The 129,307-nt window shown below is 43.5% G+C and overlaps 1 protein-coding gene and 1 pseudogene across 2 annotated transcripts; one reads left to right on the top strand and one right to left on the bottom strand.

The window, feature by feature from the left end:
- Positions 1-19,057: 19,057 nt before the first annotated feature.
- Positions 19,058-19,862, bottom strand: LOC147427502 (elongation factor 1-alpha pseudogene; annotated as a pseudogene).
- Positions 19,863-23,083: 3,221 nt separating this feature from the next.
- On the top strand, positions 23,084-98,647 carry MAB1 (Transketolase family protein). 2 transcript variants are annotated; one of them, XM_086496713.1, is made up of 14 exons: positions 23,084-23,247; positions 23,466-23,537; positions 23,601-23,696; positions 23,780-23,806; positions 23,898-23,960; positions 24,090-24,176; positions 25,060-25,185; positions 25,262-25,395; positions 82,673-82,745; positions 82,828-82,893; positions 83,857-83,895; positions 83,980-84,104; positions 98,004-98,118; positions 98,233-98,647. In XM_086496713.1, exons 1-14 carry the CDS (start codon positions 23,209-23,211, stop codon positions 98,290-98,292), a joined length of 1,122 nt encoding a protein of 373 aa, XP_086352839.1. In that variant the 5' UTR covers positions 23,084-23,208; the 3' UTR covers positions 98,293-98,647. The 2 variants fall into 2 exon arrangements, with proteins under 2 accessions (XP_086352839.1, XP_086352840.1); XM_086496714.1 differs by having other exon boundaries at positions 23,086-23,247; positions 23,616-23,696.
- Positions 98,648-129,307: the final 30,660 nt, after the last annotated feature.

The following is a 129,307-nucleotide window of genomic DNA, read 5'->3' as shown; positions in this document are numbered from 1 at the left end:
CTTCTTTTTTCCAACTGAATAATCTTATTGAATCCAACTATTGATATGTCATTTTCAAAGACCCAGCGGCTCTAGGTCTTTCAAACTTGCTGGGAGAAGCAAAATCTCACTATTTGTGTGCAAATTAGAATCACTTGGCTTTCTATCACCTTCCCTCTTAAGAACAAATTGTTCTTGAAGAACCCCATCTTCTAGGTCCTTTGGATCACTTGCTTGACAGCCCTCTAATCGTCACATACTTCTTGAAGAGGTGCGAGGAGTTCTCACTTACTATTTTGCACCCCGAGCACCTATCTGAACCAATATCTCTAGCTAGGATATTAAGGCTTGTCAGCATAGCAACCCATAGCACCTCTTTTAGAAAGCTCTTCATCGACAATGGCCACTGTGGATTCCGGATTTTATTTGCTACGGCTATCCATCTTGATTCCGGTCATTGCATGCTTCACTGCTTGTTGAAGGGGGAGTGTCATAAAATATAATATCTAGATAACCCAAATGAATTTCTCATATTAAACTGATTATTTAATGTGGGAGAATAAACGGAAATAGGAGTTAGAATAGAGACATGTGCTTCTAGACCTATCTCAGCAGGGGAACAAAAGGAGAGATGGGTGCATCTCAATAACATTCCAAAAGGAGATGGTCTACCAAAGAGAAATGTGCAATAAGTGCTTCTAGACATAACTCAGCAAGGGACCAATAGGAGAGATGGTTACATCTCAATAGGGGTCCAAAAGGAGATAGTCTATCAAAGAGCAGCGTGCATCTAATGGAGCTTAAAGACCTTAGGGTTAGATTCATTAAAGACCTCCAAAGGTTAGTGTTAAAAATCCTTAGACCTTGGGCAAGATAGGGTTGTGCTTAAGGTGGGAACCCATCCCAAGCTTGAGGTGCTTGTCATGTTTGCTGACTAAGGTGCTTGAGGTGCTTGTCGTGCTTGCTGACTAAGGTGCTTGAGGCGCTTTTCATGCTTGATGAGTAAGGTGCTTAAGGTGCTTGTCGCGCTTGCTAACTAAGGTGCTTGAGGTGCTTGATGAGTAAGGTGCTTGATGTGCTTGTCATGCTTGATGAGTTAGGTGCTTGAGAAGATTCCTATGCATGGGGGGTAAGATTCTTGAGGGGCTTGAGTCAAAAAGAGACCCTGTAAAGGAGGGGGAAAGCCCCAAATTTAGGGAAATCTTTGACATAACCTCCCACTCACCCAAAGGGCACCCCCTTTCTCAAGGGGCAAATGGACACATGTCAGGCTCTCCCTATGCTTAACCACATGGTGTGCTTGAATCCTATCGGCTGGGCTAAAGAGAGGTCCAATGAGCTTCTAGTTCAATTCAACAAATATCTAGATATTTTCAAGCTCGCTCCCTCAAAGAGGTAAGGAGGACACTTGTCCTAATGCTACCCACGTTGCTTGAAATGCATTGTGCATGTGATTGGCTAGGCTTAGAGGGGTCCAATGAGCTTCAAGCTTGAGCTACAAGGAGGGGGTGACCAAAGCAAGCAAGGGGTGTGCTTGGGGGTATACACCCTCTCACACACTCATTTTTTGCACATTCTCACTTGTTGAGAAGTTAAGAGCCTACACCAACACTCTTGTCTATGGAATGCAAATCCAACCAAGAGCCATGCTTTTGAATGCTTAAGCTTGCCATCTTCTCCATCTTCATTACTATTCTATTATGCTATGCTAAGCAAGAAGAGTGATGATAAGTGAGGAACTATTTCTTTCTCCTATGAATGATTCTTCTTCCTCTTCCCTACCCTCATTCCCCGCTAGCTCTCTCCACCTTCGAAGGTGTTTGAGGCCTTAAGACTGAGGCCAGGGATGGTTAATGCTTTAACAAAGTTTATGTTATGCACGTGATGCATGAATCTTTCCATCTTCATAGCATCACCAAGGTCACAAGGAACACGAAGATTGTATTGTACTAAGTCTCTCTTTATGGGAGATTCTATAATACAAAAGCCTATTTGAGGGGGGACCTGCTCCTGAAAAATCCGGTCCTCAACTGTTGTCAAGTTCTTTGATTCTCTGTCCTGCCAAAGTATTGGTCATGCCAAGTTAATTAAATATAATGGTTATGTTGCTACCACTAATTAAGTTCACCCTCTATGTTCTCAAAGTAGTCTCACAAAAATGCTCTCTTTAATTCTTGTAATTCCGCTATTCTCAAAGTTTATAGGCCATTTCCATTACATTGGTATTAGAGCTATTAGGTTCTTTTTTCTTGCTTAAGAAGAGAGGTCCTTCAGTTGTCCATGAAAGGTTGGGCCTGTTTATTGCAATAGGGTAAGTGGGATAGGGATCTATTATCTTGGTTGAGAAGGAGTTAGTTCAAGGTACACCATTGGGAACTATAGTCTTAATAATGAAGTCGCTCGGGGCTTGCCTTTGGCTTAACCATTATTGAGCTACTAGCAAGCTCAACAGAAACTATAATCAACCAAGCAATGTTAGACCTTCTCGACTGGTCTTTGCAATCAACTGTGTCTAAACCATAGGTGTGGCTGCTTGAGAACTCATTTTCAAAGGTAAAGCAGAGTAGCGACTAAGGTTTTTGAGGGTACTAAAGCACAAAGTAATTTATACATAAGTTTAATTAATATGGTGGACAATAACCAAGAGAATAGAATGAATATTGACAACTTTGATTTTGCACATGAAGGTGGTAATGATGATGCCCCCATGTTTGTTAACTATCTTGTTACTAGGTTGCAACAAGCTATGGGAAACCCCGCTTTGCAAGCCAAAGATACTCAAATCAACTTCGTGCTTATGAAATTTCCTTTCCTCCCCAAGAGGAGACAGAGAGCTTAGGAGGCCTCTTGATGAAGACTCTCCTCCCATAAGAGAGGAGGAATCCAAAGAACGACAAATAAGTGAATTACTAAGTTCCTCTGAAGATGTGGCTCCATGGAAAGGACGGTCTAGACGATCGCCAACTCCTCTCAAGAGGAAACAGTCAACCCACAGTCCTTCTCCTCGTCACTCCAAAAGGGAAGAGAGGAAACAAAGGAAGAAAATGGTAAGAAAGAGGTCAGTCTCTTCTCCCTCTTCTTTACCTTTCTCCTCTTTCGATGAAAGCAATAGCTATTCTCCTAGAGAATACAAGAGAGGAGGACATCGAAATTCTTACCCTTCATGGGAAAGGTCCCAAAAGCTCAAGAAATTCAAAGAGGGAGGAAAGACTATCTCTTTTCTTACCTACAATGGCACCTTTGGTGCTAATGACAAAGTATTGGCCTTCATCCAACAATTTGATGCGGCCCTTGGAGACAAGGGCTTCACGGAGTCCTCCAAGATACGCCATGTAGCTATGCACTTCCAAAAATCGGCTCGTCAATGGTGGGCTAGCCTTCGTGGAAATAATGAAGCCCCAAAGACATGGAAAACTCTACGAGTTTCCAACATGAAGCAATTCCTTGCAAGTGATGCAAAGGACAAAGTGCTTACCGAAAGGTGGAGTTTGAAGCTTCTCTCTCATGACTCTATCCACAAATATGTGAACAAGTTTTGTGATTTACAATCTCAAGACTATTGTCTTTCAAAAATAGACTTTGCCGAGCAAAATAAACAATTATGTGCGGGATTACCTGAAGAAATGGTCGAGTATGTCAACTCTCAACGGCCTGGTTCTATCATGGAAGTAATCCACCACACTATGGTTGCTTTGCGCAGCAATTTCCAACAAGGGGCTAAATGGAATGCCAAGCCCATGGAAAACAAAGATCAAAATGAAGCAAAGGGGAAGAACAATGCTCAAAATTCTTCCCAAGGCAACTCTATCAACAACAATCAAGCTAAGGACAAAGGAGTCTACAAAGGCAGGAATTGAATTTCTCTTGAGGAGCTAGAGCGTTATCGCAAAGATATTCGGTGCTTCAAGTGCGGGGATAATTTTCTTTTGCAATTAAATTTCATATTTCTCACATTGCTGGCAAGCACAATCAAGTGGCCGATGCACTTCATGAAAGCCAAGGGTAAATGTTGTGTCAGTATCAACTCACAATGATCTATCTTTTATGATAGATGAGTATGCTACTGACCGAGACTTTAAGTATATAATTACATCCTTTGCATTAGGGAATAAAAGAAGAACCATTCACCTTGGAGGATGATTATCTTCTAAATGGCAATAGGCTATATGCTACTCACCCATACAATAAGAAATCCATGTATGAATCCTATGCTTCTCTTTATGCGGGGGAAAGAGGGATTCCATAATCTACTCTTCAAGGAGTAGAAATGTATTTATGTTAGGTCTACCATGAATTTAAACATACAAGAGTATGTTTCAAAATGCATAGTATGCCAAAAGTCCAAATTTGACTGAGGGAAGCAACTTGGATTGTTTTAGTCAATAGGCTTAGCAAGAAAACACACTCTATGCATGTCAAAAAGACTATTAAGGCATATCAAATGGCAACCCTCTTTAGATCTCAAATTTTCAAATATCAGGGCTTGCCAACATCCATAGTGTCGTACAAAGATCCTAGAATGACTAGTAATTTTTGGAAGGGTCTCTTTGAGAATCTAAGAATTAGATTAAATTCGAGTGGCTCTCTTAAAGGTTTCTTTCAAGCGGCTAAGCACGCTCAGTCCGGATTGTGGGCCCATGGCATGCATGTCTTGGCTTGAGCTATGAGGATTAGGGATCGAATAACGCTCCATGATATCGTAGTCAAAGGAAGAGTCACTAGATGCAATATGTGGGTCCTGTGTGGTACTACCTTGGGTTCCTACCGAGGGCCTAGAGCCTAAGGTGGAGGAACAATGAGTGCCTACGTAAACGGAGACACTCTTAATGTGCTCATCCTCTAGCACACGACCAGAACGTAGGTGCATGTGACCTCAACTCTCTAGAAGTGTTGGTGAGTGCCCATGAAGGCCGCTCACCTAGTTTTTTGGGCGTTTGCAACCCAAATTTACCCTCTTTTTGGTCTCAGATTTCCCTATGTACTGTACTTTACTAGTACTGTACTGTATTGTCTTAGATGGTAGTACTGGGTACTGATTGGTACTGTCACATGATTATACTAGTACGAGTAGTATACTGGACCTTTACTAGTACTAGAATAGACCTATACTGGTGTACTGCTATACTAGTAGTGGCATATTGGTAATAGACCTATAATACCATATTGGTACTACTGGTATTAGTGCTTCTGGTACTAGTAGTACTGGTAATGATACTGGTATTGACTGGCTATGTGACTGACTGACTGACTAACTGACTAACTGCGTGACTGGTGCTGGTACTCACTTAATAACTGACTGACTGCGTGACTGACTGACTGGTACTGGTACTGACTAACTGACTGCGTGACTGACTAACTAGCTGGTACTAGTACTAACTGGTATTGGTACTGACTGGTACTGGTACCAATTGAAATATTAGTACTGGAATATACCTATACCGGTGTACTTCTATATTGGTACTAGCATATTGGTAATAGAACTATACTATATGGTACTACTGGTATTGGTGCTTATGGTAATGGTAGTACTAGTAATGGTACTGGTATTGATTGACTGATTGACTGTGTGACTGGTACTGCTACTACTACTACTACTAACTGATTGTGTGACTAACTGATACTGACTGGTACTGGTACTGGTACTGACTGATTGCATAACTGACTGACTAATTGTACTGGTACTGGCATTGATACTGATTGGTACTGATTGACTGACTGGTTTTCAACTTCCCCCTCTTTTTTTTTTGGTGGATAATGCCAACTGCGTGTCACCGAGCTCACGCACAGAGCCTGTCTCTAGTGCACACATTGCTGCACCTCTATCCGCTCTTTCTAAACTGCTAACAACACTAAATAACACTATACACACGCTATCTAACCCAGCCAACTACACACAGACAGAACTAAAACTACACAGTACAGCTAGTTAACAGTTCTCACATAACTCAGCAAAAATCAGAAAATAGATGAAAGAAAGGCTTCTAGAGGTTGCATTGAGTGCTCCTCAAGCTTAGTGCAAGGCATTCCTTGGAAGCGGTACCAAAAATGTATGCTTTGTCGTACGTGTTGAAGCTAGGAACTTGCATGTGCACTGTGTGCAAGCCTCGAAAGGTTGCAAACACGCAACTAGAATATCCTAGCAAGCTCAAAGGGGCGGGGTGTGTCACTCATTGCTCAATGCTTCCATCCTGAAGGATCTTGTGTTGCAAAGAAGAAGGAGCCACCATCGATGTCTCCCTCAACCGCCTCACCATCGTCGATGTTGCCGCAATGCTCTCTCTCTCTCTCTCTCTCTCTCTCTCTCTCTCTCTCTCTCTCTCTCTCTCTCTCTCTCACACACACACACACACACACACACACACACACACACACACACACACACACACACACACACACCTATGAGCACATGAAGGAGAACGAGACAGAGATGGAGCAAGAGCACTTCTTAGCTTACACCTCCTAGAATGAGGTTTTTTAGGTCAAATGGACCTTTTATTAAAGTTTGACCCATTCACACATGGGCACCCACAGTGGTCGATCGTTGCAAAACAACTGTAAAAATAAGATAAGTGGTGCGCCTCTCATCTGTGATCACCCACACCTATTGGACCAACAAGCCCGGTCCATGACCCAATCAAATAAATAATATGCACCCATTGAAGGTGATAGGGTGTCCATGAGGGTTAACACATGCACATCTTTGCGAAGTTTGCTCATCACTTTCAAGGCCATGCTTCTAAACAGTGGGTCTTTGAATAGGCGGGCCCTTGTTGAAAGCAGCTTCTTAGAGCCTTATGGACAATGAGCCTCTCCTTTGGCTTTTTCAACTTTCACGCTCAATGGTAGGTGATCCAACATGCACTGTGAGGTTACCACCTTTATCTTGAGCAGTGATGGTAGCTAGTTGGCTTGATGAGAGCAGAGCAACAATCCAATTGGGATGTTATGCCGGCATATTGCAGGCTGGTGTACATGAACCTGGACATGCCATTCCAAGGCCCCACCTCCCACATGTCTACCAAAGCCCACTTCTCACACAGGCTTAGCCATTTGGATCTTTCAGATCCAGCTAGCATGGACGATGAGCCTGTTTTGTCCTTTCTCTTCTCCACCATGTTGAAGTCTCCCACTAGAAGCCATTCCCCTTCAACATGGAGCTCTTCTAGTTGCTTACATAGCTTTTTCTCTTTCCTTTGCCGAGTAGGGTCCATAAATATTGACAATGGTAATAAACTGATCTGCCCATTTGATGTCAACTCCTAGAACCCTTTTGTTTGAATTAGGGTTGTAGAGAAACACACACAGCTTGGAGAAGATGAAGGAAGCTCAAGGCACACAATTGAGAGTGTATTACTTAGTGTGAAAATGGAAAGATGGATAGCCCTAGAGTGATGGGCATATATACAATGCACGGAGGAAGAAACCTCCTAAAGAGGGAAAAATGTTCACACACATCACTACCACATGTATATGGTAAGAAATCCCCCCTGGAGTGATGCGGTGAATGACAGCTAGCACATGAGTAAAGGGAAGTGCCATGCCCTGAGGACATGATCAGTACACAAAGGGGTGTACGCCTAAAGTTTTGCAAAAAGCTTTGAGCTTCTCATGAGACAATGCCTTTGTGAAAAGGTCTGCAAGGTTGTCCTATGTTGGCACATAATCCAGGTTGATCTCTCCTACTGAGAGCCTCTCCCTAACATAGTGGTAATGCACCTCAATGTGATTTGTGTGAGCATGAAAAATTGGGTTCCTTGCAACTGCCAATGCGCTATGACTGTTAATGTAGATAGTGCTGGCAATGTCCTGTCCAACACCCAAATCAGCCATAAGGCGTCTGAGCCATACACACTAAATCGTAGCTGTGAAGGCTGCCCTATACACAGCCTCACAACTAGAAGTGGCCATAGTAGGTTGCTTCTTGCTCAACCTGATATACATGAACTACCAAGCATGAAACAAAAACCACTAGTGGACACTCTCGTGTCAAAACAACCAACCCAATCTGAGTGCAAAAAAGCATGTAAGTCTGGCGGCAATGATCCCCCCTTGGGATAAAACAAGCCAAAATGTAAAGTGCCACTAAGGTAGCAAAAAATCCTCTTAACATCCTGCCAATGCTTAGACCCTGGGCTATGCATAAATCTGCTGACCTGTGAGACGGCAAACTAAATATCCGGCCTCGTGTTGCATACATAAATGAGGCATCCAGCAACAGTTTGGTAAAGAATGACATCTGCAAGATCACCAATATCATGAAGACTTAATTTCAAACTTGTTTCCATGGGAGTGGCAATAGGTTTGCAATCCTCAAGTCCAAACCTACATAGCAATGTCTCTATGTAACTTTTCAGACACAAGGCAATACCACCATCAGACTGCTTAAACTATATACCCAAGTAATGATGCAACAACCCCAAATATTTCATCTTGAAAGTAGCATTCAAATCAGCCTCAAATTCAGCAATAGGTCTCTTATTTGGTCCAGTGATCAGTAAATCATCTACATAAAGAACCACAATGAGAAGTACATCACCCTCTCGCTTTACATACAATGTGCTTTCTATTGGACTATTATGAAAGCCTTGCTTGACCAAATGAGTGTCAGCTTTCTCATACCAAGCACAAGGAGATTGCTTCAACACATAAAAAACCTTCTTACATCTGCACACTTTTTCCTCTTGTCCTTTCTTGACAAAACCGCAAGTTTGTTCTACATAAACTTCCTCAAATATGTCACCATTCAAGAAAGTAGTAACAATGTTTGATTGATGTACATCCCAACCAAAATGAGCTGCCAATGCACATAGAAAACGCACAGTAGTCATACGACAAGTGGGAGCAAAAGTCTCTTCATAATCTATGCCTTTTTGTTGTGCATAATTATTTGCAACAAGTTGAGCCTTATGGCAGTGGATCTCACCATCCGGTTGTGTTTCAACTTGTAAACCCACTTCGTACCAATGGCTTCTTTGCTAGGAGGCAAATCACATAGAGTTCATGTGTCATTTTCTATAAGTGCATCATATTCTGATTGCATGGCAGCCATCCAATTTTTTGAATTCTGTGCTCATCAAAAGATAGAGGTTCCTCAAAATCATGTAAACTAGACACAACCAAAGCATAACAATCTGAGGCATAAGATGCATGGCGAGAGCCTGAACGAGTACGACCAGACAAAGGTGCATCCAATTTACTGTGACGTAAAGTATGCACCAGCCATTTTGGCATACCTCTAGCCTGCTCATTTTCAGCCCTTTCCTCATCAAGTACATCATGTACATCTGCATCAGTAATAGGCTAATCTGTAACAGTTTCGAAAACCCCCATATGCTGAACATTTGCCTCATTGGAATTTACATTCGAACTTCCACCACTGAAAAGAGGCAACAAAGTGTCATAAATGTCCTGTGAGCTTACATTACTATCTCTAGTACATGACAACAAGGACTGAACAAAATCTTCCAAAAACACTACATCCCGTGAAACCAGAATACACTTTGTTTGAGGACGATACAAACTTTAACCTTTCCTTTCAGTAGTATAACCAACAAAAATACATTTGACAGCCTTATCATCCAATTTTCCACGTTGTGTTTGTGGCACCAAAGCATATGCCAAACAACCAAAAACACGCATGTGCTCAATAGAAGGCTTTCTACCATGCCATGCTTCATATGGAGTAATAGACTGCAAAGCTTTCATAGGGCACCTCTTTAGTACATAAGTGGCACACATGATGCCCTCAAGCCAAAAAGAATGCGACAAAGCTTGACTTTTGACCATATACCGTGCCATTTCCATAAGTGACCTGTTTTTCCTCTCCACATCACCATTTTGCTGAGGTGTATAAGGCACTGTACATTGGTGTTTTATCCCACGACTAGCCATAAATGCATTGAATTCATGAGACATATACTCCCCCCCTCGATCGAAACGGAGGGTGCCCATAGTACATTTCGAGACATTTTCAGCCATAGCCAAAAATTGTTTGAAGCACATAAAACTCAGACTTTGCTTTAAGTGGAAATACCCATGCATGCCTGGAATAATCATCAATGAAAGTCAGGAGGTACAGGTAATTGCCCAAGGACGGAGTTTGCATGGGCCAAGAAACATCACTATGCACAAGCTGCAACCTGCATGTGGCCCTAACTGAGCCATCCTTTGGAAACTTAGAACGCTGCATTTTACTCAAAATACAACCTCCACAAACATGTTTGACGGGTCCTTCAAGAGGCGGCAAAGAAGTAGCCATATTAGATTTCTGCAAACGCAGCAAACTGGCAAAATTCAGATGACCAAAACGTGCATGCCAAAGTTTTGCATCTGAAATAGCCCTTGAATCAGTAACTGCATTTGCAAAATTTTGTAATGGAATTTGCCTATTCAATTTGAGAGTAGCGGAATTTAATGAGAATACTTTCAAGAAATGATTTTGTGAGCATAGCGGGTAGACATAATTGAAGATAGCAACATAATCATAGCAATTAGTTAACTTGGCATAGACAATACTTTTGCAAGAGAGAGAATTTAGAGAACATGACAACAGTTGAGGACCGGATTTATGTGGAGCCGGCGGTCCCCCCTCCAATAGGCATTTGTATTATGATTTCTCCCATAAAGAGAGACTTGTTACAATACATTCTTTGTGTTCCTTGTGACCTAGGTGAAGCAATGAAGATGGAAAGCTTCATGCATCACCATCATAGCATAACCTAAACTTGAAGAAAGCTTTAACTATACCAAGCCTCACCTTCGAAGGTGGAGAGAGCTAGCAGGGAATGAGGGTAGGGAAGAGGAAGAAGAAACATTTCATACGAGAAAGAGCTAGTTTCTCACTTATCATAACTCTTGAGCTAGCATACATAATAGCATAGTAATGAAGAAGAAGGAGATGACAAGCTCAAGCATTGAAGCATGGATCTTGGTTGGATTTGCACTCCATAGCCAAGAGTGTTGGTGTAGGCTCTCAACCTCTACTTGCTTGGAGAGGGAGCTCTTGCACTTTGCATAGCACACAATGAGAGTGTTTGTGAGTGTGTGTGGGTGAGTATACCCCCTAAGCACCCCCCTAGCTTGCTTGGGTCGACCCCCCCTTGTAGCTCATGCTTGAAGCTCATTGGACCCCTCCAGGCCTAGCCAATCACAACCAGGAGCCATTACAAGCAACAGGGGTAGCCTTGGGACAAGTGTCCCCCTTTCCCCTTTGAGAAAGAGGACTTGATAAATGCAAAATCAATTAATTAAATATCCTAAATTATCATTGGACCCCTTGGGTGGCCAACCAGTAGGCTTCAGACACACCATGAGGGCAACATGAGGAGGAACTTGACAAGTCTCCTTGCTGCCTCTTCAAGCTGGGGCTTCCCTTGTGTGTGTGTGTGTGTGTGTGTGTGTTCTCTCTCATCCCCCCCCCTTGTAGGCTCGCCCTCCTCCTTGTAGGGATCTTTTTGACTTTGGATGAGCAAGCCCCTTAGTCATCAAGCATGACTAAGCACTTGAAGTAGGGGGTGTTCCCACAAGCATCTCAGGCAAGCTTCTCAAGGCACCTCAAGCACCTTAATCATGCACCAAGTCAAGCACCTCAAGCATGGAGCCAGTCAAGCACCTCAAGCATGACAAGCACCTCAAGCACGACAAGCACCTCAAGCACGACAAGCACCTCGAGCTTGGGCCGGGTTCCCACCTCAAGCTCAGCCCTAGCTTACCTAAGGTCAAAGGACTTTTACACACATTATTGGAGGTCTTCAATGAAGCTAACCCTAAGGTCTTATGCTCCATTGGTTAGCCTTGCTCTTGATAGACCATCTCCCATTTGGGCCCCTTTACTATTGGCCCCGTGTTGAGATAGATCTATAAGCACATATCTATATCTTAACACTTGTTCCCGTTTATTCTCCCACATTAAGTGATCAATTTAATATGAGAAAATCATTTGGGTTGGTTAGATATTAGATTTTATGACAATTTTGTCCACACTTGTCATACAAAGTGAGCTTATATAGCCCACAACACAAAAGCCCATATGAAACAATTTCATCACCAAAACTAAGATCATGAACTGTACATCTGTCATCCACAAATTTGACTACAAGTCCATGTTTATCAAGTACAAATACAGATAAAAGATTCTTCTTGAGCCCAGGTGCATAAAGTGCATCAACAAGTGTGAAAGAACTGCCATTTGCAGCAGTAAGAACAATCTTTACAACTCCCTGAACGGGATAGGAAGCATTGTTGGCACAAGTGACTGAATTCCCATGTGGGATAGACTCAAGAGAGGTGAACAATTCACGATGTGAGGTAATGTGCTTTGTAGCACCACTATCAAAATACCACACATGTGAATCTGCAGCTGCTGACATGCATCATCATGGACAACATGATTGTAAGTGCACTCTGCACTAAAAGCCCATTCTGCATCAACATCAGCATCACAGTCTCCTTTCACAGAAGACTCAACAATGGCTGCATTTGTAGTGGAACCAGCATTTGCAGTGGAACCACCCTCTTTCTTCTTAGCCTCTTTGGCCTTCAACTTAGGACACGACTTGATCAAGTGATCATTAGCTTTACAATAATGGCAACGCATCTTCCTTTTGCCCTTATCAACAGAATTTCCAGACAAATTGCTGCCAGCAGAAGCATTAGGAACAGAATTGCTGCATTGGTAGTGGAACGAGCATTTGCAGTGGAACCACCCTCTTTCTTCTTAGCCTCCTTGGCATTCAACTTAGGACACTGCTTGATCAAGTGATCATTGGCTTTACAATAATGGCAACGCATATTCTTGTTGCCCTTATCACTAAAATTGCCAGACAAAGTGCTCCCAGTAGAAGCATTGGGAACATAAGTTTTGCCACTCGCAGTAGAACCATAAGAAGAGGGTTGTATTGCTGTTACCACCCTTTCTTTGAGAAGCAATAAAAGCCTTTTCAACTGCATGCTGTCTAGTCCTGTTTTTTTTGGGAAGTGACTCTTGCAACAGCAATGTGCATAATGCATCAAACTTGACAACTTCAGGATTTCCTTGGGTCATAAGTCTCCAAGTACTAGCAAAAGTCTGGTAAGAATCTAGTAAGGCATCAAGAATAGTCTACGCAAGGGAATTGTCTGAAATGACTTCACCTGTAGAAATAATTTTCTCATTGATATCCTTGACACCAGCAAGGAAAGTGTCCATATCATCTCCCTCATGCATAATCTTCGACTCCAGCTCTTTACGCAGCAAAGCAATTTTAGCCTCATTGCGACTTGCATAAAGACCAGCCAAAATATCCCAAGCCTGTTTTACAGATTTTGCTGAACAAATGTGAGGAACAATGGTGCACTTCACAGAATCAATGCATGAGCCTATGCATCCTTTATATCCCAACAAGATTGTTCTGTTGTAGGCAAAACAACTCTAATAGCAGCAATCCTTGCAGCAAGACCTGCCACATCCTCAACATCACCTGCATCCTCAGAACCAGGACGTACATCAATGCCCTGCACAATATTCCAGATGCCCTTTGACACAAGAACATTTTGTATCATGTAAGCCCACATAGGGTAATTGTCCCCATCCAATCTGTCCTCATTAGCAAACATCTTGAACACATATGTGTTGTTGTCAGCCATGGTAAATGTTGCACCTGATGTGAAAACTGCCCAAGAAGAGGAGAAACGAAGCAGGAACAACACATGCTATATAGCACAAACTGTAGAAGATTGCAAGGCACCTGTTATGCAAACAACGGCACTGACAAAAATTCTTCACAAAATGACGATATAGCCTGTGCAGTACCGCTTATAGTGGAAATGGAGGCTGAAATGAGCCCGAATCATAAATCTGAGCAAACTCAGCTCTACGAGTCTTCCCCAAAATTTTATTGACCTACAAACGCTCGCCAAAGCTCATAGAAATTTGAGAAAGTGAGCAGGCATGTGCTAGAGCTATTGCCGACTGAGCCCGGGAGGACGCAACCTGCTCTGATACCAATTGTTGGAATTAGGGTTGTAGTTGAGCCCACTATGTGGGATATGGTGCATACCTCGAGAGCTTTGGTCTTAATAATGGAGTCTTTTAAAACTTGCCTACGGCTTTACCAGTATTGAGCCATAAGAAGTCTGAAAGGAGCTATCCCTCGGCAACTCTGCTTTGTTAAACCCACTCCACTACTCTCTATAATAACCAATTCGAGCTATGGGTGTAGATACTTAAGTGCGTATTTTCAAAGGCTAAGAGGAGTAGCAAATAAGGTTTTGAATTGCCAAAGCATACACTAAGTAAACACATAAGTTTAATTAACATGGCTGACAATAACCAAGAGAGTAGAATGAACATTGATAACTTTGATTTTGCACATGAAGGTGCTAATGATGATGCCCCCATGTTTCTTAATTATCTTGTTACTAGGTTGCAACAAGCTATGGGCACCCCCGGTTTGCAAGCCAAAGTTACTCAACAACTTCGTGCTTATGGGATTTCCTTTCCTCTCGAAGAGGTGAGAGAGCTTGGGAGGCCTCTTGATGAGACCCCCAAAAGAAGACTCTCCTCCCATACGAGAGGAGGAATCCAAAGAAAAAGAAAGTAATGAATTCCTAAGTTCCTCCGCAGATGTGGCTCCACGATACCAATGTAATGGAAATGGCCGATGAACTTTGAGAGTAGCGGAATTAGATAAAGCACTTCTGTGAGATTACTTTGTGAGCATAGCAAGTGAATTTAATTGATGTAGCAACATAAACATGGTACTTAGTTATCTTGGCATGAACAATACTTTTGCAAGAGAGAGAGTTTAGAGAACATGACAACATTTGAGGACCGTATTCATACGGAGTCAGTCCCTCCTCCAATAGGCATTTGTATTATAGTTTCTCCCATCAAGAGAGATTTGGTGTGTTCCTTGTGACCTAGGTGATGCAATGAAGATGGAAAACTTCATGCATCACAAGCATAACATAAACTTTGTAGAAAGCATTAACTATTCCAAGCCTCAGTCCCAAGGCCTCAAACACCTTCGAAGGTGGAGAAAGCTAGCAGAGAATGAGGGTAGGGAAGAGGAAGAAGAAACATTCCATGGGAGAAAGAAATAGTTCCTCACTTATCATCACTCTTCTTGCTAGCATACATAATAGCATGGTAATGAAGATGGAGAAGATGGCAAGCTTAAGCATTGAAGCATGGCTCTTGGTTGGATTTGCATTCCACAGCCAAGAGTGTTGGTGTAGGCTCTCACTTCTTACAAGCTTGGAGAAGGAGTTGGAGTTTCTCTACTTTCACCAAGTGAGAATGAATCCACAAAATGAGTGAGAGGTGTATACCCCCCCCAGCAGACCCCTTGCTTGCTTGGGGCGAGTTCTAATTTTTGTACATGCCTCAAACTCATTAGACCCTGCTCCCCCTAGCCAATCATATGCACCATGCATTTCAAGTACATGGGCAGTATTTGGACAAGTGTCCTCCTTACCCCTTAGAGAGAGAGAGAGAGAGCTTGAAAATATCTAGATATTTGTTGAATGGAACCAGAAGCTCATTGGACCCCTCTTTAGCCCAACCAATAGCATCCATGTGGCTAAGCATAGGGAGAGTCTGACATGTGTCCCATGTGCCCCTTGAGAAAAGGGTGCCCTTTGGGTGAGTGGGAGGTTAAGTCAAAGATTTCCCTAACTTTGGGGCTTTCCCCTCCTTTGTAGGGTCTCTTTTTGACTCAAGCACCTCACCCCCCATGCATAGGAAGCTTCTCAAGCACCTTAGTCATCAAGTAGGACTAGGACCTCAAGCACCTTAGTCATCAAGCACGACAAGGACCTCAAGCACCTTAGTCAACAAGCACGACAAGCACCTCAAGCTTAGGTCGGGTTCCCACCTCAAGCTCAACCCTAGCTTGCCTAAGGTCATGCCTAAGGTCAAAGGACTTTTAACACTAACTATTGGAGGTCTTTAATGAAGCTAACCCTAAGGTCTTCTAAGCTCCATTAGATGCACGTTGCTCTTTGATAGACTACCTCCTATTGGACCCGTATTGAGATGTAACTATCTCTCCTCTTGGTCCCCTGCTAAGATAAGTCTAGAAGAACTTATTGCACATTGCTCTTTGGTAGACCATCTCCTTTTGGACCCCTATTGAGATGCAACCATCTCTCCTTTTGGTCTCCTCTTGAGATAGGTCTAGAAGCACATGTCTCTATTCTAACTCTTGTTCTCGTTTATTCTCCCACATTAAGTGATCAGTTTAATATGAGAAAATCATTTGGGTTGGCTAGATTTTAGATTTTATGACACCTTCTCTCTACTATGAGCACACACAAAATACAATAGCACCATTGAAACTATCTTATAGGGATGGTGAGATTTGCAATTTTCCAGAAAGAGTTCTTAGCCTAAACTAAAGTATAAAAAGGTTTTGGAATTTATCTGTTGCACATTTTACAAACCTAGTTTACATTTTCATTGAGGTGATTGTATGTAAACACTCAGATGTGCAAAACCTATTAACCCTTCCGCCTTCAAATATGAAACCAAGCTGCATGTTGCAAGCTTCATTACATGTTAAATTTTTAATTGATTCACAGGGATGTTGGTTTGTCTCGATGTTTGCTAGATCTCCACCGTATTCCTACCACCATCATCACAACCTCTGCCCAATGCCATCCCTCCAAACCTCTCTCTCTCTCTCTCTCTCTCTCTCTCTAGCAGAAAGCGAAGTCTCTGAACTAGCAACACTTTCCTTCCCCAGGATCAAGGGACGTCTTGTTGGACGCTGCTAGATTTAGTTGCGCCCACCCTACCCCTGTCAAGCTCACATTTAGTGCTGGATGACCTCTCGCCCTCTCAAGCTCACAGTTGCACCATTCCATGCTTAGCATCCCCACTCCCTCTCGAGCTCACATCTAGATTCTCGCCCGCCCAATCGACATAGAAATCTTTGCTCAATCGAAGGGATGCTCACCCGACCTAGTCGACAAAGAAATCCTATCTCTACCCTCAAGTTGGATCTACAAGGAGGGGATTCACACCAGCCTAAGTGGTCGGTTGTGGGTCTACTCGAGATCTACATAGCGGAAATCGGTGGTGACATTATGTCTACCCCAGGCACACTAGCCCCTCGTCCGTGCAAGAGCTTTCTTGTTGTGGCAACTCCTCCCCGAAAGGACCCTCTTGCCCGTCAAGAAGCTAAAATCTCGGCCCTTGAGGCTCAGGTCCTCGAGCTCATTGGAGAAAATACAGCCCTCGAACATCGCCTACAAAAGCTTGAAAATGCACAAGAAATGGAGAGTCAAGGTCTCATTGCAAAAGCACAATAGGTGGAAGCCTCACTCACGAAGTGTGTCACATTGGTCCAAAAGGAAGTCCACGAAGTTAACACACGACATCATGAAGAAGATCGACACCAAGCTACAAGCGGCCCTTCAAGAATGTCAACTACAAGAATCTGTCGGTCTTAAAGTTAGGATGAAGGGATTCCCATTGCCATAGTATACTGACGAGGACACTCCTGAAGAAGCGATCATCAAGCTTAACGACATACTCTAACCAATCAATATCGAGCCCAACATAGTCTCTTGGATCAACGACACAAATAAGCGCTTACCATTCAGGCAATGCACGCTTACCTTCAAGGACAAAGAGGAGCGTTTGAAGCTTTTATGCCAATCACGCCTACTCAAGGGAACGACGCTCTGGATTGTTCATGAATTGACAACGAAGCAACTTAAACTCAAAGCAAGCGAGCTCAAGAAGATGCATGACGCCCGCAAACAAGGAAAATGGGCAGTCTATCGGAATGGACAAGCTATCATTCAGGATTTTTGAACTCCGAAGAAGTCCCCGTTGCAACCGGTAGAAAACACCCCTTAGGATTCTCTTCTCACTTTATCCCTCCCTTTTTCCATCTTATGTTAGTTGGCTATTGCATATCCCCAATTTATGCCCCACCCAATTGAGTTGTAACGGCCATGTGACGAAGCCACTTTGTAATGTTCTTGTTTGGTCCCATAGGTCATATTTGACCTCCGAGGAGAATAATCTCTCTCTCTCTCTCTCTCTCTCTCTCTCTCTCTCTCTCTCTCTCTCTCTCTCTCTCTCTCTCTCTCTCGCATTTATACACAATTATATAGTATGAAATGCTACAAAGTGTCTATTGAGGCTCTAACACTTTGGACATTGAGGGTCTTGAGGTTGTTAGCAGATACTAAAGTCCATTGAACTCCATTATCACATTTTTGCTTTTCTTTCTTCGCTATTGTAAGGAATTGTAGGTGTTACGACCATTGAAGGGATTCTTGGAGAGTGAAATGGAGAGGTTCTTGCCCTCCCCCACACTCCATAGTCCCTTTAAGTAAAGGAGGGAAGGCTCTAGCATTGCAAACTCTAAGGGCAAGCCCTGCCTAATCCTTGCCTCCCTCAAGGGGACCTATGAGAGCTGCTACTACTTTCCATGTTACCTACCTAAATCCTACATTCATGAAATTGCTACTCCCGTCGGTGCAAAGTACGTATAAATTTTATGCAAAGGATTCTACCAAACAATGCAAAGTTGAGGAGTATCCTGTCAAAGCCCCCCTCAATCTACATTTCACTCAACCTACCAGGAGTAAATCTCTTCCTTGCTACAGGTTGCTCTAGTACTTTGATCGACAGCTGCAAGTTGTTCCCCTTTCTATCCACAGGTGGTGATGGCAAGCTAGGATTGTGTGTGTGTGTGTGTGTGTGTGCGCGCACTCAACCTACCAGGAGTAAATCTCTTCCTTGCTACAGGTTGCTCTAGTACTTTGATCGACAGCTGCAAGTTGTTCCCCTTTCTATCCACAGGTGGTGATGGCAAGCTAGGATTGTGTGTGTGTGTGTGTGCGTGTGCGCACACACACACACACGCAAAGGAGAAGGCTCAGGATAATATCCATGAGGGAAAAAAATGACATAATTGTCAACATCATCAAACACATAAGCAAAGTTCATGTAAAAGGCAATAGTGCAATGAAACCATGCTAGCATCTATCCAAAACCCACGTTAACAGTCTAGATAAGACCATCCAAAACATCAAAACGCATAGGAAACATAACAACAAACTATTATACCCATTGCCATCACTATGTTTGGTTCATTTCTTCCAATGCCTTGATGACTCACACCACAACGATCTATTGCCTCATATCATGGACATCAAACTATTCGAGTGGAGGATCGGAGGATACTCTGAAAAGGTTTCGACAGTCATGGGGTTGATGGGAATCGTCTTAACAAAATCAACATTCCCATTCTTAAAAAACTTAACCCCTTCTCAAGCTCCTTGCTCTGGCATTGTGAGAATCTCAGCAAACTTCATAGCAATGTGAGAAGTGTAGAAATCGAGCACATGTGCAATCTATCCATTACCAATATGGCTAGGATGGTTCATGATAATAACGTGAGAGGTAAAGTTGGTGGCTTCCTTAGTAGGGTCATTCTTGGAGTCTGAGGCCACAAAGCGATGCTTGAGATCCTTGACAACCACATTATTCACATTGAAGCAACATTGTCACCCAAAAGTGCCTCAAGAAGGGCCTTGTGGTGCATCTCAACAGATTTCACCTAATCGGAGCAAAGATAACAACCCGATTCCATTCGTCCAGCTGGTACGGCTCCAATGCCACCAATGTTATACACGTTCTACAATGGTAGGTGAAGGGGCTCTAGAATCATGTCAAGAGACTTGAGAAGGGTGGGACCCTTGTACAGGTCAAGGTGGGAGGATCTCATGTTACACTCGAGCCCAGAGATGGACATGAAAGGAATCTTTCCAGGGTTGTACACTACCTTCTTCAGGTAGGTAGACACTTCCTTCATGATTTCATCATACCAAGCCTTGGAGTACTTCGGAGTTGTGGCATCCATTTTGTTGTAGAAACATATCATTTGCTTCACCTCACAACATATAAAATACTAGCTTAGGCTAGAGACCACATGGCCAATGAGCACAATGTCAACATCAATCTTTTCCTTTACCATGGCTGCAAATTAGACAGTACTGTGGGAGTACCCTAAAGTGCTTCTTCAATTTACAATAGGAACCTTGCAAAAGAGACTGTGTGTGTGTGAGAGAGAGAGAGATGGGGAGCAACACGTGTGTAAGAAAGGCAAGGATAGACTGCACGTTATAGAGGTCACTAGGAAGATTTGACCCCACATCTACGACCACAACTTTCTGTCCTTCTTCGCTGCAAATGAGGGTTTGCATCAACAAACGACGGCCAGACACATGCTTCAAGACTTCATAATTAAAGGTTGAGAAGGAAAGGGTGCAAGGGCAGAAGGGAAGGCACTAAACACAAAGCATGATCTCTATAGCTCGATGGCAAACAAGCAGAGGATGCGATAGAGGCTGCAAACAGGCTGGGGATGCGAGTGCATCCGATAGAAATATTTTAACAATTAGGATATTCGAGAGCTATGGTTTAGAGACAAATTCCCTCTTTTGTGTTTGAATGAGTCCCTTGTAAGAGATGCCACAATAGCTCTCGCCTTGAGCCCCACGCATGCGCGTGCGTACATGCGCACACACACACACACACAGAAATGAAATGAAATGTTATATTAACCTCTTCAAAAGGCCAAAGTGACCTATGAGACCAGAAAGTTACAATGTGGTGGATCTGATACAAAGTCAGAGTAACAAGATGACAAAAATGAAATGACAAATGTCACAATAAAATACTATGGAATCCTAAACTACTAGGTGTGAACTAAGCAGCTAGCTGGGATAGCTAGATCACAAGAGATCCAGCATCGGTCGCTAGCGGATCTCATCAATCTCCTCCATGGTCAGTAGTCTGACCGGGAGTCGTGCATGTTGAGCCAAAGTGATCCGAATCCTCTGATGCAACCTCCGTCGATGCTGTGTAGTCCTCCGCAGTCGTGGGCGTCTGGATCTCCCCAGCTCAGTCGCTCGATCGATCAGTGTGCCTTTGGTGTGAGATGACGAGCTCTGATATGGTAGTAACTCCTCCGGGTGTCCAGTGGCAGCTCTAAAGAAATCTGTGATCTGTCTCTGAGACTGGCTAGCCTCTCCTCTCATCAGGCTCTCTCTGTGTCTGCGTAGCTCGAGCAAAAACAAACCCAAGCATCTCTGATCCTCGTACTGCATGACTCTGGAGAATGGTCCAAAGCCCTCTCTGAACAAGCAACGGAAGCGGCCTTGTATCTCGTAGTACACGGGGCAGTGGCATGTGTAGTGCAACTCTGTCTCAGGCTCGATGTCACACAGGGGGCATGTCTTGGCCTCTGCTGGTACTCCGCTGTATCTCCCAGTCTCGATCCGTAGCTGGTGTGAAGATGTGCGTATTTGGTCGATAGCACATCGTATTCCATGAGACAAGTGGGTGTCCATGTATCTGGGCCTCATCACAAAACCATAAACCGTAAGCTGGAGGAGATGCTCTCTGTAGAAAGCCATCTTCGTGCCCAGCTTCTGTTCTGGCTGTATCCATGTCCTCCTGGTGTCTAGCTGAGTCAAGTCCTGGCGGATGAGCTTGGTGATCTCGGACTGTGTAAGAGTCAGAGAGGGTGCATCCAATGAGTACTGGAAGGGAGGCAATCTGTCTATGCTGAACCCATGCGCCTGAAACCATGATGTCATCTCCCCATACTAGCATGCTGTATCTCCCTGCATGGCTAACTGTCGAGAGGACTCAAGTGCAAGACGGGAATATCTGTCTTTGGGAAGTTCCCACATGCGGTGTATGAAGGAGACAGATATGGTGAGCGCCTCAACCACTAGTGGGGGGGCCGCTAGCTCTGCTCGAACAATAGCACGTGGTACTGAGGCCTTGGCTCTAATGAGCCGCGAGATCATAGAGACCAGAGGCTTCTCCATGTCCCCCCATCCATCACTGCGGCCTGTCCTCCCGTGATGATCCAATGAAGGTCCCCAAATCTCAGCTCCATAAAGCAATGCAGAAGCCACCAGAGTGTCAAAGAGCCAGAGCTTCGTCCGAGGCTCCTGAAACTGAACCTGTGAACACATCCTTTCCAATCTACCCAATGCTGCATGGGCTCTGGTCAGTCTAGTCTCTGCTGCCCTCCTCAATGAGAATGCTGGCCACTAAAAACCACTTCGAGGTAAGTGTACGCATCTGTGTACTCCACAGTCTCCTGGCCGTATGTGAATCAGAGAGAGAGAGAGAGAGAGAGAGAGAGAGAGAGAGAGAGAGAGAGAGAGAGAGAGAGAGAGAGAGAGAGAGAGAGAGAGAGAGAGACCATGGTTTAGATGGCTAAGCAAGTTGGGGGAAGAGACTGTGTAACTATTTGGAAATTATAGCATGCATGCATGCTCGTCCTCACTTGATCCATAGCCGTCGTGAAGGAGTGAAGTTGGGTCTGAATAGGCTACTCGCCTCTCTCTCTCTCTCTCTCTCTCTCTCTCTCTCTCTCTCTCTCGGATTGTGCTGGTTTTAGCAGCTAGGAAGAGGCATGGTCGACACCTTTGTTATTGCACTAGCGCGAGAGGGCAACCTCTCTGTACGTTTGCGCGTCGCGACGACACATGCGATAGGTGCTGCTGAGCGCTGCTATTGGCCGAATACTGTTGCTATGTTGGTTGCCTTGTGCTATTAGCAGCCAATACCCCAGACAACAGGCCATTTAGGTAGGGCAGGCCACACGAAACGAAAAGGGAGGAGCACAAAGCTCTCTCTCTCTCTCTGGGTCGCCCGATGCTGACATGGAAGGGGTGGTAAAGAGAATATTGGGGGTATCTACCTACTTACAAATTTGATTTCTTTTAGGTGAGCGAATAGGCTAAGAATTGTGTAAATCTCAATATCTTATTCATAGTCACGATATCATCATTGTCTTTGCAGGTTTCTCTCTCTAATGACAGATTATTACCTCATTCAACCAATAAAAAGTCTCTTTTTCATGATTCAATTTGGTCTTTACAATGAGTATGTTCAAATCAGTCTCTATAATGAGTATGTTCATTTTGCTCCACCAATCAAAAAAATTGTGCATTTTTAAAAATATATCTTCCCCTTCTTCATTAGCAAAAACCAGGTTTTCGCCAAAAATGCGTTTGGTAGTCCAACGTGCCTTTGGGTCCCCATTAAAATAGTCGCTCCGATGAAGAAGTATTAAGGAGCGCACACGTTCTCCTAGCAAACGAACACTTGCCAGTCTCCGCATAGCATTTCTTTGTTGCGTCTGTTGCTTCTTTCTCATCTCCTCGCAGCTCCGATCTGGGCGTCTAAAGTAGCGGGGAGACGGGATGGCTGGGGCTTTCAGAGGACGTGCGTCTTCCGTCCAGGTTCTTTCTTCTCTTTCTTGGAACGGCTTGCGCAACAGAAATACGCAACCGTTTTTAGCATAGACTCGCATCCACATTCACGAAGTATTGAACTCCTTAATTCCGATCTTCTTTTGTAGATCAGCTGACTTAATTTATGTGATGGACTCGCAAGATAACCCATGTTTTCATCCGGCTAGGGATCCTTTTTCTGAATGCTTTATCACTGTTTTGGACAGAACTTGGAGAGGTTAGGTGGTCACATGCGTTTACCAGCCAGCTGGAGGAGCTTTTGTGCAGCAGCGAAAGAGGTCTATATGAGCTAGATTTTTGTTGGGTTGAGAGGTCCAGTGGTTTTATTGAAGGAGCAACAGATTCTTTTTATGCAGATGAATGTTCGTGATGCTCTTAACTCTGCTCTTGATGAGGAGATGACAGCGGATTCGAAGGTCTATCTAATGGGTGAAGAGGTATTGATAAGCTGAAATTGGTAAGTAGTTTTGAAACTTATTAACAGACAGTAGCAGTGTATTGAGTATTTATTCTACCTCAGGTTGGAGAGTATCAAGGTGCATACAAGGTATGATTCTTCAGAATGTTTTTCAATGCATGCAGTTTTAAAATTGGACTTTGGTGCAGCTTGTGACATGTATATCTCTTTCTTTATACAGGTATCAAAAGGACTTCTACAGAAGTTTGGCCCAGAACGCGTGCTTGACACTCCAATTACGGAGGTATATGAAAGGTTTCTTGACTCTTAGTTAGAGGCACTCTTTAAAACTATCTTTAGGGCTGGTGCCTTTTCATCTATTTGATCATATTATATTGCTGAGTTGACAATAATCTTTTTCAAATGATTATAGGCTGGGTTTACAGGAATTGGCGTGGGCTCTGCTTTTTATGGTCTGAAACCGATTGTGGAGTTTATGACTTTCAATTTTGCCATGCAGGTAGTTTGAGTTTCTAGTTCTCAACCTCTAGATACAAAATGACTTTGAAAAAATTGCATTTTTGAAAGTGCTTGTGAGAGTATTAATCCAAGCCAAGGTTGTGGGCAGGTTTTCCTTTTGAGTAGCCATTGTGCAAATTTTCAAAAGGTGCTTTAGAGTACGTGTCGTCTGGTCTTTGTTACTGAATTGAGAACACTTCCTGCTCCGGGGCTAATGCATGTACTACTAGCACGTTATCTTTCTAACTTTCATCACTTGTCTGGCATTGATGTTAGTGGGGAGGCCATAGTACAAGGCATTAAGGAGCTGATTGTCTCGTGGATGTCTACCTTGAGTCTCTCACTTGCACCTTCTTTTAGATATGTATATTACATACATAGCTGTAATGGATGTTCCAAATAGTCCTCTCTTTTTGTCTTGCCCTCTCTCATGGAAGCATTCAATTGGCATTAAAAAACGAAACTTAACAGTTTGAAGTTAAAGTAAATAAGTTTGACAAGATATCATGATCTTGTTTTGGTGTCCTCCTTTCCTTTGTTTTAGCTTTTCCTCGGGCAAGCTTTCCTTGACTGAAACTAGTATCCCCTATGTTCATTGGTGCATTTGAAATGACTTACAAGTTCTTGATACAAATTTCTAATGCTCTTTAGCCTTACATGTACTAAGCATCAGAATGTGAGCCAAAAGACATGGGAGATGTATTTAAAACAAGGTTTGTCGGATGTAGTAAGTCTTCTTGGGTGTATTCATTCTTTTTAATCTGCAAATGCATGCTGTTTGGGTATTGTGTAAGAAATTGAGCTTTCAGTGATTATAGGAAATGAGGGGGGTAAAAACGAGGAAATGGAAACAAAACTTTAAAAGAAAGTGTTTTGATGCTCAGGCAATTGATCACATTATCAACTCTGCTGCAAAGACGAACTATATGTCTGCGGGGCAAATCTCGGTCCCCATTGTATTTAGAGGCCCAAATGGAGCTGCTGCTGGTGTCGCTGCTCAGCATTCACAGGTGCTCTGGTTCAACGACAATTTTGTGTATAAATTTAACACTCTCATGCTTACCTCTTGTTTGCTGGCATGCACAGTGCTTTGCTGCATGGTATGGTTCATGTCCAGGGCTCAAAGTTCTCACTCCTTACTCAGCAGAGGATGCACGCGGGTTGATGAAAGCAGCAATTCGGGATCCTGATCCAGTGGTTTTTCTAGAAAATGAGTTATTGTATGTTTTTCTCTTGATTTTAGTCCTTTGTTCGCTATTTAATATTTTGAGTTTGAAAGGAAGCCTGAAGGGACAGATGAATTACATAGAAGATCCATGTATTGTCTCCGTCCAGTCCCTTGGTTTTGCTTTTGAGAATTTTTGAGGCACCAGGAGTTGGTTCACACCTTTATTTTGCGGCTTGTTAACTTCGGTATTGCTTGAACTTTAGTTTAAGCACAAATAGTTGCTTTCTCTTCCCCAACTAAATCAGATATCGAAACTGTTTTCTTTATGCACAAATGTGGCAAAGCCACAGCTCTTAGAACCAGAGGAGGCATGGCTGCTGCACAATTGGTCAAGAGAGTGGCTGCCATAGAGACTGTTTCAAGTTTGTGCTTAGGCTACTCAAGTGAAGACTCTGAACAGCTGTAGCCATTTGTGGCTGCAATGACCAAGAGAGAAGAAGAAAGCAAAGCAGGTTGGCGCCTAAGGGCAGAGCACAATTGGCATTTTGGCATCTATTAGGGAAACTATATTAGGCCCATCAGGCAGCTCAGTACATACCCTATCAGAGATCCATTTACAATATGATTTGCAGCCCCTAATTGGGAGCCGAAGTTTGAACACCTCAGCCCTATGGACAGCAAGCAAGCAGCCCAGTAGGAAGCCTCATGGACGGTTATGGCAAGCTTTCAGGACGGTTAAGAAAAGTAGAGAAGCAGCTTAGCTAGGATGGGTAAAGGGGGCAACGTCTTAGAAGGTTCCTCCACCTCCTTGAAGCAACTTCCTGGAATGTTACTCCACCTTCTTGTGGTGACTTCCTGGAAGGCTCCTCCATCTCCATGAGAACTTCTTGGAACCTTTGTCCACCTTGTGCTTTCCAGAAGGTTCCTCCACCTCCATGAGGCGCCTCCAAGCATTCCTTATGGCAAAGTGATGATGTGGCAACCTGACATGAGAGAGAGAGAGAGAGAGAGAGAGAGAGAGAGAGAGAGAGAGAGAGAGAGAGAGAGAGAGAGAGAGAGAGAGAGAGTCTAAGGTTTGCTTTTAGATGTGTGCGTGGTGTGTGCGTGGAAGCTTGTCCTTAAGGTTTGCTTTGTGTTTTTTTTTGTTTCTGTCATTTTTGTTGTTTTGCTTTCTTTCCTTGTCTTCTGGTTGGCTTGGGTTGTTTGTTTGGGGTTTTGGTTTTGGTTGTTGCTTGTTCGCGGTTGGTTTGTTTGTGGTTGGCCAGCTGCGCTCATTTAAGCTCTTCCTACCAAGCTTTTTGAGCCGGTTTCTATGTGGATGTTGTGTCAAAGCCTCCTACATTGCCTCCTAGAAGTTCCCTTTCCAGCTATGGTCTTCAGGAGCCACCCTCAGCAAGTGGAGTGCTTGCTTTATCGGATGAAAGCTCCTTGTCAGCTCCGGTGCAGTGCTTTATTACCCACCTCGTGCCATACTCCTGAAGTATCTTGGTGATGTCAGTTGCCTCGTCTCTCTCATCTTCGCCACCAACTGCTCTCTTCCTTCTGTTCCTCCATTACCTCTTGCTGTTAGATTTACCAGTTGACGGGCATCTACCCGACACCGAGCTTCTTGTAGCTGCTCATTGTTATCTTCACTGTTGGTGGCTTTTGGTGGCTTCGGTTCTTGATTTACAGTTGTTGCCTTGGCTTTTGGTCGAAGTGAATATCTTTCAAAGGCTACTGACATCCTTTCCACGTAGTACACCAGGGCATATTTACTCTCTGTAGGAGAGGTTTTTTACCATGGCCGTCATTCTTTCGTTTGGTCGTGCCTAGTTGTATCCAGTTTTTCATTTTTTCGTTGGATGCCTACGGGCCCGTTATATAAATAGAGATGTACTTGCTCTTAGAATAGGCACCATTTGGGCGTTAAGAGAGATTTTCAAGTAATAGAATCAACCTCCTTTTTTTGCCCAGAGAGAGAGAGAGAGAGAGAGAGAGAGAGAGAGAGAGAGAGAGAGAGAGAGAGAGAGAGAGACCCTAACCTAACCTTGACTGTGCAAATTGTAGAAACCCTAGGCGCTGCTACCATCGTTGCTGTCATAAATTGCTGACGTGGCAAGCTAGTAAAGAGCAGAGCCAACCTTCAGATCACGGCCGAGGGGCCTAAACCCTAAGAAGAACAAGCAACAACAAAAGAAGAAGTCCTACCGACTTATGATACCCCGTTTGATGGGGCCCAAGAGACAAAGGATTAAAATAAAGCAGGACCCATCAACACACAACCTGAATTTTCCGCTGATTGTTGACGTGGCAGAAATGCATAGATTTTCGTGTTTCACGCGGCAGATTTTGGAGCTTTTTGGACCCGTTGCTTTTGAGTTTGAAGCTTTTCATTGTAACTGCTTTTCAGGCCAAGGCTCTTTAAATATGAGGTTAGGCTCATTCTATGGCATGCTTCCTGGAGAAGGTGCAGAGTCTGGAGTACCGGCTTGTACTTTGTTGATGCAATATAAAGAAATATCGAAAGGGGCGCTAAGATTTGGGGCCAATACTCTCTGGGTGGCATTCCGCCACTCCGTGTTGCGTGCCGTCTCTCTCTCTCTCTCAGTTTAGTTGTTATTGAAGTGCTAAAGTCTGTTCAGTTTGTTCTTTTTGATTGGCATGTGGTACCCGTCTTGTGAAAGTGGTATCAGAGCATCAGGCGTGTGCTTTTCTGAAAGCATACGGGTCCTACCAAAGAGCAAGCAGAGCAAGATCACACTTCCAAAGTTCATTGGAAATTTTAGGTTCGTGCTCCGATCTAGGACTTATTAGCCACTCCCACCCTTACTTCATTGTGCATCGGGCGTACTGCTCATGTCTTACAGGGCATAAGCCATAAAGATCACTTGCAAGAGAAGGATCCAAGATTTGTTTCTAGCTGCTGTTTTTCTTAGAGGCAGCGCCATGCAGATGTTGGATCTCTATAGCTACCAAGCCGCACACTCCTAGAATTTGGCAAGCTTTCAAGAAAAATTTTGCTCAAAGTTGTATGGTTTCTGATATCTTCCTTCGGAGTGCAACTTCTGGCAGAGGGGGGTATCTTGAAATGCTTGCCATGGAAACCTTAGCAAATTATATCTTGAAATTTCTCGACATCTCTCAGTGGATGTCTCTTCTCGAGTTGATAACCCTGGAGGTCTAGTGTGATTGCGATGTCTTCAGACTACCATTGTCACAAACGGAGCGCATAACAATATAAAATATACTCGGATAAATAGAATTTATCACTTAATACTGAAGCCAAAGGATATAGAGAGAAATAAATAGAGAGAGAGAGAGAGAGAGAGTGAGAAGATCGACACAGTACTGGGGACCAGAAGATGGGCTGGTCCCCCCCCCTTAAAGAGAATTCTTTATCAGGGAGAATCTTTTTAGAAGCACAAGAACCGGAGAAAACCCCTCCGTTCTAATTCTTTGACTCGATGGTCCTTCCTTCTCGTAAGGGAAATCCGAGATACGAGCTCTCAATCCTTTTTCCGTCTGTACTCGGAGTCGAGACTCCGCAGACAATTTCCGAATTCCGTTCCTGGAATTCCCAAGCGTAGGCCGAAGCCTTCTCGCTTTTCCTTCGCGATGAAGTTCCTGCAAACACACACGCAAACATGCAACAACAATTCGTATGGCGAATCCACAATAGATACCTGTCGCTCTTGCGCGAGAAAAGCGACTTCCGTGCTTCGTAGTCTCGCGCGATCTCTCGCGTCTTCTGGCGGCAGAGTCTTCTCTTGCTGGCGTTGGTAACCTTCCTTTTCAATGAGGGCATGTGGTGCTTTTATAGCTCCTTGACCACGGCACGAATAGCTGCTCGCGTAGAGATCGCGGCTGTTTTTTTTTTATTATAAATAAATTTTATTTTTTATTTTTTTTCATTTTTTTTTCATTCTTTTTTCGTTGTTCTGCCAAGAGAAAGAGAAAACGCTGGCTGATTTGTTGCCTTATTTATCGGATGGCTGCCCACTTATTAAATGGGCGGCCGGCGTATTTAAAAATAGTTTGAATCTGCCCAATAACTCAATAAAACCTTATAAGTTAAATCCAATGCTTTCACAGCACTTCCCAGGTGTCCCTGGATGCAACCACACGCACAAATGCAATGCAGACATAGATTCCTCGTGGGAAAGCGTCTGCTCTTCCCGGAAAACTCGTTAAAATATTCCGCTTTAAAAAAAAAAAGCTTCTCAGAACCCATCTTTATTCTTGTGCTTGCGTCTTTACGCGTATTCCTCTTTTCCAGTTCGGATTTCCTCTTGACTATGGATATCCCCTTTCTGATGCACCCGTCACCCACCTTGTGATGCATCAAGAATACCCATCACCTAGTCCTTTCCTACCGAACTTACGGTACAATTCCCTTCACGATGCTCTCTGTCACCCATCCTATGACGCATCAGAGATGTCCGTTCCCGGATGGTCGGATACTTCTTACTAATGCTCCTTGTCACCCATCCGTTGTGACGCATCAGAAGTACCCTTTCTTGGTGGCCTTACTGATATTCCCTTTCACAGTGCTCCTATCATTACTTTGAATGACGCACTAGGGATACTTTGTACTCTGATGTCTCCTGTGAGAAAAACCCTCACTTAAAAATTCCAATAATTTATTTAGAATTATTTTTCGTGGTGTTCCAACAAGAAAACCCTCTCACTTATAAATCCAATAATTCATTTAGAATTATTTTTATGTTAGATAAAGCCAATTTAGCAACAACCATCGCCGCCAAAGGAACCTGACAACCTTATGGAAGAAACCTAACCCTAATTTTTGGTGCAGGTTTCAAGATGGAAAGTCAGTTGCCTTTTCGAGCTCGATTGATGTCGAGATTGCTTTTTAAGTTTAAGTTCTTTGAACTTGTTTGGTAATCTTGTTTGAAATTTGTTTGAAATGGATGCTATCTGTTTTTAACCTGTCTTGGTGTCGATTTGAATTGTTTGACTCTGGTTTTAAATACTGGTTTCAATGATTGGTGATTTTACTCCCGGGTGGAGAAGTGAGACATACTGTTTTGGTATTGTTTGAACCTTGGAACGACAGAGGCGGATGCCTTGGGAGCGTTTCGTTGTATGTTTGAAAACCTCGGAACAACGCAGGCCGGTGTATGGGGAGCATTCCGTTGTATGCTAGAAAACCTTCAAATGACGCAGGTCGATGCCTGGGAAGCGTTTGGTTGTATGCTTGAACCTCCAAGCGATGCAGACTGCGGTTCTGGGGAGCGTTCCGTTGTACAGTCTTCTGAGCTCATGGCCCAGACCTTTTTAGGTTATTTGTGGGGGGAGTGACTAGGTAGTCGTTGAGTTTGTGGGGGGAGTGACTAGGTAGTCGTTGAGTAGCTTCATATCGCAGATCGTCTATCTTGTGGAGTGCTCAGCGGCGCTGTTTGTTGTGTCTTGTAACATGCAGATGTAAGCATTTGTGTTGCATTGTGATGTGCCAACTACTGAATATTCCTATTTGGATGAGATTGTCTGGGTATGTAATTTTAGTGCATCAAGACACCCGTGGAAGATCAGTGCGGTCTGGGTGTGATGAGATTGTCTGGGTATGTAATTTTAGTGCATCAAGACACCCGTGGAAGATCAGTGCGATCTGGGTGTGATGGCTAATTTTACTACGCCACCATATCAAGAGTCCCGAACTGGACGATAGGAGAATCCAACTCCTTGATCAAAAAAGAGTCGACAGGAGAAGCCGCCTTAACAAAAAAAAAAGCAAGTTGATTGTCCCTCGGAATGACCCTCAGAATTTTTTTAAAAAGCTAACTTGAGTTGTTTTGCAGATATGCTGTAATCGCGGATGATTACTTTCTTTCAAGAAGGGGGGATGCCACAAATTGCTGATGTGTCAAGTCAGTAAAGAACAGAGCCAACCTTCATATCACGGCCGAGGGGCCTAAACCCTAAGAAGAATAAGCAACATGTCACAAAGTGATGACGTGGCGGATAGCAAAAACCCTAATTTCTGCCAGAAACCCTAAAATTCCTGCAAACCCTAATTTTTGCCAAAAACCCTAAATTCCGGAAATCGCGGAGGCGGATTATTAAATTTTTTTTTTTTTTGGAAAATGATGAGCGACGCAAATTTTGCTTTTGCTTTTTAAAAAAAAAAGAAAAAAAGAGAAAAGACTCTCAAGAGAGAGAGAACTGATGCTTTTGATTTTAAAAGCTTTTGGGGCTTTGCTTTTGGGCATCCCTTGTAACCTTTAAATTAGTGGTGAGGGCCTCACTTCTCAGAGCATCTGGACGCAGAGTCTGAGAGTGAAACCCTAACCGCTCTCTTGTACTTTGATGATTGATTAATACAAAAAGAAATACCGAAAGGGGCGCCAGTCTTTGGGGCCAATATCTCTAGGCACGGAACTCCGCCGGGCCAGTGCAAATCTATTGTGATTTGTGAATTGTTTTGAAGTGGTTATTTGGTGCTGTCGCGGTTGATTCTTGACTTGGAGTGTCCAAGTTTGTTACACAACAACAGAAGAGAATTGAGATGATTGATTGTATAAAAATGATAGTAAGTCTTACCGAGCCTTTATGAAGGGGATGTGATCGTGATAGAAAAAGCGGACAACACTTACATCCACATCCTCCTTCCTTTTTGGATCCCAAGTGGTATGTAGGGTGCGTTGGTGAGATTTGGGAGTAGAGAGCGGAGTAGTATTAGGCATTGCAAATGCCGATCGAAATGATGTCGCCGCCGTCTCCGTCGTTGCCCCATTACTATCACCACCAATCGATGAAGATGTAGAAGAGGGAAAAACCAAGTTGTTGGGGTCGATTGCGGGACGCTTAGGCCTTGCCGCTTCTTTCTCTTCTTTGTTGGCTTTGATGGCGGCATCCTTGGCTTCAAATACCTTCAACTATTGCTCGTTGACGGCCTTGCAGATTGCTACTTGTTGTCCCTCTAGCTTAAGGAGGTTTGGTTGTGCCAGATTACCGTTTGAAGCCGCATAGTTTGCACTTCCATGCGCGTGCACCACCGGACTTTCCCAACACTCGGAAATCCACCATGATGCTTCGTCCTTCTTCTTGGCACCCAAGGGGTCACACTCACTTGATGCAGAAGCTTGCACCATAAGTGATGAGACTCGATGAAAGGAAGGAATCTTGAGAGAGAGTGCCTACATTGATTTCAAGAAGGCATATGACACAGTACCGCACGAGGCGTTGTTCCTAAAGCTCGCTGCGGCTGGCCTGCAAGGTCGAGCACTTAGATTCTTCCAAGCGCTCTACAGGTCCACCTCTGTTTAAGTCCGACATATGGATCAACTGTCGGATTCGATTCCGGTGCAGCGGGGAGTCTGCCAAGGATGCCCGGGATCGCCTTGTCTATTCAATATATACATCAATGATATTTTAGACGCAGATGGGGAAACATGGGGCCTGGAAGTACCTAACTTCCTTAAGAGAATAAAAGGACTCCTTTTTGCCGATGACCTGGTTCTACTTGCTGACTCTCCTGAAAGCCTACAAACGAGCCTTGACAAGGTAAGTGAATGGGCAAAGACCTGGGGCATGACCTTTGGAATTGACAAATGCATGGTCACGGTGTTCCACGGAGACCTGCAAGATCTCTCTATGAGGATCTTTACTTTGGGTGGTGACATGGTTGAAGTAGGTGAGACGTACAGATACCTTGGCATCGACGTTGACTCGACCTTTTCCATTGAACGTATCGTTAAAGAGCGAGCGGACAAGGGGAGGAAAAGTCTCTTCGCATGTCAACACCTATTGGCGAACCGAGCCATCCCTATCTGGTCTCGACTGACTGTTTTTAAGACGTGCGTGTATCCAGTGATTTGTTATGGCGCGGAAATTATGGGGGCCCACGACCAGCGTGTCCTTCACTCTCTGCAGCGCCTCGTCGCCACCGTGATGCGAATGTTACTCGGAAAGGGAGCAAGGTCAACCTCTGTAGGGACGGCAACTCTCCATCACGAGTTCAACATACCACCTGTCCCTGCCTTTTGTGGGGGAAAACGAGCGCGTGCCTTTGACAAGTACCGCTCGGTTTCATCTACTTGGATAGGCTCCTTGGTAAACAAGAAGCCTAAGAACCAACCGTTCAAGAAGTGGACTTGGACGACAAGAACCGAGAATTGGATGAATAAATATATCCCAACGGTTGACTTCAGCTCAGGACGCTACCACGCATGGGACAAGTGGGACGAGAGGCATTCGTGCCTGGCGTTGGAGCCCTATAAGGAGGCCGGCTATGAACAAACACGTGGATACCTGCTGCAGCTCAATAGGAGCACAGTAGTTACTAGGAAGGAGGAGAGAATGCTGGCTCTCGCGAGAGTAGGTGGGCTCAAACTGGCTGATAGTTATATGCGCGGACACAGCATTTGCTCGCTGTGCTCCCAGTTAGAGAGTCGTTCGCTTTCGCATTTGCTGATGAGGTGTCCGGTGGTTGATGATTCTAGGGGGCGATGGCTAGACCAATTTAACTACGCCTTCAACGATCTCGACCCTTCGTTGGACCCTGAAGAATGGACCGTTATCCTCCTTGGTGGGGAGGCTTGCGGGAAGTGGCTGCCCTTCTGGGTACGCCGTGATCCGCACTCGAGGGATGGAACTGCAGGGCACGTGCCTGTGGCGAAGTTCCTCGGTGAAGTTGTACCCCGGTACTTAGGTGCTCTGCATAGGCGGATGGGAAGATAATGCTCCCCTTCCTATGCCGTTATTTGAATCCGATCCCTTCCGAGGGAAATGACGTATTCTCCCCAAGGGAAGCCAGATGAGCTACGAGAACACCCAAGTGCCATTCCCCCCCGGGGGGGTCAACTTCACCTAAAAGGGGTTGGGAAATGCATAATGGGAGACATTACCAACCTCAGCGGACGCCACCTGTGAGCCAACGCCCTTCCAAGCGGGTATGGCATTTCCTAGGGGAAAACCGTCGGGTTTCAAAGGCAGTTTAGTGAGGTGAGCGATAAGTTACCTGGAGGAGGCAACTCCAAAGGGAAGACCGAAGCAAGTCCCGCAGTACCTGGGCCTCTGAACAGAGGTACTTGGTCGTTGTCACGTCCACCGAAATGGGTCTCTCAAGGGAAAAGTCATCGCCCTAAGAGTGTAGATAATTCTGGCCTTCCGAATCCAGAGGAAACTAGTGACAAAAGCGTCTGCCTTCGGTTTCTCGGGGCATAGTCCTGGTCGTTCTTCTTGTTCACTTTTTACGGTGGATAAGGGGAGTGGCCGGGCTTGCCTCGCCCGACTCTGAAAACAAAACAAAACAAAACGAGAGAGAGAGAGAGAGAGAGAGAGAGAGAGAGAGAGAGAGAGAGAGAGAGAGAGAGAGAGAGAGAGAGAGAGAGAGAGAGAGAGAGAGGGGATGATATAGCGTTGGAGAGTGAAGGGGAGGTGGAGTCTTGACTCTCAAGCTTGAGAGCCTCGAGGCCCAAGGAAGAAGGAGAGAGGTGATGAATGAGTGAATCATGACTCGAGACTCCAGAGAGATGGAGCTTGAGGGAGAAGTGGAGCGACAAGCCTCCAGCTTCAGCCTTGAGGGTCAAAGCCTTGAGGCCCAAGGTAGGAAGAGAGAGTGCCTTGCCTTGCCTTGGCCCTTGACTCTTGAGGTTTGAAAGTTAACACTAAAATGGTAACCTAACAAGACATAAAAGTGTCCTTTCAGGGTTTTGGGAAAAATTTCCAAAACCATAGTAGATCCACTCATTTTGAAAAATCCTTACATGAGCTTATAGTTCAATAATTACTTCATATGGAAAAAATAAGAAACTTGTAATTTTTCTCATCACTTGGTCACTACAAGCCTCCAAAGTTGATGGACTAGTGCATTTTGCCCAAACAACAATTTTTTACGGTTGATTGCATATAAATAAGAGTGGGGATTTTTGTAGGACATGAGATAAAATGCCCCGTTAACTTCAATGGGTTGGTGACCAAAACATATGGTTGCTTTTACCTCACTAATTTTTTTTTGGGCAAAAAAAAAGGTACAAAAAAGTTGCATTTTTGCCATTCTGCGGACCTATCATCAAAGTTTCTATAGTCACGCTCAATATAGATACCATATACATGTTTTCTTGGTTCCCTTTGGGCCTTTGGATTCAAAACAAGCCATGGAGCATGTCAAAAGGATAATGGATCTCTTAGAATTGGAACCTTGGGGGCAATGATAAAGTGCTAAATACAGCAAACATGAAAAAACTGGGTTTAGCATTATGACCTCTAGAAACCCATAGAAACTACTCAATATCTAATTAAGTTTGTAGTCTATGATTAGACATGGTTACTACCTACAAAATACACACAATTGGCTTAAGAAACTAGCAATATTAAGAAAGTTATACTTGCTACTCTAAAATGTATCGTATCCTTCAGCAATCAAGAAACTCAACCATCATCATATACTATGCTATATAGCATATTAGGTCCCCCTAGTGTTGCCAAGAAACACGTTTCTTCACTCATGAAACCTACGAAACGTTTCAATATGAGTTTGGACGTTTCAAAGGTAAAGTCAAGGCTCGTAAGTTTTCGCACGTCAAGCTGTAGCGTTGATTTTTTTATGTCATGAAATCCTCAATGTCATGAATGTAGCTTCTGTTTTGCTTCTAATGATGAAAGTTAGTCCTATTCTCCCTCTTTTTCATGTCTAAGATCTTAGCTTATACCACTTAAACTTACGTACATTTCTTTAGTTTGCACGAAACTTCTGTTTTGGCGTTTCTTTCTCGAAAGAAACCGTTTCGAAACTTCTGAAACTCGTTTCAAACAAAACGTGTTGAAACTCCGTGGCAACTATGGACCGTCCCCCAAAACTCAAGGAGGATTAGCTTTATGTTATACATTACTCTTACACAATCAAAATTGAATTTGGATATCAAGAAAGCCAACAAAAAAATCATAAAAGTGCTAATTTTGGCCAAAAAACAGGATTATGCAATTCTTGTAAATTGGTCATAACTTTCAATTTTAACACTTAGCTCTTCCTACAAGCATCAAAACATGTTAAGAACTATGAAGGCCTAACCTCTAGCCATCTAAACCTCACAAACATAAAGTTTAGAGTGGTATAGTTGCCAAAAATTGAAAAAAAAGCCAAAAACAGGACCCGTTTTTTCACACAGTTTAGGTTCAAAAATCTTGTGCAAGAGTAAGGTTAATGGTGAGATCGATACTCCAAAAAAAATGCTAAGTTTTTTTCAGCTCATAAGGCAACTTTGTGGATATATAGCACCTAGAAATTCATTTTCATACTCTTCAAATAATTCAAGCAAAATGGTCGCTTAACAGGGCACAAAAGTGTCCAAGGACATAAAAGTGTCCTGTTACCATTCTAGTGTTAAGGGAGAGAATAGATATGCCTCATTGCCTTGAGGCCCTTGGCTTATATAGGAGAGGAGAAGACTCCCTCTCTTCCTCCCCTCCCCCCCCCCCCCCAAAAAAAAAAACCATTCAAAAGCGCTCAAAAAATCTCAACCGACAAGTTTTTCAAATCTGTCCCAACGACCTGTTTTTTTGAAATCGCTGTTCTTGCTGCCCGTTTCGGTCCCGTTCTACCAACCGTTCCGGTGAGTTTTTCTAAGAACAGTGTTTCGCCCGCGTCTCTGTTGTGGTTCCCCGATCCCTTTGGGAACGCGTTTTGGGAATTAGAGGGGCCCGTTCTGCCTGTTCCCTGTTACTCTGTAAGGCATTCCCAAAATAGCATCTCATCCTTGTATTGGGGCTACTAGGAAAGACTCGATCAGAGTACTTTTCTATCTTTAGATTCAACTATCCTTGGATATGAGTGGAATTTGTAGTCAATGCTTCAAAGACTGATCTTGAATTGATTGGAGAGTTCCCAATCTTTCGAGAGTGAGTCCAAGAGATTCCGAGGTATTCAATGAAATGAAATTGTTAGGGGAGCCTGGATTAAACAGGATCAATACTCTGTTCATTCTACTTGCCCCACCCTTTGAGTAGTTGCCTTTTTTCTTTCTCCTTCATGGTATTAGCTTGTACGTTAGTAGCTGAATTTGATGCAGGAGGAGGAGAATCTTTCTTAAGCTGTGGGCAATCTGGTCTCCTATGGCCTTTCTCGCCACAATAGAAACATTTGCTTTCTTCCATGTAGGCCTTCAACTGAGAGAGAGTGAGGGCCCTCTCTAGCTTCTTTTTCGGGGCCTTTGAAGACCGCTTTCGTGTGGAGGTTTTTGTCTTAGTAGTGAAGGCTCGCTTTCCGTGAAAGGTGCTAAACTCTTGCTTACGAGTTTCTATAGAATGCAAGTTATCGGCTACTAGGGCGGATTGCATCATAATTTGAATGAAAGCGAGTCTTAGTAACAACCCTTGTTCCATTATAGCATTCGAATTTGATATCTATATCTCCATCTTTGAACGACGTCTTCTTCTTCTTGTGGTGTTGGGATCGCTTCTTGGAGATGGCTTCGGAATCTTTCTGCACGGAATTCTGTGTTGACTCTTCTTTTGATCCTCGTCTTGCTTTTTTGCTTCAATGGTTGATCTACAACTTCATCTGGAGGCAAGTGGAGATCGTATCTAGGTTCTTCATAAAAGAGCAATTTGGCGAAGGGATTAATTCTTCTTTCTGCTATCGGGAGATATCATTGCAGGATCCCTTTGAGGCTTTTTGGGAGCCCTAGCCTTAGGTATTCCTCAAGTTGGCACTGGGGGATTTTGAGGTGGCTCTTTTACCATCTTTGCTTTCCCTTTGTGCCCGTGACACTGGCTAAGTAAAGGCTTGAAATTCTGCCATCTGTTGCCCAAGCCTCGAGCTCTTCTACTTGTCCTGCCATGATAGGTATTTTTTTGCCAAGGACCGTCTCTCCTTAGGAAAGGAAACACCGTGCTCTAAATCTTGATACCATTGTCACAAAAATGGAAGCGTGCACTTAATACTTTTGTCACGTGCACATCTAACCCTATGTGCATGTGGATAAGCTAACCCCTATTTCTAGGGTTTAGGACAGCCTAGGAAGTGTTCTAGCACCCTTGTGAGTCTGTATGCAAACGTGCATACCCATACACTTAGAGTAGTTGGATACCCTCTGATTGCACAACCATTAGCACCTAACAAAGCATTTGAGCACCTAGCATAAGCATTTTAGCACCCAGCATAAGCATTACCTCAACTTACTACGCGTGAACCCTCTCTTCAAGGTGCACTAAATAAATTAAGTGACCTTTGGGCTTCAAAAAAAATCGTGGGCTGAATTAATAGCTGCTCGACCCAGCCTCAAATCCTCCTCAACAGTTAGCATTTTCAGTTTTTAGTCCATCGCCGTCCCCGACGATAGCGGATCAGCCATAGCCTCATCTCAGTCGCAGGTTCCAAGTAGCATCCTTAGCGTTTTTGCATTTTTGGCCTTTAGCTGGCACAAGACGTGTACCATGTGCCAATAGAAAAGAACAGATTGAACAGACTTTTAGCACTTCAATAACAAGTGAACTGAAAGAGAGAGAGCACACTTGACACGGAGTCGCAAAATTCCACCGCAGAGAGTACTGGCCCTAAACCTGGGCGCCCCTTTCGATATTTCTTTATATTACTAGAACTTTGTACAATGCAGATACTAGCACTCTGTACCTTCTCACCGAAGCGTGCTAGAGACTGAGCCCTCTGCACTTATTTAAAGACCCTTGGCCTTGAAAAGCAGTTTACATGAAAAGCTTGAAACTCAAAAGCAACTGGTCCAAAAGCTCGCATTGAAAATCAGCCAGCGTAAATCATGGAAATCCGTAAATCATGAAAATCCGTACAGGTTGCCACGTGAGCATAGTCAGTGTGAAACGCGGAAATTCGTATAGGCTGCCATGTCGGCGAGTCAACGCAAAATCCTGGCGTCCTTATAGCCTGCTGTCACGTCATCAGTTGAATACGTAAGTCCTTTTGTGTGTTGGTCTTGCTTTATTTATTCTCTTTAGGTCACTTGGCCCCATTGGACGGGGTCCCATAAGTCGGCAAAAATGTCACAAAGTAATGACGTGGCGGACAGCAAAAACCCTAATTTCTGCCAGAAACCCTAAAATTCCTGCAAACCCTAAATTTTGCCAAAAACCCTAAATTCCGGAAATCGCGGAGGCGGATTATTATTATTATTATTATTTTTTTTGGAAAATGATGAGCGACGCGAATTTTGCTTTTGCTTTTTTTTTTTTGTAAAAAAAAAGAGAAAAGACTCTCTAAGAGAGAGAGAGAACTGATGCTTTTGATTTTAAAAGCTTTTGGGGCTCTGCTCTTGGGCATCCCTTGTAACCTTTAAATTAGTGGTGAGGGCCTCACTTCTCAGAGCATCTGGACGCAGAGTCTGAGAGTGAAACCCTAACCGCTCTCTTGTACTTTGATGATTGATTAATACAAAAAGAAATACCGAAAGGGGCGCCAGTCTTTGGGGCCAATATCTCTAGGCACGGAACTCCGCCGGGCCAGTGCAAATCTATTGTGATCTGTGAATTGTTTTGAAGTGGTTATTTGGTGCTGTCGCGGTTGATTCTTGACTTGGAGTGTCTAAGTTTGTTACAGTGGTATCAGAGCACGGCCGATTTCTCTTCTACGGGAAATCCGATCTCCGAATTTTTTTTCCGCGCCACCTATGGCTTCAGGCAATGATCAGTCGACTCCCTCTGCATCTGGAGATGCGGGCTGGGATCACAACGAAGATTCAGGCAGAGAGTATGGCCCGCCTTGGCCTACTTGGGCGGAGCGGCGAGAGATAGAGCGTCGCCAGTTGATCAGCGATACAACAATGATGATGCTCAATTTTGCCAAGGATCCGAAGATGGCAAAATATATGAACCAAACCTCTTTGGAAGAGGTACAGATGGAGTGTCAGAGAACCACAACACCACTCCCGAAACCCGCTCTCAAGAAACCTTCTGCCTCCAAGAAAATATACGGAGCAGGAACTGGAGAACGTGGTTGATGCACGGATTGCTCAGCTTTTTGACACGCAAAAGAAAGCCAAAAAGCACGGCAAAAAGCAGAAGAAAGGCACTGACTTCCCGGGATATTTGGGTTGTCGGTCGACATTTGACAAGGCAAAGAAATTGAAGAAGCGCGTCAAGTTTGAAGACCTACCCAGTTCTTCTTCTTCTTCTTCTGACAGTTCTTCTAGCTCCTCGGATTCGAGCGAAGAAGAAAGAAAAGGTAAAAAGCGAAGCAAGAAGCAACGCTTTGGAAAGGGCAAGAGAAAGGCAAAGAAGGCTAAATCTCGCCCAGAGACTCACAGTTCTACTGAGGACTCGTCTACAGACAGCTCAGGTTCCGATGACGGAAAGTTTTATGCGAACAAGAAGAATTTTTACAAAGCCAACCAGTATGACTTTCTCGAAGATAAAAGCAAGAAAGTCCGAGAGTTTAAGGAAGGTGGCCACTCGATCAAGTTTCATACTTTTCAGGATACTCAGATGCTTCGAAGGCTTTGTCTTTTATACAGCAGTTTGACATCGCTTTCGCGGGAGGACGCTATTCAGAGCACTCCAAGATTTGGAGAGCTGCCTCTTACTTTAAGGGGAATGCTCGTACTTGGTGGTCCACGCTTCTATTAAGCAAGACTGTGCCAGTTACATGGTTGAAATTCAAGAGGCTTTTTATTTCTTCTTGGTTGACTCAAGAGTTTGAGCGAGATATACGAGCTGCTTGGAACCATCTCCGGATGACCAAGAGCGATACAGTGAATTCTTATTGTGAAAGATTCTGGAGCTCTTTTCTACCCACCTCTTCATTCAAGAAGATCTCGTTCAGAGAACAGATTGAGCGGTTTACCTTGGGTCTACCTACAGAGATCCGAGATCACTGCTTGGAACAGAAGTCAGCTTCTATTCAGGAGTTGATGAGTCATGCGAAGCGGGGCTTTGCCATTCACTCTGGCAGTCTGACCTACCCCACAGATGAGGCCATGACACAACGAGCCGAACAGACTTTTGGGAATGAAAGTAGAATGAAAAAGAGCAACCCAGAGAAAAAAAAAGGATGCACGACCCAAGCTTACTCCTGAGGAGAGAGCTCGCTTCATCAGAGAGGGGAAGTGCTTTGGATGCGGGGAACATGGACATATTTCCGCAAAGTGCCCTGATAAGGCACAGAAAGAACAGAATGATAAAGACGACGACAGGTCTGAGAGTTCGAGAGCAGCTGAGGAATGTGGCAGAAAAGGCAGATAGAAAAGCAGAACTGGCACCACATGGCGTGGGACCTCCACCGAATCTAATGAATGAAAGTACAAACTTTGCCGCTTTCGGGGCAAAGCGAAGGATCAAGAAGCTCTTTTGAAGGAGCCAAGGCCAACTTCTTTTCACTTGGAATTGGCGGCTCGATTTAGAACTACGCCTGACAGACTTACGCCACAGGCGGAGGTAGTTCGACTGGCACCCGGATGGGATGTTGCCATTACACCGAGCATTGGCAAACTTCGTTTGCAATGACAGGGGTGTTCAGGGCACGTGAGTGACGTTCTACTCGGGATCCCTTGGTACCACAAGAACTACGCCGTGGTTGACTACCGGGCCGAGAAAGCGACTTTGATAAATGAAGGGCTTAGAGATTGTACTTGATGAACTTCAGTTTTCTTACTCATTCTTTTGGGAGAAGTGAACGATGGATAAAGGTTGAATATGTTTTGACCTGAAGAAAAGAACGCCAAGATTTTTTTTTCTCCACGCTCATGCCGATTGCTTTTGAGAGGGCTTGAAGATCATACCATTGATCTGATATCTGGAAGCACGCCACCGAATCGGCCACCTTATCGTGTGAGCCGAGTACAGAATGAAAGGATTATGAACTCAGTGAAAGACCTCTTGGAAAAGGGTCTTGTCCAGCCTAGTACTGCACCGTATTGCTCTCCAGTGTTGTTGGTTTTGAAGAAAGACGGATCTTGGAGAATGTGCATCGATTATAGCACTCTCAACGAAATCACCATCAAGAACAGATTTCCGATTCCTAGGATCGATGATATACTCGACAGGTTATAGGGATCCTCGTGCTTTAGCAGGATTGACTTGAAGAGCGGATATCATCAGATCAGGATAGCGCCAGGAGATGTCTATAAGACAGCTTTTCGGACGACTTTTGGGTTATTTGAGTTTTTGGTGATGCCTTTTGGCTTAACCAATGCTCCTGCGACATTTAACCGGATGATGGACAGGATTTTTCGAGAGTACATGCTATTTTTTTTTTTTGGCACTTTCTTTGACGACATCATTGTTTTCTCCAAGAATGAGGCAGAACACAGAGATCATCTGCTTCAAGTCTTTTAGGCATTACGAGATCACACGTTAGTGATTAATGCAAAGAAAAGTGAATTTTTCCTACTAGAGATACACTTTTTGGGACACATTGTGTCAGCAGCAGGAGTGCGAATGGACCCGGCCAAGATAGAGACTATCCGTGATTGGCCCGATTTGAGGAATGTCTATGAAGTTAGAAACTTCTTGGGACTGTGTTCGTACTACAGGCGGTTCATACGAAAGTTTGCAGAGGTTGCTTCCCCTTTGCATACCTTGACACAGAAAGGAGTACCTTTTTCGTGGGGACCCACAGAGGTGACTGCCTTTCGGACATTGAAAGAGAAATTGACTACGAGACCTATTTTGACTTTGCCGGAATTGCAGAAGTCATTTGAAAGTATATTGTGATGCTTGTGGTCGTAGTCTGGGTGCGGTCTTGCTGCAAGAAGTCCATCTCATAGCTTACGAGAGCCGTTTGTTCTCTAGGCCGGAGATGACAGCACAGATCTATGGGAAAGAGCTTTTGGCGGTTATCCATGCTCTTACTCAGTGGCGGCATTACCTACTCGGAGCGGATTTTACTGTCTTTACAGACCATCAGAGTTTGCGCTACTTCTTGTCACAGAAGCAGCTTTCGGAAAAGCAGATGCGGTGGGTGAACATCTTGTCACAGTTCCACTTCCAGATTGTCCATGTGCAGGGACAGAAGAATGTGGTGGCAGATGCTTTGTCTCGAAAACCGTTGTGCAGGGACAGAAGAATGTGGTGGCAGATGCTTTGTCTCGAAAACCGTTGGTTCTGGCTATTTCCGCGATACATCATAGGAGCTTCGCGGATATGGTCGATCAGTATGCCACAGATACAGATTTTGCAGATATTTTCACACGGATACGGGATGGGGAGACAGTAGCGGGATACTCCCTTCGGGAAGGCTACTTGATGAAAAAGACTGTTGTGCGTTACACAGCCGTTGAGGGAAAAGGTTATGACTGATTGCCACTGTCCACCTTTTACGGGTCACCGCGGCATTGCTACCACCATGAAAGGGGTAGAGAGAGATTTCTTTTGGCGGAGACTGAAGAAGGATGTGGAAGAGTTTGTGCGCAGTTGCTTGGTATGCCAGAAGGTCAAGTTTGACAGGCATAAGGCACAGGGATTGTTACAGCCTTTACCCATACCCACCCGCCCCTGGGAAAATATTGAAATGGATTTCATTTTTTTTGATCTCCCGAGAATACAGAATGATCACGATGATTTTCCGATTACATGGCACGTCTGAGACGATTCTCTCCGACATAGACCCCAGATTTATGAGTTGGTTTTGGAAGGCAATTTGGGAGAACATTGGCACGTAGTTGCAGTTCTCGTCATCGTTCCACTTGCAGACTGACGGGCAATTTGAGATTGCCAATTCAGTGATTTTAGATTTATTGAAGTCTTGTATCTCGCATCAGAAGACTCAATGGGAAAAGAACTTACCTTTGGTGGAATTTGCCTACAATAACACGATACACTCTTCGACGGGGAAGACGCCATGAGAGATTGTTGAAACTGCTGCGAAGGTTCCATCCTTCCTGAGCACGAAAGATTAGAAATTTGAAGCGGATGAATATTCGCGAGATTTGGATACGGCTTTTGCCAAGGTTCGCGAGACTTTACAGAAGTCTCAAGAACGACAGAAAAAGGCAGCGGATCGCCATCGTCGCGACTGGAAACTGAAGGAGGATGATTGGGTGCTCTTACTTTTGAGAAGGCACGCCTAAGAAAGAAAAAGGGAAAGGAGAGGCTTTTTCCAAAGCTTAGTATGTGATACTACGGACCTTTCCAGATTACTGACAAGATAAATGATGTCTCCTTCCGATTGGAACTGCCAGATACTTGGAGGATTCATAATGCATTGCATGTGAGTCTCTTGAACCCACCCTGTTAAGGGTGATGTGCTTGATGATGGGGAGCCTGATGAGCAACCCAAAGTGGAAGAAAACGAGAAGATCCTTGTTCCTGAACAGATTTTGGCACATATTGATACGAAGAAAGGTAAAGTCCGAAGGCGGTTCTTGGTTAAGTTCAAGAACTTTCCTGCATTTGATGCGAAGTGGATGGAGGAGGAGGACCTAGTAGATACTCCTCAGATTGTGAAACTTTACCTCGATGCTTTTGGTTTAGCATAGTCTACTCCAAATGGAACCCAGAATTCAGCTTGGCCGAAGATATGGTGCAGGGGGATGCACAAGAGGGGAGTTACTCCACTCCTTTGTCAACAGATGCCTCGATTTTGATACTAAAGTCACTGATGTCTCTTTGAGCTTCAGGGATACTGAGAGCTGACAGTATTCTGCTGGATGACTTTATGAAATGGAATTCCTGATTATGATACTGATTTGTTCTTGACTTCTTGTGAGTGCAGGAACTGATAGCCGAAATGATTGCAGCATTTTGGTCTGATTGATCTCGAATAGACATGGTTGCAATAGGGGTTAGTCAATCGGACATCGATGAGGTCCCGATTGGACCTAGATGTGATTGCTAGCTACATTGCCGATAAATCATGGTCTAAGATCCGAATGAATGTTGAATGTCATGTGATGTCCTGTGATGTCTGGTGATGTCCTGTGATGTCGTGTGATGTGACTGTCGATTTTGTACATGTGCTAGATGTGTGTTCCTAGTACGTAGGTACTAACAGTCAGTGTCTGCTAAGACGGTTTATGGCTTTTGTTGGTTTTGCAGGCGTAATCGCGGTCGATTACAATGCTTTCAAGAGGGGGGTATGTCACAAAGTGATGACGTGGCGGACAACAGAAACCCTAATTTCTGCCAGAAACCCTAAAATTCTTGCAAACCCTAAATTTTGCCAAAAACCCTAAATTCCGAAAATCGCAAAGGCGGATTATTATTATTATTATTTTTTTGGAAAATGATGAGCGACGCGAATTTTGCTTTTGCTTTTTTTTGTAAAAAAAAAAGAGAAGACTCTCTAAGAGAGAGAGAGAACTGATGCTTTTGATTTTAAAAGCTTTTGGGGCTCTGCTCTTGGGCATCCCTTGTAACCTTTAAATTAGTGGTGAGGGCCTCACTTCTCAGAGCATCTGGACGCAGAGTCTGAGAGTGAAACCCTAACCGCTCTCTTGTACTTTGATGATTGATTAATACAAAAAGAAATACCGAAAGGGGCGCCAGTCTTTGGGGCCAATATCTCTAGGCACGGAACTCCGCCGGGCCAGTGCAAATCTATTGTGATCTGTGAATTGTTTTGAAGTGGTTATTTGGTGCTGTCGCGGTTGATTCTTGACTTGGAGTGTCCAAGTTTGTTACAGAAAACTTCTATAACAATAGACCCACTCGGCGAGGATCTGTAAGTTGGTGAGAACTTCAACTTCTTCTGTTGCTTCTAGGGTTTATGGCCTAGGCCCTCCGACCGGGATCTGCAAGTTGGCTCCGTTCTTTATTGGCTTGACATGTCAGCAGTTTGTGACATTAGCCTTGCTAGTACCAAGCATCCTCTGCAGCATCGTCAATCGTCTCGGCATCTAGTACCGTTGTACCAACATTTGTGCAATCTAAAGCAAATACCTCTCTAGCAATAGAGGGGGCGGGTCCTTAGAGGGGGGTTTGGTATCCCATCTGGTGTCGATCTTATCTCTCTCTTTCTCTCTCTCCATCGGTCGTAGTACTCACTCAGTTTCACTGTCACAAACGGGAGCGCATAGCAATATAGAATATACTCGGATAAATAGAATTATCACTCAATACTGAAGCCAGAGGGTATAGAGAGAAATAGCGAGAGAAAAAGAGTGGGAAGATGGACACAGTACTGGGGATCAGAAGATGAGCTGGTCCCCCCGGTAATAGTATCTTTATTACCGAGGAGAAGTCTATACAAGCACTTGAAATGAATGTATCACCACGTTCGTTCTAGAATAAGACTTGATGGTTTCTGGAAGCCGCGACTTCCTATTCCTAGGGCAAAATGTCACAAACTGATGACATGTCGTGGCTTTGGACAGTAGGGCAGTAGAGGAGACACACCCGTCTCGGAAATTACGTTGCAGGGCTGATGTGGCAGTGTACGGATTTTGTGATTTGTGGTGCGATTTGCGGCGAAAAGAGCGTTGATAGGCTTACGTGGCTGAGCTGTATGGAAAATGCTTTTTGGGGTTGCTGAAAATCCTACGTAAATTACTAAGAAGCTTTTGAGGGAGCTTTGCTTTATTTTTAAGTTGGTTTTAAAAGAAGTTTTTGATTTTGAAGCTTTTGGGACTCTGCTTTTAGCATCCCTTGTAACCTTTATAAAGAACCCAAGGGGGCTCCCTCTGCAGAGCATCTGAACGCAGAGTCTGAGAGCTCAGCTTTTGGTCACATCGGAACTTGCTTCCCTCACATTTTTAGCCATGACTTAAGACCTACACACTTTCCTCTCCCAACCACAATGTGGGCTCTCCATTGCGGCTTTCATCACCACATTTTTGGAGCATCAAGAGTCACTCGTCAGTCACACACATACTATATCACATGTAACTTTGGTCCCATGGGTCATATTTGACCTTCGAGTACGGATAGAGATATAGAGTGAGAAGATCGACACAATACTGGGGACTAGAAGATGGGCTGGTCCCCCCCGTAATAGTATCTTTATTATTGAGGAGAAGTCTATACAAGCACTTGAACCGAACGTATTACCACGTTTGTTCTAGAATAAGACTTGATGGTTCCTGGAAGCCTTGGCTTCGTATTCCTAGGGCAAAACCCTATTCCAAGGAACTTCCGTTCCTTATTCCAAATCCTTGAGAATCAAGGTTTTCACCTCTAGATCCCACCTTCCTGGCTTAGGGCATGGCATCTCTGCAGCTCTTTTCCGACTGTGTTTCCAGAGTCCTCTTCCTGCAGAATAACTCCGCTTTCCCGAACACGAAGTCCTTACCTTGGGAAGTTCAATCTCTGAATCACATCTTGAGAGTCTTACCACTCTCGGATCCGTGGATCTACTTCCGAAACTTGGGTACGAAACCCTTGGGCTGATTTGGCTCTATTTCCTCAGAGCGCTTTCTCCTGTAAAGGCTCATGCCTTCCTCTGCTCCTACTCCCTCACTAAGAGGAAGTACACCTGCAAACAAATCCTTAGAGATCATAACATGAAAATCGTTACCTTCAAAGCAACTCGGTTCTCGAAAAGCAATTCCCCGGAAGAGATTTCGACATAGAAAATCCTCTCTTCCAATCCTACACACAAAAGAGGTGTGTGCTCGGCCTCATAAATCAGCCTCGTCTACGACGTTTATGGGTTGAAAACAGAGAAAAACAGCAGCTTGTCGCGATGTAAACATGCTCCGTAGGCACTTCTTCGCGAGGGAACTCGCCCACTGGGTCCTGGCGACATGCGGTACACTTGGGACAGCCATGGGCATCACCGGCAACGTCTTTTTTGCGGCTGAAATCTGCAACAGCATCTCCTTCGTGCAAAAATTGATCTTCCCTCTAGGAGAAAGCGTGTGATGCTTTTATAGCTCCATGGCCATGGCAAAGATAGCTGAGCGTTGGGTTGCTCGCGTAGAGATCGCAGCCGTTTTTCATTTTTTTATTATTATAAATTTTGTGGGCTCTTCTCCCATAAAAAGAGTGTAAAATCGCTGGCTGGTTTATGTTGCTTATTTAATCATAGGCTGCCCACTTATCAAGTGGGCGGCCAGTCACCTTTAAAAATGGTCTGAATCTGCCCAAAAACTCAATAAAACCTTGTAAGTTATAAACAAAACTTTTGCAACACTTCCAGGCGTCCCTGGATGCAATCACATGCACAGTTGCAATGCAGACATAGACTTCTTCTCGGGAAAGCATCTGCTTTCCCGAAAAGCAACCCGCTTTCTCAGAAAGCATCCGTTTTTTCTTCAAAGTTTTCTCTGAACCAAACTTCATTCAAGTGCTTGCTTTTCCTTGTGCACGATTTTAACACAGTTCGGAATTTCCTCTCGACTATGGATATCCCCTTTCCGATGCAACCGTCACCCACCTTGTGACGCATCAGGAATACCCATCACCTAGTTCTTTCCTACCGAACTTACGGTACAATCTCCTTCACGATGCTCTATGTCACCCATCGTATGAGGCATCAGAGATGTCCATTCCCGGATGATCGAGTACTTCTTCTCGATGCTCCCTGTCACCCATCCGTTGTGACTGCATCAGAGGTACCCGTTCCTGGTGGCCTTACAGATATTCCCTTTCACAGTGCTCCCGTCATTACTTTGAATGACGCACTAGGAATATTTTGTACTCGGATGTCTCCAGTGAGAAAAACCCTCTCACTTAAAATTGCAATAATTCATTTAGAATTATTTTTCCTGGTGTTCCAAATTGAGAAAACCCTCTCACTTATGAATCCAATAATTCATTTAGAATTATTTTTTTGTTCGATAAAGCCAATCTAACTACATCTTTCTCACTTATAAACAGTTGTCCTCAATTGCAGAGTTCGAACTGAACTGTCGGGGAGAAACTGGAAAAATTCCAAATCTTGCTCAATGATGAGTTGAGCTAGTCCTTTCTCAAAAGAGAAGTTAAAAATTAAATTAAACAAAAAATTAAAAAATTCAATACTTACCTGACCGGTTTATGTCATTCCTCTAGTATATCATTTACCTATCATCAAACTTACGAGCCATGTAAGAACTCGTCAACGCGTCTTTCCAACAGATCGGAAGTTTCAATTCTGCCTTCTCATTCCCGAGAAGAGTAGTCCTCCTAGAAATCAATCTAGGTACCTGTCCTTGTGCATAATCCTGCGTTGTTAGTCCAAAGAGTATCAAACCTCTTGTGTCCTCCCCCATAGGGAATGCCCAAATCATAGAGTATTAATCTTGATGTCTTTCTTTCACAAATAGAGTCTGCGATCACCTTAAAGAAGGTTCTTGTTCCGGGCTGTTATGTCCCGCTCACAGGAGAGGGGATCTAGCCCAGATGCCGTCGGGATGGGCGTCCAGTGTCCGGGCCAGACGTAGTGTGAACACGGCAGTGGTTAGCCCGCGAGGCTAGGAGTGCGCAATGTCACCTCAAGGAGGTGAGGCCGGGTGGTATGGGACGCCCAGTCTTACAGGTGCACGCCTACGTCCTCGGACGTTGGCCCCAGCACGGGGGAGCTGCCAGATGGTGGCTATGGTCGGGAGGTTCGTCCGACGCGTATCTGTAGGCGGTCTGTGTGGTCGGGAGATCCTTTCTCCTCGTTCGTTTCATGGTATCAGAGCCGGCTTGGCTGCATGAAGGACCGTGTGCACACCTACGGAACGGTTTGGGTCGAAAAACCTCGCGTTTGCATAGTTTTTAGTGATTAAATTGCTGAAATTGTTTACTTTTCTTCTCGGAAGCATGTTTGCAGGTAAATAATATAGTTCGACTACTGATTTTTGATAAAAATCAGCAAATTGACAGATGGGAGTGTAGGAAATTAAAAGATTTCCGATGAATTTACTGGTTTTCGACGAAAAGCAGTGTATTTACCTTTAATTTGCTGTTTTGCATTAAATTTCAGCGTATGGTATACTTTGGCGTCTCTCTGTTAATTCCTCTTTCTCTGTAACTCTCACTGTGCAAAGCACAGAGAGAGAGAGAGAGAGAGAGAGAGAGAGAGAGAGAGAGAGAGAGAGAGAGAGAGAGAGAGAGAGAGAGAGAGAGAGAGAGAGAGAGAGAGAATACCTCTTTGTATTGGTTTCTTGCAGATTGAAGGAAACGTTGCAGGAGAGGGAGAGAGAGAATCTTCGCAAGGAGAGAGAGAGGGCCAGCGTGGCCTCTCTCGCGTGGGTTGCACCAGCAGGCTCGCTTCTTTCGTGTGTTACCCACAAGTGGGCACAAGTCCCAAGGCGCCCCCTCTTCTCCACGAGTCAGTGCTCTGGCCAGCCTTGTCGAAAAAATCCACGCTGGTGGTTTTCTTTTTTTTACGTTGCCACTTAGAAGTTTAAAATGCTGGCCCTTAAGAGATTTATTTAAGTGGCCTTATATTTTAAAATATGGCCAGGACCTTTTGAGTTTTTTTTAAGCTATGGTTTGAAACCTGAGTTATTAAAAAAACTCACTTACAGAGACTGCAAACTTTGCAGGGAAACTCATTTTTGAGCTCTCCACTTCTTTATGCTGCTCCTCTCTCTCACCCGCTCGCGCTCCCGCGCTCCCGCCATCACCTGCTCACCTTCAAGCGCTCACGCCGACGCGTGGAGCTCTTCGCAACTTCAACTTTTCGTGACCGAAAAGTGCAGAAAAGGCTCAGTTTTGCGTGAATTTTCCACTTTTTCACGCACTTCGCCATGGATTCCTCCAGCTCGGATGTGCAACGTGATGACGCGCCAGGTAACATTCAAATTCCGTTCACGCATGCTCTATACACATGGATTACGAGCACTTTCCAGAGCTTTGACCAACGTGTTACCGCTCTGGAAAACGCGAATGTTCAGACGAACCTTCGCTCGGCCTCTCTCGAAGGGGTCGTACAGGGGCTCAGTTCTCGCCTTTCTACTCTCGAAAATATGGCTCAGTCGACGACTGCGCGTATTTCCGAGGGCGAAACCCATCTCCAGCATTTGCGGACGCAGATTGCTGCTTTTGGGCGTTCGCAGGGTTGTTCGACTGCCACAATTCCGTATAAGACTACAAATTTCTCAGGTGAAGAGAAGGAGTGTATGGAATTGGCTGTAAATAATGGGCTGCACCAGTGGACCACATACTTTGATCTCCATGGGGAGCATGATGAACGGAGGATTCAGATGACTCCTCTTTATCTACGCAGTAAAGCGCTTACCTGATGGCGTGACATGACAGAAAAGCCTACCACGTGGGCTGATTTTTGCGTGAAATTCAAGAAGGATTTCGCAAAAATGGACCCTTTGAAAGCGTATGCCAAACTGCAGAGTCTTTCAATGAAAACTCTGTCTTTTGATAAATATACGACAACTTTCAAAGAGGCGCTCACCTTCTGCAAGGTGGATTCCACACACGCCGTGCACATGTACTTGCTGGGGTTACATGAAGATTACCGTTGGGCCTTAATCAAAGACAAAGCCCCGACTGATGTCAAGGATGCAGTGGCAAAGGCTAGGACGTTCCATTTGATAAATGGAGCGAATTATGAGAAGAAAAGAACTGCAGACCATCAATCCGGTGAGGGTGCTTCGAGGAAGCGACCCCGATTCCAGCGTAAATCCAAATCACCGCCGAGATCTTCTCAGGAAAAGAAGAAAGCCAGAAATGCTTCAGTTGCTGATGCAGTGAAGAAAGGGGCTTGCTTCGGATGTGGCCAGACGGGTCACCAAATCAAGGATTGCCCTAAGAAGAAGAAGACGCAGAAACCGCAAGGCCGTCCTTCGGTTCAGATTCACGAGATCTCAGGTAACTCTGATGTTGTTCAAGTTGAAATCCATCACTTAGCGCACACTTCATGCACATTGTACTTTTAGCACCAAAGTGTTTGATAAGCACGATCTTCTCCGTTTGCCCGGGAAGATCAATGGTCACGACGTGACCGTACTCCTTGATAATGGAAGCTCACACAATTTTGTGGATGCAAAATTGGTGCAGAAACTAAACGTGCGGACGTAGGACAGTGACCATGAGTATCGCGTGAATATGGCTCGTGGCGTGGATACGGATGTATGGAATCGGATGGTTCCAGACTTGTCGCTCGAGCTGGCTGATTACAAAGAGAACCTGGATTTCCACATCATGCGCTTGGACAGAGCAGATGTTATTTTAGGAATTCCATGGTTTTATGATAAAGAAGACTCATTGTATATAGACTATGTACATCACTCTCTTGTTTTTGTTAAGCATAACATGCCTCATGTATCTGTGTCGCTTTGTAATCAGAAGTCTGTAAATAATGGTTTTGCAATACCAGTTGTTACTGCTTTGGAAATGTATAAAGAAATAAAGTCTTCTGATGTTGACTTTTATCAATGTGTACCATCTGTTTGGTTTGATTCATTAGTGCTTGGTACTTCTGTCACTGAATTTCGTAAAAATGTTTCATGTTCATCTGTTGAACTTGGGGATTCCGACGAATCCAATCTTATCCGAGAAATCATGAATGATTTCAAGGATGTTTTTCTTGATGATCTACCTCCTGGCTTGCCGCCTTCGAGAGGAGTAGATCATGGCATTGAGTTGGTGGCTGGTAGTCAGCAACCCTATCGGTTTAGTAAAACCGAGGAGGACAAGATTCAGCGACAGTTGAAGGATTATCTCGACAGGGGTTTTGGTCGGCCTAGCAAATCCCCGTGGGGAGCGCCAGTGCTACTTTCTCGAAAGAAGGATAGTACTATGCGCTTCTGCGTGGATTACAAGGGGTTGAATAAACTTACTGTCAAGAATAAATTTTTGCTCCCGCGCATGGACGATCTGATAGATCGGCTCCATGGAGCGTTGTATTTTACGAAGATAGACCTGCGATCAGGCTATCATCAGATACGGATGAAACTGGAAGATCTTCCTAAGACAGGCTTCCATACGCGTTATGGTCACTACGAGTTTTTGGTCTTGCCTTTTGGTTTGACCAATGCTCCAGCTACGTTCCAGCAGATGATGAATGATCTGCTGAGACCATTTTTAGGCAACTTCGTTGATGTATTTCTCGATGATATCTTGATCTACAGTCGAAGTTTGTCTGAGCACCTAATGCATATACGCACTGTTCTCGAAGTACTGAGAACTGAGAAGCTTTACGCTAAGGCTTCGAAGTGTGAATTCTTTAAGAAAGAGCTTCTGTACTTGGGTCACATCATTACTCCTGATGGAATTCGCGTCGACCCTGAAAAGTTGAATAAAGTGCGAAATTGGCCCATTCTGAAGAATGTACGCCAAGTAAAGTCCTTTTTAGGCTTTATTGGATTCTTTCGCAGGTTTATCAAGGATTACTCTAAAATTGCTGCTCCGCTTACGCAACTTTTAAAAGGAGGGGTGAAAGGGCCGAAGACTTCGGGTCCTCGTCGTAAAGGTAATCCCCTTATTGTCTGGAATGAGCGTCTCGACGAGAGCTTTCGGACACTAAAGCACTTGGTGGCTACTGCGCCAATATTACACATTGTGGATCCTAGCAAACCGTTTGTGGTTGAAACGGATGCTAGTGATTATGCTATTGGTGCGGCGTTATACCAAATGGACGTCCTGTCGCGTTTGAAAGTAAGAAGCTTTCTGACGTTGAGATGCGTTATCCAACGTACGAGAAGGAGCTTTATGCTATAGTCCACGCTCTGAGGAAATGGCGGCACTACTTGTATGGCTCTACGTTTGTTGCATGGACAGATCATCTTTCCTTGCGCTATATCTGTGATCAGGGTTATCTCAGAGGCCGGAAGGCTAGATGGGTTGAACTTATGCAAGAGTTTGACTTTGAGATCCGTTATAGAAAAGGATCCAGCAATCGAGTTGCCGATGCGCTCAGCAGGATTCCCGAGGTCAATGCTTTGTCTATGGTTGAAATCTTGACGGATTTCTATCTCTCTCTCTGAGGGCTATGTCGTTCCGATAGCCATTTCGGCAAGATATGGAACGAGGTCGAAGCGGGGCATGACTCGCATACAGGCTTGGGTGGTCCGGAGACCCAAGTGAGTCGTGCTGGAGAGACGAGACAGCGACAATATTCCATTAGAGGTGGACTATTGTTTAGAAATGGTAAAGTCTGCGTGCCGAAAATCGATGAGATTCGCCAAAGGATTTTGTGCGAATGCCACGATGTTCCTAGCGCCGGGCACCCAGGCATCCAGAGAACTTTGGCTTTGGTCAAGCGATATTTCTATTGGCCAAGAATACGCTCTTACATAGAGAGCTATGTGAAGAGATGCGCTCAGTGTCAGGTCAATAAGGCGGAGCGCCTTAGGAAAGCTGGCCTGCTACATCCATTGGAAATCCCAAATGCCAAGTGGCAGAGTATTTCCATGGACTTTATCGTTGGTTTGCCTAATACTAGTCGGGGCAATGACGCTATTTGTGTTGTGGTCGATAGACTCACAAAAATGGCGAAGTTTATACTAACATAGTCGACAGTAAAAAGCCATGAGTTGGCGGTTTTATTTGTCGATCAGCTTTATAAGCTGTATGGTCTCCCAGAGGATATCGTCAGTGATCGAGATACTAAATTCACTGGCCGATTTTGGCGAGATGTGTTTGCTCATCTTCAGACGAAGTTGAGTATGTCGTCTTCTGACCATCCTGAGTCCGACGGACAAACTGAGAGGATGAATCAGACATTAGAAGACATGTTGAGAGCCTATGTCTCTCACAGGCAATCTGATTGGGAAAGGTATCTTCCACAGTTAGAGTTTGCCTATAATAGTAGCAAGCATTCTGCTATTGGATTTAGCCCGTTCATGCTGATGTATGGATTTGAGCCTAAATCCCCGATTGCTATTGGCTTAGAGAAAGTCAAGGACCGCCAAGCTCGTGATTTCCTGTATGACATGTAGGAAACGCTCGAATTGGCCAAGGATAGTATAAGAACGGCTCGTGATCGAGTCACTACTTATGCCAATCAAAAGAGATCTCCAAGGACTCTAGATGTGGGACAATGGGTTTATCTAAAGATACGCAAGGATTCCAAGACTATGCGAACAGGAAAGCATTATAAGCTTTCAGCTAGATATTGTGGTCCGTTCTTGATCACAAAGAAAGTTGGCCAGGTTGCCTACAAACTGGCTCTTCCTTCGGATATTACTGTACATCCAGTGTTTCATGTCAGCCGCCTTAAAGTGAAATTGGGCGAAGCTGATGTTGTCGTGCCTATCGAGGAAAATGTATGGCAAGATATGCAAACTGAGTATATTCCTCGAGAACCAGAAGCAATTTTAGATCATCGTACCCATCATTCGCGCCAAAAGGCTTATGACGAGTACCTAATTAAATGGAAGGGCCAATCTGAAAGGTTTGCTACTTGGGAACCTGTTAGAGCTTTGAAGGCTCAGTATCCCCACTTCATTGATGAGGACATCAATGGTTCTTAAGGGGGGAAGTATGTTATGTCCCGCTCACAGGAGAGGGGATCTAGCCCAGATGCCGTCGGGATGGGCGTCCAGTGTCCGGGCGGACGTAGTGTGAACACGGCCAGTGTGGCTGGCCATTATTATAAAAGGGAGGCCAAGGCCTCATTTTCAGTTATCGACCCCACTGGCAGAGTGCCAGTGGTTAGCCCGCGAGGCTAGGAGTGCGCGAGGTCACCTCGAGGAGGTGAGGCCGGGTGGTATGGGACGCCCGGTCTTACAGGTGTACGCCTACGTCCTCGGACGTTGGCCCCAGCACGTGGGAGCTGCCGGATGGTGGCTATGGTTGGGAGGTTCGTCCGACGCGTATCTGTAGGCGGTCTGCGTGGCCGGGAGATCCTTTCTCCTCGTTCGTTTCACGGGCCGTCGCTGAACCTAGACAGACGGTTCCAATTCGAAGATTCCTTGTGTACGGCGGCACTTCTTTCCAATCTTTTTCTCGTGCAAGTTATTACCACCAGCAATGTTTTTCCTGATGCCCATTAGTGTCTCTTCCTTGCAAAATCATAAAAAATGATTCACCTTGCAAGCATCAATGACGACTTTCAAAATCTCAGGCATATAGGATTCTAGCCATAGCATTTTTTGAATGTACCTTCAATCTGGTTCACAATAGAGCGAACCCTCTTTGATTCCAAGGGATGTTCTCCCATATGTAATTTTCACCATTTTGAAACGGTTGGCGAATTATATTCTTACGAACATAATAGTTCGAATTTATTCCAACAGCGTGTAAATGCTACTTGACCTGCTCATGGAGAAACATATATCGCAACCAAAAGTTGCTACTATAATGGTAAAAGCACATATCGTGCTCAATGATCAACGACCATCAGAAAACTTCTTCTCTTGTAGAGAGACCCAAATTCTTTGTAGTGAACACATCTCAAATAGAGATTCTCGTGTCGGGATATCCTTGCGCGCAAAAAGGCGCTCAAGAGAGTATAACAAACTCTCGTCTAGTTCCTGAAAAGGAAGTTGGTTCATCTCATTTTGTTCAAAAGAAAAAAAAAATTCGATTGGTAGATGACCCACCTTGGCATAGGTGCATCTTTGTGTGTTATCCATGTACCCAAATGTGTACATAGTTCTTAAGCTGTGTTAGAGTTTTAGTGAACTTGGAAAATTACCTTCCCTATGTAAGATCCTTAAGAGCGAAGACGTTCAACTTGAGGATCCCTTGGCTTGATCTTAGAGCAAAACCCGCTCATCAAATAAACTAGGATTTCAATCCTTGGATTCCTCGAGCACAGGCTGAGTCGTCGCTTGTTACTTCCCTCGTAAAGAGAGTGTTCATTCACTTGTGCAAAAAGCACTACCATGTCTTCCCTTACCGGGTAGGGGGTGTTGGTTCATAAGGTACTCAAGCTTGATAAAAGCTTTTCTTTTCTTGTAAGGTACAGCGGAAGTGAATGTTGAACTTTGCTCAAGATGAGTGCTCCGAACTGTGCTCAAGGTTCCTTTTACTTAGGGAAGGGAGAGCCTTCCATTCTTTTAATGAGAGAGTGCAATGGACACAAACAAAATGAATAGAAACTGTGAATGAAGGTCCTGAGACTTAGAGATAGAGAGAGAAGAATACGACACCAGAGATGTTGTAAAACCCTGCTCCGAAGGCCCCTCTCTCGCCATCGAGAGAGGTCTATGCTATTGATTGCACAAATCTCTACTACAATGATCGGACTTGCCGACGATGTCGACGACGACGAGACAGGCTGAATCTAAGAATGCTAAGGGGCTGAAATTTGCAATGAGTTTATGTACTGCTATACCGAGGTCAATGGTGCGGACGACGATGACGAAGCTAAGGCTGAAAACTGAATGCTCTGGATTGGTTCTTGTCGCCTCGAGTGGGGCTGATCTGTGTGCTTAGTGCTTTGTTGAAGATCCTTGCTGAAAAACGCTGCTTAGGGCTGAGAAGAACGCTGGTTGTACTGCTGCAAAACGCTGGTTATACTGCTGTAAAAACGCTGGTTCCACTGCTGTAAAAACGCTGGATCTCAGGGGTCTAAAAACGCTGATCTGCTGTCTAACTTGCGATGGGAACACTGCTGTCCAAGGGGGATGAAAGTGCTGCCCAAAGGGGCTGAAAATGCTGTGTAATCAATGCTGAAAATCGCCAGGCTGAAAACGCTGATGGTGTAGGCTGAAATCATTGGCTTTGCTCATGAAAGAAAACACCAAGTTCTTGGGTTGGTCTTGCTTGAGAAGTTGCCTGTTGAGCAATGCTCTTGCTGCCTCTTTTGCCAGAAAGTGCTAGCTCTGGTTTCCTTATCTATTATCTTATTAAATTTGCCCTATCTAGTTCCCAACAAAAGTCACTTAAAAATAATAAGTGAAAAATGTCAAAAATAGGGAAAATAGGTCTATGCACTGTAAAAATGCTCCTGATGGGTTCTGATGGAATCTGATGATCATGCTATGTGCAATCGGAGGATATGCATCTATTCTAAGTGTCTGGACATGCACGGTCTGCGAACAGACTCACAAAAGTGCCAGATCACTTCCTATTCTAGGCTGACTTGACTGAACTGAACCCTGGTCATGCTGTAGCTTGTCCACGTACACATAGGGTTAGATGTGCACGTGACATCCCCTCCTTTTCAAAGTTAGGTATTGTTACCGAACTGTATGGCGTCGAGGGAGATCGCCAACAATTGTCGGAATCCTGGAAAGGACTTTGCGTTGGCCCACTTTGATGCGTGGGTCATGCGATACTTGAACTTCATAAAGGTCTGCAACGCTTCATTGGGCCGCGTCGAAAGCTACAAAGTCTTCTGTGGCTCCTTCAATGCTTCAACTTCGTCTAGAGTCATGCGCCTACCTTCTTCAAGAATCTCCGAGGCTGAAAATTTCTGAAACCACTTTCAACACAAAAACATGAACATATCCATTCCATGTAAAGTGACTGGAAAAATACTATTTCTTCAAAAAAACTGTGCATGCAAAGCAGATGAACAAAGTGACGGAGTGCCAAACCGTTCATCAAACAAACGCAAACACTGGAATCGAAACTTGTCTTTCTGATCTAAATCAATCAACTGTGGCAAATCACAATGGAAAAGCCGATGCTTGATGCTCAATCCGTCTTGTGCTCTTTCGGATACTATGGCATGCCAAGGAAGAGACATGGAATGTGACTTCCTTGAATGCATACTTTTCAGCTTTTCATGAGAAATCCGCATACATCCGTGCTCATTCATGAGTGAATTGTGCTCATCATACAATATGTCATGCCTATGAAAAGGGATCACATAAGGACGGTGATTAAAATACATGAAACAATCACGAATGAAACACTCGAACAATGCGTGTTGACTAATCACTCGAACACATAGTACTTTCTGTGGGGGTTCTTTGGATCTAGGCTCGAGAGCCAAGATCGGTTCTTCCTGAGGGGGTTCTTTGGACCTAGGCTCGAGAGCCAAGATCGGTTCTTCGTGATTGAACGAATCTGCAATGAGGTTAGCTTCACTAGAAAAAGCATCAACTAACCCATCATCCTTGCGAACAATCACATCTTTTTCCTGCAAATCATGATGCTCGTGCGAAATCACATCTTGATTATGCAAATCATCATGCTTGTGTTGTCGTCCAAATCATCGTGCTCATCATTATCATTCAAATCATCATGCTTATCATCATGCAAGTCATGTGTGTCATGCTTTGGAGAAGAAGTGACTGAGAGTCTCTGTCACCAGCGTGTGACTACTATCTATCCTTTTTGTTGATTTCTTTCTTATTATCTATTTACTTTCACTTTTTGGAAACACCCCTCGGGAAATCTAACTGCCCTGCATTGCATAGCTAGTGTGGAACTGTCCAGAGGGAGTCCAGGCATGAGGGCAAGAGAGCACTAAGGTTGGACAAGGACTATGGTTAGCCAAGTGGGGTCATTGACTAGCCAAAGTGGAATCCTTTGCTACAGAGGCTACATTTCAGTTCTGGATGTGGCCGCAGTGTACAAAGAGGGTCGGATGACCTAGAAAGATACAATGGCAGCATCTCCTAAAATTTAGGGAACTGCTATTTTGGGACCTGAAAATGTCTTCGCGTCATTACGTGCAGTTTGACATGGGGATCATTTTGTTACTCTGTGGCCAAGTCAACAGAGGCTGCAGGTGAGATATTTTTAGACCCGAGGGTCTAAAGCGGGAAAATGCACAAATGAGTGACACTTGGCACTTTGAGGCCAGTTTACTACTTATAGAGAAGGCAAAAACGTGATTTATAGTTGGGAGGCTCATTTTGCAAGTCTCTGTCACAGGTTAAGAGCTATGGAGTGCTTGCTTTCCCTCTTATGCACAGTGCGGTGCCAGGAGTGATGCCCTGCACGCTACGCACTGCCCTCTCTCTCCCCTTTGGCAGTATGTTATGCCCCTCTAGTGGGCTCTTCATTTGACCAATGTACAGTTGTGTGGGTTCATGCGCGATTGCCGAGGCAAGAGCCTCTTGCACAGGTACTGGATTAGCTAGTGGCTAATCCCCCCGCAGGTACAGGTGAATTCGGAGAGGTTTCACGCCAGAAATCTCGTCCGATTCAAAGGGCAAGTAGCCCTACAGGTGCGGGAGCTGGAGGACTTGCTAGGGATGCGACCGGCACACGGAACGGAGCCCGAAACAGTGAATTACAGCCTGCTGTGTATTTTTGCAGGTTTAGGGTTTTGGCCCTAAACGGACCCTAATACCCCCAGGAGGTTCGGGGACGCAAGGGGACCGCTGTACAGGCGATCTGGCGCATTTTCAGGGCTGAAAACAGAGAATTCAGCGTGCTGCAGATTCTCGCCAGGTTTTGCAAAGTGCCCGTATGCGTCGGGAAAGTCAGTCAATGCGTGGGAATACTGACCGTGAAGGGTTCTAGTACAGTTATGCTGCCGAAATCGGGCTGGAACAATGGAAATTCAGCCGAGTTTGTGCGGGACAGCTTGTAGGAACCACAGCGTTTATTCCCTCTTTTGAACAATAAAGAAATACCGAAAGGGGCGCCTAAGTTAGGGGCCAATCTGGTGTCTGTCTACTCATACAGGTGCAATCTAGCAGCCTGTATCCCTCTCCCCTTTGTTGTGTCTTGAAAGTACAGGTAAAATAGACGACTAATAATGGGTGAAAGCTAAATCAAGGTTTAAAGTAAAGTCTACCGCCCTTTTTGGATTGAACAGGCCGGTTACATGGTTCCATCGACGGGATTAAATCACTTTTTCCCATAGAAGTGAGCCTTGGTCAGTTTTGGACTTGAAGACACAGGGGATTATAGACCAGACACAGGGAATTGCAATTATGGCTGACAGACCAGATGATGTGACTGAAGAGGTTTCCTCTTCACAGGGTCAACAGACACATGAAGTGGGTGAGTCGTCAAGACCACCGCAGACAGATGATGATATATTCAGGACCCAGTTGGCTACTGCTGTGGCTATGTTCACACAAGTAATGCAGAATCCGAGGTTTTTAGCCTTTCTGCAACCTCCGGTTCCGTCTCAGCAAGTTGGGTCACTGGATCATATTCAAAAGCCTGTTAAGGCTCGAACACAGGTGATTCATACCGCACAGTCAATGGAAACACCTGTACACTTGACGGAGAACATGCAGTCTCCACAACGTATGCCTAAGGTGCAAGAACAGGTGGCTGAGATGCCAGTCTTTCAAGCTGTACCAATTCAGCCCGCCACCTTTCAACCGCCTATAGTTGGTTCTAATGGGCAGGGAAGCAACTTACAGGCTATGCAACAAGTCTTCCCACCACCTTCAGTACACCCTGGCTATTTTGGAGGTGGATCGGTATTTCAGAGCATGGCTGGTCATGCACCTGGAAATCAGTTTTATACGCCAGGAACAGTGTTTGCGGGTGCTCAAACGATGATGCCTAACCCCATGTACAGTGTCATGGGTATGCAACCAGGGTTTCAAAGCACTCAGGGACAATTTGGGATGCCACAAGCAAATTTTGGTATGGCTGGAATTACAAATCAGCAGCCAAATGTGGCGTTTCCAAGTCAAGTTAATAGCGGCCAAGGAACACAGATGAACCCTAATAGTGTTCCCATGTTTCAGTCACTTCCATATGACAATTTAACGCCGCTGGAGAGGCCAACTCCGTACAAAGAAGGTGGCAAAGGAGTGTCATTCACGACCTTTACAGGGTTTGATGACAGGAAGAAGGCTCTTTCATTCCTCCAGCAGTTTGATAAGGCCTATGCAGGGGGAAACTTTACAGAGGCTTCAAAGGTCCGCAAGGCAGCCACTTTCTTGACAGGGAATGCGGGACAATGGTGGACAACTTTATTGCTTCAAGGGCAAGCTCCGTCCACATGGATTTACTTCAAGCAGATTTTTGCAGCAGCATGGTTATCTGATGATTTTGAAGCAGATGTCATGACAGAATGGCACCAGCTTAATGCTGCCACTTGCAGAAATCTGGATGATTACAATCGGAAGTTTTGGAAAGCTCTACTTCCAGTAACTTCCTATAGGTTTGTGCCATTGACAGAACAGATTGAAAAATACTGTTGTGGCCTACCTAAAGGATTGAGAAAGTACTGTACGAAGACAAAAGTCACTACTTTGACGCAGCTCATCGAGGTAGCAAACACTGGCAATGGTTTGCTCAAGGGAGAAGATTGTGAATTTAACATTGGCGTCAAGGCAGGATCAGGCAAGAAAAATTCAGCCAAGAAGCACGTTCCCAATGAGGCTCCTAAAGGGACTCAGGAGTCGGCCAACGCAGGGAAAGACAAAGCTACGGCTGAATCAGAAAAAGGACCAGCAAAGAAATGGAAAAGACGTTTTCCTCGCAAGTCAGAAGAGCAAAAGAAGGTCCTGAGGACAGAGAACAAATGCTTTATATGTGAGCAGCTTGGCCACATTGCTTACAACTGTCCTACAAAGAAAAGGCCAGCTGATTCTGAAGACAAGGAGGACAAGAAAGGAAAGAAGCCCATGGCTGGTCTAGTGCCAGATATGGTGGGCGACAAGCCAAATTCAGATGCAAGTGAGCTTTGCAGAGCATGGGGAAAGGTTAGGGATCAAACAGTGCTTATCTTCTTTGATCCAGGTGCCAAAGCCAACTTTATTTCCCCAGAATTGGCTTCAAAGTTGGGAATCAGACCTGAAGAGATGGGGTATACAGCAGAGGCAGGTTTGGCATGTCCTGGCCATACAGAGGCTGTGACACCCATCATTGGAAAGTTGCGTCTACATATCCAGTCCTATGTAGATGTTGAAGAATTTTACATCATGCCACTGGACGGATGTGATGTGTTGTTAGGTATTCCTTGGTTATTTCGTGTACAGGGAATCATGGATGCCTACAACAAAAAGATCACTGTACAGAGCAGGGGAAAGACTCACATTCTGGATGTAAAGCTTAAAGGGGAGTCTATTCCTACTGTATCAGCTTCTGCTATTACTTCTGTAATGAAAAAGCATCTTTCTGCGTACTTGGTTTTTGCACGTGAAGTGTCAGATTGTGATGAATCAAATTTATCTGTGCTAGATAAAGAAAGGTCAATGTTTTTACAACAGTATAGTGACTGTTTTTCCGATTCATTACCGTCTCAATTACCGCCAGAGAGACCCGAGGACCATGCGATAGATTTGGTGCCAGGCTGTAGCCCACCAAATAAGCCTCCGTACAGGGTTAGTGCGGCTCAGCAGAAAGAGATAATGGGCCAAGTACAGGAGCTGTTAGAAAAGGGGCTGATTCAGCCCAGTTCATCTCCATTCTGTTCTCCAGTGTTGTTGGTGCAGAAAAAGGATGGCTCATGGCGTATGTGCATCGACTACCGTGCACTGAACAAGAATACCATCAAGAATAGGTTCCCTATACCTAGAATTGATGATATTATGGACAAATTAGAAGGAGCAGCTATGTTTAGCAGGATAGATCTAAAGAGTGGGTATCATCAGATCCGCATTAGATCAAAGGATGTGCACAAGACTGCTTTTAGAACAACGTTTGGCCTTTACGAATTTTTAGTGATGCCCTTTGGTCTCACAAATGCCCCTGCTACGTTTAATAGGATGATGGACAGAATTTTCCGTCCACACCAGCAGTTTGTTGGTACGTTCTTTGATGACATGATAGTCTACTCAAAGAATGAAGAGGAGCATAGGCATCACTTGGCCATTGTGTTCAAAGAGCTACGCAGTCATAGGTTGCTCATCAATGCAAAGAAAAGTGAGTTTTTTCTGGAAGAGATTCACTTCCTGGGACACATTGTCTCAAAGGACGGTGTCAGAATGGATCCTGCAAAAGTCGAAGCGATCAAGTCATGGCCAAATTTGAAGACGGTGCATGATGTCCGAAGCTTTTTGGGACTATGCTCCTATTACAGAAGGTTTATCCGAAATTTCGCTGAGATTGCTTCACCTTTACATGCTCTTCAAAAGAAGGCAGTCACCTTTAGATGGACACAGAAAGAGATTTCAGCTTTTAATCTCTTAAAGGAAAAGATGACTTCAGATCCAGTCATTGTGTTGCCAGATCTTAGGAAGTCATTTGTGGTCCAGTGTGATGCCTGCGGTAGTAGCATTGGTGCAGTGCTAATGCAAGATGGCAGGGTAGTAGCCTATGAGAGCAGAATTTTGCAAGGGCCAGAGATGACCATGCAGGTCTATGAGAAAGAGTTACTGGCTGTGATTCATGCGCTCTTAAGTTGGAAACACTACCTGCTAGGTGCAGATTTCGTTGTCCAAACGGATCATCAGACCTTGCGATACTTCTTGACACAGACAAAGTTATCTGAGAAGCATATGCGATGGGCAAATATCTTGTCCATGTTCCATTTTCAGATTGTGCATGTCGAAGGCAAGAAGAACGTTGTGGCTGATGCCTTGTCAAGGAAGCCACAAATTTCAGCTGTGTCGATTCCTTATCATCATGAACTTGATGATATGAGAGAACAGTATGCAAATGATGAAGATTTTGCAAGGGTCTTCGAGCAACTAATAGATGGACAACGTCATGAACACTATCTTCTTAAAGATGGGTTCATGATGATGCATGGCAGATTGTGTGTCACAAAGCCATTGCGACGCAAAGTTATGGAAGAGAGTCATGTCCCACCGTATGCAGGGCATCGTGGTATCGATGCTACAGTTAAAGCGGTAGAGACATTCTTCTATTGGCCTACATTGAGAAGAGATGTGGATGCCTTTGTGCGAGAATGCCTAATATGCCAAAAGGTCAAGTTTGACAGGCAAAAGGCACCAGGGTTATTGCAACCACTACCTATTCCAGATAAACCATGGGAAAGTATTGCTATGGATTTTATCTTTGATCTTCCAAGAACGCAGACAGGAAATGATGGTATTTGGACCATTATTTGCAGATTCAGCAAACAGGCTCATTTTATTCCTGTCAGGAAGAAGATAAAGCCAGATCAGATGGCACGCTTGTTTATGAGCAATATTTTCAAGTATCATGGCATGCCACAGTCGATTATTAGCGACCGTGATCCACGCATGACTAGTTTGTTCTGGAGAGGCTTGTTTGAGAATATGGGCACCACGCTCAAATTCTCTTCGTCATTTCATCCTCAAACAGATGGGCAGTCAGAAGAGGCAAATTCTACTGTCCTAGATCTGCTGAAGTGCTATGTGTCAGAGCATAAAGGAAAGTGGGAGCAGTATTTGCCATTGGTGGAGTATGCATACAATAATACAGTGCATTCATCAACTGGCAAGGCACCTTTTGAGATAGTTGAAGGTGGCAAGAAAGTTCCTCCCATACTGCATACAAAGGACAAGATATTTGAAGCAGATAAGTATGTTCAGGACATGGATGAAATGTACCAGAAGGTCAAAGTGGCCTTAGAAAGGACTCAGGCAAAGCAAAAGAAAGCAGCTGATCGTCACCGTCGTGAAGTAGTATATTCACTTGGTGATTGGGTGCTTTTACGCTTTGAAAAGGCAAGGTTAAAGAAGATGAAGGGCAAGGAAAGACTGTTTCCAAAGCTCAGCATGCGTTACTATGGGCCTTTTCAAGTATGCGACATAATCAGTGATGTTGCATATAGGCTGAAATTGCCTGACAGTTGGAAGATTCACAATGCGTTTCATGTGAGTCTTCTCAGACCCTATGTGGGTGATGTGCCAGAAGATATGCCAGCTGAAGATCAGCCGGAAGTCGAGGAACTTGACGAGATCTTGGTCCCTGAACAGATTTTGGCACACAAAGAAAGGAAAGTGAAAGGCAAGGTTGCTAGGCGTTACTTGGTAAAGTTCAGAAACTATCCACCAATGGATGCTAAGTGGATGGAAGAAGGTGAACTTGCAGAGTCACCAACTGTGTTATCACTTTACCTGGAAGCCTTCGATTTGCAACCTACCTTGACCCCTTGAGTTTCAAAGCTAAATGGATTGTCAGTGTGACAATGACTTCTGAAACAAATGATGTACAAGGTATTTAAAGTGAGCTCAAATCAAATACCTGTTACATGAATGTTAGAGCTGTACAGATTGTCAGTTTGGCAATTGCTCTTATGGAATGTCCAAAAGTTTGATTAGTGCTATAGAAGTGAGTATTTCTTGTCAGTTTGTCAAGGATACAGTGATTGCTTCTATTGAAGAGTACATGTGTAACTGCATTCTTAAACTGTCGGTTTGGGTATGCTCGAAAGTGTTACGGGATCCAACGTGTACTATAAGACAGTGGCAAAATGTGCAGCTACCATTTTGTCATTGGAAAGTTAGTGACTCAAAGCAATGGCAGAGTGTGAAGCTACCACTATGTCATTGGGACAGGGTTCACACGCAGGCAATACATGAGTCGACGAGGTGTTGAATACACCAGGGTTGACAATGAGCATGTATGTGTCGTACATGTGTCGACAGGTGTTGAATACATCAATGTTGACTAGGAGCTTGTACGACATAGATGCAAACGAGGACGTTTGAGATTTCAAGAGGGGGGTATGTCACCAGCGTGTGACTACTATCTATCCTTTTTGTTGATTTCTTTCTTATTATCTATTTACTTTCACTTTTTGGAAACACCCCTCGGGAAATCTAACTGCCCTGCATTGCATAGCTAGTGTGGAACTGTCCAGAGGGAGTCCAGGCCTGAGGGCAAGAGAGCACTAAGGTTGGACAAGGACTATGGTTAGCCAAGTGGGGTCATTGACTAGCCAAAGTGGAATCCTTTGCTACAGAGGCTACATTTCAGTTCTGGATGTGGCCGCAGTGTACAAAGAGGGTCGGATGACCTAGAAAGATACAATGGCAGCATCTCCTAAAATTTAGGGAACTGCTATTTTGGGACCTGAAAATGTCTTCGCGTCATTACGTGCAGTTTGACATGGGGATCATTTTGTTACTCTGTGGCCAAGTCAACAGAGGCTGTAGGTGAGATATTTTTAGACCCGAGGGTCTAAAGCGGGAAAATGCACAAATGAGTGACACTTGGCACTTTGAGGCCAGTTTACTACTTATAGAGAAGGCAAAAACGTGATTTATAGTTGGGAGGCTCATTTTGCAAGTCTCTGTCACAGGTTAAGAGCTATGGAGTGCTTGCTTTCCCTCTTATGCACAGTGCGGTGCCAGGAGTGATGCCCTGCACGCTACGCACTGCCCTCTCTCTCCCCTTTGGCAGTATGTTATGCCCCTCTAGTGGGCTCTTCATTTGACCAATGTACAGTTGTGTGGGTTCATGCGCGATTGCCGAGGCAAGAGCCTCTTGCACAGGTACTGGATTAGCTAGTGGCTAATCCCCCCGCAGGTACAGGTGAATTCGGAGAGGTTTCACGCCAGAAATCTCGTCCGATTCAAAGGGCAAGTAGCCCTACAGGTGCGGGAGCTGGAGGACTTGCTAGGGATGCGACCGGCACACGGAACGGAGCCCGAAACAGTGAATTACAGCCTGCTGTGTATTTTTGCAGGTTTAGGGTTTTGGCCCTAAACGGACCCTAATACCCCCAGGAGGTTCGGGGACGCAAGGGGACCGCTGTACAGGCGATCTGGCGCATTTTCAGGGCTGAAAACAGAGAATTCAGCGTGCTGCAGATTCTCGCCAGGTTTTGCAAAGTGCCCGTATGCGTCGGGAAAGTCAGTCAATGCGTGGGAATACTGACCGTGAAGGGTTCTAGTACAGTTATGCTGCCGAAATCGGGCTGGAACAATGGAAATTCAGCCGAGTTTGTGCGGGACAGCTTGTAGGAACCACAGCGTTTATTCCCTCTTTTGAACAATAAAGAAATACCGAAAGGGGCGCCTAAGTTAGGGGCCAATCTGGTGTCTGTCTACTCATACAGGTGCAATCTAGCAGCCTGTATCCCTCTCCCCTTTGTTGTGTCTTGAAAGTACAGGTAAAATAGACGACTAATAATGGGTGAAAGCTAAATCAAGGTTTAAAGTAAAGTCTACCGCCCTTTTTGGATTGAACAGGCCGGTTACATGGTTCCATCGACGGGATTAAATCACTTTTTCCCATAGAAGTGAGCCTTGGTCAGTTTTGGACTTGAAGACACAGGGGATTATAGACCAGACACAGGGAATTGCAATTATGGCTGACAGACCAGATGATGTGACTGAAGAGGTTTCCTCTTCACAGGGTCAACAGACACATGAAGTGGGTGAGTCGTCAAGACCACCGCAGACAGATGATGATATATTCAGGACCCAGTTGGCTACTGCTGTGGCTATGTTCACACAAGTAATGCAGAATCCGAGGTTTTTAGCCTTTCTGCAACCTCCGGTTCCGTCTCAGCAAGTTGGGTCACTGGATCATATTCAAAAGCCTGTTAAGGCTCGAACACAGGTGATTCATACCGCACAGTCAATGGAAACACCTGTACACTTGACGGAGAACATGCAGTCTCCACAACGTATGCCTAAGGTGCAAGAACAGGTGGCTGAGATGCCAGTCTTTCAAGCTGTACCAATTCAGCCCGCCACCTTTCAACCGCCTATAGTTGGTTCTAATGGGCAGGGAAGCAACTTACAGGCTATGCAACAAGTCTTCCCACCACCTTCAGTACACCCTGGCTATTTTGGAGGTGGATCGGTATTTCAGAGCATGGCTGGTCATGCACCTGGAAATCAGTTTTATACGCCAGGAACAGTGTTTGCGGGTGCTCAAACGATGATGCCTAACCCCATGTACAGTGTCATGGGTATGCAACCAGGGTTTCAAAGCACTCAGGGACAATTTGGGATGCCACAAGCAAATTTTGGTATGGCTGGAATTACAAATCAGCAGCCAAATGTGGCGTTTCCAAGTCAAGTTAATAGCGGCCAAGGAACACAGATGAACCCTAATAGTGTTCCCATGTTTCAGTCACTTCCATATGACAATTTAACGCCGCTGGTTGGATTGAACAGGCCGGTTTCATTCCTTTTCCTGAATCTCTTGCATCTGTGCCTGCACTTGAGAAAAGAGTCGCAACAAGGCGGCTTTCCTTTCGTTGTGCTCACGCTCTATGGCCGCCATTCTTTTTTCGTTTTCACGGGCTATGGCCGTCATTCTTTCTTCATTTTCACGGGCTATGGCTGCCATTCTTTCTTCGTGTTCGCGGGCTATTTCTGCATTTCTTTCTTGGTGTTCACGCTCCATTTCGGCTCTTATTTATTTGTGCTTGCGCTCCATTTCTGCTTTTCTTTCTTCTCTGCTTTCTTCGCGTTCTAACTTCCTATCCATAAACAACTGCTTCAACTCCTCCATAGGAGTTAGTGCAATCCTTGGCGTAGATGGGGAAGGGGAGGCTCGGAAAAACCTCCTGGTGTGGAAAATTCTTCTTCGCCTCTCTCATGCTCATCACCTCCAAGCGAAGCATCCATACCGCTTCGGGTGATGACCATCCACTGAAGTCTTGGGTTCTTAAGTTCATGAGGAACTTGGGTTCTTGCGGGTCTTGGGTTCTTGTGTTCTTGAGGTTCTTCTTTTGCTTGCAATCTGTGTTAGAGAAGGATCTTTTCTTCACCCGAGTTCTACTTTTTTCCGCGGGCGCACCCCTTAGCGGCCTTGCGCTCACACCAAGGTTGCTTTTTCCCACCTCATGTCGATTGGCCGGCCGCTAAGTGCACGGTCCGCTCTCAAGGAGTGAAAAGAGGCACAAGGGGAGGTTGGGAAATTCCTTCTTTCTTGGGTTTCTTGGCACTCTTCAAAAACACGATTAGGAATCGACACGCCCAAGAGGTCTTGGGTTACGTGCGACCGCAACAAGCAAAAATAATTCTGTGGGTCTTTCCTTGAGTGATACACAAGTCTGCCAAAGCTCTGATACCAATGTAAGGTGCAGCGGAAGTGAATGTTGAACTTTGCTCAAGATGAGTGCTCCGAACTGTGCTCAAGGTTCCTTTTACTTAGGGAAGGGAGAGCCTTCCGTTCTTTTAATGAGAGAGTGCAATGGACACAAACAAAGTGAATAGACATTGTGAATGAAGGTGCTGAGACTGAGAGATAGAGAGAGAAGAATACGACACCAGAGATGTTGTAAAACCCTCCTCTGGAGGCCCCTCTCTCGATGGCGAGAGAGGTCTATGCTATTGATTGCACAAATCTCTGCAATGCTTGGACTTGCCGACGATGTCGACGACGAGACGGGCTAAATCTGAGAATGCTAAGGGGCTGAAATCTGCAATGAGTCTAAGTACTGCTATGCTGAGGTCGACGATGCGGACGACGATGACGAAGCGAAGGCTGAAATTTGAATGCTGTGGATTGGTTCTTGTCGCCTCGAGTGGGGCTGATCTGTGTGCTTAGTGCTTTGCTGAAGAGCCTTGCTGAAAAACGCTGCTTAGGGCTGAGAAGAACGCTGGTTCTATTGCTGTAAAACGCTGGTTATACTGCTGTAAAAACGCTGGTTCCACTGCTGTAAAAACATTGGATCTGAGGGGTCTAAAAACGCTGATCTGCTGTCTAACTTGCGATGGGAATGCTGCTGGGAAAACGCTGTCCAAGGGGGTTGAAAGAGCTGTCCAAAGGGGCTGAAAATGTTGTGTAATCAATGCTGAAAATCGCCAGGCTGAAAACACTGATGGTGTAGGCTGAAATCGTTGGCTTTGCTCATGAAAGAAAACGCAAGGTTCTTGGGTTGGTCTTGCTTGAGAAGTTGCCTGTCGAGCAATGCTCCTGCTGCCTGTTCTGCCAAAAAGTGCGAGCTCTGGTTTCCTTTCATAATATCTTATTAAATTTGCCCTATCTAGTTCCCAACAAAAGGCACTTACAAAAAATAAGTGAAAAATGTCAAAAATAGGGAAAATAGGTCTATGCACTGTAAAATGCTCTTGATGGGTTCTGATGGAAATCTGATGATCATGCTATGTGCAACCAAAGGATATGCATCTATTCTAAGTGTCTGGACATGCTCGGTCTGCGAACAGACTCACAAATGTGCCAGATCACTTCCTATTGTAGACTGACTTGACTGAACTGAACCCTGGTCATGCTGTAGCTTGTCCACGTATACATAGGGTTAGATGTGCACGTGACATTTCTTGAAAACTCGGAATGGTTCCTTCATAATGTCCTACCCGCAATCTGTTGGGAAACTATCGGATACTAGATCAATCATTAACCTTCCGGATGGTTGAGCAAACCAATTCGTCGCATAAAGCAATGTTCCAATCTTGATCCTACTCTCATAAACACTCGAGAGTGATTGTCCTGGTTAGACACATTCATATACCTCGTGCATAAAAGGAAGATGCATTTTTCGAATTCCTCAAAGATTTAACTTTGATCAAAGACCTGCCATCTTACTTAAAGTTCGAGGGTCTTCTGTTCAAAATCTCAGGAGTCAAGTTTGAATTTTCTTACTACAAACTTTCTTCGGATAGCCACATATCCGTTGAGGAGGGATAAAAAATTTGAAACTTTCAGCTTTTATTGCTGACTACATCATCTGTTGCAAAGTATCTTGCAGATGCGTCTACAAAATTCAGGCAAAAGTCCTTCGTTGGTCAAGAATGAAGCTACCTTGGCAAGAGTAAACCACTACTTGCTTTGACTCGCTCGTGTTTCCATTAGGCAAACCGAATCCCGATCCCAATCTCTTGGATGCCTTCCTCAATGCGTAGAGGAAAAAAATTTGTCGAAAAATTCAGCCTTGAATTATATCCAAGTCTTGTTATAAGTTCCTTGTAGAGCTTTGGTATACCACCAACCACTTGCAATCTCCTTGAGGTGTTTGGTCACATACCTCACCTTCGACGCTTCTCAGAAATCGCCATTTGCAAAGGCAACTTCAAACTGTTGAATTAAAGCGGTAGCTTTCGGGACATCTTCCCTTCCCTCAAAAGTATCAAACTTGATTGGAGTGTTCCTAGGTCTAGAGACCTTCTTCATATCCTTCCGGAAATGATGGGATTTCTTGGCTATGGTTCTGGATTGATGTTCATGGATATCTTCTGGGTTCTGAAGGATCTTGAGCATTCCACTCCTTGGATTCTCTAGGTTCTTGAGCATCATGCTCCTGTCACCTTCTTAGAGAATCCCAAGTCTTGCGTCGACTTCTTGCAAAGAGAAAAAATTTCTCAACTTTGCGAGCTTTTCCTGCAGGTCTTAAGGTTTCGCCTGCTTACTTCTTTCTTGGCTTGTCATGGCTTCTTTCCGTATCTTCCCAGAGTCGTCGTCCTTTATAGAGAAAGAGAGGAGACCATGCTCTGATACCACTGTCACAAACGGGAACACATAGCAATATAGAATATACTCGGATAAATAGAATTTATCACTTAATACTGAAGCCAAAGGATATAGAGAGAAATAAATAGAGAGAGAGATATAGAGTGAGAAGATCGACACAGTACTGGGGACCAGAAGATGGGCTGGTCCCCCTGCCCGTAATAGTATCTTTATTACTAAGGAGAAGTCTATACAAGCACTTGAACCGAACGTTATTACCACGTTCATTCTAGAATAAGACTTGATGGTTCTTGGAAGCCTCAACTTCCTATTCCTAGGACAAAAAACCCTATTCTAAGGAACCCCCGTTCCTTATTTCAAATCCTTGAGAATCAAGGTTCTCACCTCTGGATCTCACCTTCCAGACTCAGGGCATGGCATCCCTGCAACTCTTTTCCAACTCTGTTTCCAGAGTCCTCTTTTTGCAAAATAGCTCTGCTTTCCCAGACACGAAGTCCTTACCTTGGTTGGGCTGATTTGGCTCTAGTTCCTCAAAGCGCTTTCTCCTGCAGAGGCTCATGCCTTCCTCCGCTCCTACTCCCCACTAAGAGGAAGTACACCTGCAAACAAATACTTAGAGATCATAACATGAAAATCGTTACCTTCAAAGCAACTCGGTTCTCGAAAAGCAATTCCCCGGAAGAGATCTCGACATAGAAAATCCTCTCTTCCAATCCTACACACAAAAGAGGTGTGTTCTCGGGTTCCTTCTCGTAAATCAGCCCCGACTACGACGTTTATGGGCTGAAAACAGAGAAAAACAGCAGCTTGTCGCGATGTAAACACGCTCCGTAGGCACTTCTTCGCGAGGGAACTGTGCACTGGGTCTTGGTGACATGTGGTACACTTGGGACAGCCATGGGCATCACCGACAACATCTTCTTTGCGGCGGCTGAAATCTGCAGCATCATCTCCTTCTTGTGAAAATTGATCTTCCCTCTAGGAGAGGGCGTGTGATGCTTTTATAGCTCCCTGGCCACGGCAAAGATAGCTGAGTGTTGGGCTGCTTGCGTAGAGATCGCGGCCGTTTTTCGTTTTTTTTAATTATTATAAATATAAATTTTGTGGGCTCTTTTGCCAGAGAAAGAGAGAGAAAAACGCTTGCTGGTTTATATTGCTTATTTAATCATAGGTGATAAGTGGGCGGCCGGTCACCTTTAAAAATGGTCTGAATCTGCCCAAAAACTCAATAAAACCTTATAAGTTAAAAACAAAACTTTTACAACACTTCCCAGGCGTCCCTGGATGCAATCACATGCACAGTTGCAATGCAGACATAGACTTCCTCGCGGGAAAGCATCTGCTTTCTCGAAAAGCAACCCGCTTTCTCAGAAAGCATCCGTTTTTTCCTCAAAGTTTTCTCTGAACCCATCTTCATTCAAGTGCTTGCTTTTCCTTGTGCACAATTTTAACACAGTTCAGAATTTCCTCTCGACTATGGATAGCCCCTTTCCGATGCAACCGTCACCCACCTTGTGACGCATCAGGAACACCCATCACCTAGTCCTTCCCTACCGAACTTACGGTACAATCTCCTTCACGATGCTCTCTGTCACCCATTGTATGAGGCATCAGAGATGTCCGTTCCTCGGTGATCGAATACTTCTTCTCGATGCTCCCTGTCACCCATCTGTTGTGACGCATCAAAAGTACCCGTTCTTGGTGGCCTTACAGATATTCCCTTTTACAGTGCTCTCGTGATTACTCTGAATGACGCACTAGGAATACTTTGTACTTGGATGTCTCCAGTAAGAAAAATCCTCACTTAAAATTGCAATAATTCATTTAGAATTATTTTTCCTCGTGTTTTATAAATCCAATAATTCATTTAGAATTATTTTTATGTCAGATAAATCCAATTTAGCTGTGTTGCAGAAAACGGCTCCTCCAACCTCTGGAAATGCATTTCTGCGTTTCTGGCAGGGTTGCACGTTTCCAACTGCCTCGAAACGTGTTGAAACAGCACCTACTTTTCTCCTTAGGAAAAAGTCTTGCGCTAGTTTATTTTAAAAAAAGTCAAGTTAAATTAAGCCTCTCTGTTTGAACTGGGGCCATCCATCGTTAAAAAACAATCCCTATTGTCAGTGGAAGTGGTCCTCTTCACAACACAGAGAGAGCTCCATAAGTTTACAGAATTCTCGATTGCAAGCGACGATTCTTCCATGTGTGTGCTAATGAAAGAGGATGATGCAAATCTTGTTAAAATGTTTGCTTTTAATGTAGTTGTCGATATATCTTTGAATTTTTGTTGTAAGGTGCAGTGGAATGAATGTTTGAACTTTGCTCAAGATGAGTGCTCCGAACTGTGCTCAAGGTTCCTTTTACTTACGGAAGGGAGAGCCTTCCGTTCCTTTAGTGAGAGAGTGCAATGGACACAAACAAAAGTGAATGGACACTGTGAATGGAAGTGCATGAGAGTGAGAGATAGAGAAGAGAATACGACACCAGAGACGTTGTAAAACCCTCCTCCGAAGGCCCCACTCTCTATGGCGAGAGCCGTCTACTTATGATTACACAAATCTCTACAATGCTTGGACTTGCCGACGATGAGGACGACGATGAGGACGACGACGAGATGGGCTGAAATCTGAAAATGCTAAGGGCTGAAATCTGCAAATCTTGTATCTACTGAATTCTGACTCTGTGTCGGTGACGTCGATGCGATGACGACGCGCTGAAAACGCAGATGCTGAAAGGCCCAAAGCCTAAAAGCATCAAATATGAGAAGCTGACCCCAAAAAATCACTTTCCTAAAATTTCGGGATTTCCCTAAAAATCCGCCGCGAATTCCGAAACGTTCGTACAGGTGCCACATCATCATATTTTGATGTGCAAAGTCTTTTGAGCGTGTTTTGCTTTACTTTTAATGCCTTTATGTCACTTGGGGCCCCATCGGACGGGGTCCCCATAAGTTGGTGTGACTTCTTCTTTTGTTACTTGTTCTTCTTAGGGTTTCTAGAATTAGGGCTTGCAAGTTTTAGGGTTAGGGTTTCCAAAATTAGGGTTTGAAGGTTTTAGGGTTAGGGTTTTCAGAATTAGGGTTTCAGTAGTTAGGGTTTTTGGCAAAAATTAGGGTTAGGGTTTTTGCTCTCGGGCAGCCACGTCATCTGTAAGTTGGCTCCATTCTTTAGGCTTTGACACGTCAGCAGTTTGTTACACCTATGGCTTATTTTGTCGCGATGATCTACAAAAACGCTGAGGTTGATCTGCAAACCAAAAACGCTAGGGCTGAAAATTGGTCTTGTGGGGAAATCTGCTAACACTAGAAAATCTGCTGTGTTGCTGTGGGAATCTGCTAAGGCTAGGGCTAATCTGTTGTCTACTGTCGTCGGGAATTTGCAATTGCAAAAACGTTGGTTGATCTGGTGCAAAAACGTTAGGTCTTCTGATGAGAGAAACGCCAGAGTTGTTGTGGGGGTTGGTCTTGCTGAGAAGTTGCCTGTTGAGCAAGGTGCTCCTGCTGCCTCCTATGCCAGAAAGTGCTAGCGCTAGGTTTCTATATATATAAACTTAGCAAAATTGCCCTACCTACTTTCCAACAAAAGTCACTTAAAAATAATAAGTGAAAAATGTCAAAAATAGGGAAAATAGGCCTATGCACTGTAAAAATGCTATTCATGGGATCGGACTGGAATCTGATGGTCATGCTGTGTGCAACCAGAGGATATGCATCTAATCTAAGTGTCTGGACATGCACGATCACTTGCTATTCTAGACTCACAAAAGTGCCAGATCACTTGCTATTCTAGACGGACTTGACTGAACCGAACCCTGGTCATGCTGTAGCTTGTCAACGGACACATAGGGTTGGATGTGTCACGTGACATCTCTGTGTTTGGCTACTCTATATTGGGTGTACCCTTGCCGTTTCCTTGTCCTGGCGAATGCCGTTTCATGTTCTTTTGGCAGGTTGACGTTTTCAGTTTGGAAACGTTTCGTGCAACACAACAATTTAGCAACATGCGGGAAGTGCACATGTGGTCTTGTACGTCGTTACTTAGAGTCCGTATCTATTGAACTAGTTTCTGTCCAATGTCTGTTTTGCTGGCATAATCGAGGGTGATTACAATTCTTTCAAGAGGGGGGTATGTCACAAAGGGATGACGCTGCATGACCTTAAGGACAGAGCCCTGATAGAAAGGGGGAAAAACCCTAGCGAAAGAGGTAGAAGAAGTTTTACCAACTTGCAGATTATGGCCAAGTGGCTTAGAAGGGGTTAGGTTTGAAAACCTAACTTATCTCAACTTATGGAACTCGGACGTAGAACCCAAGACCTTTAAATAAAGGAGGACACCCCTTTTTGAGTGAAGGATCCTAATGTGGCAAGCCGTACAGACACTTGCGTTTTTCGGTGTGATTTGTAACAGCAACATACAGACAGCCCATGGGACGCTTGCTTTTGGGCACCAAATGCTTTTAAAACTGAAACTTTTCAGGTAATTGCTTTTGAGTTCAGCTAGGGGCCTTTATAAGTATGCCGAGAGACTGACTTTTGCTCATTTTTGGATGGGAGCGCCGAGAGGGGGAGGACCCTCGGACATTGTACTTTGAGAAGCATAATAGTGAAGAAATAGTGAGAAGAGTCTTTGGGGCGAATGCATTTGGATGCGGAACTCCACTGTGCCGTGGTGTCGTCTCACTTCTCTCTCCCTCTATTTTCAGTTCTGTTCAGTTGTTTCCAGTTTCCCTCACGTGTGTTGCTGTAGATCTTCAGTTTGGAGTGTAGACATAATGTTAATAGTAGTGTGTATGCCTTATTAGCTACCTTTTTTGTTGCTTTAATTCTTTCTATATAAGCTTTTTCTAGTGCTAGGCTTCATTGTGGTTGAGTCTGCCCTTGATCTTTGGAGTCATGACAGAAACTCAATCATTGAACTTTGTGTTGATATATGGTCGTGTGTGCGTGCGGGGTTGTGTCGAGAGCATATATTAGTACCTAGTTCTACATGCACTATTGGGCACTGATGATGTCAGTGGGAATGATGTAGTATTTAGTCAATACTATGCATGATGAAGTTGATGGTTACATTGTCTTATGGGTGATTACCATGAGTCTATAGCTGCACTTTCCTTCATAGGTGAATTTGGGCTTTTCTTGGATTCATCTAGGTATATGTTTTAGTTGCATTAGCAGTCAAGCAGATTTCATCATGACTGAGTTCACTCTTGATCTCATGACAGAAACTCAGTATGCTGAATTTTGTGCTGATGTATGCTCATGTGTGTGCGCGTGCAGTGTGTTGTGCTGGGAGCATATATTAGAATGTCACAAAGTGGATGACGTGGCAGCTGGTACACACACACCCTCCCCCTTGTGGGTATTGTCGGAAATGCAGGCTGCAGCGTACGGACAGTCCGAGAAATGCGGCAGAAACTACGGGACTGTACAGGGCTGCTGACGTGGCAGAAGTACACAGGCTTTTTTTTTTGCGGGCTGTTTTTCTACGCACAAGTTGGAAAAATCTTATGCAAGGTTGAACGCTGCTTTTTGGCCTTGTTTTATTTACGTAAATTGGAAAGAGAGAGAGAGAATTCTTTCGCTACTTTTTCTACCCAAGAAGAGAGAGAGAGAGAGAGAGAGCTTTCAAAGTCTTGCTTTATTATTCCCAAAGAGGGCTTGTGAGAGAAAAATTGAAAGAGCTTTTTATGGGCAGCTTTTGGGGCTCTGCTTTTAGCATCCCTTGTAAACGCTTTAAATATGTGTGTAGGCTTCACAACTCGGAGCATCTGGACGTAGAGTTTGAGTGTGAGCGCCTGTCCGCACTCTTGTACTTTGAACTCAGATTAATACAAAAACAAATACCGAAAGGGGCGCCAGTCTTTGGGGCCAATATCTCTAGGCACGGAACTCCGCCAGGCCAGTGTCGAATCAATTGTGAACTGTGAATTGTTTTGGAGTATTTATTTGTGCTGTCGCGATAGATTTTTCATTTGGAGTGTCCAAGTCTGTTACAGTGGTATCAGAGCACGGCTGATTTCGCTTCTACGGGAAATCTGATCCCTAATTTTTTTTCCCGCGGCACCTATGGCTTCAGGCAAAGATCAGTCGACTCCCTCTACATTCGTAGATGCGGGAAGGGATCACAACGAAGATTCAGGCAAGGAGTACGGCCCGCCTCGGCCTACTCAGGCGGAGCGTCAAGAGATGGAGCGTCGTCAATTGATCGGCGATGCAACAAAGATGATGCTGAATTTTGCGAAGGACCCAACATTTGCAAAATATATGAGCGAGACTTCTTTCTAGGAGGTGCACATGCAGTGGTAGAAAATCACAAAACCACCCCGAAAACCTGCTCTCAATAAACCTCCTACTCCTAAGAAGCATACAGAGAAAGAGTTAGAAGAGGTGGTTGATGCACGAATTGCTCAGCTTTTTGACGCGCAGAACAAAGCTAAAAAGCACGACAAAAAGAAGAAGAAAGGCACTGACTTCCCGTGCTATTTGGGTTGTCAGTCTACTTTTGAAAAGGCAAAGAAAGAGAAGAAGCGTGTTCGATTTGAAGGAGTACCCAGTTCTTCTTTTTCTTGTTCTTCTGACAGTTCTTCTAGCTTATTTGACTCGAGCAAAGAAGACAGAAAGGGCAAAAAGCAACGCTTCAGAAAGGGCAAGAAAAAGGCAAAGAAGTCTAAATCTCGCCCCGTGTTGACAGTTCTATAGAGGATTCGTCTAGTTCGGACTTTGATGACAACAGCTTTTATGCAAAGAAGAAGAATTTTTACAAAGCAGTTCTTCTAGCTCATCTGACTCGAGCGAAGAAGACAGAAAGGGCAAAAAGCGAAGCAAAAAGCAACGCTTCGGAAAGGGCAAGAAAAAGGCAAAGAAGTCTAAATCTCGCCCCGTGGTTGACAGTTCTACAGAGGATTCGTCTAGTTCGGACTCTGACGACAGCAGCTTTTATGCAAAGAAGAAGAATTTTTACAAAGCCAACCAGTATGACTTTTTGGAAGACAAAAGCAAGAAAGTCCGAGAGTTTAAGGAAGGTGGACAGTCAATTAAATTTGACACGTTTTTTGGATATAGAGATGCTTCGAAGGCTTTGTCTTTTGTACAACAGTTTGACATCGCTATCGCTGGAGGGCGTTACTCAGAGCACTCTAAGATTCAGAGAGCTGCCTCTTACTTCAAGGGGAATGCTCGAACTTGGTGGTCCACGCTTCTATTAAACAAGACTGCGCCAGTTAAATGGCTAAAATTCAAGAGGCTTTTTATTTCTTCTTGACCGACTTGAGAGTATGAACGCGATATACGAACTGCTTGGAACCATCTTCGGATGACCAAGAAGGATACAGTGGACGCTTATTGCGAAAGATTCTGGAGCTCTTTTCTACCTGCCTCTTCATTTAAGAAGATCCTGTTCAAGGAACAGATTGAGCGGTTTACCTTGGGTCTACCTACAGAGATCCGAGATCACTGCTTGGAACAAAAGTCAGCTTCCATTCAGGAGTTGATGAGTCATGCGAAACGGGGTTTTGCCATTCACTTGGGCAGTTTGACCTACCCCACCGATGAGATCATGACACAAAGAGTCGAACAGACTTCGACAAATGAAAGTAGAAAGAGGAAGAGCAACCCAGAAAAGAAAGATGCACGACCCAAGCTCACTCCTCAGGAGAGAGCTCGCTACATCAAGAAGGGGAAGTGCTTTGAATGCGGGGAAATTGGGCATATCTCCGCAAAGTGCCCTAACAAGGCACCGAATGAACAGGATGAAGAAAGGCCAGAAAGTTCCAAAGCAGTTGAGGGATGTGGTAGAAAAGGCAGATAAAAAGCAGAACTAGCAGAATTGGTACCACATTGCGTGGGACCCGAACCGAATTAAATAAAGGAAAGTACAAACTTTGCCGTTTTCAGGGCAAAGCGAAAGATCAGGAAGCTCTTTTGAAGGAGCAAAGGCCAACTTCGGCTGCTCGAATTGGAATTATGCCACAGGCTGAGGCCATAGGCGAAGGTAGTTTGAGTGGCACCCGGACAGGATGTTGCCATTACACCGAGCATTGGCAAACTTCGTTTGCAATGACGGGTGTATAGGGCACGAGGAGTTCTACGTAATTTCCTTGGAAGGTTGTGACGTTCTACTTGAAATCCCTTGGTACCACAAGAACAACGCCGTGGTTGACTACCGGGCCGAGAAAGCGACTTTGACAAATGAAGAGCTCAGAGATTGTACTTGATGAACTCAGTTTCTTTACTGACTTTTTTTTGGGAGAGAACTGAGCGATGGATGGAGGTCGAATATGTTTTGACCTGAACAAAAGAACGCCAAGATTTTCTCCACGCTCGTGCCGATTGCTTTTCTGAGGGGCTGCCAAGCGAGTTGCCACGAGTTCGTCGTGAGGATCATTCTATTGATCTGATACTTGGAAGCACACCACTGAACCGGCCACCTTATTGTGTGAGCCGAGCCCAGAACGAAGAGATTATGAACCAAGTGAAAGACCTCTTGGAAAAGGGTCTCGTCTAGCCTAGTACTTCATCGTATGCTCTCCAGTGTTGTTGGTTTTGAAGAAAGACTGATCTTGGAGAATGTGCATCGATTATAGAGCTCTTAACAAAATCACCATCAAGAACAGATTTCCGATTCCTAGGGTCGATAATAAACTTGATAGATTACAGGGATCCTCGTGCTTTAGCAGGATCGACTTGAAAAGTGGATATCATCATATTCAAATCGCACCGGAAGACATCTACAAGACAACCTTTTGGACGACTTTTGGGTTATTTGAGTTTTTGGTGATGCCTTTTGGCTTAACCAATGCTCCTGCGACATTTAACTGGATGCTGGACATGATTTTTTGAGAGTACAGACTATTTGTTGGCACTTTCTTTGACAATATCATAGTTTTTTGCAAGGATGAGGCAGAACATAGAGATCATTTGTCTAAGTCTTTCAAGCATTACGAGATCACAAGTTAGTGATTAATGCGAAGAAAAGTGAATTTTCCTACTAGAGATAAACTTTTTGGGACACATTGTGTCAGCAGCAGCAGGAGTGCATATGGATCCGGCCAAGATAGAGACTATCGGTGATTGGCCCGATGAAGAATGTCCATGAAGTTAGAAGCTTCTTGGGATTGTGTTTGTACTACAGGCGGTGCATTCGAAAGTTTGCAAAGGTTGCTTCCCCTTTGCATATCTTGACAGAAAAAGGAGTCCCTTCTCGTGGGGACCCACAGAGGTGACTGCCTTTCAGACATTGAAAGAGAAATTGACTACGGGACCAATTTTGACTTTGCTGGACTTGTAGAAGTCATTTGAAGTATTTTGTGATGCCTGTGGTTGTAGTCTGGGTGGGGTCTTAATGCAAGAAGGCCATGTCATTGCTTACGAGAGCCGATTGTTCTCAAGGCCGGAATTGACAGCACAGATTTATGAGAAAGAACTTTTGGTGATTATCCATGCTCTTACTCAGTGGCGGCACTACCTACTCGGAGCGGATTTTACTGTTTTTACAGACCATCAGAGTGTACGCTACTTCTTGTCACAGAAGCAGCTATGGAAAAAGTAGATGCAGTGGGTGAACATCTTGTCACAGTTTCACTTCCAGATTGTCCATGTGCAAGGACAAAAGAATTTGGTGGCAGATGCTTTGTCTTGAAAGCCGTTGGTTCTGGCTATTTCCGCGATACATCATAGGAGCTTCGAGGATATGGTCGATCAGTATGCCACGGATACAGATTTTGCAGACGTTTTCACACGGATATGGGATGGGGAGACAGTAGCGGGATATTCCATTCGAGATGGCTACTTGATGAGGAAAACCATGTTGTGCGTTACACAGCCATTGAGGGAAAAGGTTATGACTAAATGCCATTGTCCGCCTTTTACGGGTCACCGTGGCATTGCTACCACCATGAAAGGGGTAGAACCTAGTTCTACACCCAAGAAGGGCATTGCTACCACCATGAAAGGGGTAGAACCTAGTTCTACACCCACTATTGGGCACCGATGATGTTAGTGGGGATATTGTGGAATTTAGTCAATACTAAGTCAATGGTTTTGTTGTCTATATATATTAATAGTACCGTGCATAAAACACAATGCTAATTACCACCTTTAGCTTTCCTTTGGTACTATTTATGTTTTTTTATGAAAATTTTCTTTGATTTAGAAGACAGGGGGCTTGGGTTTGGAAAAGAGATGCCTTCTAGGTTCAAGCTGAAAGGTTCATGCCTCCCAATGCAAGTTGAAACCTGCAAAGTCTATCCCTCCACCAAGGTCAACCACTTTGAGAGCTGGCCCCTAGATTCTTCACTTGGTCCGTGTGTGTGTGTGTGTGTGTGTGTGTGTGTGTGTGTGTGTGCGTGTGTGCATGCATTTGTGCGTGTGTCGCTTGTGCATGCACATCTTTCAAGATAGTGTTTATCTTGAAAGATTCAGAAAACTGAGGGTGGAGTGATGCTAGTGTCAACAATTTTATACGATTGCTTAGCTCTATAACTTGTGAGATTTGTCAAGAGAGAAGTGACTTTATCTATAAGGTGTTTTTGCATAGATATGGAGAATCATTCCCTGTGTCAGCTGAAGTTCTTGATCCAAGTTTTGTTCTCCCGATTGGAAAAGCTAAGGTAAGAAGCATTGAGTAAATTGTCTAGTACTTGGCTGACTTTCTATGGTTTTTGATTGGTTGTGCAATTATGTGATGGACAGATTGAACGTGTGGGGTCTGATGTAACTGTGACAGCTTTTTCCAAAATGGTTGGGTATGCTCTAAAGGTATAGGTTATTTTAAACCAAATTGGAAAATTGTTGACTCGATGCTTATTGCTAAAAGATATTGTGTGCAAAAGTGTCAACTGGCATTAGAAGCTGATCAACAGAGATTGTTTTCCTCTTACAGCTGCCTAGCCTCCCTCCTTTTACGAGGCATGTGAACGTCTGGAGAGCTTAAATGTTTTTTTTGTAGATAATTTGGGTATACATAGAGGTGGCTAGATTTGTTTACAGGTCAGCGTTATTTGCCACCTCTCCCGACTGTTTCTGACGGATTCAAGATTCTGGCTAGGATTAATCATTGTAGTGATCTAACAAATGTCAGGATCTAGATAAGGGAGCAGTAACGCAGCACCATATCTGATTGAGTCTGGTTGTCTTTTTCTACTCTTAGGTTTTGAAAATTGGGAGGAGAATTCCTGAGGAGTTCAGAGCTTGGAAAACTAGTCTAGCCTTGAGGAGAGCTCTAAGGAATTGGATGTTGACTTCTACTTCACAGTAGTTCCAGAGCTCAGAGTATAACGAAGAGTACCTTAACCACCCTTGTGCCACAATAGAGATACCTGAATACAAGCAGTTGTTTTAGGCTCGACTGTCAAAGAATTAGCTTAGGCGAGGTGTTAGGGCGGAGAAAATTTGGCTTGGGATCCCAGATGTTATGGCACCACTGCATAGACATGGGCTATGTGTCCAAAGAACAGGGGATTCTGTTTGTGAGATGGTTGCTACTGGATGTGAGTTTTATAATAACACTTTTAACAAAGTGAAAGAGGGCATGGTGCCTTGTAGCTTCAAGTGGGCACAAAATCCCAGGTTAGGATGGTATACATCTTACTCCTTTTGCGAGGCATTGAAAAAGAAACACTTACTGATTGCTTTTCAGAAATTATATTCTAAAAGGAATTTTTCTAGTAACTTCTCAAAGAACTGTGATAGCTCATAATTATAGGTATTTTCAATCTGTAGGCTGCAGAGCTTTTGGAAAAGGATGGTATCAATGTTGAGGTAACTCCGTATTTCAAGAATTAGCTGAATTTTTAAAGAAACAGGCATTTAGAGAGCTGTCATGGTTTTTCCCCCTTGCCACAGGTTATAAACTTGCGGTCAATTAGGCCACTGGACAGAGAAACTATCAACCAATCTGTTAGAAAGACTAATAGGCTTGTAACTGTTGAGGAAGGATGGCCGCAGCATGGCATTGGAGCTGAAATCTGGTAAGAATTTTATTGCAAATTTATGTCAACAGAAATACTATGTAAGCAGTTAACACTATTTCGGTCGAGGTTGTTTTCATGAATTTATTTCTTTTCATGAAGGGATTTAGACAGAGGCTTCATTCTTTTGGTGTTTGGATCATTTGATTGAGAGTCGCTTGAACCTTCTAGGTCAAACTTTATACATGTGAAAGCGTAAGAACTGGACAGTGTTAGCAAGAATGGAAAAGAGTAGTCTTTGTGGCCCTAGGAAGTGTTATGGCACCCTTGTGAGTCTGTACGCAGAACGTGCAGGTCCAAGCGCACCCTCCGATTGCACATGAGCACAACCACTCTCTACTAGGCGTAGGCACTAGGGAGTGTTCCAATTGCATTAGTACCCAACCCAGGTATTTATCTGCACGTGAAGCACCTCTTATAGATGAGTTCATTAACTCATTAGTAAGTGGCACTTTTAGAAATCATGGGATTTTTATTGGCATTGCCCGACCCATCTTTAATTCCATATACTAGTGGCCCTAGGGGTCATTTCTCAAGAATAAGACCAGACAAGCACCAACAGCACCATGCTCTAGCGTTTTTGCTAGCAGTATCACCATCAACATCCATGTCGTTTTTCCATCAGCACACTCAGCCCACTAGCGTTTTTAGTCTACAATAACAGATTTGTATCATTGTCAGTTTTCAGCCCCAGCGCTTTTAGAAGTTGTAGATTTCCGCCATAGTTCCAACGTTTCCACATTCAAATTTCAGCCCTCTAATCAGCCAGCGTTTTTCAGTTTTCAGCCCATCCTCGACGTTGGCTGTAGCAGATCAGCCCATAGCCTCGTCGAGCTTGCAGATCCCACAGATTCAAGCATCTAGAGCAAAATCCCATCAGCATCTAGGACCATTATATCTGTGCAATCTAAAGCAAATACCTCTCTAGCGATAGAGGGGGGGCCCTTGAAGGCGGATTTAAGACCCATCTCTCCTCTCTCTCTCTTTCACTAGAGAACCTTCACTCACAGTATCACTCTCTTCTCTCTCTAGTCGTTGCACATCTCTCATGGAGTAAAAGGAACTCTCTCATGAAGTAAAAGGAACCTTGAGCACTCATCCTAAGCATTCACCATTAACCACTTCCGCCGCACATTACACGCCTTAGAGAGAGAGGATGTTGCCTTGTTGCTCACACCAAGAGAGGAGAGAGGGGTCGCTTGGCTGCCAGAAATAGCCAGAAGCGTGGGCACCCAATTTTGGGTCTGTTTTAGCAGATAGGCTGGCTGTCACTAATTACGTAGGCCGCAAGGCAAATTTCAAAAAATGGTTTGAACCTGTACAAAACTCAATAAAAACTTATGGGCTGAAAACAATGCTTGCACAAACACACCCCTGAACACCCTTGACGTCCCTGAATGCAATCTCATTTACAGATGAGATGCAAACATAGACTCCACATGCTTTCTCGTAAAGCACTCAAAAAGCAACCTGCTTTTTAGAAAGCATCTGCATTTCTTCAAAGCTTCTGAGAACCCATCTTCATTCTTGTGCTTGCATCTTACGCGTAACTCATGCTCAATTCGGATTTTCTACCCAGACCCTAACCGTTGATGACGTGGCAGTCCGCACGCTTTACGGATTTCTGCAAATTACGCTAGTTGATTTTTTATTAGCAGCTTTTGGGACAATTGCTTTTGAGTTAGAGATTTTGGGGCTTTGCTTTTGGGCATCCCTTGTACCAATAAATAAGTGGGCTAGGCCTCATTACTCAGGGCATCTGGACGTAGAGTTTGAGAGTGAGTGCCTGCCAACTCTCTTGTACTTTGAACACAAATTAATATAAAAAGAAATACCAAAAGGGACGCCAATCTTTGTGGCCAATACGTATGGGCACAGAACTACGCCGAGCTGTGTCGTCTTTGTGAATTGTTTTGAAGTGAATCTTTGTCGTGTCGTAGTAGAATCTTGACTTGGGGTGTCCAAGTTTGTTACAGTGGTATCCGAGCATGGCCGATTTCTCTTCTACTAGGAATTCCGATTCTTTTCTCGCGACACTTACTGATTCCAACAAGAATCAATCGACTTCTTCTGCATGTGCTAATGCGGGAGGAGATCATGAAGAAGATTGTCATGATCAAACAGAGAAAGAGTACGGCCCATCTCGACCTACTTAGTTCGAGATTGAAGAGATGGAACGTCGACAGCTGGTTGACGAGGCAAGAAAGCAGATGATTAAAATTGCAAAGGATCCGAAAGTTGCAAAATTTTTATCCGAGCAAGCCATCGTAGAAGTGCACACCCAGTGGCAGAAAGCCACAGAACCATCTATCAAACCGGCAATCAAGAAACTCCTTCTTCGAGGATGTTTACAAAGCAAGAATTACAAGAGGTGGTTCAAACACAGATCAGCCGGTTTCTGGATGCAAACAACAAATCCAAAAAGAAAGAGAAAAAGCATAAGAAAGGGACTGGCGTCCCGGGTTGTTTGGGTCGTCAATCTTCTTTTGCATCGGCAAGAAAGCAGAAGAAGCGTGTACGATTTGAAGGACTACCTAGTTCTTCTTCTTCTTCTTTTGACAATTCTTCTAGCAACAGACTCGAGCAAGGAAGACAGAAAAGGTAAAAAGTGAAGTAAAAAGCAAGGCTTCGGAAAAGGCAAGAAAAAGGCAAAGAAGCCTAGATTTCGCCCAGTTTCTGACAATTCTACAGAGGAGTCATCCTAAGAGAGTTTGGACTCCGACGATCATACGTTCTATGCAAAAAAGAAGCATTTTTACAAAGCCAACCTATATGACTTTCTTGAAGACAAAAGCAAGAAAGTAAAAGAATTCACATAAGGTGGACGTTCGATTAAGTTTGACTCCTTTTCTGGGTTCCAAGATGCTCCGAGGGCTTTGGCCTTCATTCAGTAGTTGGACATAGCTTTCTCTGAAGGGCATTACTCAGAGCACCCCAAGATTAGGAGGGCTACATCTTTCTTCAAGGGAAATGCTTGAACATGGTGGTCCACTCTTCTTCTGAGGCAAAAAGCTCCAGTTAAAGGTTGAAATTCAAAGGGCTCTTTAACGAGATACACAAACGGCTTGGAATCATCTTCAGATGACCAAGGGAGATTCTTTGGACGCTTATTGCGGGAGATTTTGGAACTCTTTTCTACCAACCTCTTCATTTAAGGAGGTCTCGTTTAAGGAACAGATTGAGCGGTTTTGTTGCGGACTTCCTATAGAGATCCAAGAATATTGCTTGGAACGAAAATCAAGTTCTATTCAAGAATTGATGGGTCATGCGTAACGGGATTTTGCGATACATTCGTGAAATTTGACTTACCCCACTGATGAGATCTTGACTCAGAGAAACCAACAGACTTCTAACAATGAAAGTACAAAGACAAAGAGTTCCCAAGAAAAGAAAGACAAGGATACACGACCCCGGCTCACTCTTCGAGAGAGGGCCAATTACATCAAAGAAGGGAAGTGTTTTGGATGTGGAGAACATGGGCACGTCTCCGAGAAGTGCGCCCAAAAGGCACAACAAGAACAACTTGAAGACAGGCCAAAGAGTTCGAGAGCAGCTGAGGAACGTGGTAGAAAAGGCAAGATGAAAGCAGGATTGGTTCCAAATTGCACGAGTAGTGACCCAAGCACGATTGATGAAAGTACATAACTTTGCCGAGCTTGGGGCAAAGTGAAAGATCAAGAAGCCTTGATCTTTTTTGATGGAGGAGCCAAGGCTAACTTCATTTCACCTGAATTGGCGGCGTGGCTCGAGATTACACCCGATCGGATGTGACCACCAGCAGAGGCAGCTCTAGCGGCAATCGAACGAGACATAGCCATTACACCTGTCATTGGCAAACTACGGTTGCATTGTCAGGGGTATTTGGGACACGAGGATTTTTACATAATGCCCTTGGAAGGTTGTGATGACGTCCTTGGAGTCCCTTGGAGTCCCATGGTACCATAAGAACAACGCCGCAGTCGATTATTGGGTGAAGAAGCGACTTCAACAAATGAAAATGGCCGAAAAATTGTACTTGATGTGAAACTGAAGGGCGAGTCTATCCCTATTATATCGGCTTCGGCCGTTTCCAAATTAATGAAATACAGTCTGTTTGTTTACTCAATCTACTTGAAAGAGTTAAATGATAAACACAAAACGAATATGTTTGAACTTGATAAAGAACGCCAAGATTTTCTCCATTCTCATGCCGGTTGCTTTTTTGAGGGCCTGCCAAGCGAGTTGCCACCATCTCGTCCTGAGGATCATACTATTGATCTGATACCTGGAAGCACAACACCGAACCGGACACCTTTTTTGGAATAGGGTGTTATCCAGTCGAGTACTTCACCCTACTGTTGTCCGATGTTGTTGGTTTTAAAGAAAGACGGATCTTGGAGAATGTGCATTGATTATAGAGCTCTCAATAAAATCACCATCAAGAACAGATTTTTGATTACTAGAATCGATGATATTTTTGAGTGACTACAAAGATCCTCTTGTTTCAACAAGATCGATTTGAAAAGCGAATATCATCAAATCCGAATCGTGCCGGGAGAGGTCTACAAGACAACTTTTCGGACGAGCTTTGGTTTATATGAATTTTTGGTGATGCCTTTTGGCTTTACCAATGCTCCAACGACTTTCAACCGAATGATGGATAGATTTTTTAGAGAGTACAGATCTTTTGTCGGCACTTTCTTTGATGACATTATAGTCTTCTCTAAGGATAGACAGAACATAGACACCATCTGCTACAGGTCTGTCAGGCATTGCGATCACAAGTTAGTTATCGATGCCAAGAAGAGTGAATTTTTCTTGCCGGAATACACTTTTTGAGACACATCGTCTCAACAACAGCAGTACAGACGGATCCGTCCAAGATTGACACTATATGTGATGGGCATGATTTGAAGAATATTTATGAAGTTAGAAGCTTCTTGGGCATGTGATTGGCATGATTTGAAGAATATTTATGAAGTTAGAAGCTTCTTGGGCTTATGTTCTTACTACCGGCGGTTCATTAGAAAGTTTACGAAGGTTGCTTCCCCTTTATACATTCTGACCCAGAAAGGAGTTCCTTTCTCGTGGGGACCCACAGAGGTGACAACCTTTCAGACATTGAAGAGAAATTGATTACACGACTATATTGACTTTGCGAGATTTGCAAAAGTCATTCGAAGTATATTGTGATGCTTGTGGTCGTAGTCTAGGTGCGGTGTAACAGACTTGGACACTCCAAGTCAAGAATCAACTGTGACAGCACCAAATAACCACTTCAAAACAAGTCACAGATCACAATAGATGTACATTGGCCCGGCGGAGTTCCGTGCCTAGAGATATTGGTCCCAAAGACTGGCGTCCCTTTCGGTATTTCTTTTTGTCTTAATCAATCATCAAAGTACAAGAGAGCGGTTAGGGTTTCACTCTCAGACTCTGCGTCAAGATGCTCCGAGAAGTGAAGCCCTCACCACTTATTTAAAGATACAAGGGATGCCCAAAAGCAGAGCCCCAAAAGCTTTTAAAATAAAAAGCATCAGTTCTCTCTCTCTCTCTCTCTCTCTCTCTCTCTCTCTCTCTCTCTCTCTCTCTTAGAGAGTCTTTTCTCTTTTTTTTTTCAATAAAAAAAAGCAAAATTCGCGTCGCTTATCATTTTCATTTTTTTTTTTAGCCTCCGCGATTTCCGAAAATTAGGGTTTCTGGCAGAAATTAGGGTTTCTGCTGTCCGCCACGTCATCACTTTGTGACATACCCCCCTCTTGAAAGCATTGTAATCGACCGCGATTACGCCTTCAAAACCGACAAAAGCCATAAACCGTCTTAGCAGACACCGACTGTTAGTACTAGGAACACACATCTAGCACATGTACAAAATCGACAGTCACATGACACGACATCACATGACATTCAACATTCATTCGGATCTTAGACCATGATTTATCGGCAATGTAGCTAGCAATCACATCTAGGTCCAATCGGGACCTCATCGATGTCCGATTGACTAACCCCTATTGCAACCATGTCTATTGGAGATCAATCAGACCAAAATGCTGCAGTCATTTCGGCTATCAGTTCCTGCACTCAAAAGAAGTCAAGAACAAATCAGTATCATTATCAGGAATTCCATTTCATAAAGTCATCCAGCAGAATACTGTCAGCTCTCAGTATCCTTGAAGCTCAAAGAGACATTAGTGACTTTAGTATCAAAATCAAGGCATCTGTTGACAAGGGAGCGGAGTGACTCCCCTCTTGTGCATCCCATTGCACTAGATCTCCGGCCAAGCTGAATTCTCGGTTCCGTTTGGAGTAGACTATGCTAAACCAAAACGTCGAGTTAAAGTTTCACAATCCGAGGAGTATCTGCTAGGTCCTCCTCCATCCACTTCGCATCAAATGCAAGAAAGTTCTTGAACTTAACCAAGAACCGCCTTCGGACTTTACCATTCTTCGTATCCATACGTGCCAAAATCTGTTCAGGAACAAGGGTCTCCTCGTTTTCTTCCACTGCGGGTTGCTCATCAGGCTCCCCATCATCAGGCACATCACCCTTAACAGGTTTGAAGAGATTCACATGCAATGCATTGTGAATCCTCCAAGTATCTGGCAGTTTCAATCGGAAGGAGACATCATTTATCTTGTCAGTGATCTGGAAAGGTCCGTAGTATCGCATAATAAGCTTTGGAAAAAGCCTCTCCTTTCTCTTTTTCTTACGTAGGCGTGCCTTCTCAAAACGTAAGAGCACCCAATCATCCTCCTTCAATTTCAAGTCGCGACGATGGCGATCCGCTGCCTTTTTTTGTCGTTCTTGAGACTCCTACAAAGTCTCGCGAACCTTGGCAAAAGCCGTACCCAGATCTCGCGAATATTTATCCGCTTCCAATATCTAATCTTTCGTGCTCAGGAAGGATGGAACCTTCGCAGCACTTTCAACAAATCTCACATGGCGTCTTCCCCGTCGAAGAGTGTATCGTGTTATTGTAGGGAAATTCCACCAAAGGTAAGTTCTTTTCCCATTGAGTCTTCTGATCCGAGATACAAGACTTCAATAAATCTAAAACCACTGAATTGGCAATCTCAGATTGCCCGTCAGTCTGCAAGTGGAACGATGACGAGAACTGCAACCGCGTGCCAATGTTCTCCCAAATTGCCTTCCAAAACAAACTCATAAATCTGCGGTCTCTGTCGGAGACAATCGTCTCAGACGTGCCATGTAATCGGAAAATCATCATGATCATTTTGTGTTCTCGGGAGATCAAAAATGAAATCCATTTCAATACTTTCCCAGGGGCGGGTGGGTATGGGTAAAAGGGTGTAAAGCCTCCATAGGAGTTAGTGCAATCCTTGTCGTAGATGGGGAAGGGTTGGAAAAACCTCATGGTGGGGGAAACTCTTGTTCGCCACTCCCATGCTCACCACCTTCATGTGAAGTATCCATTGCGCTTCGGGTGATGACCATCCACTAAATCGTGGGTTCTTGTGGTCTTGGGTTCTTAAGTTCACAAGGAACTTGGGTTCTTGGGGGTCTTGGTTTCTTGAGGATTCTGAGGTTTATCTGTAGCTTGCAATCTGTGTTAGAGAAGGAGCTTCTCTTCATCCGAGTTCTGCTCTTTGTTGCGGGCGCACCCCTTGGCGGCCTTGCGCTCACACCAATGTTGCTTTTTCCCACCTCACGTCGATTGGCTGGCCGCTAAGTGCACGGTCCGCTCTCAATGAGTGAAAAGAGGCACAAGGGGAGGCTAGACAAGCCCTTCTTTCTCGGGTTTCTTGTCACTCTTCAAAAACACGATTAGGAATCGACACGCCCAGGAAGTCTTGGGTTACGTGTGATCGCAACAAGCAAAAAAAATTATGTGGTTCTTTCCTTGAGTGATACAAAATACTGCCAAAGCTCTGATACCAATGTAAGGTGCAACGGAAGTGAATGTTGAACATTGCTCAAGATGAGTGCTCCGAACTGTGCTCAAGGTTCCTTATACTTACGGAAGAGAGAGCCTTCCGTTCCTTTAGTGAGAGAGTGCAATGTACACAAACAAAGTGGATGAACACTGTGAATGAAGGTGCATGAGAGTGAGAGATAGAGAGAGAAGATGTAAGCTGCAGCGGAATGAATGTTGTTCTTTCTCAAGATGAGTGCTCCATAATGTGCTCAAGGTTCCTTTTTGTTCTTATGGAAGGGAGAGCCTTCCGTTCTTAATGAGAGAGTGCAATGATCATAAACAAAGTGAATGGACACTGTGCGTGCAAGTGTATGAGACTGAGAGATAGAGAGAGAAGAGAAATACGACACCAGAGACGTAAAACCCTGCTCCGAAGGCCCCCCTCTCGTCGGCGAGAGTGGTCTACTATAGATTGCACAAACGGGTACAAACTGAATGCATGTGATTGATGCAAGTCTATGCTAGGTCGATGTCAACGATGGGGATGACGAGACCGATCTAAGGGCTGAATTCTGAAGCTTTCTAATTGCTGTCCAAAAACGCTACTGGCTGAAAATCTGCGGCTGTTTTACTGCTGTTCCAAAGACGCTGATGGCTGAGATTATCTGATACCAAAAACGCTGAAGTGGGCAGGTTCTTGCGGGCTGACATCTGCTGGTCTTTAGGCTGAAAACTGCAGGTCTCTAGGGCTGAAAACTGATGGTCTTCATTTGCTGAAAACTACTGATGCTTATTGCTGAAAACGCCATGCACATAGAGGGCGATGGAGGTTCAGAAAACGCTAGGGTTGCATGGAGGAAAAACGCAAGCAGAAAAGTGTTTTGGCGATGAAACTTCTTGCTGAGAACGCCAATGATTGGGGGGTCTATGGCGATGCTTACTTGATGATGAAAACGCTAGGATGATGGGAGTCTTTGCTTGGAGGGAAATCGCCACCAAGGGTTCTTGCTGAGAAGTTGCTTGTTGAGCGATGGGCTCCTGCTGCCTCTTCTGCCAGAAAGTGCTAGCGTTAGGTTTCTATTTATACAACTTAGCAAAATTGCCCTATCTACTTTCCAACAAAAGTCACTTAAAAATAATAAGTGAAAAATGTCAAAAATAGGGAAAATAGGCCTATGCACTATAAAAATGCTACTGATGGGATCTGACTCGAATCTGATGGTCATACTTTGTGCAACCAGAGGATATGCATCTAATCTAAGTGTCTGGACATGCACGGTCTGCGAACAGACTCACAAAAGTGCCAGATCACTTGATTGACTGAACCCTTGTCGTGCTATAGCTTGTCCACGGACACATAGGGTTGGATGTTGCGTCACGTGACAAGAACACGACACCAGAATGTTGTCAAACCCTCCTCCGAAGGCCCCACTCTCTATGGCGAGAGCGGTCTACTTATGATTGCCAAATCTCTACAATGCTTGGAGTTGCCGACGACCTCGACGACGATGAGGACGATGACGAGACGGGCTGAAATCTTAAAATGTTTAGGCTGAAATTTGCAAATCTTATTCTGTTGATTTCTGACTCTATGTCGATGACGATGTTGATGACGACGATGCAACAACGACGCGCCGAAAACGCAGATGCTGAAATCTGCGTTTTCCGGGCTGAAACTGTGAACGACACTGGATCGGACCGTGCGGTGAGGATCTACTGCGGGAAGGTGAGAACTGCGAGGTTCGGGGGTTCTACTGTGGGTATTGACTGCTGAAAACTGAAAACGCTGATGCTATCTGAGGTCTTGTCGCGAAGATCTGCAAAAACACTGAGGTTGATTTGCAAACCAAAAACGCTAGGGTTGAAAATGGGTCGTGTTGCAAACACGCTGTGAATCTACTGGTGCAAACCACTAATGCTAGAGCTAATCTGTTCCTTGCTGTCGCCAGGCTGATGCAGAAGCAAAATGTTCCTTGATTTGGGTTCTTGTTCAAAAATGCCAACTCTTCTGCTGTGATGCAAAAACGCTAGAGAACTTGCGGTCCTGCTGAGAAGTTGCCTGTGAGCAAGCGCTCCTTCTACTTCTTTTGCTAGAAAGTGCTAGCTCTGGTTTGCTTATATATTATCTTATGCAAATTGCCCTACCTAGTTCCCAACAAAAGTCACTTAAAAATAATAAGTGAAAAATGTAAAAAATAGGTTTTCTGCATTGTAAAATGAGGGGAATGCTGATGATCATGTTGTGTGCAACCGGAGGATATGCATCTAATCTAAGTGTCTGGACATGCACGGTCTACGAACATACTCACAAAGTGCCAGATCACTTCCTATTCTAGACTTACTTGATTGAACTGAACCCTGGTCATCCTGTAGCTTGTCCACGACACATAGGGTCGGATGTGTCACGTGGTGTCCAAGTCTGTTACAATTACAGACCATGGGAGGTATTTATTGAGATGGGGGTTGCACATACTTGGCCATATTTAATGGCCTTTGAGATATATCCAATGTGTGGGAGCCTCATATTTAGTATGACTAGGACTCCCTTTTGTCTTTGACTTAAAAACAAGTCCAAAGAGAATGGCTAGCAACAAGCCCTACCACCCTACCACAAGAAAGTTGTGGTATGAGGACAGGTTTGGTGTAAGGTGCAGCGGAAGTGAATGCTGAACTTTGCTCAAGATGAGTGCTCCGAACTGTGCTCAAGGGTTCCTTTTACTTACGGAAGGGAGAGCCTTCCGTTCCTTTCATGAGAGAGTGCAAATGATCACAGACAAAGTGGTAAACACTGTGAATGAAGGTGCTGAGACTGAGAGATAGAGAGAGAAGAATATGACACTAGAAAAGTTGTCTAACCCTCCTCCAAGGGCCCCACTTTCTATGGCGAGAGAGGTCTATGCTGTTGATTGCACAATCCTCGTACAATGGTCTAAATGCAATGATCTTGCCGACAATGTCGACGACGACGAGGCGGGTTGAAAACTGAAAACACTAGGGACTGAAATCTGCAAATCTTGTATCTGTTGAATTTTGACTCTGTGTCGGTGACAACGATGCGACGACGACGCGCTGAAAACTCAAATGTTGAAATCTGCGAATAGCGGGCTGAATCTACAAATGCTGGCTGATCTGACTGTGCGGCGAGGATCTGCTACTGGAAAGTGAGATCTGCAATGTTTGGGGGCTGTGGTACGGAGACTAACCGCTGAAAATGCAAAACGCTGATGCAATTATGGTACTTTTGTCGCCGGGAATCTGCAAAACGATAGGGTTGGTTTGATGTTTGATGCAAAAACGCTAGGCTGAATGTTGGGATCTGCTAATGCCAGGGCTGATCTGCAACTGCAAAATGCCAGAGCTGAATCTTGTAGCAAAACGCTAGGCTTGATCTGCGAAAGAAACGCTAGCTGTCTTGTCGGGGAGTCTTGCTGAGAAGGTGCTCTGTTGGACACTTGTCCTTGCTGCCTCTTCTGCCAGAAAGTGCTAGCACTAGGGTTTCTTATATACTGCATGAGTCAATTTGACCTACCCAGTTTCCCAACAAGGTCACTTATTAATATTAAGTAAAAAATGGCTAAAATAGGTCTATGCGCTGTAAAAATGCTCTTGATGGGTTTTGATGGTAATCTGATGATCATGCTGTGTGCAACTAGAGGATATGCATCTACTCTAAGTGCCTGGACATGCACGGTCTGCAAACAGACTCACAAAAGTGCCAAAACACTTCCTAAGCTAGGCTAACTGAACTGAACCCTAGTCATGAAGTAGCTTGTTCACGTACACATAAGGTTAGATGTGCATGTGACATTTGGGGGTAGTTTTGGGGTTGTTTAGGAGTTTATTTGGAACTAAGCTGAATGGAGGTAGTTCAAGCCTTACTTAAGTCTGCCGTTCTGTCCCCGTTCCTGTTCCGACCCCCCCTCCTCCTCGTTCCCGTCCTGTTCTGAACCCTCTTGTTCCCATTCCCGTTTCGGGTAACTATGACTCTAGTCTCTCTCTACCTTTGGGAATTGAGTAGGGATGCTTCCGCCTACGCTCAAGGGATTCCAAAAACTGAATCCCAAGATGGTTTGCAGAGCTCTTGTGCTTTTAGAGCAAATTGGAGGATTGCTTAGTAGAGAGCTAGTATCTTGAGTTTATGAAGGAGAAGGAACTATCATCAAGTCTAAGGTTTAGAATTGAAGGGTTTACTCTGGTCACTGGTGGTTGTGCTTGTAAAAGATTCTCCCTTTAATATATATATATATATATTTTTGGGGGGGGGGGGGGGGGGGGGGGGGGGCGGGGGAGGGAGGACCAGTCCATCTCCTAGTCCTCAATACTCCATTTTCTTTGTTTGTTAGATTCTTTTTATTTTCAGCTAGTTGTTCGTGCGTGCTCCCGTTTGTGACAGCTTGGCAATTGTTTGGCTGGATGATGTGGCACAGCTGATGCATGCTTTTTAAGAGTAAAATTTAATAGTAGAAGCTTTTGGCAAAATCCATTAATAGCAGAGTACTTAAAACTGCTTTTTTGCTTAAACCACAAATAGTCCCTTCTTAGACATTAAGATATTTCAAACTTTTTGGGTTTCAAAGTAGATATAATGCCTTGAACTGGAGTATCCCAATCTGAGTATCATCTGTATGCCTCACATTTATTAGAACATCTCTCGTTTTGCTAAATATGGTGTCATTTTTTCGCAACTATTTAGATTTTCTCATCTTTGTTCTAGTAAATCTACTTTTTTGTTCACTCTTGCCATCTTATTTCTTTACTTGTCGAGAAAGGATACTTAATCAAAAGAATCATGAAAAATGTTGGTTTATTTTTGTGTCATAGTAAGCTTATTTTCAAGTTTTCTTCCTTTGGGATGTTCAAGACAATCATTAGTAAACATAAAAGTGGGGACCTTAAAAGCCCGCTTATTGTTGTACTTAGTAACGCTTGTTTAAATCTTTAGTGCTTCCAGTATTTTTGCTCTTTCATGGTTGAGTATGCCCATCATCTCCACATGGTGATAGAAACTGAGTTCGTTTGTTTATAGAGTATGTTCATGAATGAACTCTATACAAACCTGCTCTTGGGCACTGATGACGTGAGTAGGGATGTCATAGTTGTTGTCCAGCCATGCATGATAAATCTGATAATTTGGACAAGCAGCCAAGCAGCGAAGTCAAGGTCGCATATTGTTAAGTTTGGAACTTTGTATTATGTACTACTTTGGTTATCTTTTGCCTCTTGTAGGTAGGTTCGTAGTGCATGAGCAGTGTCCAGCCCAAAGTAGTTTCAAATGTTGCAAACGAAAGCGATCTAAATTATTTGAAACGTGATTCAAAACGCTAGCTCCCATATAGTGGCCACTAATTTTATTTTTTTCCTGAGAAAAGATCCTTCTATTAGTTAATAAAACTACCCATAGGGCTACAACCACCTCTACTAGAGAGGGCTACAACAATCATAAGGGGAGGCTCTCCGAATGAAAAAACAGCACATGTACAGTGTGGGCTAAATCAGCAGATGGGAGGAGGGAAAAGCCACACAGGTGGACACTAATTCATAAGCACTTACCGAAAATTCTGATCTTATAAATTAGCAAGGATAAGACATCAGAAAGACTTAATGCTAGAAATCAAACTCCACATAACAATTTCTAAATGAAGAGATTCTTAAATCCTTATGTAAGCTAGATACTAAAATTGTATACTGCCCATCCTGATGTCTTTGTTTGTAAATGCAATTGTTTGGGGAGAACACGTGATCGGGGAACCACTAAATATTGGTTTATAATGAAGCCAATAGACCTCACGATTTGCATCAATAGCACTTGCCGACAGCAGACTCTAAATCAAGTGATCTTTTAAGTTGAGAAGAGTTTGTAGGTAGCTGGAATTTGTCTCCTGTCCAGTCCACAAAGTCAGTTTCATAATCACATGAATGGCATAGTATATTGGTGCCAGTAACTTCCTTGAAAAGGCTACCTCATTTTGACCTTCATTGCATGTGCTTTGTATGCCTTCCATAGTGATAATATTATCAAATGCCTATACTGTTGTTCTTGCAGCATGAGCGTTGTCGAAGAAAGTTTTGAGTATCTTGATGCACCTGTGGAAAGAATTACAGGGGCTGATGTGCCGATGCCTTATGCAGCAAATCTAGAGCGCATGGCCGTACCTCAGGTATCACAACATTTGTTATGGATAATCTCTTGTTTTCGTTAAGGATAAAGAATTATGCTTGCCGATGGTTTTGGAGAGATGATATGGACTGAGAAGCACTTGGTCACCTTGCAGATTGAGGACATCGTGCGTGCGGTGAAGCGGGCATGTTATCGATCGGCTTCTGGGAAGTAATCAGGAGTCGGTCGGCTTCCAGACAGTTTTTTGCGGTAGTGTGGCCACCTGGCAACGTTGGAAGTATCAACACACCAGCATCAATCACGATCAAAGATTATTTGGAGTGTTTTGTAATTTCAATTTTGCTACCAACACTCCCAACAATAAACAATGACATAATGGATCAGGCCTGCACTTGCTCAACCTCACATCTTCAAGCTATGAGATGGCTTTCATCATCGTTTTGTAGCAATTTGTAAGAGAGTTGTATTTACATTTGACGAAAGCTTAGAATGTGTCCAAGCTGAGTAGCTACAATGACTTTATCTTGTCTGAAGCATGATCGGTTTAACGTGCGAAAAATCTGTTGTCACGGAAGTTTGTCAACATCAATCTGTGAAAGGGACCTACCTAGTTAGCAGGTGGTTTTGAGTTCTGGCTGTTGAGAATGGGCTATAATTCAAAAAAGAGTCCCCTCTCTCTCTCTCTCTCTCTCTCTCTCTCTCTCACACACACACACACACACACACACACACACACACACACACACACACACACACACACTGTATGATAACTCCTACTTTTACATCGAATTTTAAAATGCTAAAACAGGAGTACACAAGCATACACAATACTTAAGACTACTCGTAAATAAGACAGAAATGTTTTTACTTGTACCTACGCCTCCGTTTAGGGTAGGAACTTACCTGGCAAAGATAAGAGATCGCTTGAAGCCCTAAATGACATAGCAAAATTGTCTATAAAGCTCGTCAAACGGACAATTATTGTTTAGATATACTCCTTTTCGGATTTCTACATTAAGGAAGTTTTTTGAAAATTAGGTCTAAGGAGCAGAATTTTTTTCTGTACCCAATCCTTTAAAACCGGCTTGTTTCGGTTTTTTGATACGTTACCTTCCCTAGCATAGTGGAATGTGGAAATGTGGGAACTATTGCATAAATTTCTCTCTTTCCGTTCTTTTAAACAAAAAAAACTCAAGCTGAGTTGTGTAAGCCAACACGTAGCTGCAGTGATGCACCTCCAAACGGTGCCTTTACAAGCCAGGTGGCTTGAAGCACTGGCTGTTGAAAACACACACACACACAGACTAACATACAAATACTGTTGTATAAACTGAGCACATAGGTTCATATATATATATATATATATATATAAATGCATATCATACCCGTTCGACAGAGCCTCTATGTAGAATAGCTACGTAGCCTGTGCCATAGTTGCAAATAAACATCACACACACACACACACACACAAACACAATTACACGCTCCTCTTGCAAGGTAAAATGGGCACTAGGTTCGCGAAGTTAAGAAAAACAAAATTTGTTTGTGCGCGAAAAAGCCTTGCTATACACGGGGGGTTCTTGCAATAAAAAACGTTCGATTGCAGCAAATAAACGGGTTTTTGGCATGATATGTTCCAATGCGGGCTCCCTCTTGCTCAAATACACAGACACACACAAACTTGAAGTCTATTTGAACACAACTAGTGGGAGAAGAACTCCACTGTGTTGCCTTTATACAACATCATTACATTGTGTAGTTCACCTTAGCTTCTCAAACATCAGAAGCATAGGCACTCATAATTAATAGTAGCACATGCAAGATAACTCTTTATCCCCGTATACCTCTATTCGCACATTTGCAACGCCAACGGGATACAAAGCATCTACAAAGTACCACACTCATGGCATATAAACAAATGGATACTGATTTTGTGGTCGCATCTTCCTCCTCTCAGGTGGTTTATGTTCTCTATATAGCATATTTTTTTTTCTTTTATAAATTAATGGGCTCATACTAGTGGCCGAACAGACAAACTCTATATATTTTCCAAGCACATAGAAATAAATAAATTTCTTTGCGGCTACTCTTTATTTTTGAGAGCAAATACGTAAATTTGTTCAGCCCCTACGTAAATTTGTTCAGCCCCTATGCTAATTGAGAGTATATTCTTCCTCCCTAAGGTAGATTTTTACCTAAAAAACTCGTAGGTTTCCCCTTCTATTAGAACCTAATTTGACTATTTATACTTAGATGTACACACTACAGCCTGTTAAAATAATAGAAAATTGTCCTCAGATCGGCATTATTATGAGATAGCTTAAGGTATTCTTTATTTCCTTACTACCATATATTCTCTTAGATAATAATAGTAGCAAGTCATTACTTTCAGTCATGAGAAATGCAATATACTGATAAAATGACTCGGACACCAAATAAAACTCGAAAGGGGTAAATAGATCTCATTTAATCACTGATATTCATAGAAGAATATTTGCATATTTATACATTCAAAAAAATAGTTTTTTAGTTTTAAATCTTTTTGTGGCCCTAAAATATTACTAAAAGCGTTACTTGGTTTTTTCCATAATAGGTTAAAACTTGTTTAGGCTCTTTCAATAGTTAAGAGGCTAGTTTTCCCTAGCTGTGTTCTTTACTAAGCTTTCACCCACTTACAATTTTGGACTAAATCTTAATTGACTACTCTTTGATCCACGCCTATAAATGAACTTCGTTTGAATGCAAGGATAAAAGGGACATGGATCACAACTGTCGGATCTGCCCTATACCTGCATTCCATGTTTAAACAAAATAACTAACGAGTTTTTTGTTTACATGATGGCTGCAGGTAAGGATTCCGGCTTCTTTTATTGTTAAATTCAAGTACTGTTCGTACAATATTGCTGGCAGGGATAATTCTTCTACTGCTGCTATTTCATTTTTACTTTTTAGATGTTATTAAACATCAAAACTCCAATTCAAATTGTCTCTTTTTCACGGTTATTGAGCTTTGTCATGTCTCTTTTTGAATATATTGTTCAAATTGTGAATAAAGTATATAGTTTAATACTCCAAAACACACACACACACACACACACACACACACACACACACACACACACACACATGAATGCGAGCGAGAGAGAGAGAGAGAGAGAGAGAGAGAGAGAGAGAGAGAGAGAGAGAGAGAGAGAGAGAGTTATGACCTATGGGACCAAAAGAAACATATCCTGTGGGTTTTGTGGAGTTGATTAGTGACTTGATGCTCAAGAGTTGTGGAAATGAACTTGAGAGTCCATACCGTGGTCGGGGGAGGAACGCGTTGATGAAGCAGGATCTGTGAAGGAGAAGTTGTGGGCAGGGAGAAAGAGCACAGAGACACACGTATGGAAGGGGGTGAGCCAAAGATTAAGGCCCCCAATTATAATGTACACATATATTGAAGAGTGGCTCAAGTGTACTATACACTTGGGTTAGTAGCAGTTACGGCCGGACATGGCCATCATAAACCCAACAATCTCCCACTTAATGGCCAATGTGAGAGGCCAAAAGAGAGAATGAATGAGTAAGTCCTCTCAACCTATGCCCACTGGCTCACTCCAAACATGCTCTAATGTAGATGCAACATGCATACCGCTATGGCTAGAGCTACGATGACACTCATGATGCAGGTATCGAGTGACGACCTGCATGGCTCCACAATGCACAATGCCACTGTCAGTCATCGCACAACCGACATCTCCCACTGCAAATGCACCAACCGCATAAGCAAGATTAGGTCTTGAGACCAAAAGGTCAGCCAGGAGAGATCCGAAAGCCGACAAAACATGCACTATGTGTGCCAACCTATCCCTGTCAGCAACCCCAGTGCCATATGCATCCTCATCAGGAACCACCTGACTATGTATCACCATGTCAGCATCATCTGGCAAAGGCATGTCCATTGAGAATGACTGTAAAACCGAAAAATCAGCACCACTGCAATCACACACAGCTGTCTAAAGGACACTGTCGCCCTCAAACGTATCAGGCGCATCATAGAACAATCCATCGGTCTCTGGCGCAACTGATGTCACCTCAACTGATGACTGGCAAAGCTATGCATCCCCAGAGATACCACTGTCTGCGTGAACATCACCACAAGACAAATGCACAACTTGCTCTCCATGCAGCACATCTGCAAAAGAGACACGCCTCATCTCTTGCTCCAAACATGGCTGCAAATACACAGAGATTACACTGCCTCGTGTGTCAGAAATATGCAAAGGGTATACCAGACCACTCCTAGCACCTCTGGCTATCACCAGTGATCCCCATATGCATCTGAAATGACCGCTCTCTAAGCAATAGACAATGTCCACTACTCTGCAACTGACGCACTGAAATGAGACTCTGACTGAGTCCTGGTACATAACGTACATCTCGTAGCGTAAGCAATGCACCGCTAGGTAAAGACATGCATATATCTCCAGCACCCTCTATGTCATATGATGAACCATCAGTAAACTGCACACAGCCAAGTCTCCCACTAGAGAAAGAGCAAAACAAATCACGACGTGGCGTCACGTGAAAAACTGATGCTCATCTAGTAGAAAATGTGTAGACAATGTGCTATCCCAAGACACAAAGTAGTCTGAAGGCAAGCTAGACTCAAAAGTGACATGCCCGTCACATGCATACTCTCTAGCATCTGTCACACTAGCACCATGCATCTGTCTCTTCCGTTGCCTCATACGCCTGAAGCAACGACGCCTAATATGCCCATCATGGCCGTAGTGCCAACATGTCAGTCGCGATCGTCAACGAGAATCGCCTCTAACCTGAAGCGTCTCCATGCCAAAACTATGGCAAACAATGCTCGAGATCACAAGACTCTCCCAGCTGAGAGCAAACCACTGTCTCAAGCAAAGAAGGATACACAACTCCTCACTCTTGTGAGAGTGGATACAAAAATACAAAGCTGTGTCCAAAAGATTTGCAATCTGGAAACTTGATCAATGCGAAAACAATGCTCTCAAGAGAGCTCACCGGCACTTGAAAGTGCTCGTCAAAATGCATATATAATGGGCATCAACTATGCACCATAACCATATGCAAACCCATTCACAAAGACCATGAATCTAAGCATAAAATCACTGCCAAAGTATCCTGTGAAAACCAATGAAAGAAGCGCTACCTGTGTGCTCCAAAAACCGTGTCTCTCAAGAGACCGCTTCGATGGTGTGTAAACGCCTTCGTACTTCGTTGCCCAAATCTACCAAAAAACCCTCAAACCACAAGCTTTGTACAAGCTCAAATTGCATCTTCAGCTCAGAATTAATGCATCTAACTTCGAGCACTTGCCGTGCTTCCAAAAATGCATCAAACTCGCGCACACTATGCGAAAACAAAAAACCTATAATTTCTGTATACAGTCAGTCTGAGCTGAATATCAGCAAAACGGTGAGGAATTTGCAAAACATTTCTTCTGCAAAGTTGTAGACCACGTCGATACGGATTGGCAACGCGAAAGAAATTCTCAGATTTGCATTCTACAAGGAGAAAAACGAATCTGAAAACAGTGCTGCTGCGTACACAGTTTTTAGGGCAGCACCTTCACTTACACACAATCTTCCACACTCCTCTCTGAGCTTCCATAAGAGCATACATCACTCTCAACTGAGCTTACAATCTCCCATTGCATTCCCACAAAGCTTCCAAGCTTTCTTAGTCTCTCCGCCGCCGACAGCGAGCGAGCTATCGCCTCAAAGCTCTCAAAGCCGTCGTGCTCTCCGCGGTCACCATGGCTCTGATACCAATTGTGAGTGCGCGGATGCGGTGCGTGTGCGGAGAGTGAGAAAGAGAGAGAGAGGGAAAGAGAGCAGGACATAGGATGTGGGGTGGAGCTCCCAAATCTCACTGTCTGAGTACCATGTGAGAGTGTGAGTGAGAGCTCCTTATTCTTTGTATGTATAAAGAATAAGGAAATATATGTGGGCAGCCGGACACTGGCCGGCGGACACGGGCAAAGCACGGTGAGGCACCCCGCCTTTACCTAACACGCGTGTAGGAGAGCTTATGGCTGAAAATGTGGGGAAGGAAGTTGTAATGTCATCAAAAGTTGAGGACTCAAGTAGGTGATATTGAACTCTTGAATTTTTCGGGGATAGAAAGTGCATACTCGATGAGACTTCCCGTTAAAGCCCAAACACATCGTCTAGAATGAGACACAAAAATTAGATATTCAAAGCACTGCCACAACACTAATTTTAGGAGTTACAGCCTTATGGATTGAAGTATGATTAAGTATTTATGATGAATAATTGGAGTACATGGTCAAAGGTGAAAAGACCTAAACTAAATATGGGGATATGTTCTGAAAATGTGAATTAGATCATGGTTTTTATTTTTAATTCACCTTGGATATTAAGATGGTTAGAAATATGATCTAATTTGCATTTGATGCGTGTCGCAGATGAGGACATGCGAACACAAAGGTGTCATTCACTTTTGGGTGGCCTCTATTTTAAGAATAAAAAGAAAATTCTATTTAGGCTCTCATTGATCTCTTAGATAATAGAAAACCCTTTTTAGACTATGAAAACTCTAATTTTGAATAAACCATTTTACTTTTTATTTTAAGCGGAACCTCTCTTTTGAGCTCGCTTTTTGAATTAAATAAGAAAAGCAAATACATGCACAAGGGACAAGATCACGTGCATACCGTTGGGCCAATATGCAATTATAAAAATGTTTGCTTAAAGATCAACCGCAGACGCACCGACTACTTAGTTACCCCTTGTAGCCCAAAAGAATCGCGTTTTATTCCAGGTTACAAATCCATGAAAAGAATGTTACTGATTAAGGTTGTTGGGAAATAATTTAGTATCTAATTATGAGCAAGGATACATAGTAGTGATCTTGTGGGCTCGACGACCTTGAGGCCGTGTATGTTTGATAAATGCAAACAGACCAAGTGTGTGCCTGTAATGCATGTTAGAAGAAACACCATTTGGAAAATCTAAGCATGTATATTTTACAAGGAGTAGGGCTCAACAAACTGCTGGACCACCACGTATTTTCAAACCAGACCCTTTTCACTATGATGGAGGAGAGCAACATGCAGAGCAGATAAGCGAAGTAAACAATGAATTAGCAGAAGAAAGAGAAGGACAACCACCTCAACCGCAATATACATCAAATCATAAGTGCTTTGTAATACTCAAAGTCTTCACTACAGGTATTTCATGAATTAATTCATACATCTTCACTAAAGTAGAAAGTTAACCAGTTAGAAGACCACTTAACTTTCCACCATCATTACCACCAATAGCACCAATCAATACACCAATCAAACCATTAAACATAATACAACTACATAGCCCCATAGATATGTCAACATCTCCACCACCTACTTGACTGACAAATTGACACCTAGTGCAACAGCTCCACTAGTAGTTCTTGGGGTAGTTCCACGAGTAGCACCAATTTACTAGTTCCAATAGTAGCTACACCAATTCAACTAGTTCCACCAACAGAAGATGCACAAAATCCACCAAGAGTACCTAATGTTGTTCTACCAACACATGGAGTGGCAAGTCCAACAACAGTAGTTGTACCACTTGCAAGTGTAGCACCATTACCACTAGTAATGAAACCACCATAGATCAAGGCATGTAAATTTTGAATCAATCGAGAAAAATATGAAGACCTAGATTTTTAGGTAGCCCAATTTGAAGCTAGATGGGCAACCATTGCCTATGATGCTCTCTATGGAGACATGCTTAAGATGAGGCAGTATGCTGCGTGACTAATGAAAGCAGTAATGAATTGGTATAGCCAGTTCCAACATGGTCACTTTGTCACATATAATCAACTAACCACAGAATTTTTAGCTAGTTTTAGAACAGAAAAGACATCCACTTATATCTTGAAGAAAACAAGAAGGTTAAACAAGGAGACCGATTAGTGGAAGATTATGCCCAGAAGTCCAGGAGTTTGATGGAGAGATTACAATGATTAAAATGATTAGCATTAGAGACATTGGCAAAGTACTTCTTGAAGGGACTACTATAGCAAGAGGGTGCAACCACTTTAGACAATGATTGTAAAGCACTAAGCAAACTTAAGAGGCTATTTTCTAATGAAGTAATTGCACTTTGAGAATTATTTTTGTGACTACTCTCTCTCTCTCTCTCTCTCCTCCCCCCCCCCCCCCCCCCTTACGCTCTTGCCCTTTGCATAACCTAACCCTGATCTCCATCCCTCTAACCCTAACCCTAACACCATGGACAAGCTAAGGCTTCATCCACCATAGCTCAATGCTAAGTCATTGGTGATTAGGAAGCATGCTTCTGCATCTAACCCAACAAGTGGTATGAGAGCCAAGGGTTCCATACCTAGGCTTATCCATCAATTTATCTCTATTTTCATATCTAATAATCCACTCTCTATTCACTACAATCACTAATTAAGTTTGGGCACTCTCTTGGCAATATCAATAAGCCACTACCCTTCTTAATTAATTGATTTAGTGATTATAATGACGTTCTAATAATTGTGTGTGCGCGCGCGTAATTTTAATGTGCTTTTGTGTCCATTTTGCATTAGCATTGCTCTCCTTGCATTGTTCATTTGCTTGTGCAATTCATGTGTGTGCAAAGTGCTCGTCTATGCTGTTCGATAGAGCGTCCATGTGCTTAATTCATACCTTATTTGGATCCTTGATTAAGTCTCTCAAATCTTTGCTTTTCAACGCTCTTAGGATTGCTTAAGCTTTGCCTTTGGAGGACATTAAGCTTTCTACCTAAACTTAGGGATGTGTGTGTTTTTGTTTTTGACTTTGTGTTTCCTTTTTTGTGTGTGAGCCCACTTCAATAAAGGCTATTTTTTTTCTAATTGAGCAATCAACAGGACACTCAGTCCTTGATGCACCATTTGCTCCTCGACTATGCATTTCCACTGGCCTGCCATACGATGCCAAGGATCCACATCAGTGCTCATTTCACGCTTTCCAGCGGGCCTGCAAAGACAAATTGACCAGTTCTGAGCTGGCCATTCCACCAAATTGCTGACCTGCAAAAGCTACTTGCACTGTCGCTGTTCACCATTAATGAATTTCTATCGGCCTACAACAGTGATGCTATAGATCTTCTCCTATAGCCCACTAAAATCGTTGACGTCATCACTACTTGCTAGCCTACCATTATCTTCCCTGGCCCACCCTCCACACTATCTCGCACGTGCGGCTTCAAATGGGATCTACGGTTGAGGTGATTCGGGCCGTCAGATGCACATTTGTAAATTCGGGACATTTGGTAAATTCGGGGAAAAAAGTAAATTCGGGTAGGCTTGTAAATTCGGGGCAGTCCGCACCCCATGTCTTGAACCCGTGACCTCCCCACTGCAAGCCATGTGCACCAACCACCACGCTCGCATGTGTTCATTGAAATATAGGGGATTCGAGTATGTCATATTGTAAATGTGAGCCGATTAGTAAATTTTAATAGTCTGGGGCAAGTGCCGAATCTGACGGTCCACGATTGGCGCGCTCCGCATTTTCCTCCTCCACCATTGATCCCATTTGAACATGTCCGTGTGATATAGTGATGAGGCCCACCCACCTGCTCCTACTCATCTTCGTGCATCATTGGATGCTCATTAGCACGTGCGTTGCAGCCGCCCATGCTCTTATGATTATAAAGGCTTATGCCTTGACAAGCTCGGTGAGTCAGCACTTGCACAAACCTCGCCCCTCTTAGGCCCCCCTTCCCGTGGCCTCATTGCCCAAAACCTCTTCGCCTTAGGCCCTTACTAAGAACTCTTTCCCTCCATCATTATCTCAAGAGGCTTGGACCATTCCCAAAGGCCTCAACATAAAGTCATATCCCACGACCTAAAAAAATTGCAAACGACAGCTCCTGCCAAGAGGGCATTCCAGCAACAAAAATTATTCTACACCAAATTAGTGAGTGCACCCAAAGCCTTTCGAGCTACAAAGCCAAGGCCGCTAATCTACAAGAAGAGATTAAAACTTCAAGGCTATGATAGTTGTGAAGAGGTGCTTCTAGTGACTTCACACTCGGTCAAATTCCTTTGAGGATTCACTTGCACAAAGCACACCTTTGTACTACTTAGAACTACTAGTGAACCTACTAAGTTCCACTTGTGAACCATAACAATGAATATGATGAAGAATTGCTATGATGTATCATGGGACATTGGACCATATTGCTAGATCTGCTAACAATTTCCATAATGTATCTGATTGAGAACCGTGAAGTGTTAAATCCGTTGAGAACCACGATGATGTATCAGGTAGATGAACGATGAACTAGCCTAGGAGTACACCATGTCAAAAACACATGAAATCTTCATAAAACCCCAATTTTGGCTTAAGGGGGCAACTTTAGGGTAAGCCCAACTTGTGGAACCATAACAATGAATATGATGAAGAATTGCTATGATGTATCATGGGACATTGAACCATATTGCTAGATCTGCTAACAATTTCCATAATGTATCTGATTGAGAACCGTGAAGTGTTAAATCCGTTGAGAACCACCATGATGTATCAGGTAGATGAACGATGAACTAGCCTAGGAGTACACCATGTCAAAAACACATGAAATCTTCATAAAACCCCAATTTTGGCTTAAGGGGGCAACTTTAGGGTAAGCCCAACTTGTGGAACCATAACAATGAATATGATGAAGAATTGCTATGATGTATCATGGGACATTGAACCATATTGCTAGATCTGCTAACAATTTCCATAATGTATCTGATTGAGAACCATGAAGTGTTAAATCCGTTGAGAACCACCATGATGTATCAGGTAGATGAACGATGAACTAGCCTAGGAGTACACCATGTCAAAAACACATGAAATCTTCATAAAACCCCAATTTTGGCTTAAGGGGGCAACTTTAGGGTAAGCCCAACTTGTGGAACCATATGGAAATGCCCTCTAGCCACCTAGGAAAAGATAAATGATGACATGGTTTAATAGCAAGAGGGTGCAACCTCTCTAGCCATTAATTGTAAAGCATTGAGCCTACTTAAGAGGTTATTTTCTAATGAAGCAATTGCACTTTGAGCATTATCGTTGTGAGTACACACACACACACACTCTCTCTCTCTCTCTCTCTCTCTCTCTCTCTTTATGCTCTTGCCCTTGGCATAACCTAACCCTAATCTCCATCTCTCTAACCCTAACCCTAACACCATGGCCAAGCTAAGGCTTCATCCACCATATCCTAATACTAAACCATTGATGATTAGGGAGCATGCTTCCGTATCTAACCCAAAAATACAAGGCCCTCTCAAGACAGTAGTAGCCAATGTAGATGTGTAGAGTGTTGGGTTGCTGACCATGGAGGCCGGGCGCTCAACGCCCATCACTAACTTATGTTTGTTGACTTTTTATTTTATAGATATATCATGTGCTACTGAGAAGAAGATGGATGGCTCTCCCTTACCAAATCTGTGTGGCTTGTGCTCTCTCTCTCTCTCTCTCTCTCTCTCTCTCTCTCTCTCTCTCTCTCTCTCTCTCTCTCTGTGTGACTTGCAGGTATCAACTCCGCACTTTTGCCTCCCCTCATTCTAGTATTAGAGCCGATTAGTTGCCGACAAGAGAGATTCATCATCATGAGGGATTTGTGCACTATTTAGAGCTGATTTGTAGCTGTTCTCAAGTGTTTATGGAGAAGATTATTCAGCTAGACGGTTACCCTTTGATTGTACACACATGGAGTGCATTGGGGTGTGCTTACAATAGGATTTTCAGTAGGAAATTTGCAGCCATGTATGGGATTGTGGAGCTGAGAACTTAAGCTCGTTATTAGATCATTTAACACTAGAATGGTAACATGACACTTTTATGTCTTTGGACACTTGTGTGTGCTGTTAAGTGACAATTTTGCTTGAATTACTTGAAGAGTGTAGAAATGAATTTCTAGGTGCTATCTATCCACAAAGTTTCCTTATGAACTAAAAAACTACATTTTGTTTGGAATATCGATCTTACCATTAACCTTACTCTTGCACAACATTTTTGAACCTAATTTGTGTGAAAAAACAGGTCTTATTTTTGTTTTTTTCTCATATTTTTGCAACTATACCACTCTAAACTTCATATTTGTGAGGTTTAGATTGCTAGAGGATAAGCCTTCATAGTTCTCAATATGTTTTGATGCTTCTAGGGAGAACTAGGTGTTAAAATTGAAAGTTATGACCAACTTACAAGAATTGCATAGTCTTGTTTTTTTTGCCCAGAAGTAGCACTTTTATGATTTTTTTGGTGACTTTCTTGTTATCCAAATGCAATTTTGATTGTGTAAGTAGCATTTATAACATAAAGCTACTCTTCCCTGAGTTTTGGGGGACCTAATACGCTACATAGAATAGTATATGATGATGGTTGAGTTTTTTAATTGTTGAAGAATACGAGATATTTTAGTGTAGCAAGTATAGCTTTCTCAATATTGTTAGTTTCTTAGGACAATTGTGTGTATTTTGTAGGTATTAACCATATCTAATCATAAACTACAAATTTGGATAGATATTGAGTAGTTTCTATGGGATTCTAGAGGTCATAATGCAAAACCCACTTTTGTCATGTTTGTTGTATTTACCACTTCATCATTGTCCCCAAGGTTCCACTTAGTAAGAGATCCATTATTCTTTTGACATGCTCCATGGCTCCTTTTGAATCAAAAGGCCAAAGGGAACTAAGAAAACATGTATATAGTATCAGTATTGAGTGCGACTATAGAAACTTTGATGATAGGTCCGCAAAATGGCAAAACTTCAACTTTTTTGTACCTATTTTTTTGCCCAAAAAAAAAGTGAGGCAAAACCAACCATATGTTTTGATCACCATTCCGTTGAAGTTAACAAGGTATTTTATCTCACGTCCTACAAAAATCCCCATTTTTATTTATATGCAATCAACCATAAGAAATGGTTGTTTTGAGCAAAATGCACAGGTGCATCAACTTTGGAGGCTTGTTGTGGCCAAGAGATGAGAAAGCTTACAAGTTTCTCAATTTTTCAATATATAGTAGTCCTCAAACTATAAGCTCATGAAAGGATTTTTCAAAATGAGTGGATCTACTATGGTTTTGGAAAAAATTTCCAAAACCCTGAAATGACATTTTTATGTCATGTTAGGTTACCAGACTAATGTTAAGAGGTGATTATTTTTAGATTTGGATTTTTTTTGTGGTTATTCAATGCACAGCGTGGAAGATTAGCATAAACATGTTTCGGTAGGTAAATTTTCTTTCCCAAAAACACATTGTTTGCCATCTCTCTCTTCATATCAATCAGATTTGCACAGCCCAAGAGTCTTTTTGGGGATTTTGGCACGTTTTGGATGCAATGATAGTGTCCATTTGACCTGATTCTGAAAGGAATTTTCTACGACAATGTGCATGATGTTAGCATCCTCACACACATATATAGGTTTTGTGCAGACAGATCGAATAACACAAGTGTTTTGAGCATTGGCTCAATGTATGCTTATGTGGGTTATACTGTTAAGTATGGATCCTGATTCACCCCTTGTAACTTTTAGTCTCAAAAACGCACATTTGTAAGGCCCTCGTTATGAGGAGAAGCCATTGTACGTAATAAAAATCACTCGTTGGAAAATAAAAAATTCACGCCTATTTATCTTGCAAAGAATTCAACATTTCACTCAAGGACAAAGCATGTTGAGGTGAGATATCACTTCATACATACTCTTTTGGAAGAGAGACAACTAAAGCTAAGAAAGGTGCACACAAGTGAAAATCCCGTGGACATGCTAACAAAGGTGGTTAACAAGGAGAAGTTGAGATTTTGCTCATCTTCAATTGGCATTCAAGGATAAGAAGCCAATTGGGAGACTCTTAAGTATGGAGCCTAATTCACCCCTTGTAACTTTTAGTGTAAAAAATGCACATTTGTAAGGCCCTCATTATGAGGAGAAGCCATCGTGCATAATAAAAATCACTCATCAGAGTTTCACCCAAACTTTCGTCAGACTATTATGGTCGGGCAACGGCCAAAAAGTGGTTGGAAAATGGCCAATCGATTGGGCGGTAGTCAATGGCTGTTGGTCGAATTCAATGGCCGGTGGACAAGTTTCAGGCAAACTTGTCTACGTCTGCACATGGTCGAATGGCCAATTTCTAGGTGGACTTGTCTTCTGAAGGGCGGCCACACATGGGTGCATGGAAGAGTTCAACTTGGACTTGTCTACACACGGATGCCTCTCATGAGAAAGGGTATCCCTTTTGGCCTATAAAAGGAGGTCTCTTCTACACACCAAATGCATTGTGAAATTGATGAAACAAGGTGCGTGTGAGGTGGTGATAGTGAAGCAAAACAAGAGTTCCATTAAGGGTATAATCCCTTTGTAACCTACTTCTAGTTTGAAGTACTCAAGCTATTGAGTTGTTGATTTTCGTGAACGTAGCCCACATTGGGTAAACCAAGTATATCGTGTGCTCTCTCGCTCTCTCTCTCTCTCTCTACTTTATAATGTCTCTTGCACGTGAAAATTATCTCTCTCCATTAAGTAAACTACCGTAATATTGACTTATCTACACGCTACTTTGTAATATATACATGCTCCATGTGAGGGTGGTGTGGTTGTTGACTACAACATAGCATGTTACAGGTACAAGTGCTACTTGCCCACTACAGATAGTTGGATAACACTACAAGTTCTAGAGAGCATTTTCCTTGAGATCTATTTGTGAGATGCCATATGCGTTTGGCCTCTATGATTGAATCTGGTGTTAGCTCTATCATTAAGAGCAGGTAGCAGGTGTTCAAAACATTTGGTCTACTCTTGGATTGCATTTTCGATGGGAGTTACAATTATTGCTTGCACTCTGATTAGTGCCTATTTGAGCAAATATCTTGCTTATTGCAAGATTATCATATGTACGTTTGTTACATATACTACCTTTGTGTGCATTTGTGGAGCTATCTTAACTAGTACGATAGTCCCTACCATTTCTAAGTCTTGGTCCAGAAGATTGTCATCGCTCATTAGAGTTTGATTTTGCAAACTAATTTGGGTATTGCCATCATTATCTTTCATCTTGCTCTTTATCCATTAGAACCTCATTTAAATCAATTTTTGAACTTGGGAAAATATCCATGCATTAGGAAAGAGATGGACTCATTTTTGGGCCTTTTAGCTCTAGTGAGAGAATGCTCCTCAACCGATAGGAAGAATACTAATGCTACGTAGAAAAATCCTTTTTACTCATTTTTGAAAATGTGCATGAAAAGAGTCTTACCGAGCAACCAATGAACTTTTTTGAGCGAACACAAAAACCGAGCAATATCCAAGCAAAACGAGAGAGAGAGAGAGAGAGAGAGAGAGAGAGAGAGAGAGAGAGAGAGAGAGAGAGAGAGAGAATTATTTGTTTCCATATCCAAGTTTACTTTTTGATGTTTTCTTGAAGAACGATAGCTAACATAATTTCTTAACAACAAAATAATTCTCATATCATTCATCAGTGAATGAAAGCATGTCTTTTACATAGAGAGAGAGAGAGAGAGAGAGAGAGAGAGAGAGAGAGAGAGATTGAAGCATATTTTATTCAACTTTAAACATGGCAATGCCATTATCTCCTTTAGGTCCAATCATACCATCATTGGCGCTCAATTATGCTACCCACCTAGACATTGCCTTAGATTGTCTAGCGTTGACACATGACACTTTAGGGTAGTGCCCCGGAAGGCCTTGTAATAGGATGATGATAGGAAAGATAGGCTTATGATGGTGATATAATTAATTAATACATGGCAATATGATGATAGGAAGGATAGGGCTATGATGGTGATATACTTAAAAAATGCATAGCAATATGATGATGGGATGTATAGGCATATGATGGTGATCTAATCAATTAATGCATAGGCATAACTCGATTTGTATATCTTATGTTAAGACACAAACTATTCATTTTCACATATCTGTCTAGTAACCTTTCCGATGCCTGACACTAAACAAATTATTCTCTTATTGTCATGTCCACATGATTATGAGGAGTGACACATTTTGACAATGGATGAGGATGGTCATTGAGAAAGACTCTAAAGTCTACAATGTACATTACATCTCTGCACCAAAACATCCCTCTTAACCATACCGCATCGGCACGGAAGCATTTTTGGCAATGTCCCATTATGGAAATGGATACTTACTCTCAAAACTTTATGGCACTTGAAATGTACAAACAAGGCCCCAAACAGAGTCAAGGAGTTCAAGAAGACGTTAACAAAACGGGACATTGAACTTACCTATCCTATGCTAACACGGTATGGATTAGAGCCATGTCACAAAACAATTATGTGAATATTTTATTTGCTTTCCAATTCCGTAGATAACCTATTTTCTACACGTAACAAGCACTTAACTCTCCCGCGCTGACGCGATGCTGATTGAAGCAATGTCGCATATGATGCTAAGTTCACTTTGCAAGCTCAACAGATTGCATGTTTTTCATCCTTATCCCTCCTGCACCGATGCGGTACGGAGTAGGGCTAAGTCCCTCTTGATGCCTAGTTTGCTTCTCTGCTTTAAAGGCATTGCTAATTTTATTTGTTTAATTGATGAAGTCCCACTTGATGCCTAGTTTGCTTCTCTGCTCCAAAGGCACTGCTAATTTTGTTTGTTTAATTGATGAAGTTCGACTTGATGCCTAGTTTGCTTCTCTGCACCAAAGGCACTGATAATTTTTTTTGATCACTTCATGAAAACATTTCCGTTAAACTATATACTTCTATTCTAAATTTGAACGTTGGTCCCAATGTGTGGGAAAAACGTCCTCTTAGGAATTTAAAAATGCCCGTTGAGAGCATGGACAAAAGGACATACACTGTCTGTAATTAGTAGAAGATATTGTAATTTTTTTGTTATGATGCCAAAACCTCTAAGGATTAATGTATGTTTTCTAATACAAAACCAAGAGTGGAGTGAAGGGTACTCCTTTCAATGCTTTCACTAATTTGTTTATTACATTCTATTAATTTTGATAAACCTAAGAGACCAGGTTTCTACCCTTTACCCTCCCGCGTTGACACGTTACTAGCTAGGGGCACATCCGGATGTTATAGGGGAAATCACATTGCACTTCGGCTTCCAAAGCTTCCCAAAATCAGCACTGCCATCACTAAGGTAAGCTCTACCCCGGCTCTGCCTAGGCGCTGCCTCAAAACATTCAAGTGATCGTGCGAGCTGATAACTACATGGCCCTCCGCTTGATTACACTCTGTGAATTTTGATAAACCTAAGAGACCAAGTTTCTGCCCTTTACCATCTGGTACCGACGTGGTACTAGTTAGGGGCACTCATTGTGGTTATAAGGGCAAGCTCACCGCACTTCGGCTTCCAAAGCTTTCCAAAATCAAGTATGTCGGTAAGCTATGCACCGGCTTTGCCTAGGTGTTTTCTTAAAACATGAAAGTGATCCTACAAACCCTCTGCTTGATGAACGGCCGATAAAAGTGGCATTAAGTGCTCAACGCCCTTATATTATTGCTACCACTATTGCTAGCATTCCCTATGAGCTGGTCGGGCACATGGTTAATGCGATTTTTTTTAAATTTTATTTTTTACTATAAGGTGCAATGAATTATATTAGAGAGAAAATAATATATTACAAGCAAGGTAGGCAAGGAGGCCTACAAGGATAATTACATCAAAGGAGTAGGGTATTGTTATTGTCGTACTACACAAAAAACATCCCTGGCTAATGATCATAGATACAAAGTTCATCCACCATTGGGGAAGACATTGAGGGTGGGAGGAGGGAGAATGTCTGGGAGATCATGCACTTCCCATTTTAATCCAAGAGAATAATTATCGGTGTTAATTTGCAGCTCCTGTCTTTGGCCATAAATGTCCCGTGCGAGCGCGATATGAACTAGGGCCATGTCCCCGTTGGAAAAAAATCCTCATGGCAGAGCACGCATCTTCTCTCCAGATACTAGTGCCATTTATTTTCCTTTAGTAGCTGCTTTAGCTCCCATAAAAGTCGTCCTTCTCCCTATTCCCCATTGGAGTTGCTACAGCTTGCCAATGTTTCAGAAAAATCAATTTTCAAACCTTACACAATTCCTCCTCATGGGTCACAAGAAGATGTGGACAAATTCTCACAATAATTCCCATATTGTGACTTACCTCAACATCATGAGCTTTTGTGAGGGAGGCACCGCATACCTAGCTAGGTATGATTGGGGGCAGGGAACCGCCTGCTTGGTGGGGGGGCTTGTGGTCCCCTGCGCCCCCCCCCCCCCCCCCCCCGTCCAATCGTACCTAGCTAGGGATGCGGTGCCTCTAGAGCAAAAACTCATGATGTTATTCATTGTATGAAAAACACATGAAAAGACTCCATTTTCCTACATGAGAAAATTTTTAAATCTTCTTGTGGGTTTTCTAAAAGGAAAATTTGAAAAACAATCGAGCTAAATTTGCATATTTTTACATTATTTTTGTCAAAATTTAGGCGGATCTAGCCTTCTTTGCCCAACTTGAATGAGATCATAGAGAAGGGGACAATAGATGTCAGTGAAAAAAAAAGAACAATGGCTAAATCTAGTGATGGCACACACAAGATTTTGCTTGCAAGAGGGCTGCTGTGTTGATGCAACTGCTCCTCACAGTGTGGCAAAAAGCTATTGAAAGCAAGATAAAGAGGTGGGCACTGTGACAAAAAGCTATTGAAAACAAGATAAAGAGGTGGCAATGTGAGGAGCAGCTGCATCAACACAACAACCATCCTGCAAGCAAAATCTTTCGTGTGCCATCACTAGACACTTTTCCTAAACATTTCCAAGGGTTCCTTGTTCGTTATAACTCTTGCAGTGTCCTTCCTGATTGTAGGCTAGGTTGCATCTCCTTTAGCTCCACTACGCTTGCCTGCTCCAAAGTGAAGAGCCATTCCCTCTAAATCAGCGGAGACTCCAACTATGTGACTGATGCTTGCTTGCTCAAGAATGAGTCCTTGATTTCTGCCTTCAGAGCCCTCGCGCTTTAGCAGCAACAATAGGCTCTGTCATACAAGTGTGTGTGTGTATAAAGAGAGAGAGAGAGAGAGAGAGAGAGAGAGAGAGAGAGAGAGAGAGAGAGAGAGAGAGAGTTTTTTTAAAGTGCATTTAATTTATTTTACTACCCTGCACGTTTAAGAGCCGAAACCCACAAAAAGTTAGTGGCATTAGTGGTATTTATTATATTTTGCAATCTAGTGGTCCCATTTTGTGACTTCGATATTATCAATATTTAGGAGACAATCCCCCTAGTCTTCGAAATCTTGCAAATACCATGCATTTTGTGAGTATTAGCTGATTGTTAGGAAGACTAAAAAATGAGAATGCAAAAGCAAAAGTAAAGGTCCTTTTCAATGATCTAGAAAAATCAATTTCACAAACAAAAATTCCCTTTACGATAAGTTCAAAAAGGAAATTTTACAATATAGCCATCATTTTTTGCAATTTAACTTTATTTTCCTAAAGTTTTCAAGTAGATTTTCTCCCTCTCTTCCTCTCTTCAATTGGCTGCTTTGGTTTTTCAACTGGTTCAAGGCTAAGGTGAGTCAATTTTTTCTCAATCATTGGTCCATTTTAAAGGAAAGGGAAGATTGTTCAAGCAATGGGTTTTGAATTTCAATAAGTAGCATGACCATGTGACGAAAAATTTACACTTTAATCTCATTAAATGTCTTGATCATATATAGGCTAAGATAAAACATGGTTTTCTTGTTCCTTTTGCAACTGCCATTGCAGGAGGGTGCTTGGAGTTTTGATAGCTTACATTACTTAATCAATTATGAATTTATATTGTAGCAGCGATGACCTTCGTGTGTTAGAGTTTTCAATTCTCTATGGATTGACCATTTGTTGGACTGTTTGCACTTGAGATTATGGCAGGGCTTAATCGAAAAAGAAATTTGTGTTACAATTCTCTTTACTTTTGCTCGAAAAAATTACATGCTTGGTTTTTTTTGCTCGGTGTATGGATTTTCCCCCGTGAAAACCATTTTGGTGAAATTTTCACAGTCACAAAAAAAGTAAGACTCTTGATAATGAAATCTTGAAAGCGCCTTTTTATGAACTGCTACAATGTTGGAATTAGGGTTGCAAAGAAACGCACACACCTTGGAGAAGACAAAGGAAGCTCAAGGCACACAATAGAGAGTGTGTTACTTAGTGTGCAATGGAAAGATAGATAACCCTAGAGTGATGGGCGTCGGGGGGAAAAACCTCCTAAAGAGGGAAAAAATGTCCCGGCAGTCCTAGTGTGTTCACACACATCACTACCACATGTAAATGGTAGCAAATCGCCCCTGGAGTGATGCGGTGAATGAGAGCTGGAACATGAGTAAAGGGAAGTGCCATGCCATGAGGACATGATCAGTCCACAAAGGGGAGTAAGCCCAAAGCTTTGCAAAAAGCTTCGAGCTTCTCACGAGATAATGCCTTTGTGAAAAGATTTGCAAGGTTGTCCTGTGTTGTTATATAAGCCAAGCTGATCTCTCCTGCTGAGAGCCTTTCCCTGACATAGTGGTAATGCACCTCAATTTGCTTTGTGCGAGCATGAAAAACTGGGTTCCTTGCAACTGCCAATGTACTCTGACTGTCAGTGTAGATAGTGTTGCCAGTGTCCTGTCCAACACCCAAATCAGCCATAAGGCGTCTGAGCCATACACACACAACCGTAGCTATGAAGACTGCCCTGTACTCAGCCTCACAACTCAAAGTGGCCACAGTAGGTTGCTTCTTGCTCAACCATGATATACATGAACTGCCAAGCATGAAACAAAAACCATTTGTGGACACTCGGGTGTCAAAACAACCAGCCCAATCTGAGTCCGAAAAAGCATGTAAATCTGTTGGCAATGATCCCCCCTGGGATAAAACAAGCCAAGATGTAAAGTGCCACTAAGGTAGCGCAAAATCCTCTTGACAGCCTGCCAATGCTTAGACCCTGGGCTATGCATAAATCTGCTGACTTGTGAGACTGTAAACTAAACATATCGCCTTGTGTTGCATACATAAATGAGGCAACCAACAAGAGTTTGGTAAAGAGTGACATTAGCAGGATCGCTAGCATCATGTAGACTCAACTTCAAACCTGTTTCCATGGGAGTGGCAATAGGTTTGCAATTCTAAAGTCCAAAATTACATAGAAATTTCTCTATATAACTTTTCTGACACAAGGCAATACCACCATCACATTGCTTAAACTGTATGCCCAAATAATGATGCAACAACCCCAAATCTTTCATCTTGAAAGTAGCATTCAAATCAGCCTTAAATTCAGCAATATGTCTCTCATTTGGTCCAGTGATCAACAAATCATCTACATAAAGAACCAGAATGAGAAGTACATCACCCTCACGCTTTACATACAATGTGCTTTCTGTTGACTGTTACGGAAGCCTTGTTTGACCAAATGAGTGTCACCAAATGAGTGTGAGATTTCTCATACCAAGCATGAGGAGATTGCTTCAACCCATACAAAGCCTTGTTACATTTGCACACTTTGTCCTCTTGTCCTTTCTTGAAAAAACCACGAGGCTGCATTACATAAACTTCCTCAAATATGTCACCATTCAAGAAAGCAGTAACAATGTCTGATTGATGTACATCCCAACCAAAACGAGCTGCCAATGCACATAGAAAACACACAGTAGTCATACAACAAGTGGGAGCAAAGGTCTCTTCATAATCTATGCCTTTTTGCTGTGCATAACCCTCTACAACAAGTCAAGCCTAATGGTGATTGATCTCACCATCCGGCTTGCGTTTTAACTTGTAAACACATTTCGTACCAATGGCCTTTTTGCCAGGAGGCAAATCACATGAAGTCCATGTTTCATTTTCTATAGTGCATCATGTTCTGATTGCATGGCAGCCATCCAATTTTTTGATGTATGTGCTTCATCAAAAGACAAAGGTTCCTCAACATCATGTAAGCTAGACATAGCCAAAGAATAACAATTTGATGCATAAGATGCATGGCAAGAGCTTGAACGAGTACGAGTAGACAAAGGTGCATCCAATTTACTATCATGCAAAGTGTGCACGAGCCATTTTGGCATACCCCTAGCCTGCTCATTTTCAGCCCTTTCCTCATCAAGTACATCATGTACATCTGCATTAGTAATATGCTGATCTGTAACATTTTCAAAAACCCCCAGAGGCTGTACATTTGCCTCATTGGAACTCACATTCGTATTTCCACCATTGAAAAAAGGCAACAAAGTGTCATAAATGTCCCGTGAGCTTACATTACTGTCTCCAGTACATGACAGCAATGGTTGAACAGAATCTTCCACAAACACTACATCCCGTGAAACCAGAATACGTTTTGTTTGCGGATGATACAACCTGTAACCTTTGCTTTTAGCACTATAACAAACAAAAATACATTTGACAACCTTATCATCCAATTTTTTGCGCTGTGTTTGTGGCACCAAAGCATATGCCAAACAACCAAAAACACGCATGTGCTCAATAGAAGGCTTTCTATCATGCCATGCTTCATATGGAGTAATAGAGTGCAAAGCTTTTGTAGGACACCTGTTTAGTACATAAGTGGCACACATGATGGCCTCAAGCCAAAAAGAATGCGGCAAAGCTTGACTTTTGACCATACATCATGCCATTTCCGTAAGTGACCTGTTTTTCCTCTTAGCAACACCATTTTGCTGAGGTGTATAAGACACTGTACATTGGTGTTTTATCCCACGACTAGCCAAAAATGCATTGAAGTCATGAGACATATACTCCCCCCCTCGATCAAAACGGAGGGTGCCCATAGTACATTTTGAGACATTTTCAGCCAGAGCCAGAAATTGTTTGAAGCACATAAAAACTTCGGAGTTTGCTTTAAGCGAAAATACCCATGCATGCCTGGAGTAATCATCAATGAAAGTCACAAAGTAAAGGTAATTGCCCAAGGACGGAGTTTGCATGGGCCCACAAACATCACTATGCACAAGCTGCAACCTGCATGTGGCCCGGACTGAACCATATTTTGGAAATTAGAACGTTTCATCTTACCCAAAATACGTCCTTCACAAACATGTTTGATAGGTGCTTCAAGAGGCGGCAAAGAAGCAACCATATCAGATTTCTGCAAACGCAGTAAACTGGCAAAATGCAGATGACCAAAACGAGCATGCCAAAGTTTTGCATCTGAAATAGCCCTTGAATCTGCAACTGCATTTGCAAAATTATGTCCACACTTATTGTACAAAGTGAGCTTATACATCCCACGACACAAAAGCCTAGATGCAACGATTTCATCACTAAAACTAAGATCATGAACTGTATATCTATCATCCACAAATTTGACTACAAGTCTAAGTCTAGCAAGTGCACTTATAGACAAAAGATTTTTCTTGATCCCAGGTACATAAAGTGCATCAACAAGTGTGAAAGAACTACCATTAGTAGTAGTAAGCACAATCTTTCCAACTCTCTGAACCAGATAAGAGGTATTGTTGGCACAAGTGACTGAATTCCCATTGAGGGACAGACTCGAGAGAGGTGAACAATTCACGATGTGAGGTAATGTGCTTTGTAGCACCACTGTCGAAATACCACACATGTGAATCTACAGCAACTGACAAGCATGCATCATGGACAACAAGATTGTAAGTGCACTTTGCACTAAAAGCCCATTCTGCAGCACCATTAGCAACACAGTCTCTTTCAGAGAAGACTCAACAATGGTTGCATTTGTAGTGGAACCAGCATTTGCAGTGGAACCACCCTCTTTCTTCTTCGCCTCTTTGGCCTTCAACTTAGGACACTGCTTGATCAAGTGATCATTAGCTTTACAATAATGGCAATGCATCTTCTTTTTGCCCTTATCACCATAATTTCCAGACGAATTTTTCCAATAGAAGCATTAGGAATAGAAGTTTTGCCACTCCCAGCAAAACCATAAGAAGTGGTTGCATTGCTGTTACCACCCTTTCTTTGAGAAGCAATAAAAGCCTGTTCAACTGCATGCTGTCTAGTCCTGTTTTTTTTGGAAAGTGACTCTTGTAACAGCAATGTGCACAATGCATCAAACTTGACAACTTCTAGATTTCCTTGGGTCATAAGTCTCCAAGTACTAGCAAAAGTCTGGTAAGAATCTGGTAAGGCATCAAGAACAGTCTGCACAAGGGAACTGTCTGAAATGACTTCACCTGCAGAAATAAGTTGCTCATTGATATCCTTGACACCAACAATAAAAGTGTCCATATCATCTTCCTCATGCATAATCTTCGACTCCAGCTCGACTCCAGCTCTTTACATAGCAAAGCACTTTTAGCCTCATTGCGGCTTGCATAAAGACCTGCTAGAATATCCCAAGCTTGTTTTGTAGATTTTGCTGAACGGATGTGAGGAACAATGGTGCGCTTCATAGACAACACAATCAATGTATGAGCCTGCGCATCCTTTACATCCCAATGAGCTTGTTCTGCCGTAGGCAAAACAATTCTAATAGCAGCAATCCTTGCAGCAATGCCTGCAACATCCTCAACATCGCCTACATCCTTAGAACCAGGACGTACATACATCAATGCCCTGCACAATATTCTAGACGCCCTTTGACACAAGAACGTGCTGCATCATATAAGCCCACATAGGGTAATTGTCCCCATCCAACCCGTCCTCAGTAGCAAACATCTTGAAGACATCTGTGTTGTTGTCAGCCATGGTAAATGTTGTACCTGATGTGAAAACTGCCCGAAAATAGGAGAAACAGAGCGGGAACAACACATGCTATATAGCACAAACTGTAGAAGACTATAAGGCACATGTTATGCAGAAAACGGCACCGACAAAAATTCTGCACAAAATGACAAAATTGCCTGTGCAGACCTGCCTGTAGCGGAAAGGAGACTGAAATGAGTCCGAATCAAAAATCTGAGCAGACCAAGCTCTACGAGCTTATTTGAAATATTTATTGACCTGCGAACGCTCGCCAAACCTCACTGTAATCGAAGAAAGTGAGGAGGTGTGTGCTGGAGTAGTTGGCGACTAAGCCCGGGAAGATGTAACCTGCTCTAATACTAATTTTTGGAATTAGGATTGCAGAGAAACACACACAACTTGGAGAAGATGAAGGAAGCTCAAGGCACACAATAGAGAGTGTGTTACTTAGTGTGCAATGGAAAGATAGATAGCCCTAGAGTGATGGGCGTATATAAAATGCACGCGGAAAAAACCTCCTAAAGAGGAAAAAAATGCCCCGTCGGTCCTAGTGTGTTCACTCACATCACTACCACATGCATATGGTAACATACTGCTATCTTATAAAGTGAGGTACTTGTAAGTGTGCATCTCACACAAGCATCCATCGCCCTTTTATGAGCTACTCACAATTGGAGTTCAAACGGATCGTACTGGATAGCGATTTGATAGGTACTATTTAAGACTATGAAGGGGTCAAAACCAAGCAAATAGAGGCCCATGAAGGGTCTCTCCGACCTCTATTCACTTTGTTCTGACCTTCTGAGGCCCTAGCTAAAAAATGCTATATCTTGAGCTAGAGACATAAGCTTTGGGCGCATTAAAGTGCAATCCTAAGGTTTCTAGATGTTTCATATGCATATGTGGTATTCTTTTTGTATTTTGAAAACATGTCTTATGTGTTTTCTTTCATCATACATTGCATCACTCATTATGATTCATGGACATGAATTTCTGTGCACACTTGAGTGGAGCTCTCGAAAAGCAATTTGTATGAGCATGCATTTAAGTAATCGACCAAAATTTTAAGTATATACTATGAGAAATAGAATTCCAAAAAATTACTTTTGTGTTTTCTAGGACTACCTCTCTCAATGCTGAGTTGGCGTTTCTTAAAGGGCCCAAAATTGAGTCCAAATTTCTCCTAATCGATGCAAGAATTTGCTCGATCTTCTTTGTGCCATACTTCTTGTAGAGTTCTTTTGGCCACATAGCATTTTTCTAGCTTCTTATAATATCAATTTTTATTTGAATTCTTCTACTGGGCCCTTGAATTGTTAGCGTCTGACTTCCATAGTCATGTATGGCTTCAACAGTCCTAAGCCACGGTCTGCCTAAGAACATTTTATATGCTCCTTGTGTATCCATCACTAAGACGAGGCATTGCTTCACTACAGAGGATGCAAGAGCAACATCCAGACAGTCCATGGTTGGAGGAGCAGTTACAACAGGCTCTACAGGATCTTGCTAGCATAGAGGAGAGGCGTCATGAGTTTGCCTTTCAGCGACAGGCATCTCAGTGGACTCAGGTGGGTGTTAGAGTGACTGGTGCTTTTTTTGAGACAGTGGGACCTCGGCACTCGCATGCCAAGGTAATTCAGTTGAGGAGGCTCGATGGGTCAGTTGCTTGTGAGCCCGAGGATATGCGTGCAGTTGCTACTGACGTTTACCGTGAGTTACTGTCGGTTGAGCCTCAGTAAGAGCGGCAGGATGCATGTAGGGAGCAGGTTTGGGCACAGATGCCATGTCTTGTGATAGAGGAGATGCGCCAGAGGCTAGAGATGCCACTTCAGCTTGAGGAGCTGCACACTGCTCTTAGGGCCCTCCCTTGTGGTAGCTGTCTAGGTGAGGATGGGTTGACTCCCAGCTTTTTCTTGGAGTACTGGGACCTGCTTGGCCCAGATCTTTGTAGTGCTTTTCATTACATTTTGCACACAGGAGTGATGCCTGAAAACATGAGTGAGGGCCTGATCTACCTCATTCCCAAGGAGGGTGGCTCCTTGGATGAGATTCGACAGTGGTGCCCCATCACCATCCTCAACTCAGCCTACAAAATTCTTGCCATGGCTCTGAGTTTGAGGATTCATCCACTTTACGAGAGCCTTATACATGGGACTCATACAGGTTTTGTCAAGGAACGCAGTATCCTTGACAACATCTTTACTTTCTGGGAGGCTTCTGCCCTAGCACGGCTCTGTGGTGAGGACCTAGTGATTCTTCTTCTCGATTTTGAGAAGGTATATGATCGAGTTGACTGTGACTTTCTAGAGGGCACTCTCCGTAGGATGGGCTTCTCAGATGCTTGGATCAGAGGGGTGTATGCTTTGTACAGACAGGCTCACAGTCAGGTGCTTTTGGCAGGAGGGAGAGGTGAGCACTTCATGCTCACACGCTCGGTAAGACAGGGTTGTCCTCTTGCCCCCTTTCTCTTTCTGTTCTATGCGGAGGTGATGAGCAGATTTTTGGTGTCACAGCAGGTTGGTCTTCGGAGCTTAGCACTCCCTATTCGGGGAGATGAGCTACTGGATGCTGATTTTGCCGATGACTCAGCCTTGTACTTAGATGGCCAGGAGGCCAATCTTCATAGATGTGAGCAGGCTTTGGAGACCTTCTGTTGTGCATTGGGCGCACTGATCAACTGGAGAAAGACAATGGCTTTTTTGGTTGGTAGTGCTCCTATGCCAGATTGGATGCCAGGAGAAGGTTTTAGGTGGATTTCCCCAGGGACTGCAGTTCGGTACTTGGGTTGTCAAGTTGGTTTGGACTTGTCTCCCGAGCAGCAGATTGCTCCTCTTCTCCTGTACATCAGGAGAAAGCTATTACATTGGAGCTCAGCACGACTTTCGCTGGCTGGTAGAGTAGTAGTTGCCAACCAGGTGCTGTTGGCGACTATGTGGTACATCACTTCCTGTTGGATCTTCTCGAGTGCTTGTATCAGCGAGGTAGAGAGGCTGATCAGGAACTTCCTTTGGTCAGGATGTGACACTCAGATGGCCCGAGCCAAGGTGGCTTTGTTAGGAAATAAGACGTAGCTAAATAGATAATTGAGTAGATTACTTAATGGAGAGAGACAGATTTATATACACGAGATTATAGAGTAGAGAGAGAGAGAGAGAGAGAGAGAGAGAGAGAGAGAGAGAGAGAGAGAGAGAGAGAGAGAAAGTACACACGATATACCTGGTTCACCCAATGTGGGCTACGTCCACGGGAAAGCAGCCACTCAATGGCTTTAGTACTTCAAAACAAGAAGTAGTTTACAAAGGGATTATACCCTTAATGGAGCTCCCGCCTTGCTTCACTCTCACCACCTCACACTCACCTTGTTGCATCAACTTCACACTATGAAATGTGTGTAGAAATGGCCTCCTTTTATAGGCCAAAAGGGCTACCCTCTCTAATGAGAGACAGCCATGTGTAGCCGCCCTTGTGCGAATAAGTCCAAATTGGACCCTCCAATCCGCCCATGTGTGGCCGCCCTTGAGAAAAAAAGTCCGCTTTTGAATTCGGCCACCGGCCACCGGCCATTGACTTCTGACCACAGGCCACCGGCCATTGACTTCCGACCACCGGCCATCGGCCATTGACTACCGGCCATCGGCCAACCGACTGGTTGTTTTCCGACCACTTTCCGGCCGCCGTCCGGCCATAATATTCCGGCGAAAAGGAATTTTCCGACCAAAAAAAGTCTCGAGGCCTTTAAAGTTGCCCCTGATTCTTGTCCGTGAAAATTTTGGTTTTCGGTGAGTGATTTTCCTTCACGCACGATGGCTTCTCGTCATAATGGGGGCCTTACAAATGTGCGCTTTTACCACAGAAAATTACAAGGGTAAATCAGGCTCCATACTTAACAATCTCCCACTTGGAGACTGATCTCCAAACCAAACCTGTGACTGCTTTCCATTCTGGCTTCTTATCCTTGAATGCCGATTGAAGATGAGCAAAAGCTCAACTTCTCCTTGTTGACCACCTTTGTAAACATGTCTGCAGGATTTTCACTTGTATGCACCTTTCCTAGCTTTAGTTGTCCCTCTTCCAAAAGAGTGCGTATGAAGTGATATCTCACCTCAATGTGCTTTGTCCTTGAATGAAAGGCTGAGTTCTTCGCAAGATGGATAGCGCTTTGGCTATCACTGTACAATACACAATAGTCTTGTTTGAATCCAAGCTCTTCTAAGAATCTGTGAAGCCACAGAATTTCTTTGCTTGCCTCCGTCATTGCTACATACTCTGCTTCCGTGGTAGAAAGTGAAACCACTTTATGCAGCTTTGAAGCCCAGCTTATTGTTGTGCCTCCAACCGTGAACACATAGCCAGTAGTGCTCCTTCGAGTATCTTTGTCACCTGCCATATCTGCATCAGCATACATTAAAGAACCTACCGCTGCAGCATATGGAACTTTAGACATATAGGCTATCTCCTCTTGTGTCTTTGGACACATATCCTTCGTTAGTTTAAAATGACCAGCCAAAGGTGTAGAAACTGGTTTTGCATTTTGCATTGCAAACCTTTCTAGTACCTTCTTGATGTAATCTTCTTGAGATAGCTTTATTGTCTTCTTCGTCCTGTCCCTTGATATTTTCATACCAAGTATCCTCTTTGCAGCACCTAAATCTTTCATTGAAAAAGATTTGGACAGCTCCTCTTTTAGGTCTTTGATGTCCTGCATGTTAGCACTTGCAATCAACATGTCATCAACATACAACATTAGGATGATGAATTTCCCATCTCCCAAATTCTCCTTGTAGACGCAGTGATCTGAGTTGCATCTTGTGAATCCATGATCCAACATCCATCGATCAAACTTCAAGTACCATTGTCTTGATGCTTGCTTTAAACCATACAAGCTCTTCTTTAATCTGCAAACCATTTTCTCCTTACCTTTTACTTCATACCCCTTTGGTTGAAGCATGTAGATTTCCTCCTCTAAGTCACCGTGAGGAAATGCCGTATTTACATCCATTTGCTCGAGATTTAGATCATGAGCAGCCACAAGGCTTAAGACAAGCCTAATTGAGTTCATTTTTACAACAGGAGAAAATATTTCATTGAAGTCAATACCTTTCTTTTGAGAAAAACCTTTTACCACAAGCCTAGACTTGTACCTTTTCTTCCCACCTTCTTCTTCCTTTAGCTTGTACACCCATTTGTTTTGAAGTTCCCGCTTACCTTTAGGCAACTCAACCAACTCCCATGTTTGGTTGCGATGTAGTGAGTCCATCTCCACTTGCATGCTCTTCGTCCATTCTTCTTTGGATTCATGTTGCATAGCTTCTTCATATGATTCCGGCTCTCCAGAATCTGAGATCAAGAGATGGTTGAAGGAAGGAACAAACCTTTCTGGAGGTCTACTTACTCTTGTAGATCTTCGGGGAATAGGTTGAGGCTCCTCATTTGGTTGACGTTGTTGCACATTGACACCGTTTGCAGTCCTTGAGTCTTCACCGTCCTCAAGCTCCATGTACTCATCACCTGTTTCTTTTGTTTGTTTTCTTTCCAAGTAATCTTTGTACATATTTTGTTCGTTAAAAAATACATCCCTACTCCTTAAGGTTTTACCATCTTCAGGATTCCATAGGCGATACCCAAAGTCTCCTTCTCCATAGCCAATGAAGAAACACTTTTTGGACTTTGCATCTAACTTTGATCTTAGGCTTCTATCTATGTGCATGAAAGCCTCACACCCAAACACTTTGAGAAATGCATAATTCACCGGTTTACCTGTCCATGCCTCTTCTGGAACTCCCCCATCCAATGCCGTTGAGGGTGACCGATTGATTAAGTACACAGACGTACTTACAGCTTCCGCCCAAAGGTCAAGCGGTAGGCCTGCATGTAGCCGCATGCTTCGTGCTCGTTCCATGATTGTCCTGTTCATCCTTTCCGAAATCCCATTTTGTTGAGGTGTCCTTGGGGTTGTCCTTTGCCTCCGAATGCCATTGCTAGAACAAAAGCTTTCAAAAGCTTGGCTGCAATATTCGCCTCCATTGTCGGATCTGAGGCATTTAACCTTGGTACCTGTTTCATTCTCCACAAAGGCTTTCCACCTTTGAAATATGGAAAATACATCGGATTTATTCTTCATGACATAAACCCATGTTTTTCTAGTCGCATCGTCTATGAATGTTACATAGTACAATGAGCCACCAAGTGATGGTGTACTTGCAGGACCCCAAACATCAGAATGAACCAACTCAAGTTTTTTATTTTTTCTTTCATTTCCTGATTTTTGAAATTTTACCCTCTTTTGTTTACCATAAACACAATCTTCACAGAACTCTAAGTCCACTTCTTTCAAACCTGGTAGAAGCTTCTTTGTTTGAAGGATTTGCATTCCTTTGGCACTCATATGCCCAAGTCGGTAGTGCCACACCGCACTGTCAACTTCTGTAGTTGCTGCACAAGCTGAAGGTTGCGTGTTAACAGTACACAAGTAAAGTGTACCGACTTTTTCACCCTTGGAAACCACCAAAGATCCCTTTGAGATCTTC

This window comes from Adiantum capillus-veneris, chromosome 23 (genome assembly GCF_014529385.1).
Source record: "Adiantum capillus-veneris isolate H3 chromosome 23, ASM1452938v2, whole genome shotgun sequence".
Lineage (NCBI taxonomy): Eukaryota > Viridiplantae > Streptophyta > Polypodiopsida > Polypodiales > Pteridaceae > Adiantum > Adiantum capillus-veneris.
This window is presented reverse-complemented; position numbering and strand designations above follow the sequence as displayed.

What these genes read in the sequence shown, in the direction of transcription:
- MAB1 (XM_086496713.1), top strand. Translation starts at nt 23,209, where the DNA reads ATGGCTGGGGCTTTCAGAGGACGTGCGTCTTCCGTCCAG. An exon ending in TTGACACTCCAATTACGGAG is followed by an intron (nt 23,961 to 24,089) that starts GTATATGAAAGG and finishes AAATGATTATAG; the next exon opens with GCTGGGTTTACAGGAATTGG. An exon ending in TTTCTAGAAAATGAGTTATT is followed by an intron (nt 25,396 to 82,672) that starts GTATGTTTTTCT and finishes GTTTTTGCATAG; the next exon opens with ATATGGAGAATCATTCCCTG.